The sequence below is a fragment of the Aquarana catesbeiana genome, linkage group LG03, assembly GCF_042186555.1.
Source record: "Aquarana catesbeiana isolate 2022-GZ linkage group LG03, ASM4218655v1, whole genome shotgun sequence".
In the NCBI taxonomy this organism is placed as follows: Eukaryota; Metazoa; Chordata; class Amphibia; order Anura; family Ranidae; genus Aquarana; species Aquarana catesbeiana.
Window position 1 is genome coordinate 702,857,578 of NC_133326.1, and position 144,179 is coordinate 703,001,756.

Consider the following 144,179-nt stretch of genomic DNA (forward strand, 5'->3'; position numbering starts at 1 on the left):
TGAGCCTCCAGCAGAAGAGCTGCTATCAGGGCCAAAGTTCACTGTGTTCTGCCCAGCACCAACAGTGGCTTCGGCCTTCCTGAGAGAAGAGGTAGTCGGCCTTTCTCCCACAACACTGACAGGGACATGTGATTTTCTGCCAGCAGCATCTATGGAGTTAAAACAAACTTCTCCAGCTGAAGATCTGGTAACTGAACAGAGGGTCCAAGACCTCTGTCCCACACTTTTACCACTTCCAGAGACTGGGGATTTAATAGACATTTCTGTAGAGGAGGAACCACCTAGCAAACCCCCAGCAGAAGTGCTGGCAACCGGACAGAGGGTCCAAGACCTCTGCCCCACACCTGCAGCAATTGTGGAGGCTCAGGGTGAGAAGATGGCAATCACTTCCCAGCAGCAGATACAGGGGGAGAAGGGAGAGGAGGTGTGTGTTGTCCCTCCCCAACAGTTGGCCAGGGTGGAGGAAGTGGGCTTTCCTCCCCAGCAAAGATCCGTGTACCTGGGAGACAGTACCATCGACATGTCGTCCCAGCAGCCAGATGAGGGAATGGAAAAGGAAGCAGCCGGCTCACCTCCCCAATGGCAGCTACACAGTTTGGGAGTGGAGGAAGCCAGCTGCCTGCCCCAACAGTTAGCCGGAGCAGAGGATGCGGAGTCCCCAGCAGAAGTGCTGGCAACAGGGCAGAGTGCTACCAACCTCTGCCCAGCACCGGCAACAACTACAGAGTTCCAGGGAGGCGGGGCAGTCGGCCTCCCTCTCCAACAGTTAGCCGGAACAGATGGTGTGGGGTTTCCAGCAGAAGGGCTGGCAACAGGGCCGAGGACTGCTGGACTCTGCCCTCAACTAACAGAGGATGGATTTCCTGTGAAGGTGGATGGAACTTCAGTCTCCACCTGTATACCCCAGGGATGCTGGGCAGTGGGCCCAGATCCCCAACAGCATGACAGAGTGAGCCCAGTCACCCTGTCTTCTCTCCAGCAGCAGATATGTTCTCTGAGAGAGGCAGAGGATGGCTGGGTGAGTAATGCACTGTTTGGGATAATTTGTTTGGGGTACTGTGTGGGTACAGGCAGTAGAGGACTGGAGCTGTTTACTAACTTCGGAGTCAACCCGTCTGGGGTCTCCTCCTGTGTTAGTCTCCTGCCGAAAGGGGAGAAATGTCACGGGCATGGCCAGAGCGGAGGCTGTTGGAGAGGACTGTGTGCAAGCCTGTTGCCCACCGATTATGGGCCCTAGCATTTGAGGTGAATGAGAAATCCAGTCTGAACTGTATTAATCGGACTCAGTCATGTATATATTGTATGGGGACTCCTTACTGTATATTTGTGTCCCTGAAGAGGGAGGGGGGATTCCTCCAGCAGCCCCCTGCTGATAAGACTGATTCATTCTGCTGGGACACATCCTGTGAGGAGATGCTGGTGTTATCAACATGTGTTTATGTTAATTGAGAGAGCTGATCACATTAGCCACCAGCCCTGGCTAATAGACGAATGGTCTAGGCTGAGGAGGGGGGAGATTGTTGTTTGTATTGTTAATTGTATTAATGTGTGAAGCCCGGTGCCCACAAGACTGTCATCTGGTCTGGGTACATTTTGTAGTAAATTAGGTCATGTTAATTAGGTTAGCTTTGAGTCATCCCTGACATAAAAAGGTCTGTGAGATCTCAAAATAAAAGCAGTTCTGATGTACTCCAAGACTGGTGTTGTCTAGTTCTTGGGGTTTCTATAGCCAGATCCATTGGACTCGTGTTCCAGAACTTAGGAAGCGGTATACAGACGGAAGCACTCAAGCGGAGTGTGGGGCGTTCCGTGACAGTTGGGATTAGCGCGATGTTTCTCTGCTCCTCCATCTCGCTGCAATCAGGCACTCTTGCCTGCTCCAAGTCTACCCTGGGATTCTCCCCCGGTTCCCCCTTTTGTTTTGCCAGCTCTTTCTTTTTTTCTTTTATTCCTGCTTGTTTTTTATTCAATCCTGGACTTTTTGTACTAACATCTTTAAGATATTTCTGGATTGTGCTGGAATTTAGGCTTTCTCTTGGTGTCCTGGGTTCAGCTGCTTTTTGTGATCGACCATTCATATTACCTCCTTTATCTTTTCCCCTTCCTCTTTATTTACCCAGCGCTACAGCTTGTATTTAACCAGAGGGGCTCAGGTAGCAGAATTTCTGACTAGACCCTCTAAGAGCTGGGGGGTATATTGTTTTTCAGGGGTCTATTGAAGTATGCTAGCGTGTGTTATATTTAATTGTATTTAATAGTTTTCCAACCCAATGTCAATCCCAATCTCTTTAAGATTGCTTAGCACAGACAGAGAGGCAGATAAATGCACAGGAGAGAGTTTATAATGTACCATAAAAATGTACCATACAGTACGTGGAGATAATTATTTAAAACAGTCTCTTGTAGTATCTTTAAATAACTTTAGATATACTTTGTAACTTTCAAAGGCATGGTACTGCAGTTCTTTGAGGTAAGAGAGGGTTAATTTTCATACCTTGGAATGATTCATTATTTTATCTCGTTCCTCCCGAGATGTTCTGAGACAAACCTCAGCTGTTGATTACACAGTGCCGGAGCCTGGTTCACCGGTATCACAAGCTGCTTGTACACTCCACCTCCATTCCTCTTATCCTCTCCTGTCTTCTCTCATACCGATGTCAGCTCAAAATGGCTTGTAGGGATGTGAGAATGGCTGCGGGGTAGGGGGGGTGGATCTCACAGGGGGAGCAACGTTCGTCCAGCTACACAGGAACGAGCTTCCCACGTGGAGGAACCGTTAGCCTCCAGCTTCTCCCAGCAGCTGCAGTAGTACTGAAATGATGCAGAGTGTGGAGGTCTGTCCCGGGGCTTCCTCTGTCATTCCCTCTGCAGGCTCTCACCCTGCTCTGAGTACACGCCGCTCGGTCCGACCATCCCTCCTCAGCTCCCACACACCAGCACCGCCGGCAGGCCCCTCCCCACGCTCTGACGTATCACGTCAACATCCTCCCCCCAGGCCCCAGATTAATTCTGAGCTTGAGCCGGATGTCCCCATGTCGATGGGGACAAGGGCCTCATCCCCACAACCCTTTCCGGTGGTTGTGGGGGTCTGCGGGCGGGGGGATTATCGGAATCTGGAAGCCCCCTTTACCAAGGGGACCCCCAGATCCCGGCCCCCCGTGTGAAATGGTAATGGGGTACAAATGTACCCCTACTATTTCACAAAAAAAGTGTCAAAAATGTTAAAAAAGACAAGAGATTGTTTTTGACAATTCCTTTATTAATGTCATCTTCTTCTGGTCTTCATTCATTCGGTTTTCTTCCTCCATCTTGTTCTTCCCCCGCTTCTTCCTCTTCTTCCTCCGATCCTCTGCTTCTTCCTTCTGTCTTCTCGTCCACATCGTCCTCTGGCTTCTTCTTCCCCGCTTCGTTCTCTGGACGATCCGCATCCATGGGAGGTTCCCGCTGTGTGACGCTTCTGTTCTTCTGACAGTTCTTATATAACTGAGGGTGGGGCCACCCGGTGACCCTGCCCCCCTCTGACGCACACGGACTTCCCTATGGTTTTCCCCGTGGTGTCAGAGGGGGCGGGGTCACCCGTTACGTAAGCGGGTGACCCAGCCCCCCTCTGACATCACGGGGAAAACTAAGGGAAGTCCCTGTGAAGTCCCCGTGCGTCAGAGGGGGCGGGGTCACCGAGTGGCCCCGCCCTCAGTTATATAAGACCTGTCAGAAAAACAGAAGCGTCACACAGCGGGAACCTCCCATGGATGCGGATCGTCTGAAAAACGAAGCAGGGAAGAAGAAGCTGGGGGAAGATGCAGACGAGAAGACCGAAGGAAGAAGCAGAGGATCGGAGGAAGAAGCGGAGGAAGAACAAGATGGAGGAAGAAAATCGAAGGAAGACCAGAAAAAGATGGAAGAAGCGGGGAAAGAAGAAGACATTAATAAAGGTATTGTCAAAAACCGTCTCTTGTCTTTTTTTAACAGTTTTGACACTTTTTTGTGAAATGGTAGGGGTACATTTGTACCACATTACCATTTCACACAGGGGGGGTGGGATCTGGGGGTCACCTTGTTAAAGGGGGCTTCCATATTCCGATAAGCCCCCCGCCCGCATACCCCCACAACCACCGGGCAAGGGTTGTGGTCAACATGGGCACATCCTCCCCATGTTGAGGGCATGTGGCCTGGTACTGTTCGGGGGGGGCGCTCTCTCATCCCCCCTCTTTTCCTGCGGCCTGCCAGGTTGTGTGCTCGGATAAGGGCCTGGTATGGATTTTTAGGGGGACCCCTACACCATTTTTTTTAATTTTGGCACGGTGTTCCCCTTAAAATCCATACCAGACCTGATGGGTCTGGTATGGATTTTGAAGGGGACCCCCACGCCATTTTTTTATTTTGGTGCGGAGTTCCCCTTAATATCCATACCAGACTTGAAGGGCCTGGTATGGAATTTGGGGGGATCCCCACGCATTTTTCTTTTTTAATTTTGGTTTGAGGTTCCCCTTAATATTTATTAAGGGCCTGGTAATACACTGTGGGGGAACCCCAGGCTGTTTTTTTCAATAACTTTTATGAGTATTGCAGAGACCCGACAATTCATTATAGCTGCCGGCGCTACCGCTAGTACTTTTAAATGACTTTTTCTTCCTTTACAAATGTCATTTTGCTCTTGGACTGTTGTAAACACGGGAAACATGCGCACTTTACAGGCATACTATAGACACCCCCCAGGTACTGGCTTTCGAATTTGCCACGAACACCCCAAATTGTTTGCTATTCGGATGGGCGAACAGCCAATGTTCGAGTCAAACTCATGTTCGACCTGAACAGACAGCCCATCCCTAGTGCTGAGTCCAAATCCCACTGAAGTCAACAAGAGCTAAGTTAAAAATATTTTTTTTTTCTAGGCCATTTTCTAATATAATAGGCAAGGGATTTTCAAGCAAATGGCAAAAAAAGTTTTAAAAAATATAATTTGGTGGAGAGTAGGGATGACCTGATGCTTATGTCCGCACTGAACTTTTGTTGTTCCGGTGTTTGTCTAAAAGCCAGACATCTAGCCCCTTCAGCGGAAGGCAAACATCATATACAGTAACTATATTTCTACCATTACTATCTTTAAGGGCCGGGTCACACAAGAACATGGTGCCAGAAAGGCACGCTCCATGAACCTTTCCTGGACCACATTCAAAATGCACTGCCTTTGTGATCTGTGCCAATACATTGTAAACCGCGCCCCAAATGCAGAGATTCCTTTGCCTTCATCTATATCCTTGTCCTAGATGGGGATCTGGTATTGACTGGGATGTGTTATGACATCAGTGGGCCTGTGTGCAAGATCATACAATCATACAGTGGGAACGGAAAGTATTCAATCCCCCTTAAATTTTTCACTCTTTGCTATATTGCAGCCATTTGCTAAAATCATTTAAGTTCATTTTTTTCCTCATTAATGTACACACAACACCCCATATTGACAGAAAAACACAGAATTGTTGACATTTTTGCAGATTTATTAAAAAAGAAAAACTGAAATATCACATGGTCACTAAGTATTCAGACCCTTTGCTCAGTATTTACTAGAAGTACCCTTTTGATCTAATACAGCCATGAGTCTTTTTGGGAAAGATGCAACAAGTTTTTCACACCTGTATTTGGGGATCCTCTGCCAATCCCTCTTTGCAGATCCTCTCCAGTTCTGTCAGGTTGTATGGTAAACGTTGGTGGACAGCCATTTTTAGGTCTCTCCAGAGATGCTCAATTGGGTTTAAGTCAGGGCTCTGGCTGGGCCATTCAAGAACAGTCACGGAGTTGTTGTGAAGCCACTCCTTCATTATTTTAGCTGTGTGCTTAGAGTCATTGTCTTGTTGGAAGGTAAACCCTCGGCCCAGTCTGAGGTCCTGAGCACTCTGGAGAAGGTTTTCGTCCAGGATATCCCTGTACTTGGCCGCATTCATCTTTCCCTCGATTGCAACCAGTCGTCCTGTCCCTGCAGCTGAAAAACACCCCCACAGCATGATGCTGCCACCACCATGCCTCACTGTTGGGACTGTATTGGACAGGTGATAAGCATTGCCTGGTTTTCTCCACACATACCGCTTAGAATTAAGGCCAAAAAGTTCTATCTTGGTCTCATCAGACCAGAGAATCTTATTTCTCACCATCTTGGAGTCCTTCAGGTGTTTTTTAGCAAACTCCATGCGGGCTTTCATGTGTCTTGCACTGAGGAGAGGCTTCCGTCGGGCCACTCTGCCATAGGGTCTGAATACTTAGGACCATGTGATATTTCAGTTTTTCTTTTTTAATAAATCTGCAAAAATGTCAACAATTCTGTGTTTTTCTGTCAATATGGGGTGCTGTGTGTACATTAATGAGGAAAAAAATGAACTTAAATGATTTTAGCAAATGGCTGCAATATAACAAAGAGTGAAAAATTTAAGGGGGTCTGAATACTTTCCGTCCCCACTGTATGTTGGGCAACATTGTTTTATTAAAAAAAAATGTTGTATGCTTAGCATGCCATGGTGAAGAGTGGGCCTGGTTTTCATTGTGCCAGGGGTGTTGCTTGGATTGTAAAAGACCTGGGGCACACCAAATAGAAGAGTAATGCAGCCTGCTATGCACACCACGACAAACAGTGGGTGTGACCAATTGCGTTAACATTGGGAGGGGCTTAAGGGGCGTAGTTAAATAAAACAATCCCTCAGGTCAGTCCTTCCCTCAGTATAATCCTTTCCCCCTCCAGGTCAATCTGTCCTCCAGTATAATCCCCCAAGGTCAGTCTGCCCCCAGTATAATCCTCCCCTCCAGGTCAGTCTCTTCCCCAGTATAATTTTACCCCCTCCCCCCAAGTCAATCTGTCCCCCAGTATAATTCCCCTAAGGTCAGTCTGTCCCCCAATACAATTCTCCCAGGCAAGTCAGACTGACCTAGGGGGGGATTGTACAGGGGGACAGAAGGACAGTCTTTGCCGCAAGGTCAATTTGACAGTACAATCCCACCCCAAAGTCAATCTGTATCCCAGTATAATCCACCCCAGGTCAATCTGTCTAGTAGTATAATTAGTCTGTCCCCAGTATAATTCTTCCCCCTTAGGTCAACTTGTCCCCCAATATAACCCCCCTTCCCGCCGAGTCAGTCTGTCCCCCAGTATAAGCTCCCTCTAGGTCAGTCTGTCCCCTAGTATAATCCCCCCCCAGGTCAATGTGTCCCCCAGTATAATCCCCCAAGGTCAATCTGTCTCCCAGTATATTCCCCCCAAGGTCAATTTTCCCCAGTATAATTCCCCCAAGGTGAGTCTGCCCCCAGTATAATCTTTCCCTCCAAGTCAGTCTCTTCCCCAGTATAATCCTACCCCCTCCCCCAGGTCAATCTTTCCCCCCAGTATAATCCCCCCAGGGTCATTCTGATCCCCAATAAAATTCTCCCAGATAAGTCAGATTGACTTAGGGGGGATTGTAAGGGGGGACAAACTGACAGCCCCCCCCCCCAAGGTCAATATGACAGTACAATCCCGCCCCAAGGTCAATCTGTATCCCAGTATAATCCACTCCCAGGTCAACTGTCTACTGGTATAATCAGTCTCTCCCCCAGTATAATTTCCCCCCCCTAGGTCAACTTGTCCCCAATATAACCCCCCCGGTCAGTCTGTCCCCCAGTATAATCTCCCTCCAGTTTAGTCTGTCCCCTAGTTTAATCCTCCCCCCAGGTCAATCTGTCTCCCAGTATATTCCCTCCCAGGTCAGTCTGTCCCCCAGTACAATTCTCCCAGGTAAGTCATACTAACCTAGGGGAGATTGTACCGGGGGACAGAATGACAGCCCCCCCCAAAAAAAAAATTCAATATGACAGTACAATCCCCCCCAAGGTCAATCTGTATCCCAGTATAATCCACCCCAGGCTAATCTGTCTACCAGTATAGAAAAAGAGAACATGCAGCTAGTAAAATAGGGGTTGCCCCCTTGGACTTTTAAGGCAGAAAATGGGAGTAATAAAGTATGTAAAAGGCAACCAAGTGCCACTTTTATTAAGTACGCAAGATTAATTTACACAAGATTCATTTTATTGTCAAAAAACAGTCACTTTAAAATATACAAATTACACCAATGAATTAGTTATACATAAATATATATATATATATATCAAACCCAACGCTAATAATCTAGACACTGCCAGAGTTAAGCTGAGGTCAGTCCGTGAAGATTTGTAGCATGCATCCCGACATGTTTCGGAAATTTTTATTGGTACATATTTTCCTTCATCAGGGGAGATTTATTTTTGGGTGCCTTTATCTGCATATAGATATAGTACATAATATTTGTACAGTAGTACTGTACATTAAAACAGGTAATAATGAGCTTGTACAATATTTTTAGGGCTAAAAGGTACTTACATACAGGGTTCATTGGAATAGCATGGAAAAATGATACAAACAATAACAGATGATCCATGTTGGCTGGGAGAGTTCAAAAGGACAGTTAGGTGGGCAACCGTGCAGTCCAGAGCCGGGCAGTGCTTTACACACACAAGAGACACCCTGATGTTTAAACCAGTAAAAGAGTAAAGGCTCGCACACACGATCGGATTGTTGGCCAACAAAACCATGGAATTTTGTCCGAAGGGCATTGGCCCAAACTTTTCTTGCACACACGGCCACACAATTGTTGGCCAATAAATACGAAAGTAGTGACATACTACGTTGTTTTTCAGCTCTTTAGCGACACCCTTTGGGCTCCTTGTGCTAATTTCGTGTTAGTAGAAGTTTGGTGGGTGTTGATTCGCGCTTTTCATTTTGCGCTTTTCAGTTCGTTTCTGATCGGCCGTTCGTCAACCAGCCATGTTGCGGAAACAGAGGAGATAACGTGTTATTTATTATTGGTCTTGGAGTTATTGCTTTGACATGATTTTTTTGGTTGAATAATGATTTGATTTGGTATATTTTTGGATGCATAGAATGTGCTTTTTGGTTAAGTTCTATTGGCAGATAGCATGTCTAATTGTATTTGTTTTCTTTTTTTAATGCACAATAAAAAATTGTTTTACTTCAAATGACAGTTTGGGAGTAGGCAGTTACATTTTAAAAAATACAATGTAAAATTAACAAGGGACACCAACATAGTTGTATCTTTGATCTTAAAAACTACGGGATAATGGTGTTGTGGTAACTTGCCTCAAAAAAAAAAAAAAAAAAAAAAAAAGCATAATAATATTATTCTCGATATCACTAGAAAAAAAAGTCTTTGAAAATTCCTTTGCAATAACTCCATCAGTATCACCAGCAAAGCGGCTTCATTATTATCCCATTAAAGAAGAAGAGAATTGTGCGCTGCATTTCGAGGTTTCATAATTTTCCACGTCACACATGTTAATTCTCCATTACGAACGCTAGTTTACAAGACCAACCGCTTCTGGCTCATCCTTGCTTCCGAGCATGCGTGTTTGTACTTTGGACTTTTGTCCGAAGGACTTGTGTACACACGCTTGGAAAATCCGACAACACACATTTGTCCGTGGAAAATTTATAAACCTGCCATCCAACATTTGTCCGCGGAAAATCCGACGACAATTGTCCAATGGAGCATACAAATGGTCGGATTTTCCGCCAACAGCCTGTCATCACACATTTCCCGTCGGAAAATCTTATCGTGTACGAGGCTTAACAATATCTGAAACACTATCATATATTGCCAATATATGGATAAGCGCAAACACATCGACCTGCCCAATGGACTTACATTTCATCCAAAACATTATGTAAATTGCAGGACTCCCGCCATAGTGTACCTACTCACATGTGAATGTGGGTGCTACTATGTCGGGAAAACTATAAATTAATTTTTGGAAATGAATATACCAACATCTATCCACCATATGCAAACGAGACCCTGATGTACCTATTGGTCGCCATATGGCATTAGTTCACTCAGAATCTATCCCCAAAGTATACTTTTTGGCACTCAATCGCATAAATTTTAATTCTAGAGGGGGCGACTTCAATAAGCGCCTCCTCCAATGCGAATTGAGCGGGATATTCAATTTATAGGCCACCTCACCACCTGGCCTAAATGAGACATTCAACTTTAAATCCTTCCTCCCGGGCTTTGTCTCGGGGAATTGTGAATTGAATTTATAGCCCCCTCTCTTCTCAAACTCTGAATGTACTATTCTTAGCCATTTTTCTATTTTCCTATCTTATAGAGACTCAGCTTAGGGCCACTGTACCATCAGGCCCCAGTAGGGCATTTGACTATAAATCTTTTCACTTTGAGCTCTTTTCCGCTAGGGGGATATGTATTTTAAATACAATTTGATTTTGATTTTTCATAGTATAGCTTTGTAAGTATATGATTACCTTCATAATTGCACGTTTGCACTGTGGATGATCTACCCCATTGTCAACCATGTCTATTTGATATTTAACCGCCATGTATGTGTATTTAATTTATTCTGCATCTCTTTTTTTTGTTATGGTCACTTTTTATTTTTTTTTTTGTTAATTGTTTTTTCCCCTTGGTTCTGTTTCTCCATTGTATACATGTTGGCTGCCATTGTTCTGTTTGGCCACTAGATGGTGCGCGATGCGCTCCTAGGAGTGTGCTATGCATTGCACACACCCGGCGGGTAGGTTCCACCTGTGCATGGCTAATGGATGACGGAAGCGGTTCTGTCCCCATCTGATGACACGCCGGTGCGTGACATCATCACGTCCCTAGGGATAGGGCTACGCCGCACGCCTCTGTGTCAGAGAGACACTGAGTTCCGGCCCCAGCTGTTTCTTTCTACAGCTAATGGGGCGGAACAACCAGCACTATGCAATTAACCAGTGAGGATTGGCTCCCTCACAAGCTGACTCATTTTTTAACCGTTTGACGACCAGCGCACGTCCAATTTACGTCGGCAAAATGGCACTGGTGGGCAAAGGGGGGTACAGGTATGTCCCCTTTAAGAAGCGGTGTCGCGGGCGCGCGTGCCGCATTCTCCGTGACTGCGGGTCCCACAGACTCGATGTCCACCGGGTGCCCGTGATCGTATCACAGACAGGTAGAACGGGGAGATACCTATGTAAACAAGGCATTTCCCCATTCTGCCTAGTGACAGGACAGAGATAACTGCTCTCTGTCATCGAGAGCTGTGATCACTGTCATGTGAGTAGTAGCCCCTCCTCCCCACAGTTAGAATCACTCACTAGGACACACTTAACCCCTTCACCGCCCCCTAGTGGTTAACCCCTTCACTGCCAGTGTCATTTACACAGTAATCAATGCATTTTTATAGCACTGAACACTGTATAAATGACAATGGTCCCAAAATAGTGTCAAAAGTGTCCGACCTGTCCACCATAATGTCGCAGTCCCAATAAAAATCGCAAATCGCCGCCATTACTAAAAAAAAAATTAATAATAAAAATGCTTTAAATCTACCGCCTATTTTGTAGATGATATAAATTTTGCGCAAACCAATCAATATACCCTTTTTGCAATTTTCTTTTTACCAAAAATATGTAGAATACATATCGACCTAAACTGAGGAAAAAAATAGTTTTTTTATATATTTTTGGGTGATATTTATTATAGCAAACAGTAAAAAATAATGCGTTTTTTATTCTAAATTGTCGCTCTTTTTTTGTTTATAGCGCAAAAAATAAAAACCGCAGAGGCCATCAAATACCACCAACAGCAAGCTCTATTTGTGAGAAGAAAAGGACGTCAATTTTGTTTGGGTACAACGTCGCACGACCGCGCAATTGTCAGTTAAAGCGACGCAGTGCCGAATGCTCTGGTCAGGAAGGGGGTAAAATCTTCCGGGGCTGAAGCAGTTAAAGTGCTCACTCACAGCTGGCGTTCTCTCAGTCTGAGGACGAAAAGAAAAAATCCCCTATGGTGGACTTTAAAGGCACACTAGGTTTTAAAACCAAAAAGTTTTGAGAGTATTATAGTACAAAAATTATTTATTCATAATTAAACATAGTAGCTAAAATATGGAATGCATAAACAATTCATAACATTGTCACCATATTCTGACAAGATATATATGGAGTCCTCTTGCATCCAACGTGTTTCAGAGTACAGTTTTCTCCTTCTTCAGGGGTATATGGAGAGGAAAAACAATCTGTCTGATAGTATAAGATTGCAGTGAAAAAAGCATTTATATAAATAGTTAGCGAATACACTAACACATGTTGTTAGGTGACAGGATGAATGCAACATTCCATCATATTACGTTTAAAAACAGAAAAGATATATATATATATATATATATATATATATATATATATATATATATAGCGCTGGTAGATTTGCAATCTACCGCATGTTAGGTAAATTTAGTAAATTATGCGTTAGGAAGGTTAAAGTTTGCCTCTGTTCCAGCTTGGCTGATGTTGTGTGTGTTTCCGTGCTGACCGGTGGGTGTCGCTGTTGCCACTGGCCAGGGTTGGAAAGACAACGTGTTAAGCGTATGCATGCTCTTCTGTCCCGGAGGCACGCTCGGTGGAGGTGGTCCTCCGAGTTGCATTCTGGGCGAGGGTATTTATGGGACAGACGCCATATTTTGGTGTTCGTTTTACAGCCACCTGCTGGCCCTCCTGGCCGACAGGTATGCGTTAAGGAGCTACCTCGTGGTCCTCCGTTCGGGAGGCCCACGATACTGCCGCGCAGGGGTGGGTCCAGAGGCTTGTCTGGAGCCTACCACCGCGGCCGAGGAATGGTCCTGAGCTGTCGGTCCTGTGTGACGAAGCTGGACAACCGAGGAGATCCCAGGGGAGGACCCGTCTTGGAGAGATCATGCGGCGTGCTGGTCTATAGAGGGGCCTGGTGATTCGGTTGGAGGACGTATCCAAAAGTAACTTTACAGCATAGTGTTGCCGGCTCGGCTTAAAGGTTCAAGTACTGTGACTGACTTTCACTACCGAAAAAAACTATACATCCTGTGGCAGAGGATCGTATGGATTTTATTCCCAAACAAGTCTGTGGCAGAGACTTTGATTCGTGCTGCGTGCTGGCTGCTAGACCGGTGAGAGAGGCCTATCCAGACGAGCAAGAAGTGTGTCCCACGAGGGGAGCGCATTTCAAATAGTATTTGAATTCTACCAGGACATTTTGTCAAGAGAACCCTACCAGAGAATATTTGAGTTTCTAATGCAAGTTTCCTTTATACCTCTTTCCTGCTACTTCCTAAGTCGTTTGTTTAATAAAGCATTGAAAACGTACTCCAGTGGTGCGTGTGTTGTCCAGGAGTAAACTCAACTGAACCCCTAGACCCGGTGCCGGTAAAACAGAGGGAAGCAGAGTGAAGGTAACAGACCCGCTTAAACCAGCAGCTCCACCGTGAGTTAGTGGTTAGTGCTATATATATATATATATATATATATATATATATATATATATATATATATAATCAGTGAGATCTGTATCTGTTGACTCTCTACTTCAATAACATCAGGGGAGGCTTGCATGCATGCCAGAAATCTTCACAGACTAACCTCAGCTTGACTCTGGCAGTGTCTAGATTATTAGCTTTGGGTTTGATAGATATATATATATATATATATATATATATATATATATATATATATATATATATATAACTAATTCATTGTGTACTTAACAAAAGTGGCACTTGGTTGCCTTTTACATACTTTATTACTCCCATTTTCTACCTTAAAAGTCCAAGGGGCGGCCCCTATTGCACTAGCTGCATGCTCTCTTTTTCTATACTGGGAGACAGATTAGCCTGGGGTGGATTATACTGGGGCACATATTGACCTTGGGGGGGATTGTACTGTCATATTGAATTTTTTTTTTTGGGGGGGGGCTGTCATTCTGTCCCCCGGTACAATCTCCCCTAGGTTAGTATGACTTACCTGGGAGAATTGTACTGGGGGGCAGACTGACCTGGGGGGAGAATATACTGGGAGACAGATTGACCTGGGCAGATTTATACTGGGGGACACATTGACCTGGGGGGGTAGGATTATACTAGGGGACAGACTGACCTGGAGGGAGATTATACTGGGGGACAGACTGACCAGGGGGGTTATATTGGGGGACAAGTTGACCTAGGGGGGAAGAATTATACTGGGGGACAGACTAATTATACCAGTAGACAGTTGACCTGGGGGTGGATTGGTGTACTTTGTATATTTTAAAGTGACTGTTTTTTGATGATAAAATTAATCTTGTGTACTTAATAAAAGTGGCACTTGGTTGCCTTTTACATACTTTATTACTCCCATTTTCTGCCTTAAAAGTCCAAGGGGCGGCCCCTATTGCACTAGCTGCATGTTCTCTTTTTCAATATTGAAAGGATGTTGGCAGTCCTACACATTCAATTCCCTTACAACCTCTTTCTGTATCCCAGTATAATCTCCCCCAGGTCAATTTGTCCCCCAGTATAATCCTTCACCCCCTAGGTCAATGTGTCCCCCAGTATAATTCCCCCCAGGTCAATTTATCTCCCAGTATAGTCTTCCCTCAGGTCAGTTCTTGCCAAACTAATCTATTAACCTTCTATGAGGAGTTGAGCTGACATCCAGATAAAGGAAGGCCCGTAGACGTGGTGTATCTGGATTTTGCAAAAGCATTTGACACAGTTCTCCATAAACGTTTACTGTACAAAATAAGGTCCGTTGGCATGGACCATAGGATGAGTACATGGGTTGAAAACTGGCTACAAGGGCGAGTTCAGAGGGTGGTGATAAATGGGGAGTACTCGGAATGGTCTGGGGTGGGTAGTGGGGTTCCCCAGGGTTCTGTGCTGGGACCAATCCTATTTAATTTGTTCATAAACGACCTGGAGGATGGGATAAGCAGTTCAATCTCTGTATTTGCAGATGATACTAAGCTAAGCAGGGCAATAACTTCTCCGCAGGACGTGGAAACCTTGCAAAAAGATCTGAACAACTTAATGGGGTGGGCAACTACATGGCAAATGAGGTTCAATGTAGAAAAATGTATAATAATGCATTTGGGTGGCAAAAATATAAATGCAATCTATAGACTGGGGGGAGAACCTCTGGGGGAATCTAGGATGGAAAAGGACCTGGGGGTCCTAGTAGATGATAAGCTCAGCAATGGCATGCAATGCCAAGCTGCTGCTAACAAAGCAAACAGAATATTGGCATGAATTAAAAAGGGGATTAATTCCAGAGATAAAACGATAATTCTCCCGCTCTACAAGACTCCGGCCACACCTGGAGTATGCTGTCCAGTTCTGGGCACCAGTCCTCAGGAAGGATGTGCTGGAAATGGAGCGAGTACAAAGAAGGGCAACAAAGCTAATAAAGGATCTGGAGGATCTTAGTTATGAGGAAAGGTTGCGAGCACTGAACTTATTCTCTCTGGAGAAGAGACGCTTGAGAGGGGATATGATTGCAATATACAAATACCGTACTGGTGACCCTACAATAGAAATAAAACTTTTTTGCAGAAGAGAGTTGAACAAGACTCGCGGCCACTCATTAAAATTAGAAGAAAAGAGGTTTAACCTTAAACTACGTAGAGGGTTCTTTACTGTAAGAGCAGCAAGGATGTGGAATTTCCTTCCACAGGCGGTGGTCTCAGCGGGGAGCATCGATAGTTTCAAAGAACTATTAGATAAGCACCTGAACGACCTCAACATACAGGGATATACAATGTAATACTGACACATAATCACACACATAGGTTGGACTTGATGGTGTCTTTTTTCAATCTCACCTACTATGTAACTATGTAACAGTCTGTCCCCCAGTATACATTCCCCCAGGTAAGACTGACCTCCAGTGCAATCCCCGCAATAGTTGTTTTTTTTTAGACCCTGCAATAGTTGCGCAAATGTTTATCAAATCACTGTTTTCACTAAAAATACACTAAAAATTGTTCGGACATTCCGACAACAAAATCCATGGATTTTTTTCCGACGGACGTTGGCTCAAACTTGTCTTGCATACACACTGTCGCACAAAGTCGTCGGAAAATCCAATCGTTCTGAACGCGGTGACGTGAAACACGTACGTCGGGACTATAAACAGGGCAGTAGCCAATAGCTTTCGTCCCTTAATTTATTCTGAGCATGCGTGGCACTTTGTGCATCAGATTTGTGTACACACGATCGGAATTTAACCGATCGGATTTTGTTGTCGGAAAATTTTATAGCCAGCTCCCAAACTTTGTGTGTCGGAAATTCTGACGGAAAAAGTCAGATGGAGCACACACACGATCGGATTTTCCGACAACACAATCCGATCGCACTTTTTCCGTCGGAAAATCTGACCGTGTGTACAGGGCATAAAGTGTATGCCCGTGGAGAGCCATGTTTAGCCACCTAGGGATGCACAGGTGTTCCATGCAAGCAGTCCCATTGATGTGAGAAAATATAGGAACCAAAGGTTCCAAACCTGTGCAAACCAGTAACCAAAAAACAATCAAACCACATTAAAGAGCTGCGTGTTGTAAAGTGTAAAAAACACCTATAACGTGAAAAAGAAACAAAGGAACCACGCTCTTATAAAATAAACACCATAGTGAATAAACAAATAAATCTTCATTTAAATGATAAAAATACATACAAATTGTGAAATCCATGTATAGATCCCACACATGAATAAATGTCCTCAGTGAGTATAGGAAAGGTTCCTCTCCACCCACACACAGACACACAATGACTCACCAGACTTACTTGACCCCTATTACAGGGAGTCAAATTGCGCATATGGGAAAATCCAAGATGTTGTACATGAGGTCACAGGAATGAATCCAAACGCTGCTGTCATCCATTCAGTATATACAGTTGTGCTCATAAGTTTACATATCCTGGCAGAATTTATGATTTCTTGGCATTTTTCAGAAAATATGAATGATAACACAAAAACTTTTCTTTCACTCATGGTTAAGGATGAGCCGAACACCCCCCGGTTCGGTTTGCACCAGAACTTGCGAACAGACCAAAACTTTGCATGAACGTTAGAACCTCATTGAAGTCTATGGGTCTCGAACCTTCAAAATCAAAAATGCTCATTTTAAAGGCTAATTTTGCATGGTATTGTCTAAAAAGGGTTTGGGGACCCGGGTCCTGCCCCAGGGGACATGTATCAATGCAAAAAAAAGTTTTTAAAAACGGACATTTTTTCGGGAGCAGTGATTTTAATAATGCTTAAAGTCAAACAATAAAAGTGTAATATTCCTTTAAATTTCGTACCTGGGGGGTGTCTATAGTATGCCTGTAAAGGGGCGCATGTTTCCTGTGTTTAGAACAGTCTGACAGCAAAATGACATTTCAAAGGAAAAAAGTCATTTAAAACTACTCGCGGCTATTAATGAATTGCCGGCCCGAAAATACACATAAAAGTTCATTGATAAAAACTGCATGGGATTTCCCCACAGGGGAACCTTGAACCAAAGAAAAAAAAAAAACTGGCGTAGGGGTCCCCCTAAATTCAATACCAGGACATTCAGGTCTGTTATGGATATTAAGGAGAACCCCGCACCAAAATGTAAAATAAAAATTGGTGTGGGATCCCCCCAAAAATCCATACCAGACCCTTATCCGAGCACGCAACCTGGCAGGCTGCAGGAAAAGAGGGGGGATGATAGAGCGCCCCCCCTCCTGACCCGTACCAGGCCACATGCCCTCAACATTGGGAGGGTGCTTTGGGGTCCCCTCTAAAGCACCTTGTCCCCATGTTGATGAGGTCAAGGGCCTCATCCCCACAACCCTTGGCTGGTGGTTGAGGGGGTCTGCGGGTGGGGGGCTTATCGGAATCTGGAAGCCCCCTTTAACAAGGGGACCCCCAGATCCTGCCCCCTCCCTGTGTGAAATGGTAAGGGGGTACAAAAGTACCCCTACCATTTCACAAAAAAACTGTCAAAAATGTTAAAAATGACAAGAGACAGTTTTTGACAATTCCTTTATTTAAATGCTTCTTCTTTCCAACTTCTTTCTTCTATCTTCTTTCTTCTATCTTCCTTCGGTTTCTTCCTCCATTTTCTTTTTCTTCTGGTTCTTCTGATTCTTCCTCCGGTGTTCTCGTCCGGCATCTTCCTCCGCGGCGTCTTCTTCTCTTCATCTTCTTCTCGGCCCGCTCCGCATCCACCATGATGGGAGGCTCCCGCTGTGTGACGCTTCTCGTCTTCTGACGGTTCTTAAATAACGGAGGGCGGGGCCACCGGGTGACTCCGCCCCCCTCTGACGCACGGGGACTTGATGAGGTCTTCCCTGTGGCATTCCCCATGACGTCAGAGGGGGTCACCCGTTACGCCGCGGAGGAAGATGCAGGGAGAGAACACCGGAGATGGATGGAAGAAGAAACCGAACGCAGATAGAAGAAAGAAGATGGAAAGAAGAAGCATTTAAATAATGGAATTGTCAAAAACTGTCTCTTGTCATTTTTAACATCTTTGACAGTTTTTTTTGTGAAATGGTAGGGGTACTTTTGTACCCCCTTACCATTTCACACAGACCCCCACAACCACCGGGCAAGGGTTGTGGGGATGAGGCCCTTGTCCTCATCAACATGGGGACAAGGTGCTTTAGGGGGGACCCCAAAGCACCCTCTCAATGTTGAGGGCATGTGGCCTGGTATTGTTCAGGAGGGGGGCGCTCTATTGTCCCCCCTCTTTTCCTGTGGCCTACCAGGTTGCGTGCTCGGATAAGGGTCAGGTATGGATTTTTGGGGGGACCCCACGCCAATTTTTTAAAACTTCTGGCACGGGGTTCCCCTTAATATCCATACCAGACCTGAAGGGCCTGGTATTGAATTTAGGGGGACCCCCCCACGCCAGTTTTCTTTTTTTAATTTTGATTCGGGGTTCCCCTGTGGGGAAATCCCATGCAGTTTTTATCAATGAACTTTTATGTGTATTGTCGGACCGACAATTCATTAATAGCCGCGAGTAGTTTTAAATGACTTTTTCTTTGAAATGTCATTTTGCTGTCAGACTGTTCTAAACACGGAAAACACGCGCCCCTTTACAGGCATACTATAGACACCCCTCAGGTATGAAATTTAAAGGAATATTACACTTTTATTATTTCACTTTAGGCATTAATTTAATTACTGCTCCCAAAAAAACGGCAGTTTTTAAAACTTTTTTTTGCATTGATCCATGTCCCCTGGGCAGGACCCGGGTCCCCAAACACTTTTTATGACAATACCATGCATATAAGCCTTTAAAATTAGCACTTTTGATTTCTCCCATAGACTTTTAAAGTGTGTTTCGCGGCTTTCGAATTTGCCGCGAACACCCCAAATTGTTCGCCGAACAGCCGATGTTTGAGTCGAACATGAATTTGACTCGAACTCGAAGCTCATCCCTACTCATGGTTAGTGTTTGGCTAAATGCATGGAACACCTTTACATCCTCATGTGGGTAAACACAGCCCTGCATGGGTGTACACCAGTCTCTCAACCTTTTCAAAACAGAGGAACCCTTAAAATACAGTTGCACTAAAAAGTATGTGAACCCTTTTGGAATGATATGGATTTCTGCACAAATTGGTCATAAAATGTGATCTGATCTTCATCTAAGTCACAACAATAAACAATCACAGTCTGCTTAAACTAAAAACACACAAAGAATTAAACGTTACCATGTTTTTATTGAACACACCATGTAAACATTCATAGTGCAGTTGGAAAAAGTATGTGAACCCCTAGACTAATGAGATCTCCAAGAGCTAATTGGAGTGAGGTGTCAGCCAACTGGAGTCCAATCAATGAAATGAGATTGGAGGTGTTGGTTACAGCTACCCTGCCCTAAAAAAAACACACACCAGTTCTGGGTTTGCTTTTCACAACAAGCATTGCCTGATGTGAATGATGCCTCGCGCAAAAGAGCTCTCAGAAGACCTGCGATTAAGAATTGTTGACTTGCATAAAGCTGGAAAGGGTTATAAAAGTATCTCCAAAAGCCTTGCTGTTCATCAGTCCACGGTAAGACAAATTGTCTATAAATGGAGAAAGTTCAGCACTGCTGCTACTCTCCCTAGGAGTGGGCATCCTGTAAGGATGACTGCAAGAGCACAGCGCAGACTGCTCAATGAGGTGAAGAAGAATCCTGGAGTGTCAGCTAAAGACTTACAAAAGTCTCTGGCATGTGCTAACATCCCTGTTAGCGAATCTACGATACGTAAAACAGTAAACAAGAATGGATTTCATGGGAGGATACCACAGAGGAAGCCACTGCTGTCCAAAAAAAACATTGCTGCACATTTACAGTTTGCACAAGAGCACATGGATGTTCCAGAGCAGTACTGGCAAAATATTCTGTGGATAGATTAAACCAAAGTTGAGTTGTTTGGAAGAAACACACAACACTATGTGTGGAGAAAAAGAGGCACAGCACACCAATATCAAAACCTCATCCCAACTGTAAAGTATGGTGGTGGGGGCATTATGGTTTGGGGCTGCTTTGCTGCGTCAGGGCCTGGATGGATTGCTATCAAAGGAAAAATGAATTCCCAAGTTTATCAAGACATTTTGCAGGAGAACTTAAGGCCATCAGCTGAAGCTCAACAGAATATGGGTGTTGCAACAGGACAACGACCCAAAGCATAGAAGTAAATAAACAACAGAATGACTTAAACAGAAGAAAATACGCCTTCTGGAGTGGCTCAGAGTCCTGACCTCAACCCGATTGAGATGCTATGGCATGACCTCAAGAAAGCGATTCACACCAGACATCCCAAGAATATTGCTGAACTGAAACAGTTCTGTAAAGAGGAATGGTCAAGAATTACTCCTGACCGCGGTGCACGTCTGATCTGCAACTGCAGGAAACGTTTGGTAGAAGTTATTGCTGCCAAAGGAGCAAAATAATAACTTTAACAGTTATTAAATCCAAGGGTTCACATACTTTTTCCACCTGCACTGTGAATGTTTACATGGTGTGTTTAATAAAAACATGGTAACATTTAATTCTTTGTGTGTTATTAGTTTAAGCAGACTGTGATTGTCTATTGTTGTGACTTAGATAAAGATCAGATCACATTTTATGACCAATTTGTGCAGAAATCCATATCATTCCAAAAGGGTTCACATACTTTTTATTGCAACTGTAACTTTCCGGTCTGAGAATTCCTTCTAAAAATGACTATGTCTACAACTCATGATACAATAGTGTGATGGTCAGTAGGAAGAATGTTCCTTACACTTGTGGTCATTGGGAAGAATCCCCTCTTACAGATAACTAAAAATATCAATGGTGTCAGTGGGAACTTATCTAAGAGGCAAACAGTGCACATTGCTCAAGGAACCCCTAGAAACCTCTAGAGGAACCTTAGACTTCCACGGAACCCTGGTTGAGAAACCCTGGTGTACACTGTAGTATGCCCTATGTGAACGAGGCCTACTATGTTTTTTGTTTTTTCCTTTATATACAGTGTTAAAAAGGTGGGAGGGGGGGGCTTTGGTAAAACCTTAGGGCTCTAAACATACCCCTGATGTCTCTTTTTTGAGAAAGAAAAAGGGACTAAAGACATAGAGTCCTCACTACCTTTCTCTACAGCCTCAGCTGCATTGCATATGAATGAATAGAAGTCTCTGTACAGAGATTCCTATTCATTCACAAACTAGTAACACAGTGATGAATGAACACAGTGAGCGAGCAGTACCAATCACTCACTGTGTTCATTCAGGAAGGGGCTGCTAAACATGACATGTTTACCAGCCCTCCCCACTCTCCATCCTGACATCAATTTCCATCCCCTGCAGCAGCTGGAGCCAGCAGGAGGGGGGGGGTAGCCGGCCAGCAACGCTGCAAGGCGGGGCCCCAAGGATTGGTGCTGCAGTAGGGGGTCACTACAGGAGGGAGGTTGGAGCTGAAGGGGGAATATATTTTGACAGTTTTATTACCCCTAAGGCTCCCCTGCAGTAGCTGAAACCGGTGGGAGGGGTGGAGGGATGCTGGCCAGGGAGCGGAGAGGGAAATCCCAGTACTGGGGGAGTTGATGCAGTGGGGGGGATCTTTTTGTGAAGTTAAATGCCCCTGTGGCTCCCCTGCAGCACCCAAAGCTGGGAGATTAGGTGAGGAGGGGAAGCCAGCAGCTGTAGGGGAGCCACAGGGGATTGTTAATAAGGGGGGGTGGGGGCATGTAAGAAAAGAGGGGAGGCATTTTAGAGGAAGGTGGAACAGCAGCAGCTCCTCTATGGGTGCAGTGTGTGGGGAAACAGAGGGCCCCATCCCGCTTAGGGCCCATGTGCAACGCACACATTGCACACATGGATGATACACCACTGGGTATAGATGTTACTGGGGGACAAAAAAACAAAAACGTGAGGTTCCCCTTAAAAATACATTCTTTATCTTTGATGAGGGCCTGGTATGGATGTCAGGGGGGACCCGTTGTAAAAAAAAAAGTGGTGTGTGGTCCCCCCTAATTCTTTACCAGATCCTTTGAGTCTGGTATATGTTTTAAGGGGGAACCCAACGCAAAAAAAAAACTAGAAAAAAAAGGTTTTCGTTTGACATTTTGATTAACTATAATCTCAGCTTTGATAAACTCTGGGCTGTCCAAATGATCTATAACTATCTATGGGCTGTAAAAAAAATATATATATATGAGCCATAACTATGAGCTGTAAAATAAATGACCTTTAACTATGAGCTGTAAAATAAAAAACGAGCCATAACTATGAGCTGTAAAAAATGAACCATAACTATGAGCTTGTGCAATGTGCAGAGGGTGCTTTTGTAAAAATACGTGATAGTATATAAGTGTATATACAGTGGAACCTCGGTTTGCGAGTAACGCGGTTAACGAGCGTTTCGCAAACCGAGCACTGTATTTCTAAAAATCCTAACTCGGTTTGCGAGTGTTGTCTCGCAAAACGAACAGGATTCAGGCCAAAAGCGGTGTGCAGTACCTCAGTTTTGGCCTGAGGTGGGGGGGCGCCGGAGCCGAGCAGATCTAAAAGTCACCGAACAGCGCCGTTCGGAAATGCACGGAAAGGCCCGAGGACAGTTCGGCTGACCTTGGCAAACCTCGGAAAGGCTCGTGAACGTGCCTTTCAGCCGAAGTGTCCCTCGGGCCTTTTCAGCCGTTTCCGAGGCTCTCTGGCGCCCCCCGCCTCTGGCCGTATGCGGTATTGCATCCCATTGAAGTCAATGCAGATTGAATTATTTTCGTTTCCATTGACTTCAATGGGAAAACTCGCTTTGATATGCGAGTACATTGGATTACGAGCATATTCCTGGAACGGATTATGCTCATAATCCCATGTTCCACTGTACCAATACCATACAATATTAGACTAAATATTACAATAAAAATAAAATAATTATAATTCATGCATGTGATATAAATAATTACTCATAACAATCTGATGGCATTCCAGCCAAACATGATTCCTTTTAAATAAAAAGTCCCAAACAAAAGTTCATAATAATCTATACAAATTCTTCTGTGCAGATAGTGTTCCAAAGAAGTAGTAAATGTTCCTTCACCAAATACTATAGCCACACTCATCGTGTTCTAGGTAAATAATCTGCTTACCAGAGAGACTTGACTTCTTTAATGAAAAAGAAAGTCAAAAGACGCTTTGGCAGGATAATGCCTGCTAGCATTGATGTAACCTGGAGATATATGGAATCCTTCCTCCTCAGAGTTTATGCATGAGATATGTAAAAAAAAAAAAAAAAAAAAAAAGATGGAAACCCATAGCGTAATCCTATTTATTAAAATGTAGTAAAAAAGTACAAAATCCGAGTGGCCGCTTACATGTATATATGCCTTTACACGACACTGGGGCCGCTGGCTTGTCTTTGCTGAACGGCCTAATGGCGCCTCGCTTCCACCTCCGTGGTTGACGTGCGTTCCACCAACCCCGACCTGAAACAACCAGAGGGACCGGAAATTGCGTGTAGTAACATGACCAAGTACTGTAAACAGCACATCGGATCATAGGAACAGAGTTACCGAATTTGGACACAGCATATTCCAGCCGATTAAAAAAGCGGGCAAAAGCTATTAGTATTGACCCAACCCACCCAGGTTACAGTGTGTTTGTCCCATTGCCATCAGGGAAAAGATATGGGACACTTAAAACGCACACTAATCGCTTAAAGCATAGTTTTTTTTCCCTAGGGCTGTATTGTCCATAATCCCATCAGGTACAGTGTTTTAGGAATTTTATGTGGAATTCTAAAAAAAATGTAATTTATTTATTTTTCAATAACATTTTATATTTTCATATATTTAAATAGATATGTGGGCATGTGCAAAGGAGTATAAGTGTGGTTTTGTTGAGAAGTGTTTTATTGCTGTGTTTTATTGCTGCTGTAAAGAGTATCCGGAAAAATTGTGTTGTATGTATACAATGACAATAAAGTATATCAAATCAAATCAAATCAAGTACCACCTCGACGTACGTTTCGTGATTACATCAATGTTAGCAGGCATTATCCTGCCAAAGCATCTTTTGACTTTCTTTTTAGTTAAAGAAGTCAAATCTCTCTGGTAAGCAGATTATTTACCTAGAACGCGTTGGGTGTCGCTATAGTATTTGTGACCAATCACAGTGATCAACACAATAGTACACAATGAAAGTCATGAATTGAAGCCATTCATTGTGTACAATTGTCATGTGATCTGCTGTGATTGGTCACAACGATCACATCGTACCAGACACAGGGTGCTACACTAATCTGTCATCTGCTGTAATGACAAATCGTGTCAAAGCATGGCCTGAATAACAGGGCTCCTGCATCTATTATAAAATGACGGCCGGGCGGGAAGGGGTTACTCTAAACTTTAAGCAGATACAAAACACACAAATTATTGCAGATCTTTAATCATTGATACAGTATTTTTTTGATTGAAAACAGTATCTGAATGTGACCTGGTATCAGCCGCTTGTAGTCCATGTACAGCAGGGCTAAAGTGTAAAAGGAAGAAGCAGCGCAAGGAGCCAATCAGTTCATGTGCTGATAGAAGGAGAGAGCAGAGTGTCAGAGAGATGCGCTTTTCACTGCGCCGTTTCTTCTTTCATTGTCCAGTTACAGGCAAGCGGCAGTTCCAAGTCAACCCGGGCTCAGAGGAAGTGAGTCAAATAATGCTGGCCATTGCTAGATCCCTTCCCCAGGCCTTAAATCCAGATTATAGAACTAATGGGGAACTTCAAATCACCAAAAGAAAAGTTGGAACAACAATTTCAACTTATAAAAAAATTTAAAAGGCTACTCTACTTTGGTCTAAATAGGGACAGGATTTTATTGAAGTTTCTACCAGCAAAATCTGTTTTTCCCTCAAGCCTTTGTTCAAATATAAATGGTCCTTTCAAAAGGACTTTCAGTCCCTCTCACTGAGCAGATTGGATAAATGCTTGTGACATTCGTCCAAGATGTGTTATACATTGACCCCTTTTTCTTTGAAACAAATACTCCTCTGATCTTTTTCTATATAGTCTGGTCCTTTTTACAGTAGCCATTGCTATTCAAACTTGTCAAGATAAATATACGGTAGTTGTAATTTATTCATGGTTACATTTCATTGCTTTAAAGTGTATGTGAGCTTCAGAACTATTTTCAGAATTTGTAAAATGCCTAAAGAAGGCCAAATGCTTGAATCTTAGCCAATTAAGGGCATCACTTGTATCTCAAACTTTCTGAGCCTGCATAGTGAAGAGCACAATGAGGTCCAACCATGGTGCATTGTAGACCTAGTCACCAGAAGATATCTGTGGTTGCCATGGAGGAGAGGAGCCCCGTTATATTGTTCAATTGCATGCACTCCTACCCAAGATGAAGTTACGGTGGTAGGGTGGGTGTTTGAATGTGGCAAGAGGGCTCCTATGGAAACCCCCATGAACAGGGGTTTAATCACAGCTGCGACAACTGTTCCTATACCACTACCTGCACTATTCCAAAGTTTGCTTCTATTAGTAAGATCTATGTGCTCAGTTCCCTGGCCTATACACCTGCTGTGCCCTTTATGAGTGACTCCCACCATCCCTAGGCTGAGTTCCCAGGTCTGTACACCTGCTGTGCCCATTATGAGGGGTTCCCACTATCCCTGTGCTGAGTTCCTGGGTCTGTACACCTGCTGTGCCCATTATGAGGGGTATCCACCATCCCTGTGCTGAGTTCCCAGGTCTGTACACCTGCTGTGCCCATTAGGAGGGGTATCCACCATTCCTGTGCTGAGTTCCCAGGTCTGTACACCTGATATGCCCATTATGAGAGGTTAATTTTGTTTATTGAAAAATCTTACAAACAACAACTTATATACAATAAAACCATAATAAATAAATAAAACATATTTACAAAATAATTGAATATGATAATACAAAACAAGAACATTATAAATGGTACAAACCAAAATTGCGCACAATACAATCCCTACGGGAGAGCCAGACTAAGGCCCCTTTCACACTGGGACGGTTTGCAGGCGTTATTGCGCTAAAAATACCGCCTGCAAACCGCCCCTAAACAGCCTCCGCTGTTTGTTCAGTGTGAAAGCCCGAGAGCTTTCACACTGAAGCGGTGCGCTAGCAGGAGAAGAAAAAATCTCCTGTCAGCCGCATCTTTGGAGCGGTGAAGGAGCGATGTATTCACCGCTCCTAAACCGCTCCTGCCCATTGAAATCAATGGGACAGCGCGGCTATACCGCGCTATACGAGGGGTTTTAACCCTTTTTCGGCCGCAAGCGGGGGGTTAAAACCGTGCCGCTAGCGGCCGAATACCGCGGTAAAACAGCGCTAAAAATAGCGCTGTTTTACCGCCGACGCCCCCTACCGCCCCAGTGTGAAAGGGGCCTAAGGAACATCACCGTCACCATGCATGTAGCCTTTTATCAAAAATATATTTAATCTTGAAAATCTAGGGGAGTGAATCAAGAATACAAAGAAAAGCCGCACACCCCGAGATCAACAGGCAGCAGCTACAGAGTCCTGATATTCCTCCATGCCCTTATCCAGGCCTCCTGCTGCCACCTGCCTTTCTCAAGACCCCGAATCTTCCCAACCTCACCCAGAATGTCCTGCACCACCACTTCGACAGGGAGGATTTTACTCCGTAATGATACCTGACACCGTGCACTCCACGTGAAATAACAGACTACTAGACTAACTAAAAAAAGTGTTTCCAAATCATAATCCCGACGAGTCTGAAATGCCCCATACACCCACTCTGCATAACTCATATGGGGGAGGAAGGGTATACTCAGAGCCCTCCCAACCCTCTTGTACACCTCTATATTAAAAGGGCATTGAAGTAGAAAGTGATCCATGGACTCCACCACTCCTCCACACTCCACTCTCTGGCAGCCCCGATCACTCATGACAAGAAACTTCAAGTTGTCCTTCACATATAGTTTTCCATGAAAGGCAAGCCAAGCCTGATCCCTAAACTTCATTGGGATTCTCTCTAAATTAATCAATCGCAAACCCACCCCCAAAACCAGGCTTGGGCAATCCCTCAAGGCCAGTGGCTCGCAAAAAGCAAAGCTCATGATCCGCTTCTCAAGAAGTTTCCTTGGAAGTGATCTGACTTCTCCTGCTGTTACTTGCCACTGCCGAAGCATTTTCAGACACGGGGCAACATAAGCCGGGAGCTGTTCATGCTTGACCCTCAGGCTTTTCACTGGCCCACCATTCTCCCAGTCTCGCAGAAAGGGCCTAAACCAGGACTGGAAAATACCAACCCACCCAGGCGGTCTCTCTGCCAACATGTTACCAAGATTGTACTTCACAAACATCAGAGAGAAAAAGACTACAGGGTTGACCATCCCTAGACCACCCTCCCGCCTAGGAAGGTAAGTCACATTCCTTTTGACAAGGTTTATTCTGTTCCCCTATAACAGCTGAAAGAAACAACTATAGATCCTGGTATAGAGAGAAACTGGCAAAATGCAAACAAAACTGACATACAGAAAAATCGGAATCAGGTAAGTCTTGATCGGATCAACCTTTTCCCTCAAGGAAAGCTGCCAACCTTTCCAGCTTGCCACCTTGTCATCGGCATTCTCCAGCCTGTTCATCCAATTTGCATGACCATAGTCACCTGGGCCGAATTCAATGCCTAGAACTCAAATTTTTTGTTGGGGCTCCGGGAAGTCATCCGGGAGAACAAAGCTCTCACCTTCCACACCCATCCAGAAAGCTTCACACTTGTCCTGGTTGACCTTTGAACCTGATGCCTCTGCATACTGCCCTATCACTGAGACCACCTCCTGCGCCTCTGCAGTCCCAGAGATTAAAACAGAAACATCATCAGCATAGGCCACAACCTTCAAAAGAGGCTCACCAGCGATGCCCAAAGTTACCCCACACAAAGGTCCACACTCTAGCCTTCTAATGAAGGGGTCAATTGCAAACACATATAGCAGAGGACTCAATGGACACCCCTGACGCACACCCGAGCCAACCGCAAAGGGCTGCCCGACCCAACCATTAACCAGAGGAAAGCTTTCAGCCCCTTTGTACAAAATCTTGAGCCAATCAATGAAACCCCCCTCCAGGCCATATTTGTCAAGAAGGAGCCACAAGTATTCATGATTAACCCGATCAAAGGCCTTAGCCTGATCCAATGTCAGCAAAAATTTACCCCAACCAGCAGTCCTACAACGCTCCAAGACCTCCCGGACAGCTAACACCGCTGAGAAAGTGCTTCTACCTTGGACCGAACAGTGCTGGTGGCGGGATAACAAACTGCCTGCAACTGGTGATAATCGCCAGAAGAAAATCTTTGCCAGTATCTTTCTATCAACATTAGGAAGGCTAATGGGGCACCAATTCCCAATCATCGAAGGATCTTTACCCTTTGACAGAAGGATCACTGCAGATTGCCTCATGGAGGGAGGGAGAGAACCCTCATTCAAACAGCCATTAAAAACCTCTGTAAGGTAGGGAGCCAGGATCGTCTTAAAACATTTATAGAACTCGGCTGTCAAACCATCTGGCCCTGGAGTTTTCTTGATGGCTAGTTTATCAATAGCCTGGATTACCTCATCTGCAGTGATTTCATCTGTCAAATTCATCAAAGGAACATTACTTTGAAGTCCTGGTGTAGAGTTCAAAAAACCCAACATCCTTGTCCGATCAAGGTTCCTTCCTCCCAGGAGATCGGCATAGTATGACCTGACAACCTCCAGGATCCCTGACCTAGACTTCGTCAGAGAGCCCGTACTGTCCCTCGGGCCATTGACCATCTTAACTGCTACGCTCTGTTTACAGTTCTGGTAAGGGCCAGGCGAATGGTATTTCCCGTAATCCCTCTCCTGAACCAAAGAGGTGTGCCGGTCATATTGATGTCTCCTAAGGAGGAGCTTCACCTCAGAGATCGCCCCAGAATCTCCTCCATTCGAAACAAGGCGGTCAAGTTTCCCCTGCAAACGCTGGTAGGTGATATACTTATCTTGCTGCTTCTTTCTTCCTATGGCCTTGAAAAGCCCAACAGTCCGCTGTTTAACAAGCTCCCACCATTCTGACTTGCTGTTGCAAAAGTCTAGGATCGTTACCTGTGCTTGAAAAAAATCCTCAAAGGATTATCTTACTCTCTCATCTTCCAGGAGGACCGAATTCAATCTCCAGATACCCCTCCCCCTAGATGGCATGTCTGGGGCATTCAGAGTCACAGATAGAATACAGTGATCAGAAAACTCCACTGCCCGACACACAGGTGCCGAAAAAGCGGAGTCTCCCTTTAAAATAAAACTATCTATCCTACTCTGACTACTACCTCTCTGAAAAGTGAACCCGTGCTGTCTGGGCAGCGCCTAATGTGTGCATCTACCAGACCTGCTTCCCTAACTATTGCATTAAGAAAAAGGGTGTCATAGCCCAGCTTATCTCTGAAACCTCTCCTGTCTTTAGACCTAGTAATGGTGTTGAAATCACCTCCAAAGATAACCTGCTAGGCCATAAAAAGAAAAGGCTTAATCTTTGTAAAGAGGCATTTCCTGTCCCACTTCGTCTGGGGACCATAGATGTTAATCAGGCGCAAGTCCTGCCCCTTCACAGAGACGTCTAAGACCATGCATCTCCCTATCTCTACCTCAATTACCCGCCGGCACGTTACCATACCAGAAAAAAGGACTGCAACTCCGCTGTAAGGCTCGGCCGCAAGAGACCAAAATGAGGGACCACGTCTCCACTCCTTCTTTGCCAGATGTATATCGGCCAGACTGCTCAGATGGGTTTCTTGCAAAAACAAAATGTCAGCATCAAACTCGCTGAGCAAAAATAAGGCCATATGACGAGCACTTACTGATCTTAAGCTGGCAACATTAATGGTTGCCACTTTTAACGGAGTGGGAACTGCCATTAGGGTAGTTGAGGCAGCCGTTTCTTAGCCTGACTACTCCCTCTCCCTGGAGAACCAGCGAGCTTCGTTGCACCCTGGCACTCATCCTCCATAGAGGATGCAGAACTGAATGAGTCCCACTCATCATCATCATCAGACAGGACCTTAAACTTATTTTCCAAAGGCAAAAATTTGGGATTTAACGTAACTGAACCCCCTTTTTTCCTTCTTTTGCCCCTCCTCCTCCTATCCTCCAACCACTCAATATCATCCTTAGAAAAACCAGACTCAACAGCCTCCCCACACCTATCCTCCCCTTCACCCACCTCCCCCCCACTCCCCCTTCCCTTATCTACCACCAGGCCAGCCTCTCCACCATCCTCCCCACTCCTCTGCACCCCACGATCCTCAATAGAAACCCTGCAGCATCGGGGGAGGGGGGTTGGCACCACACCTGACGCACCTGCCTCAGCACCTCTTGCTGCCTCTGCAATTTTAGAAGACACAGACACAGAAGGATTGGACACATTTTTGGCAACTGATACCTTACCTACAGAAGACACGGGCACACTGGGTAAACGCACAGACTGGGGAGACACAGACACATTAGGTATTGGCACAGACTGGGGCATCACAGACTGGGGAGACACATTAGGTATTGGCACAGACTGGGGCACCAAAGATTGGGGAGACACATTAGGTATTGGCACAGACTCAGAGGGACTCACAGGCACCCCAGCTGCTGAGCTCTGAGCATCCTCCATGTCCATGCGGAAGAACTCTCTCGTGAGCTCAGGATTGTTGTGCATTGCCTCAGGACACTGACTGCAGTGGTGCATTTAAGTTTTGTGCTGCCCAAGGCCTGACTAAACCCATGCACCCCTAATTTAAATATGACCCGCCCCTTCTTGTCAAGGCCACACCCCTTTGAGTTTAAGTCCCACCCTGTCATCCGTAAACCACATACCTTTCCATTTTAGGCTCCATCTTTTCATCTTAGAGCTCCACCTCTTCCTCTCTCTACATTAAAAGTGGGTACCAAGTGTAGCCTCATCACTGCCCTTCAATGCAGCCTCATCAGTGCCCATCAATGCAGCCTCACCGGTGCCCATCAATGCAGCCTCACCAGTGCCCATCAATGCAGCCTCACCGGTGCCCATCAATGCAGTCTTACTGGTGCCCATCAATGCAGCCTCACCAGTGCCCATCAATGCAGCCTCACCAGTGCCCATCAATGCAGCCTCACCGGTGCCCATCAATGCAGTCTTACTGGTGCCCATCAATGCAGCCTCACCAGTGCCCATCAATGCAGCCTCACTGGTGCCCATCAATGCAGCCTCACCAGTGCCCATCAATGCAGCCTCACCGATGCCCACCAATGCAGTCTCACTGGTGCCCATCAGCGCAGCCTCACCGGTGCCCATCAATGCAGCCTCACCAGTGCCCATCAGGGCAGTCTTGCCAGTACACATCAGCACAGTTTCACCAGTGCCCATCAGCGCAGCTTCAACAGTACCCGTCAATGCAGCCTCATCAGTGCCTGTCAATGCAGCCTCATCAGTGCCTATCAATGCAGCCTCATCAGTGCAGGTTATCAGTGGCCATCAGTGCGGCCTCATCAGTGCCCATCACTGTAGCAAATCAGTGCAGCTTAAGAGTGCCGCCTAATCAGTGGTAATCAGTGCAGCCTTAACCTCTTTAGAGCCCTTTAACACTGAAAGCGCCTGGGCGTCATCAGTAAAGTGGCGCTATTTTTAGCGCAGCTTTACCGTTGTTTTAGCGGCGCTATTCAGCCGATAGCAGGGCAGTTTTAACCCTCACTAGCGCTGAAAAGGGGTTAAATCCACCAGCAAAGCGGCGCTGCGGGTCGTTTTAACCCTTTTTTCGTCCGCTAGCGGGAGTTAAAAGTGCCCTGCTAACGGCCAAAATCCCCTGCAAAAATGATGGTAGATCGCTGATAAAAATATCGGCGTTTTAACAGCGATGGCGCCAACACCCCAGTGTGAAAGGGATCTTAGTGAAAGTTCATGTACTGCAAAGTTTGCAGTACATGAACTTTCACTAAAGGTGGAGTGTTTAATGAGTTTGTAGCAAAGGCAAAGGATCACTTTATTGCAGCATCATTATCTGTAAATTCATTTCCATATTGAGCACAGATTAGCTGCAATAAAGTGATCCCATGCATGTGCTAAATAGAAGAGTAATAGAAATGTACTTTACTTTACCTGCTGTCCTGGCTAGAGGGTAGGGGGTTCCCCTCCGTGCTTCTCTCTCTCTCCTCCTCCTCCTTCTCGTCCTGTCATCAGACAGACCCCGCCCCTGGCTGGGGAGACGAGCGGAGCAAAAGAGGGCCGAACGGAGGAGGGTAGAGCTCCGCCCCCGCCCGTCCGAATTACATGCAGCCAGACACCGGCCGCTTATGGGGACGCGAGTAGCTTCCCCCACGGCCAAGCACGCCATCACACCACAGCAAACCCTGCATTTGTGCGGGAGAAGGCCGCGGGATATGGGAGGCGGGTGGGGGGGCGGCTGTTTCGCCACCCCCCCGCAAAGTGCCACCCTAGGCCTGGGCCTTGTTGGCCTAGGCCTAAATACAGCACTGACTGACTGTAAGGATGTCCCACCGCATTGCACAGATTGCACCTGATGATATTACAATCCTTCGCCAAATGTCCTATACCCTGACACAGAGAGCACTTCATCACTGGACAGGAGGATGCAAGATGCCCTTTATCACCACACTTATTGCAGAGCTTTGGCTGGCCTGGATAGAAGATGGTCAGCCTGTCCCTCCCCAGGAAAGCTGAGGATGGCAGATGCTGGACAACATTATCAACAACCTTTAATTTTAGCTGCACAGACCATCCCCCCGTCCATATTCCCCGATCATCTACAATCTTTTTTAGGGGGCTCAGGACGTCTCCATACCTCCTCAACCATACAGATAAATCCCCTTGTGGTATGGATTCATTGCGGACCAAAATTGTGACCATTTTAATGAGGGGCTGGCGTGAAACAAGCTTTGGGATGAGCCCTTTCCAGTCCGGCAGGCCCCTACACACATGTTTATACTTCTCCCAAAATATGTCCAAAGACTCCGGACGGATAAAGGACAAATCATATTCATAGGAACCTGCCGGACTGATCAGGGCGAAGATATCTGTGGGTGTAAACCCCATCTGTAGAATCTTATCCACCACTGTCCTCCTATGTGGGGGGATTCCACCGCCTTCCCATCTTAACTGGACAACATTCCTCCTTTTAAACAGGGAGGAAGATAAAACATTTTCATGCTCCCTCCCTGCTTGCTGTCCCTTCCCAGATCATGTGGCAGTAACACCAGCATAAGTTTTTCTTACACCAGCAGCATTTGCAGTCTTGTCCTTAGACACAATCAAACCTGCTGGCAGAGAGTCTGAATCAGCTGGGATAGCAGTCTTCTGATTAGCAGAGGCAGGACCCTCCCCCTCCCCCTCCTCTGAACACACAGTTTTTTTCCTGGGATCAATCACAGTCATGGCTGCTGCAGACTCCTGGAAAGTTGTAGCACTACTGCACCCAGCATCTCCTCCACCATTCACAGGAACAGCCGCTGTGCCTGGTCCAGGCAAAGTCTCTGTATTGTCCATGGACCTCTCTGCAGACTGAAGCTGACAGTTATTAGCAGATGTTATTGCATGCTGTGTATTGTCTATGGGTCTGGGCTGACTGCCTGCAGCACTACAACCCTCAGCAAGCACATTGTCATTAAAGCTCACACCATCATCCTGCACACACACTGTACCTGCACCTTGTCTCTCCACAGGTCTTTCTTCTACAGGGCTAGGAACGGCGTCCATCTTTTCCTCACCATCCTGGGAAGCCACCCCTGGAGTGGATTCAAGTTTATTGATGAAATCCAGCATGCCAGAACCTTCAACCTCCTGCTCAGATGTTCCACATTGCTGGGGAGTGAAGGGGACAGAGGCCTCCACCATTAAGGGCTCAGAAGATGTCTGAGGTGTTGAAGAGCTGGGCTCATCCTCCGGGCCAACTTTCTCACTCTCTGCTGTCTGTACCTGCATCTCCTCACTGGTCTCCTCACCCTCCATGCAGGAAGCGGCTCCTCTTCTCATTTGGCTGAATCTTTCTTCATTCTTATATTTTTCTTTAAATGCTCCACTATTCTCCTTCAGAGAACTCACCAGTTCTTTCTGTTTCCGCAGAGCTTGTTCCAGGTCTTTCAGCTCAGGCCTCAGAGCCGGTCTTTTCTTGCTGAACACTTTGGCACAATTCTGCTTTTTCTTTTTAAATTCATTTTTCAAAGCTACCAGCTTCTCCTCTTCCTTCTCAATCCGCTTCAGCGTTTCAATAACCCTCCGTCTAAAGGCAGACAGGGACTCATCTCTCCTTGGGCCAGGCCCAGTGTCGTCCACAGGCTGAGGCCTATCCAGGGGGCCTCCACCAGGGTCCTCCCCAGGATCCTGCATCACTCCTGGGGCAGAGGAGCAACTCTAGCCCCTGGTCTCTGGAAGCACAGGAGCAAAGGAACTAGCAACCACAGACCTTGCTGTCAAGGAACGGAATGGCAGTTTCCCACCATCCCTGTGCTGAGTTCCCAGGTCTGTACACCTGCTGTGCCCATTATGAGGGGTATCCACCATCCCTGTGCTGAGTTTCCGGGTCTGTACACCTGCTGTGCCCATTATGAGGGGTATCCACCATTCCTGTGCTAAGTTCCCAGGTCTGTTCACCTGCTGTGCTCAATATGAGGTGTTCCCACCATCCCTGTGCTGAGTTCCCAGGTCTGTACACCTGCTATGCCCATTATGAGGGGTTCCCACCATCCCTGTGCTGAGTTCCCGGGTCCCTACACCTGCAGTGCCCATTATGAGGGGTTCCCACCATCCCTGTGCTGAGTTCCCAAGTCTGTACACCCGATGTGCCCATTATGAGGGGTTAATTTTGTTTATTGAAAAATCTTACAAACAACAGCTTATATACAATAAAACCATAATAAATAAATAAAACATATTTACAAAATAATTGAATATGACTATACAAAACAAAAAAAAACAAGAACATAATAAATGGTGCAAACCAAATTGCGCACAACATAATCCCTATGGGAGAGCCAGACTAAGGAACATCACCGTCTCCATGCATGTAGCCTTTTATAAAAACGGACTTCAAACTTATTTGCCAAAGGCAAAACCTTAGGACTTAAGGTAACTGTACCTCTTTATTTTTTCTTTCTTTTCCCCCTCCTCCTTTCATCCTCCAACCACTCCATATCATCCTTGGATAAACCGGAGTCAACAGCCTCCCCACACCTATCCTCCCCTTCACCCCTCCCCTCCACTCTCCCTTCCCTTCCACTCTCCCTTCCCTTATCTACCACCAGGCCAGCCTCTTCACCATTTTTCCCACTCCTCTGCACCCCACGATCCTCAATAGAAACCCTGAAGTGTCAGGGGAGGGGGACTGGCACTGCACTTGATGCACCTGCCTCAGCACCTCTTGCTGCCTCTGCAATTTTAGAAGACATAGACACAGAAGGATTGGACACATTCTCGGCAACTGATACCTTACCTACAGACTGGGAAGACACAGGCAAACTAGGTAAACTCACAGACTGGGAAGACACAGCCATACTGGGTATTGGCACAGACTGGGGCACCACAGACTGGGAAGACACAGATACATTGGGTATTGGCACAGACTCAGATGGACTCACAGGCACTCCAGCTGCTGAGCTCTGAGTATCCTCCATGCCCACGCGGAAGAACTCTCTCATGAGCTCAGGCTTGTTGTGCATTGCCTCAGGACATTGACTGTAAGGATGTCCCACCGCATTGCACAGATTGCACCTGATGATATTACAGTCCTTTGCCAAATGTCCTGTACCCTGACACAGAGAGCACTTCATCACTGGACAGGAGGATGCAAGATGCCCTTTATTCCCACATTTATTGCATAGCTTTGGCTGGCCCGGGTAGAAGATGGTCAGTCTGTCCCTCCCCAGGAAAGCTGAGAATGGCAGATGCTGGACAACATTGTCAATTACTTTTAATTTTAACTGCACAGACCATCCCCCGTCCATATTCCCCGATCATCCAAAATCTTTTTCATGCGGCTCAGGACGTCTCCATACCTCCTCAAACATACAGATAAATCCCCTTGTGGTATGGATTTATTACGGACAAGAATTGTCACCATTTTAATGAGTGGCTGGCGTGAAACAAGCTTGGGGAGCCCTTTCCAGTCCGGCAGGCCCCTACACACATGTTAATATTTCTCCCAAAATATGTTCAAAGACTCCAAACGGATAAAGGACAAAACATACTCATAGGAACCTGCCGGACTGATCAGGGCGAAGATATCTGTGGGCCTAAACCCCATCTGCAGAATCTTATCCACCACTGCCCTCCTATGTGGGGGAATTCCACCACCCTCCCATTTTAATTGAACAACATTACTCCTTTTAAACAGGGAGGAAGATAAACCTTTTCCATGCTCCTTCCCTGCTTGCTCCCCCTTCCCAGATCCTGTAGCAGCAACACCAGCATAAGTTTTTCTTACACCACCAGCACTTGCAGTCTTGTCCTTAGATACATTTAAACCTGCTGAATCAGCTGGGATAGCAGTCTTCTGATTAGTAGAGGCAGGACCCGCCCTCTCCCCCTGCTCTGAACACTCAGCTTCAATCCTGTCCACTGCAGACTCCTGGAGAGTTGTAGCACTACTGCACCCAGCATCTCCTCCACCATTCTCAGGAACAGCCGCTGTGCCTGGTCCAGGCAAAGTCTCTATATTGTCTGTGGACCTCTCTGCAGATTGAGGCCGACAGTTATTATCAGATGTTATTTTATGTTGGACATTGTCTATGGGTCTGGGCTGACTGCCTGTAGCACTACAACCCTCAGCAAGCCCATTGTCATTAAAGTTCACACCATCTTGCACACACACTGTACCTGCTTGCTGTGCTGTCACCTCTGCGATGTTATGGCTGATGGTGGGGTAAGATTTCTTCCCAGTTGTTGCAGACTTAATGGTGGATCTTGCTCTCTCCACAGGTCTTTCCTCCACAGGGCTGGGAAAAGTGTCCATCTTCTCATCATCATCCTGGGAAGCCGCATCCGGAGAGGATTCCAGCTTATTGATGAAATCCAGCATGCCAGTACCTTCAACCTCCTGCTCAGATGTTCCACATTGCTGCTGGGGAGGGAAGGAGACAGAGTCCTACGCCATTGTGGACTCAGCATATGTCTGAGATGTTGAAGAGCTGGGCTCATCCTCCGGGCCCACTTTCTCATTCTCTGCTGAGTCTGTCGGTACCTGCATCTCCTCAATGGTCGGTTCACCCTCCATGCAGGAAGCGGCTCAACTTCTCATTTGGCTAAACCGTTCTTCATTTTTATACTTTTCTTTAAAAGCTCCACTACTCTCCTTCAGAGAACTCACCAGTTCTTTCTGCTTCCACAGAGCTTGTTCCAAGTCTTTTAACTCAGACGTCAGAGTCTCTTCTTACTGACCACCTTGGCACAAATCTGCTTTTTCTTTTTAAATTCAGCTTTCAAAGCTAACAATTTCTCTTCTTCCTTCTCAATTCGCTGCAGCATTTCAACAATCCTCCGTCTAAAGGCAGACAGAGATTCATCTTTCTTTGGGCTTCCACAGGCTGAGGCCTATCCAGGGGGTCCCCGCCAGGGTCCTCCCCAGAATCCAGCATCTCTCCTGGGGCAGAAAAGCAACTCCAGCCCCTGGTCTCTGGAAGCACAGGAGCTAAGGAACTAGCAACCTCACACCTCACTGTCAAGGAGCAGAATGGCAGTTTCCCACCATCCCTGTGCTGAGTTCCAGGGTCTGTACACCTGCTGTGCCCATTATGAGGGGTTCCCAACATCCCTGTGCTGAGTTTCTGGGTCTGTACATCTGCTGTGCCCATTATGAGGGATTCCCACCATCCCTGCGCTGATTTCCCAGGTCTGTACACCTGCTGTGCCCATTATGAGAGGTTCCCACCATCCCTCTGCTTAGTTCCCGGGTCTGTACACCTGCTGTACCCATTATGAGGGGTTCCCACCATCCCTGTGCTGAGTTCCCGGGTTTTTACACCTGCTGTGCCCATTATGAGGGGTTCCCACCATGTCTGTGTGAGTCCCCGGGTCTGTACACCTGCTGTGCCCATTATGAGGGGTTCCCACCATCCCTGTGCTGAGTTCCTCGGTCTGTACATCTGCTGTGCCCATTATGAGGGATTCCCACCATCCCTGCGCTGATTTCCCGGGTCTGTACACCTGCTGTGCCCATTATGAGAGGTTCCCACCATCCCTCTGCTTAGTTCCCGGGTCTGTACACCTGCTGTACCCATTATGAGGGGTTCCCACCATCCCTGTGCTGAGTTCCCGGGTTTTTACACCTGCTGTGCCCATTATGAGGGGTTCCCACCATGTCTGTGTGAGTCCCCGGGTCTGTACACCTGCTGTGCCCATTATGAGGGGTTCCCACCATCCCTGTGCTGAGTTCCTCGGTCTGTACACCTGCTGTGCCCATTATGAGGGGTTCCCACCATGCCTGTGCTGAGTTCTGTACGTCCTACTGTGTTTTATTACTTTTTGTGTCATTAGATTGCATTAAAAATAAAATAATTTTTGCAGACAATTTCACCAAAAGCAAGCCTTGTATTCCCTTAAAAAAATGTTATATGTATTCCTTTGTTGTCTTAAGTAATGACAACATTTTTGACAAATAAATCGGCCCTATACCGGAAATGTAAAGTTACATCCCGGGTAAAACTTGTTTTTCTTGTTCTGCGTAAAAAAGGAGAAATTTTAGAACTTCTGTTGGATTTTATTGCTATCGGTGTGCTCATTGCCAAGATTTTCCCTTAATCATTTGAATTATTCATTTTTAACTCGTTCTAGAGTGATATTCAACTTTTGTTCTTCCTTTTTTGCTTTAGATTTCAAAGGAAACATTTTTTTGAGGCAGTGAAGGCACTTCAAGGGTGTCTATGGAGAGAGGACCCGACAGAACGCAACCTGCTAAAGTGAGTAAAAAAAAATAAGATAAAAAATAAATAAATATAGGTGTGTTGTAAGTGAATGTTCACCAAACATTCTCCAATCACATTCACCCTATTTACAAAAGGCCACTGAACGTGACAGCTGGTGAATGGTTGGCAAATATCACATTGCAGTAAACTTTAAAAACTGCCTTTAAAGTAGATGTAATCTCAATCCCCAAATTCTTCACTCAGCTTGGAAATGTTAATGTCATTGCAAAGGTGTTTTTAACTTGAATGCCTGTTTTCTTTAAGATTGTTTTTTATTGCATTTTGAAATATTATAAAAGAGGCCCCAAATAGAGGCCAAGCGGAATTTTTCTCCTCCATGCTGGAGACTCTCTCCCCACATTTTGCTGGCATGGTGATTATAGGGGGTGACTCAAATGTGGCCCTGGATCAGACCCTTGATAAATCGGATAATGGTCGAGCTAAGCCATGACGCCCTCCGAAATTTAGCACTCGTATAGCTAAACTAATCAATTCCCATGGATTGGCAGATATATGGAGGGAAATAAATCCTTCTTCAAAAGACTACACTCACTTCTCAGCTCTGCATAACTCCTACGCCAGGAGAGATCACATTTTTCTTTCTGCCACTGCGATCCCGTGCATAGCTAAATCCCAAATTAGAGACTCTACTCTATCGGATCATGCTATGGTCCTGATGGATATTGCGAAACTCCAAGGGCGACGCGGTCCCTTTCAATGGCGCATCAATGAAGCCTTACTGAGTGATTCCATTCTAGTGATGATGATTTCCAAAGAAATCAAATCCTTTTTTGACTTAAACGACACGGAAGGAATTCTCCCCACAATACTTTGGGCTGCTCATAAGGCTGTCATTAGGGGTAAACTCATATAGATTGCCTCACAGTGAAAACGGAACAAAAGGGCCGAAATTGACAACCTTGAAAAAGAATTCCTTCTCATAGCTAAAAACCATAAACGTAACCCAACAGACTCGTCCTCCGCTCAATTAGAAGCAGCAAGATCTCTCAATATAGCGCTCACCACTCATGTTGAAAAAGACCTATGTGGGCTAATGCCTGACATTACATGATGAAAGACAAAATAGGCCCCAGACTGGCCAACAGACTGACTCCTAAACCACAATCTTTTTCATTTCCCACAATTCGCGCTCCTACAGGAGCCCTCACCCAAAACCCAGATAAGATAATGGCCACATTTCAAGAATTCTATTCCACATTATATCGGGCTGATACTCTCACCTCCCCCAGGGACCTGAGGGATTTTCTTGATGGGAACACCCTTCCCAAACTGGCTTTGGCTCACATCTCTGACCCGGAGGAGCCTATCTCGGAGTCAGAGGTGTTGACGGTAATTAAAAATCTCAAAAGTGGTTCTGCCCCGGGTCCTGACGGGTTCACAGCCTGCTACTATAAGACGTTTGCGACGACACTTTCTCCGTATCTGACGAGACTTTTCAACTCTCTCCGGAAGGGCGCCCGTATTGACGGTGACGCTAACTCTGCATACATATCGGTCATCCCTAAACCGGGCAAGGATTCTTCTGAGGTTAATAACTATAGACCAATCTCACTGATCAATAATGATCTTAAAATTCTAACAAAAATTTTAGCAAATAGACTGTTCGCGTTTATAGACCGATATGTACACAAAGATCAAGTGGGTTTTATTCTGGGGAGACAGGGACCCGGTCAGATACGGAGAGCTGTGGACATTATTTCCTTACTACACTCAGGGTGGGATGGGGGTCCCCCTCAGGAAGGGTACCTCTTGTCTATCGACCTGCAGAAGGCTTTTGATACGTTGGAATGGCCTTTCCTGTTTGAGGTCCTAGCCAGATGGGGTTTTGGCTCCCACTTCCTGGAGATCCTCAAAGCTCTCTACTCTAATCCCAGTGCAAGTGTGAGGCTCCAGGGCCAGTACTCGGAGCGGTTTTCTGTATCAAAGGACACTAGACAGGGTTGCCCCCTGTCCCCTTTGATATTTGCTATAGCTATCGAGACATTGGTGATAGCTATCAGGAACCATCAGGATATCCGAGGGGTTCATGCAGCCAGGAGTCTCACAAATGTGCCTTATTTGCGGACGATTTACTACTCTTTTTCATGTCATCCTTAATCTCTATGCCAAACGTCTTAACTCTACTACATAACTTTGGGAAGGTATCAAGCTTACAGGTGAACCTCTCTAAATCCTTGGCGCTTAACATCATGGTTCCACTGTCTCTTACTGAGAGACTTAAGAAGTATTTTCCTTTTAATTGGAGCTCTTCCTCCCTTCCATATTTAAGGGTCAATTTGACAGCTAATGTGGGACATTTATATGCTGCAAACTTCCCTGGGATGTACAGAAAATTTACCACCGATATGGACGCATGGGCAAGGTTTGATCTATCCTGGCTAGGCAGAGTATCCTCCGGAAAAATTACCCTTCTACCCCGTTTACTGTACTTGTTCAGATCTCTTCCTATTCCAATCTAAAAATCTCAACTGAATAGATTCTAATCCAAAGTTATTAAATTTATCTGGGGCTCCAAGGGTTATAGATGCCCTAGGAGTGTTCTCCTTAGGCTGCAAACTCAAGGGGGTCTGGGTCTCCCTGACCTGTGGAAATATTATCAGGCAGCTCAACTGGCTCAGTTCTCCATAATCTATTTGAGAGGGGCTAAACCAGACTGGGTAAATTTGGAATGGCAAGCTATCCCCAAACACACCATAGACTACCTTATTTGGTGTCCTAAGAAACACAGACCAGCGATCTTAGCGCCCACTCTTTCTCACTCCATGGCCTTGTGTGATGGAATCCTTGCCAATTCAACACTCACCTCTGAAATCCACCCGTTAAGACACCTCTTTAACAATCCTCAATTTCCCCCTGGCTTGGACATTAGAGCATTTCAATGGTGGTTAAATAAAAGACTATTTAGAATAGGGCATTTCTTCTCTGCTACTGGCCCTCTTACTCTGAACTATTGTATACAAAAACTGGAGATGCCCAAATCTGAAAACTTCAGACTGATGCAAATATGTAATTTCCTGCTCTTTGTCTGGAAAGCGGGTCCAGAGGTCCCGAGAATCACACCCTATGAAAAATGGTGCTCCGAAATCACTGATCAGAAGGGGGGCACATCTCTGATTTACAATTCTTTGGCAGAGACCTCAGGTAAGCCTTCTTATGCTTTAGCATGGGAACAAGACTTGTCTTTAGATTGGGACACGGAAGCCTGGCATCAACACTTTGCCCGTTCGTTTAAAGGTATCGTTAATGTTTCTTTAGTCGAGGCTAGTGTTAAACTTCTGACCCGTTGGTATATGGTTCCCTCTCGCTTAGCCAAGATCTTCGCGGGGGGCCTCTCCTCTATGTTTTAGGGGTCGCGGCCATTGGGGAGATCTACTTCATATTTGGTGGCATTGTCCTTGATTACGGGGTTTCTGGAACAGGATTTTCTATTTTCTGCGAAAAGTTATAGCCGTAGCTGTTCCCAAATTGCCTTACTGAATGAAAAGATTTCTGTGAGCACTCAAAAACTGATCTATTTTATTCTATTGGGGGTGAAGATTACCATTGCACGAGCCTGGAAGCAACCTACGTTTCCTTCCGGGCAGCGAAAAGGAAAATATCTTGGATATTGACCCAGGAGAAAGCGATAGGTATTATCCAAGACAATGTTAAAAAAGTTGACATGATCTGGGCACCCTGGACTTACTATGTCCTGTCCTCATCATAACAGGCTAGGCATTTTTTCCTCACCTCGGGGTCTACGCTGTCCTGTATCTCTCTTTTTCCCCTCTTTCCTATCCTCTCTTTGACTACTGTGTTTCCCTCTCTTTGTCTTGTAATAGACCTTCTGTGATTACTTTGCTCTGTTCTTTGCACTGACATCTCCAGTGACACTAATACAGTCATCAGTGATAATACTATACACCAATGGTCTCTAAACTGCGGCCCGCTGGCTAGATGTGGCTCTTTGCTTGCCTTTGTCTGGCCCTCTGGGCAGTATTTCTTCTACTGACACCAATGATGAGGCACTATTCCTCTCAATAATATCAATAATGGGGCACTATTACTCCCAATAATACCAATATTTTTGCCATCTGTGTCCCATTGCGGAGATTTCACTTCACTTCCTGTCCCATAGCCAAACAGGAAATGAGAGGAAATCCCTGCCAATTAAGGGAATTTCTTGGGGACCCCCAGGTCACCAGAACTATTGTCCCCATTGGATGATTTCCCCTCTATTACTTTTCTGGGGACAATCCAAAATTTGGAATATTCTTTTACTTTCGCTTTCAATGATAATGGTAAACAGGAAAAATAGAGAGGGTGAATCTTCCTAACAAGGGCACAGACAGCAATAAAAACTTACAGGTGTAATCCATCTCAACTCTGTCCAAAACAAAAAAAGTTTTGACTTTAGTTATACTTTAAAGTGCAACAATAAACATGAAAAATCCTCTTTATATTTAGTGCCTGGGGGGCCCCCTTAGTCTGCCTGTAAAGTGGCGCATCTGTAGCATGCATGAAAAATGCTACAGCAAAGTTACATTTTTAAAGAAAAAAATATCCCATTTAAAGTGACTTGTGGTTACAATTTCCGGCACCTGGGTATTGAAAAAAAAAAAAATTCATAAAATGGCAGGGGAGTGGTGCCACTGGGTGACGCAGCCAGGTGGCCCCGACCCTTTCCTATATAAGAAATGTCAAAGAGCAGAGCGGGCATACAGCAGAAGGCCTCCCAGGAGGAGGGAGAGTTTTTAAATTTTTTCATTTTTCGGGTTGGGCGGGCGGCGACAATGGATTTACATCAAGGGACACTATTTTTTTAAATTTTTTAATAAAGGAATTGTCTAAAACTGTCTCTTGTCTTTATTACATTTTTACATATTTTTTGGTGAATGGGTAGGGGTACTATGTACCCGATATCCATCCACATGGGGGGGGGATCTGATGGCCCCCTTGTTAAAGGGGACTTTCAGATTCCAATAAGCCCCCCACCTGCAGACCCTGGACAACCACTGCCCAGGGTTGTTGGGAAGAGGCCCTTGTCCCTATCAATATGGGGACAAGGTGCTTTGGGGTGGGGGGGCAGAGCCCCCCCCCCCCGCGCCGAAGCACCCACCCCCCCCCATGTTGAGGGCTTGGGGCCTGGTATGTTTCAGGAGGGCAAGTGCTTGCTCATCCCCCCTTTTCCTGACCTGCCAGGCTGCATGCCTTTATAAGGGCCTGGTATGGATTTTGGGGGAAGACCCCACATTGTTTTTTTTTCTTATTTTGGTGTGGGGTTCCCCTCCAAATCCATATCAGACCCAAAGGGCCTGGTATGAACTAGGGGGGTCCCCACACCGTTTTTTTTCCTTTCTTCTTTTTTTACTGGCATTTTTTTTATCGTTCAGCTATCAGCAGGGAAACCCACTGACAGCTGATGACTGATCGGTTGTTAAGTTCGCCGCGGCCGGCGCGGCTACTTAACAACCAGCTCACACTGCACCCTGATTGGGCATAGATTTGCCCAATCAGAGCGCAGAATGCACTGTGCAGCGCTCAGTGCATTGCAGGGTGTTCGTTGGGGCAAACACCCAGCAAACACCCTGCAAACTTAGGTGTTTGGTGAACAGCTGAACAGATGAATGTTCGGCCTTGAACTCATGCTCGGGCCAAAACATTCACCCATCCTTAGCAGAAAGATTGTTCCCTCTGTACAGAGCTCTGTGATGATTGTCAGCAGAGGGCGCTGGGCTCTGATTGGACACAGCCGATCAACAGGTTCTGGCCATGAATCATTGGCTGGGACATGCTGACAGACAGACTTCCGCTGTGTACAATCATGCGCGCGCCCTAAACCCAGACACAGGCAGCGACGTACCAGTGCAACTGAGATTTGTCCTGGGAGGCAGGGGAATTTTTTGTTTGGGGAGAATTTTGGCTTGCAAAGGGACTTTATATTTAGGGCTAAGCATGCCAATTAGTGCTCTATTGCTCGTTGCTCATACATCTTGGGAGGGGGGAGCAGTTTGGCATCTTCGCCGTGGGTGTTAGATGACCTTGTCCAAGCACTGTCCCAAGTCATAAAACCATCATAAAGTTAGCCTTTCTCAAACAGTTGATGATGTCTGGAGATGCGTTTGTTCAGCATGGGATGTAAAACAAATTAATTCTCCCAGGAGTGGCTGAACCTACATCTGCAGAGTTTTTTCTTTCCCATCTTGTTTGTCAATGATAAGAAATTTTCATAACCCCCCCCTCCCCCCCTGTTAATAATCCCTTATGGTCCACCCTATAGCTGCCAGTGAGCACTGACTCGCACACTACCTGACAGTTCTGTGTAATATATTGCTTGTGTTTACAACTTAATTGTTCTCCCAGCACGAAAGCCCTCAGGGATCCGTAAGCTCACGATGCACACTTGCAATCGGGAGCTTTCCGATCATGTGACCACTGTGACATCCAATCACATCAGTCACATGATAGGAATGCCCGCCTCCACCTCCCTGCTTTTAGAACTCTTTAGGAGCCGGGAGGCGGTATGTGGGAAGGGGTTAAAATGCACATTTTAGGCCTGAAGATTAGTTAAAACCCCCCCAAACAGCAGACATCTTCTGAAATCAGGGACCCTGGAGAAAACAATGGTGTCAGTCAGTGCCGGGACAAGGTCATCCAGTGCCCAGGGCGAAGTTTGCAAACTGCACCCCACCACCACTACCCCAATATCCCCCCGTGGAGGAGAGATTTGGCCCAATGTATGTAATGTGGAGTTTCAAATTGATGCACAAATATGGGTCTAACAGTGGCAAAGACCAAAATGTCCCTGTGTCAGTGGTATCACTAAAAAGAAAAAATGGCCTTCCATTTGTGGTGCAATGAAAGGAAAAAAAATGCTGCAGTGTCACTATCAGTTTAAGGGGGATTGATTGGCAACTATTTCAGTGGGTTTGGGAAGATGGGCTCTGAAGGTGCATGGAACTAAAAGACTGTTGTGGGGCTCTGAGGCTGGGTTCACACTGGTTTGATGCCAGACATCGCATGTAATTTGCAGTGCATTGCTGTGCACATCACATGCGATGTCTGTGCGATGTGAATTCAGCCATACAGTTTGTATGACTGAAATTGCATTGTATTCGCACCAAAATAGTGCAGGACTCTTTTTTTGGTCCGTGCTGGAATTGGATCACATGGGTGCTCACAACTATGCAATCCGATTCCTGCACCATTTGACAGTTCGCACTGCGATCTGCGAACCAATCTGGGGGTGTCAGTAACTTAACATTGACACCCCCAGTGGTCCGCAGATGTCAGTGTGAATCAGTCTGCGATGTGGGAACCAACACTGAGTTTTTAGGGTTTCCCGCATCACACCAGTGTGAACCGGGACTGAGGTAAGAAGGGGCCTGAAAGGGCTTGATACCATGTGTGTCTATCATTGCTGGTGTTTGACAGGTGGCAAGGGAGTAATATTACTGCGTAATCAGTTTGCATGAACAGGTTTGCGAATTAGATGTGGTGCGGATTTGCAGCAAATTTGCACCGCTACTAGTGTGGTACTGGCCCCTGGGTGAATTATAAATAGAAAAAAAAGTGGAAGCAGGGATAAGGAAAGAGTGAAAACATGAAGGTGGTGGGGTCGTAAGGGCCTGTTCAACATGTCTGCATTTTATCGCCTCTGGGCTGCAATGCACTGGAAATGGGGCACAAATAAACAATTGTATTCTATATATGCCATTGCAGTGACTGGCTTTTCCAGTGTGAAAATTAGGGATGAGCTTCGAGTTCGAGTCGAACCCATGTTCGACTCGAACATTGCATGTTCGACCGTTCATCGAATTGCGAACGTTATGGGCTGTTTCGGGTGGCGCGTCATGGCACATAATTCACTGCGGCATCGCAGGACATTGCTGGCTGATGATTGGCCAAGCATGCACTATGACCCACATGCTTGGCCAATCAAAGTGCCGTCTGTACAGAGAGCCGTAATTGGCCAAAGCCAGGGTGGCTTTGGCCAATTATGGCTCAGGGGGTTTAGTACACGGCCCATACTATATAAGGCCGCCTGCACATCGGCCCTGTGTAGTGTGTTCCGACGTTGAGAGAGAGATAGAGAGAGAGACAGTGTCATTTGATTTAAGTTAGATAGAGTAGGCAGACGAGTCAGTTAGCTGCACATACAGTGTATTGTGTATATAATCAGTTTAACTAGATCCGTTCCCGTTATTCTCTTCCTACTGACAGGCAGGCAGGTGTTTTTACAGTATTTACAGCTACCTGAAGAAAATTGCTGGTGTTCTTCTGATCCTATTGGTACCACTGGCTGGCAGCTACAGTATTTACAGTTAGTGTACTGTGTCCTCTGCACAGTGTGCACCTAAAGCTAACTGAAGACAATTGCTGTTGTTCTGATCCTATTAATACCACAGGCAGGCAGCTGCAGTATTTACAGTTAGTGTACTGTGTCCTCTGCACAGTGTGCACCTAAAGCTACCTGAAGACAAGTGCTGGTGTTCTTCTGATCCTATTAGTATTACAGGCAGGCAGCTGCAGTATTTACAGTTAGTGTACTGCGTCCTCTGCACAGTGTGCACCTAAAGCTACCTGAAGACAATCGCTGGTGTTCTCATACTAATAATTAGGGATGAGCTTCCTGTTCAAGTCGAACCCATGTTCGACTCGAACATCGTGTGTTCGGTCGTTCGTCGAATTACGAACGATATGGGCCGTTCGCGCCAAATTCTAGTGGCGCGTCACGGCCCATAATTCACTGCGGCATCGCAGTGCATTGCTGGCTGATTGGCCAAGCATGCACTATGACCCGCATGCTTGGCCAATCACAGCACTGTGTGAATAGAGAGCCATATTTGGCCAAAGCCAAGGAGGCTTTGGCCAATTATGGATAAGGGGGTTTAGTACATGCCCCACACTATATAAGGCCGCCTGCACATCGGCCCTGTGTAGTGTTACATAGTTACATAGTACATAGTAGGTGAGGTTGAAAAAAGACACAAGTCCATCAAGTCCAACCTATGTGTGTGATTATGTGTCAGTATTGCATTGTATATCCCTGTATGTTGTGGTCATTCAGGTGCTTATCTAATAGTTTCTTGAAGCTATCAATGCTCCCCGCTGAGACCACCGCCTGTGGAAGGGAATTACACATCCTTGCCGCTCTTACAGTAAAGAACCCTCTACGTAGTTTAAGGTTAAACCTCTTTTCTTCTAATTTTAATGAGTGGCCACGAGTCTTGGTAAACTCTCTTCTGTGAAAATGTTTTATCCCTATTGTGGGGTCACAAGTCCGGTATTTGTAAATTGAAATCATATCCCCTCTCAAGCGTCTCTTCTCCAGAGAGAATAAGTTCAGTGCTCGCAACCTTTCCTCATAACTAAGATCCTCCAGACCCTTTATTAGCTTTGTTGCCCTTTTTTGTACTCGCTCCATTTCCAGTACATCCTTCCTGAGGACTGGTGCCCAGAACTGGACAGCATACTCTAGGTGCGGCCGGACCAGAGTCTTGTAGAGCGGGAGAATTATCGTTTTATCTCTGGACTTGATCCCCCTTTTAATGCATGCCAATATTCGGTTTGCTTTGTTAGCAGCAGCTTGGCATTGCCTGCCATTGCTGAGCCTATCATCTACTAGGACCCCCAGGTCCTTTTCCATCCTAGATTCCCCCAGAGGTTCTCCCCCCAGTGTATAGATTGCATTCATATTTTTGCCACCCAAATGCATTATTTTACATTTTTCTACATTGAACCTCATTTGCCATGTAGTCGCCCACCCCATTAATTTGTTCAGGTCTTTTTGCAAGGTTTCCACGTCCTGCGGAGAAGTTATTGCCCTGCTTAGCTTAGTATCGTCTGCAAATACAGAGATTGAACAGTTTATCCCATCCTCCAGATCATTTATGAACAAATTAAATAGGATTGGTCCCAGCACAGAACCCTGGGGAACCCCACTACCCACCCCTGACCATTCTGAGTACTCCCCATTTATCACCACCCTCTGAACTTGCCTTTGTAGCCAGTTTCAATCCATGTACTCACCCTATGGTCCATGCCAACGGACCTTATTTTGTACAGTAAACGTTTATGGGGAACTGTGTCAAATGCTTTTGCAAAATCCAGATACACCACGTCTATGGGCCTTCCTTTATCTAGATGGCAACTCACCTCCTCATAGAAGGTTAATAGATTGGTTTGGCAAGAACGATTCTTCATGAATCCATGCTGATTTCTGCTAATGATATCGTTCGTATTACTAAAATCCTGTATATAGTCCCTTATCATCCCCTCCAAGAGTTTACATACTATCGATGTTAGGCTAACTGGTCTGTAATTCCCAGGGATGTATTTTGGGCCCTTTTTAAATATAGGTGCTACATTGGCTTTTCTCCAATCAGCTGGTACCATTCCAGTCAGTAGACTATCTGTAAAAATTAGGAACAACGGTCTGGCAATCACTTGACTGAGTTCCCTAAGTACCCTCGGATGCAAGCCATCTGGTCCCGGTGATTTATTAATGTTAAGTTTCTCAAGTCTAATTTTAATTCTGTCCTCTGTTAACCATGGAGGTGCTTCCTGTGTTGTGTCATGAGGATAAACACTGCAGTTTTGGTTACTGAAGCCCCCCGATTCACTCGTGAAGACTGAGGAGAAGAATAAATTCAATACCTTCGCCATCTCCCCATCCTTTGTAACCAGATGTCCTTCCTCATTCTTTATGGGGCCAATATGGTCTGTCCTCCCTTTTTTACTGTTTACATACTTAAAGAATTTCTTGGGATTTTTTTTGCTCTCCTCCGCTATGTGTCTTTCATGTTCTATCTTAGCTGTCCTAATTGCACCCTTACATTTCCTGTTGCATTCTTTATAAAGTCTGAATGCTGAGGATGATCCCTCAACCTTGTATTTTTTTAAGGCCTTCTCCTTTGCTTTTATATGCATTTTTACATTGGAGTTAAGTTATCCAGGACTTTTGTTCGCTCTTTTAAATTTATTACCCAATGGGATACATTGGCTAATGCCCTTATTTAATATGCTCTTAAAGCAAACCCATCTCTCCTCCGTATTCTTTGTTCCTAATATTTTATCCCAGTTTATGCCTTTTAGCAAGGTTTGTAGTTTAGGGAAGTTGGCTATTTTGAAATTCAGCGTCTTTGTATTCCCTTTATGTTTCCTATTTGTGTGAGTTATACTGAAACTAATTGACCTGTGATCGCTGTTACCTAAATTGCCCCGCATTTCCACATCCGTGATCAGGTCTGTATTGTTGGTAATCAGTAGATCCAGTAATGTTTTATTTCTAGTTGGTGCATCTACCATAGTGTGTTCTGGCTTGAGAGAGAGATAGACAGAGAGAGAGACAGTGTCATATGATTTAAGTTAGATAGAGTAGGCAGGTTGAGTCAGTTAGCTGCACTTACAGTGTATTGTGTATATATATATATATATGCATCCCAGGTGTTGTGTGTGTGTGTGTATATATATATATATATATATATATATATATATATATATATATATATATACACTGTATTCAGTTTAGCTAGATCCTGTTCTTCTCTTCCTAATATACTGACAGTCAGGCAGGTGTTTTTACAGTATTTCCAGTTACTGTACTGTGTACCCAGTTGCACCTACAGTATAGCTACCTGAAGACAAGTGCAGGTGTTATCATACTAATAATACTACAGGCAGCCAGTTGATTCTGCTAGCTGCAGTATAATTGGTATATATATATATATATATATATATATATATATATATATATATATATATATATATATATATATATACACACACACACACACACACACACATACATCCCAGTTTTGTGCAGCTCACTGCAGGCCAATAGTATGTCTGGAAGGCCAACAAGGAGAGGCAGACAGTCACAAGCCAATAAAATAGGACAAGCAGGCTCTGTGTCTAGAGGCAACAGTGCTGGTCGTGGACACGGTGCATCCTCATCAGCACGTGGGCGTGGGACAAGCTTGGCCTTTTTTCCGGCAGCTGGCCGTGTTGAGCCGCAACATGCGAAAGACTTGGTTGAGTGGATGACCAAGCCGTCCTCATCGTCCTTATCCTCTCTCAACCAGACTTAGGGTACTTTGTCTGGCAAAGCAGCTGCCAACGCGGCCTCTTCCCTCGGCTCAATGGCATCAGTGATTCCTTCCCTAGCCCCATGTCCTCCTGAGGAGTCCCTCAAACTGTTTGACCACAGTGTTGGGTACATGCTCCAGGAGGATGGCCAGCGTTTTGAAGGCTCTGATGATGGTACTCAGCTAGAGGAAGGCAGCAACGTGAGCCCAGACAGAGGGGGTGCCCAAGAAAGACAGCAATCTGGCAGTCATGTTCCCCCTGCTGCAGTATACTGCCAGGTTTGCTCCAGTGATGAGGAGGGAGGGGATGATGAGGTCACTGACTCCACGTGGGTGCCTGATAGGAGAGAGGAGGAGGAGGCACATCACCAACAAGTCAAGATGCCCTCCAGGGGCCAGCCTAAGGGCAGCACATTGACTGCATCACTCCGCATGTGCAGGGCACTGCTGTCTCTGCGCATTATTCCAAAAGTTCTTTGGTGTGGGCCTTTTTTGAGATGAGTGCATCCGATCCCTCCGCTGCTATTTGCAACATATGTCTCAAGCATATCTCGCGTGGCCAAAACATCTCCCGCTTGGGCACCACATGCTTGACCAGACATATGTTGACCTGCCATGCAGTTTGTTGGCAAGCATACCTAAAATACTCACACCAAAGAACAAATAGGACCTCTCCTTGCTCCTCATCAGCTGGGATCTCCAACCCCACTATACCTTCAGTCCTCTCTGAGACCTGCACTGAGAGGAATGAAGGTGCAGAATTAGGTGTGTCACAGCCAAGTTTTTGAGGGCAATCTACCATCAGTACACCAACGTCAGATTGTACCAGGCAAATTTCCCTACCCCAGCTGCTGCACCGCAGAAAGAAGTTCGCTCCCAGCCATCCACATGCCCAGCGGTTAAATGCTAGCTTGGCAAAATTTCTAGCACTTCAACTGCTACCTTTTCAGTTGGTAGACTCTGCCCCCTTCCGTGAGTTTGTGGAATGTGCGGTTCCTCAGTGGCAGGTTCCCAAATGCCACTTTTTCTCATGGAAGGCAATTCCGGCTCTCTACCGGCATGTGTAAGGCAATGTCTTGGCCTCGCTGGACAGGGCAGTCAGCGGTAAAGTGCATATTACTGCTGACTCATGGTCCAGCAGGCATGGACAGGGATGTTACCTAAGTTTCACGGCGCATTGGATGACTCTGCTGGCAGCCGGGAAGGATGCAGGACAAGGTGCAGTAGTGTTGGAGGTTGTTTAGCCACCACGCCTCCAAAATGCTACTACTGGTGATTCTGACACACCTCTCTCCTCCACCCCCTCCTCTTCTTCTTCCTCCATGGCCTCTTCCTGTGCTTTGTCCTCGGAAACAGCGGTGCTCCGTAGGCATTCAAGGGGCTATGCAAGTACGCAGGGCAAAAGATGTCATGCGGAGCTTGAGCTGGTGTGCTTGGGGGACAGGAGCCACACTGGGGCAGAGATTCTGTAAGCTCTGCAGGGGCAGGATCAGAGGTGGTTGACGCCACGCCAGCTTAAGGCAGGAATGGTGGTTTGCGACAATGACACCAACCTCCTCTCTGCCCTCCGACAGGGACAACTGACCCATGTGCCCTGTTTGGCTCACGTCCTTAACTTGGTGGTGCAGAGGTTCTTGGGCAGGTACCCAGGCTTACTGAATGTCCAGAGGCAGGCCAGGAAAGTCTGTTTGCCTTTCCGCCAGTCTTATATTGCCAGTGGTCGGCTGGCTGACCTCCAAATGGAATTTAACCTGCCCAAGAACTGCCTAATCTGTGACATGCCCACCAGGTGGAACTCAACGTTGGCCATGCTGCAGCGGCTGCACAGGCAGCAGAGGGCCATCAATGAGTACCTGGGTAACTATGGCACCATGCCAGTGGGCCATGATCAGGGATGCATGCACTGTCTTGTCACCATTTGAGGAGGCCACGAGGATAGTGAGCAATGACAGTGCATGCATCAGTGACACTGTCCCTCTTGTCTACCTGTTGGAGCACACACTGCGTGGAATAATGGACAGGGCACTTGAGGCAGAACAGAGGCAGGAAGAGGAGGACTTCCTTAGCTCTCAAGGCCCCCTTTATCCTGACAGTGTTCCTGCGTGCCCGCAGATTACACAGGGAGAGGATGAGGAGGAGGAGGAGGATTGTGTCAGCATGGAGGTGGAGCCTGGCACTCAGCATCAGCAGCAGTCTTCAAGGGATCATTTACAGTCCCAAGAAACCCATGGACTTGTACGTGCTGGGAGAAGGTGGCTGTGGATCATGTCGTCCTTAGTGACCCAGAGGACTCCGGACCGAATGCCTCAGCAAACCTACCCTGCATGGCCTCCCTGATTCTGCAAAGTCTGCGGAAGGATCCTCGCATTCGTGGTATCAAGGAGAGGGATCAATACTGTCTGGCAACCCTCCTTGATCCACAATACAAGGGTAAGGTTTAGGGATGAGCCGAACATCCCCCCGGTTCGGTTCGCACCAGAACTTGCGAACAGACCAAAACTTCGCACGAATGTTAGAACCCCATTGAAGTCTATGGGACATAAACTTTTGAAATCAAAAGTGCTAATTTTAAAGGCTAATTTGCATGGTATTGTCCCAAAAAGGGTTTGGGGACCCGGGTCCTGCCCCAGGGCACATGTATCAATGCAAAAAAAAGTTTTAAAAACTGCCATTTTTTCTGGAGCAGTGATTTTAATAATGCTTAAAGTAAACAATAAAAGTGTAATATTCCTTTAAACTTTGTACCTGGGGGGTGTCTATAGTATGCCTGTAAAGGGGCACATGTTTCCCATGTTTAGAACAGTCTGACATCAAAATGATATTTCAAAGGGAAAAAAGTCATTTAAAATTACCCGCAGCTATTAATGAATTGCCGGTCTGACAATACACATAAAAGTTCATTGATAAAAACTGCATGGGATTTCCCAACAGGGGAACCCCGAACCAAAATTAAAAAAAAAAACTGGCGTGGGGGTCCCCCTAAATTCCATACCAGGCCCTTCAGGTCTGGTATGGATATTAAGGGGAACCCCGCGCCAAAATTAAAATATAAATTGGCGTGGGATCCCCCAAAAATCCATACGAGACCCTTATCCGAGCACGACACCTGGCAGGCCGCAGGAAAAGAGGGGGGACGAGAGAGTGTCCCCCCCTCCTGAACTGTACCAGGCCACATGCCCTCAACATTGGGAGGGTGCTTTGGGGTAGCCCACCAAAGCACCTTGTCCCCATGTTGATGAGGACAAGGGCCTCATCCCCACAACCCTTGGCCGGTGGTTGTGGGGGTCTGCGGGCAGGGGGCTTATCGGAATCTGGAAGGCCCCTTTAACAAGAGGACCCCCAGATCCCGGCCCCCCCGTGTGAAATGGTAAGGGGGTACAAAAGTACCCCTACCATTTCAGAAAAAAAACGTCAAAAATGTTAAAAATGACAAGAGACGGTTTTTGACAATTCCTTTATTTAAAGTCTTCTTTTTTCCATCTTCTGTCTTCTTTCTTCTATCTTCCTTCGGTTTCTTCCTCCATCTTCTTCTTCCTCTGATTCTCTGTTTCTTTCTCTGGTGTTCTTGTCCGGCATCTCCCTCCGCGGCATCTTCTTCTCTTCATCTTCTTTTCGGGCCGCTCCGCATCCATGATTGGATGGGAGGCTCCCGCTGTGTGGCGCTTCTCTCTTCATCTTCTTCTCTTCATCTTCTTTTCGGGCTGCTCCGCATCCATGATTGGATGGGAGGCTCCCGCTGTGTGAAGCTTCTCATCTTCTGACTGTTCTTAAGTAACGGAGGGCAGGGCCACCCAGTGACCCCGCCCCTGTCTGATGCACGGGGACTTGACGGGGACTTCCCTGTGGCATTCCCCATGACGTCAGAGGGGGGCGGGGTCACCTGCCCCTCTGACGTCACGGGGAATGCCACAGGGAAGTCCCCGTCAAGTCCCCGTGCACCAGACGGGGCGGGGTCACTGGGTGGCCCTGCCCTCCGTTACTTAAGAACAGTCAGAAGATGAGAAGCGTCACACAGCGGGAGCCTCCCATCCAATCATGGATGCGGAGTGGCCCAAAAAGAAGATGAAGACAAGAAGATGAAGAGAAAAAGATGAAGAGAGAAGCGTCACACAGCGGGAGCCTCCCATCCAATCATGGATACGGAGCGGCCCGAGAAGAAGATGAAGAGAAGAAGATGAAGAGAAGATGCCGGACAAGAACACCGGAGAAAGAAGCAGAGAATCGGCGGAAGAAGAAGATGGAGAAAGAAACCGAAGGAAGATAGAAGAAAGAAGATAGAAGATGGAAAAAAGAAGACTTTAAGTAAAGGAATTGTCAAAAACTGTCTCTTGTAATTTTTAACATTTTTGACAGTTTTTTTGTGAAATGGTAGGGGTACAAAACCATTTTACACAGGGGGGGGCGGGATCTGGGGGTCCCCTTGTTAAAGGGGGCTTTCAGATTCCTATAAGCCCCCCCCTGCAGACCCCCACAACCACCGGCCAAGGGTTGTGGGGATGAGGCCCTTGTCCTCATCAACATGGGGACAAGGTGCTTTGGTGGGCTACCCAAAGCACTCTCCCAATGTTGAGGGCATGTGGCCTGGTACGGTTCAGGACGGGGGGCACTCTCTCGTCCCTCCCCTCTTTTCCTGCGGCCTGCCAGGTTGCGTGCTCGGATAAGGGTCTGGTATGGATTTTTGGGGGGACCCCACGCCAATTTTTTTTTACATTTTGGCGCGGGGTTCCCCTAAAATCCATACCAGACCTGAAGGGCCTGGTATGGAATTTAGGGGGACCCCCACGCCAGGTTTTTTTTAAATTTTGGTTCGGGGTTCCCCTGTGGGGAAATCCCATGCAGTTTTTATTAATGAACTTTTATGTGTATTGTCGGACCGGCAACTCATTAATAGCCGCGAGTAGTTTTAAATGACTTTTTTTCCTTTGAAATGTCATTTTGCTGTCAGACTGTTCTAAACACGGGAAACATGCGCCCCTTTACAGGCATACTATAGACACCCCCCAGGTATGAAATTTAAAGGAATATTACACTTTTATTGTTTGACTTTAAGCATTATTAAAATCACTGCTCCTGAAAAAATGGCTGTTTTTAAAACTTTTTTTGCATTGATATATGTCCCCTGGGGCAGGACCCAGGTCCCCAAACACTTTTTATGACAATACCATGCATATAAGCCTTTAAAATTATCACTTTTGATTTCTCCCATAGACTTTTAAAGGGTGTTCCGTGGCTTTCGAATTTGCCGCAAACACCCCAAATTGTTCGCTGTTTGGCGAACTGGCGAACAGCCGATGTTCAAGTCGAACATGAGTTCGACTCAAACTCGAAGCTCATCCCTAGTAAGGTTGCGGACCTTATCTTGCTGTTGCAGAGGGAGCAGAGGATGAAACATCTTTGGGAGGCCTTGCAGAAAGGTCTGTGCAATGCGTTCCCAGAGACTAGGAGGTTACAAACTCCTGTTCCTGGGCAACGTGTTGCTGAGGCTTTGGTCAGTCAAAGAAGGGGCAGTGGAGAAGGTGGCCGTCTGACCGATGCGTTCAATTTTTTAGACCACAGCTCCAAGGTATGATCGGTTCCAGCAACCATTGCCAGCGTCTGTTTTACATGTTGCAGGAATACCTACGGGCAAGATCTGACTTGGACACCTTTCCCACTGAAAATCCTCTGGGTTACTGGGTCTTGAGGATGGATCATTGGCCAGAGCTTGCACAGTATGCAATTGAGCTACTGGCCTGTCCTGCATCCAGCGTTCTTTCGGAACGCACATTCAGTGCTGCTGGAGGCTTTGTAACCGATCACAGGGTGCGTGTCCACCGACTCAGTTGATCGACTGACCTTCATAAAAATGAATCAATCAGTCTTGGATCACCACCAGCTACCAAGCACCTGATGCTGATGTAACCGAATAATTTTTCTTGAAATGTCAGATCCCTTCAAGACTGCCTATGCTGATGCTGAGTGACTATCCTGTTATGCTGAGTGATTATCCTCTTCTTCCTCAATGATCATGCTGATAGCTTGTAAGAACATTTTTGGCTCTGGGTGCCGCCACCAGTGGCTAAGGCCCAACTTTTCAGCGTGTAATTACAATTTTTGATGCAATACTTTGCAGCAGGGCTCATTCCTGCGCTCCAACTAGAGTATCTGTGAGGGGTTGCAGTGTTGTGGCACCAGCACCAGTGCCCAAGGCCCAAATTTTCAGCCCCTGTTTAACAGGGGCGTATAATTACAATTTTTGATCCAATACTTTGCAGCAGGGCTCATTCCTGCGCTCCAACTATAGCATCTGTGAGGGTTTGCAATGTTGTGGCACCAGTGTCTAAGGCCCAATTTTTCTGCCCCTGTTTAACAGGGACATGTAATTACAATTCTTGATCTAATATTTTCCCATTCCTGCGCCCACCAAGAGTAACTGTGAGGGCTTACAGTGTTGTGGCAACACCACCACCACCACCACCAAAGGCTCAATTTTTCTGCCCCTGTTCAACAATGGCATGTAATTACAATTCTTGATCTAATATTTCACAGCAGGGCCCGTTCCTGTGCCTACCAAGAGTAACTGAGGGCTTACAGTGTTGTGGCAACACCAACACCTAAGGCCCCAATTTCTACAGAGTATATAGGGCAGGCCCCTACTTTCAAACATCCAACTTACAAACGACTCCTACTTGCAAACGGAAGGAGACAACAAGAAGTGAGATGAAATCTAGCCCTAGGAAGGGAAATTCTCTCCTGTAAGAGTTAATATGGGAAAAACGTGTCTCCTCTCCACTGATGCTTTATCACCAATCCTTGTTTCACTAAAAACCCCAAATTTTCAAAAAACATTTGTCATTGGGACAGAAAGTGAGGTGAAATCTTCTTAAGAGGTGCATAGACAGCAAAACAAATGTTACAGGGGTGATAAAACTTCCCTATGTTTTCCAAAAAGCTTAAAAATCGATTTTTTGGCTGGAGCTATGATTTAAAAATGTACCAGTTCAAAATTACAAACAGATTCTACTTAACAACAAACCTACAGTCCCTGTCTTGTTTGCACCGCCTGTATACTGCTGTTCAGAGTATATAGGACCTGGGGGCCCCACGTCTTTCCTTTTTTTAATTTGGGTGTGGGGTTCCCCTTAAAGTGAAAGTAAACCCTCCTATCGTTTTCAGCCAAGGAAGCTGCCATCTTTGCCTCTGTTTAATCTACAACTGTCATGATGCTGCACATGTGATCAGTTATGACACCAGCCATTGGATGGTTTGACAGTTTGATTGACACCACAACCAATCGGAGTGTTACATTTCCGGCACGTGCCGGAAATGAAACTGTTTTATGGATGGGTTTACTTCCGCTTTAATACCCATACAAGACCCAAAGGGCCTGGTAATGGACTGGGGGGGGGTACCCATGCCATTTGTCTCACTGATTTTCATCCATATTGCCAGGACCCGACATCACATTAAAGCAGCAAGCAGTTTTAAATGACTTTTATTCCTCTAAAAATGTCATTTTGTGCAGGGACTGTTCTAAGCACGGGAAACACACGCCACTTTACAGGCATACTATAGACACCCCCCAGGTACGATATTTAAAGGAATATTTCACTTTTTTTTTTCACTTTAAGTATCATTAAAATCACTGCTCCCGAAAAACAGCTGTTTTTAAGACCCGGGTCCCCAAACCCTTTTTAGGACAATACCATGCAAATTAGCCTTTAAAATTAGCACTTTAGATTTTGAAAGTTCGAGTCCCATAGATTTTAATGGGGTTCTAAAGTTTGCGCGAACTTTCTGTCCGTTTGCAAGTTCTGGTGCAAACCGAACCAGGGGGTGTTCAGCTCATCCCTAGTGAAAATAAGCCAGTTACTGCAGTAGAGTGAATGAGCCCCTGCAGTGTTAATAAAGAGCAGAGTGAATAGCTGCAGAGAATGTGCAAGGTGAATGATAGTCACAGGATAGTTCCAGAATAGGAAAAGCTAAAGTAAGCTGTAATGGAAAGGGTGCCTGTAGCATTTGTACTTAAAACTGTAGTTTTGTAACTTTTGGAGATGTCAGTAAAAACGTGGCTGTGCCAGTAAATTTTGGGTGTCGTGTCAGTAAATTTCAATCTGGTAGGTTGGCAACACTGTGTCCAGCGCTGAGATCGGGAGGCTGCAATGAGGTTTGTTGTGGGGAGAGCAGAGATCATAAGAAAAACAGAAGAGATAAGGTGAATGAGGAGATGGGCAGGAAGATTGCTGTAAGGAGAGTCTAATTGTAGGATTGTACTGGGAGAAATGAGCAGACGGAGGAGCAAAGTGAAAGTAACTTATCTTAAACAAACACTGGGAGGGAGAGCAAGACAATGCAGTTAACCTATAGTTGAAGCGGCTAGAACAGAGCAGGAGGAGAATAACAGCCACTTTCGTCTGCCAAGCAGGAGAATCATCTGATGCTTCCAGTGCCCCCTTTTCACACAAATTAACACTGCACTCAGGGCAAGTGCCCCCTCTGCCCACCCCTTGTACCGGCACTGGTGTTAGTTGTTAACAGGTTACCGCCCGGCCAATGGGAGAATGAAGCCAAGGCTGGCCTCGCATTGAACCGGATTGATGTCATATGACGTCCTGCCAGATCGCGGGGCCGTGCAGCAGCGAGATCTGTCACCGGCTGCATCCACCAGACACAGCTGGTGACTGATCATTGTACCGGCCTGCTGCCAGTACCATGTGACCACTGTAACCAATCCCAGCAGGTCACATGACCGTTGTAAACAATGGATGGCTACCTTTCAAGCCATCTATTGTGTACAATTGTGTTGCTAGCTGTGATTGGTCACATTGATCACATGGTACAGACCGGGCCAATTACAGCCCATCTGTGCCATGTGATCAGCTGTGGCCAATCACAGCTAATCACAATAAAACAAACTCAATGAATCAATTTTATTCAGTAAAATGCCTGCATATAGCAAATTAAAAAAAAAAATTCCCCAGAGTAGTACAATGGTAACATTATGTTTCTCTGGTCACAGTGTGTTGAAAAAATAATTGTAAAAAAAATAAAAAATAAAAATTAATAGAAATATATATATTTTTTTTTTTACATACCAGTCAGTGTCCCTAATCACCTCCACATCCATTATATGACAACGCTGTACTGCACTGGTAACAGTAAAAGTTTTTTAATATCAGTAAAAGTTTTTTTAATATCTTCATTTTCCAAAAAATTTTGACAAAGAAATGACAACTTCAAAAAACTCACCATGCCTTTTACTAAATACCTTGGACTGTCTACTTTCCAGAAAGGGGTCATTTGGGGGGTATTTGTCCTGGCATTTTTGAATCTCTTTGTGTTATGAAAATATAGTCAATACATAGTTACATAGTTACATAGTAGGTGAGGTCGAAAAAAAAAAAATAAGTCCATCAAGTCCAACCTATGTGTGTGATTATATGTCAGTATTACATTGTATATATCCCTGTATGTTGCGGTCGTTCAGGCGCTTTTCTAATAGTTTCTTGAAACTATCGATGCTCTCCGCTGAGACCACCGCCTGTGGAAGGGATTTCCATATCCTTACTGCTTTTACAGTAAAGAACCCTCTACGTAGTTTAAGGTTAAACCTCTTTTCTTCTAATTTTAATGAGTGGCCACGTGTCTTGTTGAACTCCCTTCTGCGAAAAAGTTTTATCCCAATTGTGGGGTCACTAGTAGGGATGGGCCGAATGGACCACTGTTCAGTTCGCAGCTGAACTTTCGAACACCGCGAAAGTTCGGACCCGAATAACGAACCCCATTAAAGTCAATGGGACCCGTACGTCAAAAATCCAAAGTGCCCATTTTGAGCGCTTACATGCAAGTAATTGGGCATACAATGGTTATAGGGGTCCGGGTCCTGCCTTGGGGGACATGTATCAATAAAACAAAAGTTTGTGAAAAATGTCATTTTTAAATGAGCACTGATTTTTTGATTTTTAAAGTGAAAGCATAAAAATGAAAAATTCCTTCCATTATAGTGCCTGGGGAGTCCCCTTAGTCTACCTGTAAAGTGGCAGATCTGTACCATGTCTAGAATCTGCTGCAGCAATAATTGATAAAGCCAAAAAAATGAAATTTTCCCTGCAAGCTACCTTTATTTTGCTCAGCAACAGCTGGGAAGCCAGTGTGTATGATGAGGCCACAATGTAGTGCACTGGGAACAAGATTAGAGATTTTTTGGATACATTCTGGTGTCACTTTGACTTTGGATAGAAGTAACGGGTGCGTAAAATTGATCTTTGGGTGTCGGTGCTGCCTTCCCACCGTAACCCTATAGAGGTACTCTTAATTCAATAAATTTTTATTAAGAACATGTTTAGATATAAACATAAAGGTACAGTTAACATCGCAAGGGTGAACAATACTTGAAAAAATACTTATTACAATGGATTATCATTAGATCATGTATAATGCTTCTGGCAATGCAAAACAATAAGACATAGTATTCTTAGATCTTTCATAGATCTTTCATAGTGATTGTCCGACCTTCGGGTGCCCCAGGGGGAACATGCTGCACCGTGAAGAGTGGGATCTCACTGTTTACGTTAGTACTTCTCAAAATGACACTATCCAGGTGAAGTATAGCCAGTAAATAATAGTTATCTTGATTTGATTGCTCACATTGGATTATGATTCTAACGATAATTTAAAACATATATGATCATATTAAGGTTTAATAATAAAGAATAGAAGAGAATAAGGAAATTGGATGTGACTACTTGTAGTACATTGTGGTTCTAAGTTGGGGATTGTGACATAGTTTTGTTACTGCCATACCAGTCTATTCACGGTTTCCAGATCTGATATTTAGAACTGTAATTATTTTGAGAGGCAGCAAACAATCTCATATGTGATATGTAGATTAGTTGTCCTAATTATATCTGTGAGGGTTGGGAGCTCAGTTTTTGTCCAACGTCTTGTCAATTCTAATCGCGCACTTAGAAGAATCTGAGATACAAAGCTTCTATGGGAATGAGCGATAGTGTCTATTCCCAAAGATAGGATAGCCAAGCTTGGATCATGCGGTGTCTGAGAATTAGTTATATGGCCTATGAGATTTAAAATCTCCGACCAATGAACCTCTTTGGCCACATTGCCTCCAGCAAAGCGGGGACTTATGTGGATCAAAACCGGCTAATCTTGTAGGGGTTAGGTACCATCGTAGAAATATTTTTTGGTATAATTCCCATAAATTAATGCTCTTAGTGGCTTTATAAATGGATGTAATGGCATATTTCCATTGATCAGATGTGTAGGAAACTTTTAAGTCTATTTCCCAAGTTCTCATAGAGGGAGTCTTGGTAAATACGTTTTTTTGGTGAAGAAAGTTGTAGAACATGGATATACCTTTAGTGGAAGTATTAGAGTTGGTGAAGTAAAGGAACATCCGCCAAGATATAACAGTGGATTTCTCTGTAGTGGAGGATAGTAAGTGTGAGATTTGGGTATAGGTATAGTGGTCCTTGGATTCTAAACTACCGTATGTTCAATCTGAAGTGATCGAAAGGTTTTGGTTGTGGGGCCTATTTGAATATCTGCATTGGTGGTAATACCTTTGGATACCCAGTGTTTAACATTTTAGGTTCGGAAATAGCAATTGTAGACTAGTGATTGGAAGCTGAATAGTTTTAGAATTAGTATCTACTAGAGGGGTATTTAGAAGTAGTTTCCATGCTTGGAGAGAAGCTTTCATAGTAGGCGATAGGTTTGGTGGATGATGAGTCTGCTGGATAGTAATAGGTCATACAGTTTGAAATTGGGGCATTTGGTAAGATTCTAATTCCTGCCATCTTGAGATTTGATCCCCTGGAAACCAATATTTCAGTTGGGCCAAAATTGCTGCCGTCTCATAGTCTGTATGTGTCCCACTCCCCCCGCTACCCTAAATTTAATTAATTTTTGAAAGGCGCATCTAGCTTTCTTCCCTTGCCAAAGGAATTTATTTGTCATTGACTGCGCTGTATAAAAGAAACTTCCTGGGACCGGAATAGGGAGGGCTCTGAACAGGTAAATGAATTGGGGTAGCAATATAATTTTAAAGGCCGCTGGACGGCCAGACCAAGTTGATTCTGCCCTATTTAGATCCTGGAGTTTCAAGGTGAGTTTGTGAAGAAATGGAGAATAATTAACCTCCACCAAATGATCCACATTTGCTGTTAATGTAATTCCATAATTATTTTATTCCTTCTTTACTCCAAGTGTAGGGATATTGTGCTTTAAGCTTATTGCTGGTAGAAGTATCAATTCCTAAACCTAATATATAAGATTTACTATCGTTAACTTTGTAATAGAAAACCTGATTAAATAACTTCAGTGCTTCATGTGTCGCAGCCAGGGAGGAGCCCACCTCCGTCATGATCGCAATCACATCATCTGCAAATAGACTGATGGAATGTGTGCGTTTACCTATTGGAAATCCTTTTATGTTTTGGTGAGTCCTAATATAAATGGCTAGAGGTTCCATTAATAGATTAAATATTAAGGGAGATAAGGGACACCCTTGCCTCATACCATTGTATATATTGAATGGAGCTGAAAGAATACCAGACATATAGACCTTGGCTGATGGTTGAGAATATAAGGCCAAAATAGCAGATAATACATTACCAGCAAATCCAAAGGATTCCAATACCCTGGCCAGATACAGCCAATGTACTCGATCAAAGGCCTTCTCCACATCCAAAGTTAGGAGCAGAGAAGGCCTCTGCTGCACCTGTGCTAAGTGTATGATATTTATTTTACGGCGCGTGGCATCTGAAGTTTGTCTATTTTTCGTAAAACCTGTTTGGTCCGGGTGAATGAGTGTGGGTAGAATATTAACAAGGCGTAGGGCTATAAGTTTGGCGTAGAGTTTTAGATCAATGTTCAATAAATAAATAAATAATAATGATATTGGTCTGAAGTTTGAAGGAGAAGTGGGCTCCCTCCCCGGCTTAGGCAAGGTAACGATTAAAGCTTCAAGCATTTCAGGCTGAAAAGAGGCAGAGGCAGCCGCAGTTTGAAATATTTGTAATAGGAAAGGAGATAACAAGGACTTAAATTCCCTGTAATATTCTCCACTGAAACCATCTGGGCCTGGTGATTTATTCAGGGGGAGCGAATCCATGGCCTTATGTATTTCTTCCTCATGAAATGGGAGATTTAAGGATCGGAGCTGATCTGATGTTAATTTAAGTATGGGTAATTTGTCTAAGAATTGATTAATGGTCTCAGGAGTAGGTTGAATAGTGGATGGGTCATCTTTTAAATTGTACAAAGTACCATAATAGTAGCTGAAAGCATCTGCGATTTTTTTGAGGATGATATTCTTTCTGTTTGGTTTTAGGATGAATTATATATGGTACTTTATATTTGTATCTATGGCCCTTGAGGGTTTGTGCTAAAAGTTTCCCAGCTTTGTTACCAGTAGCATAATAATTCATCCTAAGTCTTTTGGGTTTTTTTCAAAGTTTTCAAGCAGGTGTAATCGAAGATCAGATCTGAGTGCTGTCAATTTCAGGGAGAGGGTTGGAGAGGGTTTATGTTTGTTTTGAGTCTCTAATTCAGAAATTTCTTTTGTCAACTCGTTAAGTCGCTGCTGCCTCTGCCTCTTAATTCTCGCTCCCATTTGTATGAAAATGCCCCTCAGAAACGCTTTGTGGGCATTCCACAACATAAAAGGGCTTAGTACTGAGCCCTCATTTTCAGCAAAAAAGTTCCTCAGATGGGTACGCATCTTTTCTTTCCACTCCCGCTGTTGTAATATAAAAGTGTTAAGTCTCCAGACTGGACTCAATCTAGAGGAAGTAGAATCTGTTATAGATAGAACTATTGACGCTTGGTCAGACCATGTTATAGAGTTTATAGTAACTGCTTCGGTTTGCATCAAAACGCGTCGATCCACCAAGAAGAGATCAATTCTAGTGTACACCCGATGAAGTGAGGAGAAGAATGTAAAGTCTTTCTCCCCAGCGTGAAGACAACGCCAGACATCATATAGATTTTGCTTATAGAGGGACGGTAATAGAGTTGGGTGATGGCGGGTAGTTTTGGATGTAGAATCCATTGTGGGATCAGGGGTGGCATTAAAATCCCCGCACAGCACAAGTAGGCCTTTTTTGTGCAATTCAACCTTTTTCATCAGCTTGTTGAAGAAGTGCACTTGGTGCTTGTTAGGGGAATAAACATTCCCTAAAGTGTAGGTAATAGAGTTCAGATCACATATTAGTATTAGGAACCTACCCAGAGGGTCTTGAATCTGTTCGTGTAGCGTAAATGCTACAGAGTCACGGATGGCTGTTAAAACTCCTTTGGTTTTTGAATCCGCGTTGGCGGTAAACACATGGGGGAAGCTTCTATGAGATCACTTCGGTGGTGCTTGTTTGTTGAAATGAGTTTGAGCACATTAAATGTCACTGTAATGCGAGAGTGCCTCCTTCCACAGGGACTTTCATTTCACAGGGTGATTAAGCCCTCTAGCATTGATAGATATTATGTTAATTGGCATGAGTGAAAAGTGGGGTATCTGCTCGTAGAATAATAAAGGTCACTTGTAGGGTGTTTGAGGCCCTTTTGGATGGTGTAGTCATGGTAGTGTGTCATGGTCAAATTACTTTTACAAGAGGTTTGTTGCTGTACTTACAAATGGGGGTTGGATCAGGTCAGTCTGTGTGCGAGTATCCCAAGTAAGTTCATCATGCATCAGTTCTGCTCGTAGTCTGTCTGGAGCATGTGGAGTCTCTTGGTATCGTTGACATCCAAAAAGTAAATGAGAAAAGCATAGAAGTAACATAGACGAGAACAAAAAAAAAATAGAAGGAACAAAAAAACATGGAGTGAGCTTCATTCACACCACAACTAATGTAACATGTAAGAAGGGTGTAAACCAACCGAGGGCAGCATTGTGCTGCAATATACAATTGGGGGATAAGTTTGATTGTGTAGATTTAGGTGTCATTTTCTAGGGACAAAGGTAGAGAGAGCCCATCCGGCCTCTATTTAAATATGAGATTTGGCATTCCTGGAGGTAACTTGTTTCCACTCCTGTTCCAGTCGGTGTGGGGTGCTGGTTGATATCTTTTCACCTTCAGCGTCTGGTAAGATGCCCCATTCTTTGAGGAGGGCAATGCCCTTCTCCAGGGATGTCACTATATAGGTATGATTGTCTCTTGTGATGGAAATTTTGGTCGGGTAGCCCCAACGGTAAGCAATTTTATGGTTGCGCGGAATTTTCGTCACCATATAAGCTTTTCCGTTTTTGTAATGTGTATTGTGATAGGTCAGTGAAAAACTGTAATTGCTGGTATTGTGGTGGGATTTGCTCCTGTTTTCTCATTGTTGTCCTAAGGTGCTCTTTAACATGAAAAAAGTGCAGCCTAAGCAGCACATCTCTCGGCACTTGCTCTGATAGATGGGACGGCTTAGGTAAAAGATGGATCCTGTTAATCGTGACATCTAAGTCTGTAAGACTTGGTATGAGCACTTTAAACATGGTAGCGGCATAGAGGAGCAGGTCAGACTGTTGCACTGATTCGGGGATCCCCCTGATTTTCGGGTTATTCCTTCTGGACCTGTCCTCCATGTCCGCCAGTTTTGCTTTAGGCCAGTCAATGTCAGCTTCCCTTTCATCATGGGCATTGACTAAGTCATTTATGGTGGTAGCATATTCCTCCATCTTTGTCTCAATATGGTCCACTCTGCTCCCTATCTCTTGTATATCTCTGTTAAAACGGTGCATAAATGTAGCCATATCAGATTGCAGTGTACTCCGTAGTGAAAGAAACATATCTTTGAGTACTGTGTCTAATACAGGCTGGTTCTGCGTGGGGAAAGATTCAATAGATTCTGGTAAGTATCTCGTGTTCTCCCCAGAATCTGAGGCCGGGCTCCCAGCCGGGCTCAATCCACTGTCATCCAGCCTAGCTTTCGTTTTGGCCGGGCTGCGGGAGGATGGGGTAGGAGGACAGTATGATTTATCACTGGGGGATCTGTCATTAGGGGAGCGATTATCTTTCTTAGATGCTTTTTTCTTAGATGAGGCTTTCTGAGGTGGATAGGCCTTGGCGCCATCTTGCCCGTCTCCCTTGCCGTTCAGTGGATAAAAGTCCATTAGGCGCTGGGGTCTACGGTTCATCTGCTGCTTCTCGGACATGGTCGCGGGGTATCCAGGCTCTATCGCAATTGGATCGGGGTGAAAAGCTGTCATGAAAGACGTCCTCTTAGTTCAGCCGTCGGCGGAAGATTGGTTAACAGAACTACTGTCAATAGAGCCAGAGGACGCATGCGGAGGCTAGTTGGTGCGAACGGACGCATGCGGGTGCGTGCTAATACGAGCGGGTGTACGCGGGTACACGATGATATGAACGGGCACGTACGATCGGTACTCGGGCGTGCACGTGTGCACGCGGATGCGCACAGATGTGCAGTGTGACAGCTTTTGGTGCCATTAGGCCTATTTAAAAGGAGCCTGTCAGCATGCTTCCTTGCTGTCCGGTCTACAGCATTCCCTGTGACCCTAAGCTATCCAGTATACCTGCTTACCTGATTCCTGTTACCCGGCTTGTTCCTGACTTCTCCTGTTTGCTGCCAGTCCCCGACCTCGGCTTGTCTGACGATTCTCCTGCCTCATCCTTCGGTTGTTACCTGCCTGTCTGTTGCCGATCCGGTCCGTGCCCTGACTACTCTCCTGATTCCGTTTGGTACCTGCTCTGCTTGCCTGTGTTTGACCCGGCCTGTCTGACTTCGCTAGTGCTTCCAGTGGTACTACAGAACACCTCCCTGCTGCCTGTTTGTTCCTGGGTTCCTGCTAGCTACAGTGCTTCTCTATCCAGTCAACAGTTCCAGTGTTCCTGCCAGAGTTCCGGTTCATCTACCAGTTGTTCCAGTGCTCCAGTTGTACTACAGAACACCTCCCTGCTGCCTGTTGTTCCTGAGTTCCTGCCAGCTACAGTCCTTCTCTGCTCTATCGGTGGATCCGGTGTTCCTGTCAGTCCTCCTGCTGCTGCACCAGAGGTCCGGATCAGCTCTACACCTGCCACTTGCCAAGCACTTGTGGCCCCCTGCGCTCTTGAGTCCCTGTCTTCTCTATCAGGGGCTCTCGAACCAGAGGCACACGAGAGGCTACTCCTTGCATTCTGGGCTCCACCACCAGATACGTGACAAAAGCTGTATGGATGGGTCGCTTAGTGTCGCTAATGTCCCGGTTGTTCTGGAGCTTCGGGCTCACACGTCCATTCGGCTCCCGTGCTAGGCCACACCCCCCTATATAGGTACTGTTGATGAAAGCAAGAATTGGCCTTGCTGTAAAAAAATAGCAATGATATGCACCTGTCAAACAGGTGCAGAAAAATTGGTCTATAGGTGTCGGTGGTGCCTTCCCACCGTAACCCCATAGAGGTACTCTTGATGAAAGCAAGAATTGGCCTTGCTGTAAAAAATTGCAATGATATGCACCTGTCAAACAGGTGCAGAAAAATTGGTGTTTGTGTGTCGGTGGTGCCTTCCCACCATAACCCTATAGAGGTACTCTTGATGAAAGCAAGAATTGGTCTTGCTGTAAAAAATTGCAATGATATGCACCTGTCAAACAGGTGCAGAAAAATTACTTTTTGGGTGTTGGGGGCGCCTTCCCACCGTAACCCTATAGAGGTACTCTTGATGAAAGCAAGAATTGCTCTTGCTGTAAAAAATTGCAATGATATGCATCTGTCAAACAGGTGCTGAAAATTTGGTCTTTGGTGTTAATTGTGCCCATGAAACCTATACCAACACCCTCAAAGCTAGGCAGCCTCGAAGTCCTGCAGAGATTCCACATCCCAAAAAGACTTAATCAGTGACAGGGGCTTCATCAGGGGCTGTGTAAACTTTCCAAGTCTAAGGGCGGACATGAGGTTTGAGACATTATCGGACACCACCATTCCTGGCTCCAGCTGGCGTGGTGTGAAACACCTCTGGGCCTGACCCTGCAGAGCTGCAAGAATCTCTGCTCCGGTGTGGTTCCTGTCCCCTAAACACACCAGCTGAAGTACTGCATGGTACCTTTTAGCCTGACTCTAGGAATAGCCCTTTGAACGCTTAGGGGGTACCTGATGTTCATAGGACAATTCTGCAGGTGAGGGCATGGAGGTGGCGGAGGAGGAGGGGGTAGAGCTCACAGGTCTGTCATCATCACCACCAGCTGTATGGAGACATGGGGGCACAACAACCTGCAGCACCGAGCCCTGTCCTGCATCCTTTCGAGTTGCAAGCAGCGTTACCCAGTGTGCTGTGAACAAAACATATTGTCCCTGCCCATGCTTGCTGGACAACGTGTCAGCAGTAAGGTGGATTTTACGGCTGACTGCCTTGCCCAATGATGCCAGAACATTCCCTTCTACGTGATGGTAGAGAGATGGAACGGCCTTACTTGAAAAGTAGTAGCGACTGTGAACCTGCCATTGTGATACAGCACATTGTGCGAATTCACGGAAGGGGGCAGAATCAACCAGGCTGAAAGGCAGAAGTTGGAGAGCCAACAGCTTTGACAAGCTTGCATTCAGACGCTGGGCATGTGGGTGGCAGGACTATTTTTTTTTCCTCTGCTGCAGATGGGGTAGAGAAATTTGCCTGCTACAGTCTACAGCTGGTGGTGTGCTGCTGGCAGATGTGCTGCTAGGACCTGGGACACCCTGTGCTATACCATCATCCCTGTCAGTGAAAGCTGCTGAAAAGTAATGACTCGGTATCACAGGAGCAGACTGAAGTGGGTAAGGTGGAGGAGGAGGGACAGATTTTGTGTGGCTTTTAGGTGCTCTTGCCAACAGGCTGGGTGGTTGGACGTTAAATGCCTTGTTAGGCATGTGTTACCCAAATGGTTGGTGTTTTTGCCACGTTTGATGTGCCTGAGACACAGTTTGCAGATAGCAACAGTGCAATCTGCTGCAGATGTGCTGAAAAAGGCCCAGACAGCTGAGCTTTGCGGAGTAGATAACAGCTGCAGAATGTGATGCAATAGGGTGGCTGCTCTCTACTTTTTCTTGATGTCGGCCTCCTCTCATCTTCAGTTTCCTCCTCTGCTCTATCTGGCACCCATGAAACATCAGTGACCTCATCATCATCATCATCATCTCCATCTCCTCCATCTTCATAATTGCCACTGGAGACAACTTGGCAATACGCTGCGGCTTGGGGAACATGAATCCCAATTTGTCTACCAGTGTTCCTCCCTGTCTCTAGGCTCATGTTCCTGTCATCCTCAACCTCAGAACAAACATCTGAATCCAGTAATGGCTGGGCATCATCAAGGGGAAAGTGGCTGACGCTGTGGTCAAATAACTCAGCTGACTCCTCAATGGCTGATGTTGGGGCTATGGCGGGAATAGATGTGGACAAGGAGGCAGATTTATCTACTCTGGCAACTGCAGGGGACTGCACACTTGTCTCTGCTTGTGTGGCAGAGGATGAGGAGGATGAGGAAGGTTTAGTAAGCCAGTCCACCACCTCCTCTGCATGCTGTGGCTGGATAGCACGGGCAAACTCACTAAAAAGAGGAAATGATGCCCTGCCTGAGGACTGACCACCTTGTCCACCTTTGCCTGTGGACACATTTGTTGCTGGCCCCCTTACAGTGCCAAGGGAATGTCTGCCTTTCCTTGTTGTCCTCCCAGACATTTTTGTGAGGGAGGGGGCGGTGCTTATAAGCAAATGTAAAGAAGAAGTTGAAATCTGTACATAGATGCACTTTATTCAATGTAAAGAGGTGTTTGGTGCACTTTAATTTGAGTACTCACACTACACAGACACACTCCACGGATACACTATAATATACTACAATATAATGCGCCAAACATACAGTGACGCACAGAACTATTTGGTGGTAAATTGGCAGTAATGCACACAGACGTAAATGGCGTTAAATTGGCAGTAACGCACACAGAACTATATGGTGTTAAACTGGCAGTAACGCATACAAAACAATATGGCATTAAACTGGCAGTAACGCACGCAAAACTATATGGCGTTAAACTGGCAGTAACACACACAGAAGTAAATGGCGTTAAACTGGCAGTAACGCACACAAAACGATATGGTGTTAAACTGGCAGTAACGGACACAAAACGATATGGCGCTAAACTGGCAGTAACGCACGCGAAACTATATGGAGTTAAACTCGCAGTAATGCACACAGAATTAAATGGCGTTAAAATAGCAGTAAAACAATCAAATAGACGGTGTTCAACCGTCACTACACTGACGCTATCTGAACTGTCCCTACTCTAGCTATACACTAATGTAAAGATTACTGACACGGTCTCACTACACTACACTGAAACTATCCAAGCTGTCCCTACTCTAGCTGCACACTATGCAAAGCTGAATGATGGTCCTCTTCACTACACTCACACTATCTCTAGACTGACAATTGAAGCAAAATAGCACAGTATAGAAAACTAACTAACTAATAGCACTGAACAGAGCCCTTTTCTATCTCTCTCCTTGCCAAAATCACACTGAAATGGCTGCCATTGAAAGAATAATTTTATACTGTGGGGCGGGAATAAGCCATGATTGGATAAAGTCATGATGACAGTGTCCAATCATGACTCTGGCAGTGCTCTGTGCCCTGATTGGCTGAAGCTTTCACTGCTTCGGCCAATCAGGGCTTGCAGTGCACTGTTCAGCGCTGCAATGCATTGTGGTCGGTTCGGGGGGGGCGAACAAACGGTCGAAAGACCCATTTGTTCGGCTGTTCGCTGAACGACCGAACAACGAAAGTTCGGCCTGAACTTATGCTCGGGCCAAACCGTTCGCCCATCCCTAGTCACCAGTAGGGATGAGCTTCGAGTTCGAGTCGAACTCATGTTCGACTCGAACATTAGCTGTTCGCAAGTTCGCCGAACAGCGAACAATTTGGGGTATTCGCGGCAAATTTGAATGCCGCAGAACACCCTTTAAAAGTCTATGGGAGAAATCAAAAGTGCTAATTTTAAAGGCTTATATGCAAGTTATTGTCATAAAAAGTGTTTGGGGACCCGGGTCCTGCCCCAGGGGACATGGATCAATGTAAAAAAAGTTTTAAAAACAGCGTTTTTTTCAGGAGCAGTGATTTTAATAATGCCTAAAGTCAAACAATAAAAGTGTAATATCCCTTTAAATTTCGTAGCTAGGGGGTGTCTATAGTATGCCTGTAAAGGGGCGCATGTTTCCCGTGTTTAGAACAGTCTGACAGCAAAATGACATTTGGAAGGAAAAAACCCATTTAAAACTACCCGCGGCTATTGCATTGCCGACAATACACATAGAAGTTCATTGATAAAAACGGCATGGGAATTCCCCACAGGGAAACCCCAAACCAAAATTAAAAAAAAAAAAGACGTGGGAGTCCCCCTAAATTCCATACCAGCCCCTTCAGGTCTGGTATGGATATTAAGGGGAACCCCGCGCCAAAAAAAAAAAAAAAAACGCCCCCCCAAAAATCCATACCAGACCCTTATCCGAGCACGCAACCTGGCAGGCCACAGGAAAAGAGGGGGGGACGAGAGTGTGGCCCCCCCCTCCTGAACCGTACCAGGCCACATGTCCTCAACATTGGGAGGGTGCTTTGGGGTAGCCCCCCAAAACACCTTGTCCCCATGTTGATGAGGACAAGGGCCTCATCCCCACAACCCTGGCTGGTGGTTGTGGGGGTCTGCGGGCGGGGTGCTTATCGGAATCTGGAAGCCCCCTTTAACAAGGGGACCCCCAGATCCCGGCCCCCCCCTGTGTGAAATGGTAAGGGGGTACTTACCCCTACCATTTCACTAAAAAACTGTCAAAAATGTTAAAAATGACAAGAGACAGTTTTTGACAATTCTTTTATTTAAATGCTTCTTCTTTCTTCATCTTCTTCTTCTTCTGGTTCTTCTGGCTCTTCTGGTTCTTCCTCCGGCGTTCTCATCCAGCATCTCCTCCGCGGCATCTTCTATCTTCTTCTCCTCGGGCCGCTCCGCACCCATGGCATGGGGGGAGGCTCCCGCTCTTCTCTTCATCTTCTTCTTCATCCTCTTCTCTTCTTCCTTCTTCTCTTCTTCTCTTCTTCATTTTCTTCTCCAGGCTGCTCCGCATCCATGCTGGCATGGAGGGAGGCTCCCGCTGTGTGACAGCGTCTCCTTGTCTGACGGTTCTTAAATAACGGGGGGAGGGGCCACCCGGTGACCCCGCCCCCTCTGATGCACGGGACATGACGGGACTTCCCTGTGGCATTCCCCGTGACGTCAAAGGGAAGTCCCGTCAAGTCACCGTGTGTCAGAGGTGGGCGGGGTCACCGGAAGAGGATGAAGAAGAAGATGAAGAGAAGAGCGGGAGCCTCCCCCCATGCCATGGGTGCGGAGCGGCCCAAGGAGAAGAAGATAGAAGACGCAGCGGAGGAGATGCTGGACGAGAACGCCGGAGGGAGAACCAGAAGAGCCAGAAGAACCAGAAGAAGATGAAGGAAGATAGAAGAAAGAAGAAGCATTTAAATAAAGAAATTGTCAAAAACTGTCTCTTGTCATTTTTAACATTTTTGACAGTTTTTTTTTGTGAAATGGTAGGGGAAAGTACCCCCTTACCATTTCACACAGGGGGGGGTGGGATCTGGGGGTCCCCTTGTTAAAGGGGGCTTCCAGATTCCGATAAGCCCCCCGGCCGCAGACCCCCACCGGCCAGGGTTGTGGGGATGAGGCCCTTGTCCTCATCAACATGGGGACAAGGTGTTTTGGGGGGCTACCCCAAAGCACCCTCCCAATGTTGAGGGCATGTGGCCTGGTACGGTTCAGGAGGGGGGGCGCACTCTCATCCCCCCCTCTTTTCCTGCGGCCTGCCAGGTTGCGTGCTTGGATAAGGGTCTGGTATGGATTTTTGGGGGGACCCCACACCGTTTTTTTTTTTGGCGCGGGGTTCCCCTTAAAATCCATTCCAGACCTGAGGGGTCTGGTATGGAATTTAGGGGGAACCCCACGTCATTTTTAAAAAAAAAAATTTTGGCCGGGGTTCCCCTTAATATCCATACCAGACCTGAAGGGCCTGGTATGGAATTTAGGGGGACTCCCACGTCATTTTTTTTTTTTAATTTTGGTTCGGGGTTTCCCTGTGGGGAATTCCCATGCCGTTTTTATCAATGAACTTCTATGTGTATTGTCGGCAATGCAATAGACGCGGGTAGTTTTAAATGGGTTTTTTCCTTCCAAATGTCATTTTGCTGTCAGACTGTTCTAAACACAGGAAACATGCGCCCCTTTACAGGCATACTATAGACACGCCCCAGGTACGAAATTTAAAGGGATATTACACTTTTATTGTTTGACTTTAAGCATTATTAAAATCACTGCTCCTGAAAAAACGGCCGTTTTTAAAACTTTTTTTTGCATTGATCCATGTCCCCTGGGGCAGGACCCGGGTCCCCAAACACTTTTTATGACAATAACTTGCATATAAGCCTTTAAAATTAGCACTTTTGATTATTCATGTTCGTGTCCCATAGACTTTAACGGTGTTCGCGTGTTCGAGCAAACTTTTTTCCTGTTCGCATGTTCTGGTGCGAACCGAACAGGGGGGTGTTCGGCTCATCCCTAGTCACCAGTATGGTATTTGTATATTGAAATCATATCCCCTCTCAAGCGTCTCTTCTCCAGAGAGAATAAGTTCAGTGCTTGCAACCTTTCCTCATAACTAATATCCTCCAGACTCTTTATTAGCTTTGTTGCCTCTTTGTACTAGCTCCATTTCCAGTACATCCTTCCTGAGGACTGGTGCCCAATACGTGAGTACTTGTCCTGAACCGTGGAGTAGTATGTGAAGTCACGGCCCCCTGGGTGTAGTGTTCTCCAGGCATCGACTAATGTCATGGACCGTAGTAGTTCTTTGAATCGTTTAAGCATGTTATATTTGATACTTGAGTGTCCATTTGAGGTGTCTGCAGAGGGGTTCAGGGGTACGTTAAAGTCACCTCCTAGAATGATACATCCTGTTGCGAACCATTTGAGTTCTTCTATAATATATTTACAGAAATAAATCTGTGAAGTATTGGGGAAGTAAACGTTGGCATACAGTATGTAATAGGTCTGCCTGCTAGCGTATCTTTGAGAAAAAAGGTATCTGCCTTCTGGATCACATAGTTGTTGTTCAAGAACAAATGGTGTCTCTTTTTTCACCAAAATGGACACTCCTTTGGTTTTAGATGTGGAGGTAGTGGCATGGAAAACTTTTGTGAAGTGTTTGTTAAATTTGGGATATGCGAGGTGCGGAAGTGGGTTTCCTGCAGGAAAACCCACTTGTGGGTTGGCTTTTTTGAATTCACGTAAAAGTGAAATTCTTTATTTTGGGTATGTTTAGGCCTCTGCAATTAAAAGAAATCACTGTAGGATCTCTCCCAAGGGCAGAGAAAGCCATTGTGAGTTGGGTTAAAATCTGATCTGAGAGGCAGTGTGTAAAATTACGTAAATAACTACTTGTGGGGTGCATGGGAGGAGCTATAGGGCAACCCACGTATTATAAACAAATAGGTTTGTAAAAACTATATAATTAACCTTTCTACTGAATTCTGGAATGTAAAACAAATTGACATAGATCTCCCTTATGGTGGCACCGAGAGAGAGGGGTATGATTGGGGTCACTTCAGTGTGTGATTCCCATGTAAGAGATTCACAAAGGAAATGTAACTATTTCCAAAATGTAGCCCAATCAGAGTGTGAAAGTAGGCAGAATATAATGAACGTGCATAAAATGTTCAGTTTCAGGAAGTATTCAGTCTCTTTCTGGAGTAAGAAGTTGTAGTCCATGATGCACTATACTAGATATTCAACCGTCATTCCATGGAAGGGCTATTTCAAAGGGGAGTTAGTTCTATCCTTTACTGAAAATGGCTTAACATCAACAGATACTGGGAGTGGTTACAGATTTTGCGGGGTAGTGTTCATCTAAAACTGCAGGGGGGGTGGTTGACTTAAGGAGTGTTGTATACAGGGCTGGACTGGGACAAAAATTTGGCCCTGGACTTCATCCAGACTGGCCCACTTTATATTTGAATGTCCCCCATCAGAGTCCCCCTTGCATTAGAGTGTCCCCCATCAGCGCCCCCCTTCAGAGTCCCCCTTGCATCAGTGCCCTCCATCAGAGCCCCCCTTGCATCAGAGTGTCCCCCATCAGAGTCCCCCTTGCATCAAAGAGTCCCACTTGCATTAGAGAGTCCCCCTTGCATCAGAGTGTCTACAATCAGTGCCCCCCCTTCAGAGTCCCCCTTGCATCAGTGCCCCCATCAGAGTCCCCCTTTCATCAGAGAGTCCCCCATCTGAGTCCCCCTTGCATCAGAGAGCCCCCCTTGCATCAGAGTGTCCCCCATCAGAGCCCCCCTTGCATCAGAGTGTCCCCCTTGCATCAGAGTGTCCCTCTTGCATCAGTGTCCTCTTTCAGAGTCCCCCTTGCATCAGAGAGTCCCACTTGCATCAGAGTGTCCCCCATCAGAGTCCCCCTTGCATCAGAGAGTCCCCCTTACATCAGAGTGTCCCCCATCAGAGTCCCCCTTGCATCAGAGTGTCCCCATCTCCTCCCTCTCCCACGTGTACTCACAGCTCTCCAGAATGAAGGCAGCTTCTCTTCCTCTCTCCAGTCATGTGATAAGTGACAAGTGATAAGGGGAGAGAGGAAGGAAAGTCTGCTGGCTGTCTCCCATGCAGGCTGGAGGGAGCAGAAATCCTAATCCTCTTTCCAGCAATTGTTGGCAGCTGCTCCTTGGTGACAGGAATGAAATCGCTATCATTCCTATCAGTGATGAGCGGCTCCAGGAATGCGCCTGACCAGCCCCCTGAGCCATCGGCCCACCGGGAAACTAAAGGTAGTCCCGATGGTCAGTACATGCCTGGTTGTATACAAGTATCAATGTGGTTGGGGTGTCCCTTTGGAAACCCGAGTAAGTCATCAATGGAAATGTGGGATAATCTTGACCTGGAGTCAAGTGGTAAACCTTTTCCAGATCTTGTCTCTAGCCCTAAGATGTGGTCGAGTCTATGATCCTAAAGGTTCCAGACCTATACTCAAAGTTCAGAGTTGGATCAGGTAAATGCAACATACATTACAATGCTTGAAGATTAAACAGTTCAGAAGATGTATCTAGGTCCTGGTGTCCTGGGAGACTTGGATTGGTATGATACCCGTCCTGGGGTTCCATTATATTTATTTGCCTTAGATTTCTTGTGTGGCTGCTTAGATGGTGGGAAGAGAGGTGAAGGTGGAGGACTGTTGGGTATTTCCGGGGATCTGAATTCCGCATACCACTCTGGGACATAGACCTGTATGGCATCACAGAATGTTGGAAGGTCTTCTGGTGTGCAGAGTAGGTGGGCTTTGCCATTGTATGTAACGCTGAGGGCAAAAGGAAACTTCCATCTGTATGAATGTTCTTTATTTTTAATGGTGACCAGCAGGGAGTGCAAGGCCCTTCTGTTTCTAAGAGTGATAGGGAGACATCTTGAGAGAGAATAATGGCGTCAGTGTTAAACAGAATTTGATTGTTCAATCTCGCTTTCTCCAAAATTTCTTCCTTCATGGGAAAATTCATCAAACAGCAGATTACGTCTCATGGAGGAGAGGTGTCCAGACCTTTAGGGCGGAGAGCTCTGTAAGCTCTGAAAAATTCAATGGAGGCATCTTCTGGTCTTTCTAATAGGTTGTTAAAAATCTTTTGAACAGCTTGTTTGATTTGTTCAGGAGGGACAGGTTCTGGGACTCCTCTCACCCTGATGTTATTGTGTCTGAAACGATTGTTTAAGTCTTCTGTTTGGCTGTTCATCTCAATAAGATGTGCAGTATGGGAGTCAGTAGTATGCACCAAGCGCTGTATAGATCTGTCTCTGAGATTTCCAGCCCTTTCTGTAGAGGCAGGCTTCTCTGCCAGCACTAATAGATCTGCTTTATCTGTGATAGCTGTGGTAAATTATGTGGTCGGTGCGCCGATCCGATCACTGTCACGGATGGGGGTGACACCATCGCGGTCGGATATCTCTTACTACTAGATGGTATCACCCCTCTGGCGGTCCGCACCCCCCCCCAAACCCCCATAGCGACGCAAGATATAAAAGATGAGGTTGCATCGAGTAAATACCCAATATGTCAAGTCTTCAAATTGTGTGTGCCTGTGATACCAATAGGGGTGGCTTTAGGCCTGTGCAGGTCATTTTAGAGTTAACAGTAATTGATATCCCTAGAATTATTGCTGTCACCCCAGTGTGCATTGTGATGTGTAACCTGTTCAGCACAAATGTTTTAGTACATAGTCACACCCAACACATGGTTTTACATACACTATATTACCAAAGGTAGTGGGACGCCTGCCTTTACACGCACATGAACTTTAATGACATCCCAGTCTTAGTCCGTAGGGTTCAATATTGAACAGCTATAACAGCTTCAACTCTTCTGGGAAGGCTGTCCACAAGGTTTAGGAGTGTGTCTATGGGAATGTTTGACCATTCTTCCAGAAGCACATTTGTGAGGTCAGGCACTGATGGTGGATGAGAAGGCCTGGCTCATAATCTCTGCTCTAATTCATCCCAAAGGTGTTCTATCGGGTTGAGGTCAGGACTCTGTGCAGGCCATTCACGTTCCTCCACCCCAAACTCGCTCATCCATGTCTTTATGGACCTTGTTTTGTGCACTGGTCCAAATCATTTGGTGAAGGGGGAACTATGGTGTGGGGGTTGTTTTTCAGGGGTTGGGCTTGGCCCCTTAGTTCCAGTTAAAGGCGTCTGCATACCAAGACATTTTGGACAATTTCATGCTCCCAACTTTGTGGGAACAGTTTGGGGATGGCCCCTTCCTGTTCCAACATGACTGCACACCAGTGCACAAAGCAAGGTCCATAAAGACATGGGATAGCGAGTTTGGGGTGGAGGAACTTGAATGGCCTGCACAGAGTCCTGACCTCAACCTGACAGAACACCTTTGGGATGCATTAGAGCGGAGACTGCAAGCCAGGCCTTCTTGTCCAACATCAGTGCCTGACTTCACAAATGAGCTTCTGGAAGAATGGTCAAACATTCCCATAGACACACTCCTAAACCTTGTGGACAGCCTTCCCAGAAGAGTTGAAGCTGTTATAGCTGCAAAGGGTGGGCCAACTCAATATTGAATTCTACGGACTTATGATCCCACACGATCGGACATTCCGACAACAAAATCCATGGATTATTTCCGACGGATGTTGGCTCAAACTTGTCTTGCATACACACAGTCACACAAATGTTGTCGGAAATTCCGAACGTCAAGAACGCGGTGACGTACAACACGTACGACGAGCCGAGAAAAATGAAGTTCAATATCCAGTGCGGCTCTTCTGCTTGATTCCGAGAATGCGTGGAATTTTGTGCGTCGGAAGTGTGTACACACGATCGGAATTTAGGACAACGGATTTCGTTTTCAGAAAATTTGAGAACCAGCTCTCAAATTTTTGTTGTCGGAAATTCTGACAAAAAATGTCGATGGAGCCTACAGACGCTCAGAATTTCCAACAACTAGCCCCCATCGAACATTTGTTGTCCGAAATTCCGACCGTGTGTATGTGGCATAAGACTGGGATGCCATTAAAGTTCATGTGTGTGTGTAAAGGCAGGCGTCCCAATACTTTTGGTAATATAGTGTATATGTCCATGAAGGTAAGGGGTGGAGCTTTAAATTTATTTAACAATTTTCAGGAAGGTCAGGAAGGGGGTAAATCTTCTGGAGGGCAAGTAGTTAATGAATGAAGCTAATAAAGCAGGGATCATGCTTCATTAGCCGCTTCCCCGACCACAGCAATGGGGTAAAGACAGCCCTGAGCCTGGAAGTGAAGTAATACATGCTGTTTCTGGGTTCGTTCCTTGGAGGCAGGATCAGTGCATTTTCTTTGACCTTCCTCTGTTCCAACCAACAAAAGACACTCACCATGCATAGCAGAGATTTTCCCCAGAGTTGGACTTTCCATAAACCTGGTGATCCTGCCACAAAGGCACTTCCTGGTATGTATGGGGTGACAATGATTCGCCCTGGTCTCTTGCATTGCCACTCAGTAACATAGGCTTTTAGGACAAGAGGTGGCCAAGTCAATACCCATTAAGCGGGCAAGGCAGCAAAGCGGCAGCAGGGGATCAGCAGCACAGAAATGCAACAAAGGATGAAAAAAAGGTGAAAACAAATATTTCATTCTATTTTAAATAGTTAGAATTTTATATTTGTACAAAAGTGAATGTCATTAATCTAGGGGTTAGATAATGACTTTTATGAATTCATGTTCATTGCTCAGGGAGAAGTTTCAGAAATGCTGCAATGCCTCCTATTCGATGATTGTGACGCAGGAGAACACTCCTATTGGACATACAATTCACTATGATGGAGATAAAGGAAGCAAAAACGTCACAGCGAGCCTTTACAGCTTGTTTCCAAAGGTGAGCTTCAGCCAAAAACTTACATTTTGTGCGGATGTGACACCATTCCACCCACTGATACCAACAATGTGCCACCATTCCACCCACTGATACCAACAATGTGCCACCATTCCACCCACTGATACCAACAATGTGACACCATTCCACCCACTGATACCAACAATGTGGCACCATTCCACCCACTGATACCAACAATGTGACACCATTCCACCCACTGATACCAACAATGTGACACCATTCCACCCACTGATACCAACAATGTGACACCATTCCACCCACTGATACCAGTGATGTGACACCATTCCACCCACTGATACCAGTGATGTGACACCATTCCACCCACTGATACCAGTGATGTGACACCATTCCACCCACTGATACCAGTGATGTGACACCATTCCACCCACTGATACCAGTGATGTGACACCATTCCACCCACTGATACCAACAATGTGACACCATTCCACCCACTGATACCAACAATGTGCCACCATTCCACCCACTGATACCAACAATGTAACACCATTCCACCCACTGATACCAACAATGTAACACCATTCCACCCACTGATACCAACAATGTGACACCATTTCACCCACTGATACCAACAATGTGGCACCATTCCACCCACTGATACCAACAATGTGGCACCATTCCACCCACTGATACCAACAATGTGGCACCATTTCACCCACTGATACCAACGATGTGGCACCATTCCTCCCACTGGTACCAATGATGGGGCACTATTCCTCCCACTAACACTAATAATGGGGCACTATTTCTCCCACTGACACCAATAATGGGGCACTATTCCTTCCAATGACACCAAAATTGAGCACTATTGATCTTTCATTGAAAAGAATCAAGCAACCAATTTTATACAAAAGTAAAAAACAAAACCATAGTACAAAACATCAACAGAAATCCAAGGAATACACATCCATTATCAGAATATATACAATATTTACATAATCCACTACCAAAACATTTTTAGAAAACTATTAACATAAAGCAGCAGAGAGGGCCTAAGAGGCACAACCCATCACCTATGTACGCAGCCATTTATCAAAAATTAATCCAAAAAAATAATAATCTAGGGTGATAAGAGACAGACTGCCACACCCGGGAAAGAGACTCCTGGCAGTCAGGGAGGCTTGAAACCCCTCCACGCCTTCAACCAAGCCCCCTGACTCCGCTTGTCTCTCTCAAGTACCCGAATCTTCTCCTTCTCATGCAAAATGTCATACACCACCACCTGAACAGGAAGGATTTTATGCCGAATGCTGACCTGACACCATGCGTTCCAAGTGAAATAACGGATTACTAGGCTAACTAGAAAAAGTGTATCTAAACAAAAAACACCACCAGTATTGAATGCTCCATACACCCACTCAGCATAACCCAGCCTGGAGAGGAAATGAGCACCGAGGGCCCGCCCCACCTGTTTGTACACCTCTATGTTAAAAGGGCAATGAAGCAGAAAATAGTCCATAGTCTCCTCCTCACCTGCGCACTCCTCCCGAGGACAGCTACGATCCATCCCACTGCGGAATTTCAAATTGCCCCGAACATAGAGCCTCCCATGGAAGCACAACCAGGCCAGATCCCTAAATTTAGGGGGTACTCTGTCCAAATTAATAAGTCTTAACCCTGCCCTTAAAACTGGGCCTGGGCAATACCTTAAGGCCAGTGGGTCATGAAAGACTTCGCTCAAGACTCGACTCATAAGGACTTTCCTCGGAACCGATCTGAGATCTTCAGCCGACAATCGCCACTGCCGTAGTAACTTCAGGCACGGAGCGACATAGGCTGGTAGCTGACCACGATGACCCCTGAGAGTCTTCACTTGGCCACCTTCTTCCCAAAGTCGTAGAAAAGGCCTAAACCAAGATCTAAATATGCCTACCATCCAGGAGGTTCCACTGCAAGCATATTACCAATGTTAAACTTGAGAAAAAGCAGTGAAAAGAAAAGAACTGGGTTGACCATACCTAAGCCACCCTCCCTCCTGGATAGATAGGTGACATTCCTCTTGATGGGGTTCAGTCTGTTCCCCCACAACATCTGGAAGAACACACTACTGACCCTAGCATAGAGAGACACTGGCAAGATGCAGACAAAGCTGACATACAAGAAGATTGGAATCAGCTAAGTCTTAATCAGATCAACCCTTTCCCTCATAGATAACTTCCATCTCTTCCAGCTGACCACCTTAGTATTGGCAATTTCCAGTCTGCCTTCCCAATTTTTGAGGCCATAATCCCTGGGTCCAAATTCAATGACTAGAATCTTAATTCTTTCCTGGGGCACTGGAAAGGTGTCCGGAAGATCAAACCCCTCACCTTCTTTTCCCATCCAGAAAACTTCACTCTTTTCCTGATTGATCTTGGAGCCTGATGCTTCAGAATACCGTGATGTTAGAGAGACCACCTCCTCTGCTTCATCCGCCCCAGTGACAATCACTGACACATCATCCGCATAGGCAACAACCCTCAAAGGCGGCTCACCCGGGAGCCCCACTGGCACCCCACACAACATGCTGCTCTCTAGCCTCCTGATGAAGGAACACAGAGCAAGGGACTCAGGGGACAACCCTGGCACACCCCGGAGCCAACCTCAAAGGACTGCCCAACCCAACCATTAACAAGAGGAAAGCTTTCTGCCCCTTATACAAGACTTTTAACCAATTAACAAAACCACCCGGCAGACCGTACTTACTAAGGAGCAACCACAGGTACTCATAGTTAACACGATCAAAAGCTTTTGCCTGATCCAATGTCAGCAAATACTTTCCCCAGCCTGCAGCCCTGCACCGCTCCAAGGCCTCACGGACAGCTAAAACCGCTGTGAAGGTGCACCTACCCTGGACCGAACAGTGCTGATGGCGAGAAAGCAAAGACTCTGCTACTGACGATAGGCGCCAGAAAAATATCTTTGCCAGTATCTTTCTATCGACATTAAGAAGGCTGATGGGGTGCCAATTCTCAATCATCGAAGGATCTTTACCCTTTGAAAAAAGAATCACAGCTGAGTGCCTCATGGAAGGGGGAACTACCCCTCAGCAAGGCAACTGTTAAAAACCTCTACCAAATGCGGGGCCAGAATAGACTTAAAAGCTTTGTAAAACTCAGCCGTCAAGCCAGGTCCAGTCCAGGTGACTTTTTGATGGCCAGCTGTTCAATTGCCCTCATCACCTCTTCAACTGTGATCTCCTCTGTCAAATGGGACATCTTCATCATTTAGACCTGGAGTAGAGTCCAAAAAGCTTTCCATCTTGTCACGGTCAAGCTCTTTCCTCTCAAGAAGGTCAGCATAAAAGGACCTCACGACCTCCAGAATCCCTGACCTGGACTTTGTCAAGGTACCTGTACTGTCCTTAAGGCCAACGACCGTTTTAACAGCTACACCTTGTTTGCAGTTCTGGTAAGGGTCAGGAGAGTTTTACTTTCCATAGTCCCTCTCTAGAACCAAAGAGGCATGCCGGTCATATTGACACTTCCTGAGAAGGAGTTTCACTTCGGAGATTGCCCCAGGATCTCCTCCTCTCGAGACAAGAATATCCAGCTTCCTCCATAAACGTTGGTAGGTCATGTATTTATTAAACTATTTTCTATTGGCTAGGCCCCTGAAGAATCCAGCGATCCTCTTTTTGGTCAGCTCCCACCAATCAGCCTTGCTGCTACAAAAGTCCAGGATGGTCACCTGAGCTGAAAGACTTCCTCAAAGGATTGTCTAACATGTTCTTCCTTGAGTAGAGTCGAATTCAATCTCCAGATGCCCTTACCCCTCTGAGGGGCGTCTGAAGCATTCAGGACCACAGATAGCATACAGTGATCAGAGAACTCTACTGCCTGCACCACTGGGGGTGAGAAAGCAGAGGTCTCCTTAAAAAAAAAAACCTATTCTACTCTGACTACTACCTCGATGAAAGGTGAACCCGGTGTCATCCGGGAGGTGCCTAATGTGCACAAGACCAGCATCCCTAACCATACTATTTAAAAAAACGCTATCATATCCCAGCCTGTCCTTGAAGTCCTTCCTGTGCTTGGGCCTAGTTACTGTATTAAAGTCACCTCCAAAGACCACTTGCTGGGATGTAAAAAAAATGGCTTGATCCTTGTAAAAAGTCCCACTTTGTGTGCGGCCCATAGACATTAATTAGGCGCAGGTCCTGCCCTCCCACAAGGACATCTAAGACCATACATCTCCCAATCTCCACCTCAATAACCCACCAGACAGTTACCATGCCGGTTTTAAACAACACCGCCACACCGCCGTAAGGCTCGGCCGCAAGAGACCAGTAAGATGGACCATACCTCCACTCTCTCTTGGCCATATGAATATCTGCCAAGGAGGTGAGCCTAGTCTCTTGCAAAAATAAAATTTCAGCATCTAATTGGCTGAACAAGAAGGCCATAGAACGAGCTCTTACTGACTTAATGCTGGCGACATTTATTGTCACCACTTTTAACGGAGGGGGAACCGCCATTTGGGTTATTGGGTGGATTGAATGAATGTATGTTGTATATGCCCGTCCCAAAAAAACAACAAAGCTCTGCGCTTAGTACAATATTCTAACGGTGTATGTGCGGCACATAAATAATTATATGACTAGTAGCAGCTGCTTAAATAGTAGAACATGTATATAGGCAATAATGAATCAATTAAATTAGATAAATATATAAATACACAATTATAAATATATAAATATATAAAGTGTCTCTTCAGTATTGCAGCAGCGCTGTGCACCCCAATTAAACAGGGTCTCTTTCTTAATCTATTTCAGAAAGTTCAAACATGGATCTGATAGCCAGAGTTCCACCAATAAATAATCAAGATGTATTCTGTGAGGGTAGTAATCCTTTCACCAAGCGATACACCACGTGCTGGGGTCCCCAATGAAAACTCACTCACCAGAAATCAGATCAATAAAAGCCTTGATTAATAGTAGTAAATCTGCATCAATATCCAAAGCGACCACCAGATGTCAGTATTATTCCCAGTAGTTCCAATAGGATATGTAGAAGAAACAAAAATGCTCACATAGCGTGATACTGCTAAACATCTTTATTTGAACCATCCAAACATCCTCTTAAAACCATGCGTACCAAAATTTAATAAACATTGAGCAAAGATAACAAAGTGCACTGTGCCTGATTGCGTCCTCCAGTCGTGAAAACCTGTCAGGAGCGCTCCCTGTGTGTAACCACAGTCACACGCTTCCTGGTTCCTCGGTTGGTGGAGCACATGCGTCACTTCCTGTGCGACACGTCCCTAACGTTTCGTCACTTCCTGGTCTTCTTCTGAGGGCGTGACACACAAGAAAGGAGGCCGGTATTTATATAAGTGGCAGGCGGAACAGCCAATCAGCAGAAGCAGATGCCCGGATGACTCACACATCCCCGCCCCTAATGCTAAATACTGTCAGCAATGTGTGAAATAACATCATCCGGACATTCTGCTCCCACAGGTCGTATTAAGCATGACAATACCGGTTCTAGTGGAAGATGACCTAATGCATAAAAAACAAGTACCTTGAATACCTGCAATCATTCAGTGTATGCGGCGCGGACATTGATCCGCAGCGCTATCATTGAGCAAGCACACTTTCGGTATTCATTAAAACTGATTAAAATATTCTCTCAAAATATAAAAGTATTTAGTAAACAAGAATTGTCTAGCAATTTTACATCATACATTGCTTATCCTATGAATAAAGATAAAAACTGCATAGCGATTTCCTAGCATGTATTGAATAATCGCATACGCTAAATTGCACCTGATAAACATATGTTGGAATATTAAAATAAATATATTGTCTAGCAATTTTACATCATACATTGCTTATCCTATGAAAAGATAAAAACTGCATAGCGATTTCCTAGCACATATTGAATAATCGCATATGATAAATTGCACCTGATAAACACATGTTGAGATATTAAAATAAATATGTATTAAAATTGTATATCTAAAATGTATATATGTACATATATAAAATATATGACAATCCACATGTAAATATATGTATATAAAACATTTATATAAAACGTGATCATGTTGGAGTCAAAATTATAATAAAAATTACACTGTGATAAAATGAAACTGGAACCATACCCCAGGGTATGTCTATGTGTCACTGATGAAACAATTTATGTCAAGCTCTATGTTAAGACCCTTGGGGGCAATCACATCCACAGAATAGATCCAATGGGTTTCACGTTTGGATAACTCTCGGATGCGATTTATGCCCCTCCAATGGGACTGGAGATGTTCAACCCCCCAAAATTCCAATCCCGTCGGGTCACTATCATGTTTTAATTTAAAATGCAGTGAGACGTTATGATCCTTATAGCCTATTTTTATGTTGTTTATGTGTTCAGCTATTCTCACCCGTAATAGCCTTTTTGTACGGCCTATATAGATTAAACCGCAAGGACATTTCAATGCGTACACCACAAGGTGCTGTTGCATGTAATGAATTGTTTAATCCCGAAACTGCGATTATTAATCGGGGAAAGGAAACTATCAATTCCTCTAAGAGGTCTGGAGACCTCCCTGCAGGCTTTGCATCTCCTGCATGCAAAAAAGCCGTTGCGATCCCAAAATGTCGGAGGACGTTTAGGAGGGTCAATCACTTTCTTCACCACTCTGTCTCCAAAACTTGTGGTTTTTCTATAAATGAACTGGGGCTCAGAAGGTAATACTGTGGTGAGTTTCTTATCTAACCGGAGTATATACCAGTGTCTTCTGAAGATCTCCTCCACTTCCTTGTATTGAGTATGAAATTGAGAAATAAAGCCCCACTCTTTATTACGATTTTTTTCTGTTGGTGCTACCTCAGAACCCACCGGCCGTGATTCTTGTAAGCATGTAATTCTAGGTATTTCAGCCACTTCCTCCACCACCTTCTTCAGTTTCTTCGGGTCATATCCCTTGGCTTCAAATCTCTCTGTAAGGACTTTAGATTGAATCCAGAACTGTGTATCTTCAGAGCAGTTTCTTCTTACTCTCATAATCTGTCCTTTTGGGATATTCCGGAGCCATAAAGGATAATGACCGCTTGAGATGGGCAAATAACTGTTCCTGTCTGTTTTTTTAAAATAAACTCTTGTTTCTAATTTATCGTTCACCCTATAAATGGTGACGTCCAAAAAGTTTATTTCTTCTTTATGCCATTCTAAAGTAAGCTTAATATTATTATTATTATTATTCAAGGCCTGTATAAATGCCCCTAATGACTCAGATGTACCATTCCAGATAAAAAACAGGTCATCAATGAAGCGTTTGTAAAATATAAGTTCCGGCCTTTGTTCTCTAAAAATGGTCTTATCCTCCCACTCCGCCATGAACAAATTGGCTATGCTGGGCGCGAATTTCGCGTCCATCGCAACGCCTCTTTGTTGTGAGTAGAATGTACCGTCATACCAAAAATAGTTATGACAAAGGCAGAAATCCAAGGCATTCCTAAGGAAAATCTTTTGGTTGTGGGGGAGATCCTCTCTTTGACTAAGGGCCCAATTGAGCGCCAATAAGGCATCATCATGCTGTATGATGGAATAAAGAGAGGAAACGTCGGCTGTGACCAAAATTGCCTGCTCTCTTCCTATCAGGCTCACATTCTGCAAACAATTTAAAAAATTCTTAGTGTCCCTTATATATGAACGGGTATTAGTGACACTCTTTTGCAAGAACCGGTCCAAGTACTGACCCATTCTGGCAGAGACCGAATCAATACTGTTGACAATAGGTCTTGCTGGAGGATTAGAGGGGTCTTTGTGAATCTTCGGCAAGGTGTAGAGCGTGGGGATCCGACTGCTGGTGGGTAACAGGAACCTTTTCTCTTTGTCCGTTAGTACTCCGCTTTTTAAACCCATGTGTACTAGAATATCCAATTCATCCCTATAGGGCAGGGTGGGGTCATTCTTCAGACGTTTATATGTTACTTCATCTGAGAGCATCTCCATAATCTGGTTATGATAGAACTCCTTTGAGAGTATTACTACCCCACCCCCCTTATCGGCTGGTCTTATGATGATATCTTTTCGTTTCTCCAACATGGTAATCCCCTCACTGATATGCCTTACATTCATTTGTTTATCGGGTTTCAGATGTTCCAGATCTCGTAGTATTAACCCTTTGAATACCTCAACTTGATGGTTGGGATTGTTGAGGGGGTTAAATAGGGACTTATTTTTAAGACCACTATTGATCACCTCCCCTGGCTTATGAGTTACCGCTGATATATTAGGGGTGCATCCCAAAAAATACTTTTTAATATTTATCTTCCTAATATATTTGTGGATGTCAATGAAGACGTCGAACTTATTGATTGGTTTTTTCAAGCCACATTTTAAGCCTAGATTCAGAATATTCATCTCTTTGTGTGTTAGTTGTTTGTCAGTCAGATTGAAGATGCCCTCTACTCCGACTCCCTTCTTCTTTTTTTGGGTCCTAGATCCCGCTATGCAACCACGATATTTTCTTCCTTTGATTGTGGGTATTGCGGAGGGTCCCTCTTTCGTTGCGGATGTTGAGTCTTCCAATATGGGGTATCGGGGTTGTTCTGGGGTTGCTGGTCCCTGTATTGAACCCACGGGTGGGGTCTCCCTCCACGTCGGGGTTGGTTCCGACCTCTGGACGAACGACCCCTTCCTCTCCCTAAAAAAGGACGGGGGTGTGGGTGATTGTTAGCATAATTCTCTTGGTTATTTCGATATTCCTGCAGGGGCTGAAACCTGTTGTGTGTGGGTATGTCATAGGTGTTGGGTTGTGAATATCCATTCTGATTAGAACGTCTTCCATTCCCCTTTAGTTTCCTTCCTCCTTTCTGTATGGGAGTGGAACACCTAATCGGTGAATTTGCATACGAGGTGTTCCCTGCACGATCATTCGTAGATACCGGATAGTTAACCGATGGTAATCCTGGTATCAGTCGCCGGATCTGCTGTGGAGGTGCAGAAGGCTCTTGTATAGATTGATCTCCTGCCTCATTTCTACAAGGCACTTGTTGCCACGAGTAAATGGAATTCTTTTTGAAGTCCTCCAAATCCCTATGGTATTTCTTCAGTTTCTTTTTTTGTGTCTCTCTATCAACTTTTTCCAATTTCTTTTGTATTCTGGCATTAAACTCTATAATTTGTTGACTATCTTTTATTGGGTCTAATTGCTGTTGTAGATCATTGATTCTTGACTCCAAATTGTCCATTTTGCGTTTTTTTCTTTGTAAGACTAACTGTTGTAGCTTGAAACCCACACCGTTAAAAAAGTCCAACCATTCTTGCATGGAACCTTGGTCATCCAACCCATCCTGTGGGGTGACATCCCATCTAAGGCTCCTAATGATGACTTTTTCCTTGATGTATTGTGCTTCTGCTGATTGGCTGTTCCGCCTGCCACTTATATAAATACCAGCCTCCTTTCTTGTGTGTCACGCCCTCAGAAGAAGTCCAGGAAGTGACGAAACGTTAGGGACGTGTCGCACAGGAAGTGACGCATGTGCTCCACCAACCGAGGAACCAGGAAGCGTGTGACTGTGGTTACACACAGGGAGCGCTCCTGACAGGTTTTCACGACTGGAGGACGCAATCAGGCAAAGTGCACTTTGTTATCTTTGCTCAATGTTTATTAAATTTTGGTACGCATGGTTTTATGGGGATGTTTGGATGGTTCAAATAAAGATGTTTAGCAGTATCACGCTATGTGAGCATTTTTGTTTCTTCTACATATCCTATTGGAACTACTGGGAATAATACTGACATCTGGTGGTCGCTTTGGATATTGATGCAGATTTACTACTATTAATCAAGGCTTTTATTGATCTGATTTCTGGTGAGTGAGTTTTCATTGGGGACCCCAGCACGTGGTGTATCGCTTGGTGAAAGGATTACTACCCTCACAGAATACATCTTGATTATTTATTGGTGGAACTCTGGCTATCAGATCCATGTTTGAACTTTCTGAAATAGATTAAGAAAGAGACCCTGTTTAATTGGGGTGCACAGCGCTGCTGCAATACTGAAGAGACACTTTATTGGGTGGATTGCTTCTTAGTTCCCCTCTGCTACTCATCACCAGAAGCCTCTCTCTTTATTGAGGCCGCCTCAAACTCCATCTCAGAATCGGAACTTTGCTCTGAAGAAGCTCCAGATGAAGAAATATCCCACCTAGAGGACCTATGACGGTTGGAAACAGGCACTGGAGCCCGTTCCGTCCTCACCGCCTGCTTCTTCCGCTTTCCAACCTTCCTTCTCTCCTCCAGGTACTGCAGGTCAGCTTCAGAGATGCCCTGATCTCTTGTTTTTTTCTTTGAAGTCTTTACAGAAGACTCCTTTAGAGAGGAAGAAGCGACCTTTTTAGTACATGCTACCACTTCTGGTGGGGGGTGTGCTCCCTTTGAATCAGACTTAGGAGGGGTAGACTCCTGGGGGGTAAATGACTCGGGGGGCACAGACTTGGAAGGTTCTGACACAAGAGGAGAGGGTACAGTAGGTGGGGGGGGGGGACACAGAGACAGATACAGAAGGAATACTTACAGACACAGGAGGGGTGGCCACATGAACTGGGGAGGGATCCTGAGCAGGACCAGGGGAGTCAGTCACCGCAGAGGAGGATGGTACACCAGGGGCCTCACCTTCCATCCTGTCCAGCCTTGACATGTCATCAATTACCTCCTTCTCCATTGTGTGCCAGGCTTCAGGACATCTGCTGTAGGGGTGGCCAAGGCGCAGGCACAGGTTGCACCTGATCATCTCGGTGCAGTCCTTAGCCATATGACGCTGACCCCGACACACTAAACATATCGAGGCTGAACAGGAAGAGCTCAAATGCCCCTTTTCTCCACAGCGGTGACACAGCTTCGGCTACCAGGGTAGAAAATAGTCATCCTATCCCTCCCTATAAAAGCTGAGGAGGGCAGGTGACTGACAACATTCCCATCCCTGGCCAACCTGAGTGTTACTGACCAACCCCCAGTCCAGATGTTACGCTCATCAAGGATTTTGCTGGGCTTAGTCAAAACCTCACTATAGTTCCTTAACCAGATCTCTAGGTCCCGAGCAGGAACACTCTCATTAGTGAGTATGATGGTTATCTTTTTCACCGTTGACCTTTGCGAAACCGCAACTGGGGCCAGACCTTCCCATTCAGGTCTTGACCTGCACCGAGCCTCATATCGCTCCCAGAACAGGTCAAGACCCTCTGGCCTGGTGAAGCTAATGGTATAATCCGTGTCCCAGCTACATGTATTAGAGCATACAGGTCATTTGCCTCAAAACCCATCTCCAAAATCAAATCCACCACCGCACGCCGTGCTGGAGGCATTGCACCACCTTCCCATTTAAGAATTACCACATTTCTTCTCGGACCCCCAGCAGAAGCCAGAGACCCAAGACCAGATCCTGGGGTGCGCAAAATGATAGGCTGCAAGGGGAAAACCCGCTTGGGGGCGGAGCTACCAGGAGCAGAGCGTACCACCCGAGCAAATGTAGGTTTATCAGGGCCAAGGCCCCACACTGATGTCACATTAGTCTGTACATTACTATTATTATTCACTGCTTGAACGGAGTTGGTAGGACTGTCCATCACACTTGAACTGAGACCATTGTTCATCACACTTGTACTGGGTTGATTTTTATCAGTCACACACACATTCAAATTACCATCAGGAAAAGTTACAGTTTCTGATGTAATACCAGCTGTCTCCTGAAGCTGTGCCGTAGAGTCTTCAGCAGCTGTGGGGCAAACAGCTTTAGACTCAGCTAAAGAGGGGTTAATTGGTTCTGCTGAATCTTGCAGTTCCTCTGCAGGAATGTCATTTTTTAAATGCAATCTTTGCTGTACTGCAGCATCAGCAGGTACAGCATTGCTACACATGGTATTAGCAGCCTGATTGTCACTGGGCACATTGCCAGCATCAGTCACAGTGTTGAATGGCACAAAAATAGTTTTATCCACAATATGGGACTTGACAGGCTTTACCTTGTCAGGCACATTATCAGTAATATCCTCTTCATTAAACGCCAACCGATCCCCCATAGGAGACTTCATTACCTGGATGGCCCTGAGCATGCCTCCTGAGTCCTGGGAAGGCATGGGGCTGCTTACCTTTCCCTGAGGGGGCAGGGGGCCAGAACTGGGGGTCTTCTCCTCCACCTCCATCTTTGTCATCCTTCCAAACCTCCTGTCATTTCCAAACTTCTCCTTGAAGGGCCCATCTTTGCCTTCCATCATGGCCACAATGGTCTCCTGATGGTCCACATGGCCAATTGAATCTCCGGATCCATGGATCCACGCTTCTGGCTGTGTAAGCCCTCACGCTGCCTCCGCAGACGCTTCAGCTCCGCTCGTAGCTTGTAAAACTTATCCCTCTCCTTATTTAGGACCTTTATCCTGGCCACCACTCGCTCCCGAATGGCCTCCGAGCCTTCAACCTCACCAGGGGTAGAGAGATTGGCCTGTACAGAGGAAGGCATGTCGCCCGACGGCCCAGGAGATGGCTGAGAGCTTCTAGCAGGAGAGGCCCCGCTGGCCTCCATGGCTTCCCCAGAAAGGGGCCAGGAGAGCTGGGATAGATTTCACCACCACTCCCCTCTCACACGGATCACCTGGAGCAGCTCCAGAGACACCTTCCTCCTGACGCACCTGTGCTCCAATGATGGGTGGGGCACTATTCCCCCCACTGACACCAACAATGGGGCCCTATTCTGATACCAATAACGGGTCACTATTCCTCCCACTGACACCAATGATGGAGCACTATTCCTCCCACTGACACCAATGATGGGGTACTATTCCTTCCACTGACACCAATAATGGGGTACCATTCTTCTCAATGACACCAACAACGAGGTCCCATTCCTCCCGCTGACACCAATGATGTGGCACCATTCTTCCCACTGACACCAACAATAGGGCACTATCTCTTCCACTAATACTAGTGATGGGGAACTAATCCTTCCACTGATACCAACAATGGGGCACTATTCTTTCCAATGACACCAATTTTGGGGTATTGCTTACTCCCATTGATTGAAGGGCATTTTCTAATCCCACCAGCCACATTTTCCCCCTCCCCCTAAAGTGTGAAGGACGGTAAACTGGCCCTTTGTTTAGAAAGTTTGGAGACCCCTCTAATAGAGTAATGTAGAACACTGTACCATGTTGGTTATTGGCTGATACAGAAAGTGTGGGGTTTAGGGGTCTATTCATAAAAAAAAATAGGCATAGCCATTCTCCCAGCGAATCATTACAAACATTCCTTTTGTGGAAATTATGCAAAAACAAACACTCTTTGGGCTTTTTTTTTTTCTCTTTTAAACATTTTGTTTTTATTATAGGCCGAAGGATAATACTCTATTATAGCCACTAGATGGAGCTGCGAAACATAGATATTATGTCTTTGTAACAAGAGATACAGTTTAGCAATTTCTAAAGAATATTAGAGGAAATTAGTACATGTAAAAAACGTAACCAATAGTTACATTTATTTGCTAATTCCCTCTACAGAACTGTTAAAGCAGAACTTCAAGAGGAGGGCCAGTCAAAAAAAATAAAATAAATTAAAAGTCAGCAGCTACAAATACTGCAGCTGCTGACTTTTAATTAGACACTTCCCTGTCCCAGGGTCCAGCGATGCGGGGGATCGAAGCCCCACTCGTCTCCCCCTCCGTTCAGCGGCGACAGCATTGCAACTGTGGGCGCCGGGCTGTGGCTTCACAGCCTGCCACCCACTGCGCATGCGCGATTGGCCGCTCAGTCACCTGGGACCTGTAATGGGTCCCAGTTGATTGACAAGAGGGAGGGAGCAGAGCTGAGCCCTTCCTGTGCCGAGACGGAAGTGATGTCACCAGCCCAGGCACTGAAAGAGGCAGACTACGAGGGACTCCCTAGCAACAGGCATTTAGAGGTGAGTAAAAAAAAAAAAAATATCCACATTTTTTTTTTTTTTTTTTTTTAGGATTTTTCATGTAGTTTTTTTTTTTTGGGTGGAACCCCACTTTCAGTCATTTGTTCATCTTTCCATCTATTAAATCTTCTGCTTTTGTTGTTTTAACTTTGGATAGTAAAACATTTTTTTTTCTGCCAGTAAATACCTTATACAGACCACTTCCTGTTTCTTGTCTGGTCATTAGCCTAAGCTTATGACATCATGTACAGCTCTTTCCTGAGAGTTTGCCAGGAAGGGAGGGGGGATAATAAGAGGGCCAATGTGAGCTGCAGAGCTGGAGGTGTGCCTCTGTGTAAATCCAGGAAGTGAACAGGGAGCGGCTTCAGCTGCCCACAGTTAAAATGGCTGCAGCCATACCCTCTCCGGAAGTTGAATAAAAATTATAAATTTGGTGTTATCGCTCTCACTCTCTCATACTGGTCACTGGAAGTTCAACGTGGCACCTCATGGCAAAGAACTCTCTGAGGATCTGAAAAAAAGAATTGTTGCTCTACATAAAGATGGCCTAGGCTATAAGAAGATTGCCAAGACCCTGAAACTGAGCTGCAGCACGGTGGCCAAGACCATACAGCGGTATAACAGGACAGGTTCCACTCAGAACAGGCCTCGCCATGGTCCAACAAAGGACATGGATTACTGGAACCATGTCCTGTGGTCTGATGAGACCAAGATAAACTTCAGATGGTAAAAATGTCCAAATTGGGCCCAAAGTGTCAATATTTTTTGTGGCCCCCATTATTTTCCAGCACTACCTTAGCACAGACATGACATAGCATATGTCACACAGAGTCTGCCTACATGTTTCGTGGCGTAAGTCGCTTCTTCGGGGCTTCATTATCCGTGTCTGATTCAGAATATCTGATATAAATAAACAAGAAATAATTGGTGACTGTACAAAATGTTTACAAATTAAAAAATATATATATATGTGTATATATATATATATATATATATATATATATATATATATATATATATATATATACAGTATATGTGCATACATTGCCCTATACTTTAACCATTTCAGCTCCAGAAGGTTTCTAAATAGGCCATTTTTTATGATATGGCACAGAGTCGCTTTAACTGACAATTGTGCAGTCGTGCGACACTGTACATAAATAAAATGAATGTCCTTTTTTTCCCCACATATAGAGCTTTCTTTTAGTGGTGTTTGTTCACCTCTGCGTTTTTTATTTTTTGCACTATAAACAAAAAAAGACCGACAATTTTGAAAAAAAAAAAGTTATACAAACTATGGGATAGTTTTATGGACTTTTATTTTTTTTTTTTTTATTGTTTTTACTAGTAATGGCGGCGATCAGTGATTTTTAGCGGGACTGCGGCATTGCGGCGGTCAAATCAGACACCTAACTGACATTTTTGACACTTTTTGATGACCAGTGACACCAATATAGTGATCAGTGCTAAAAATAATGCACTGTCTCTGTACTAATGACACTGGCAGGGAACGGGTTAACATCTGGGGCAATCAAAGGGTTAAAGGGGTTGTAAACCTTTGTGGTTTTTCACCTCAATGCATTCAATGCATTGAGGTGAAAAACCTCCCGTAATGCTGCAGCCCCCCCGAGCCTCCATTTTACTTACCTGTACCCCCTTTATCTCGTCCCGGGGATGAGCACACCAGCAAAAGCCGGTGTCTCGAGTCCTGATTGTATGAATTGATAGCAGCACAGCCATTGGCTCCAGCTTAAAAAAAAGAGTGAGCTCGGGGCACAGAACATTGCGGACGGGCCCGCCCAATTGTGTAACAATAGCTAATTAATATTCACTATTGTCTTCCTGATTCTCCTCCTGGCCAATCAGTAAGTGGGTCCTGAGACTTGTCACCCGATTGGCCGAGAGGAGAGGTGTTCCTATTGGCCACGGAGGAGGAGGAGGGAGGAGACGCAGAAGAAGCCGTCGTGAAGCACGGGAGGAGGAGACGCAGGGAAAGCCACCGCCCGGAGGAAGCGATGTCAGTGACCTAGGTAAGTGCGGGGCTAGTGACTGACCGAGCAGCCAACTGACTGACCAGGGGGGTTTTCTGGCAAGTGGATTGTTTGCCGCCCCCCAAAGAAATATACCACCAGCCGCCACTGAGTATGATGTAGTCCTTCAAAAGCGTTATTTAAAAAAGCAGGGGGTAAAAAAAACAAACAGGGTTTCCCCCTAACGTTCAAAACAGACCCTTATCCAGGTATTCAGCCTGGTTGAACAGGAAAGGGAGGGTAGCAAGCTGTGACAGAGTCACCCGGAACAGAGGCTTTTGGAGGGGACTGAATGCCAGCCTCTTGCCTACTGATTATGGGCCCTGGCTTTTGGGAGAACGGTGTGCTTTGTGAGCTGTATGCCTGGGGACCCTGGAGGTGGTGTTACTTTGGATTCAGGTCCGTGTCCCCCCAAGACACACAGACTCTGGGAACCCTTTATATGCTATATTAGAATAGTGACTGATTTATACTGTTAGATGCTAATGTCATCAACTCCAGCTGTCTGTTGTCTGCTATAATGTGTTTATTGTAAATAAGTCTAGTGTGGGCTCTAAGAGTCTTTTCACCCATTGTTGTTTGTGCTAATTAACTCTGCTACTGTGTGAAGCTCGGTGACCACAAGTCTGTCCTAAAGGTCATGTCTCTTAGTCACCTAGGCTGTCTAAAGGATTAGATAATTAGCTCATGTTGATTAGGTTAGGTTTTAGTCATCCTGCTGTATATATTTGTGTGTCATCTCAAATAAAACAGTCCATGTTAGCAACTAAACAAGTGTCGTCTTGTTTTATGCTTGTGAGCGGTTGGAATATCTGATATCTAGATTCAGACTGGGAGGAAGTGGTATACTGACGGAAGCACTCAGCGGAGTGTGGGATAGGATCCATTACACATGCATGCCCCCCACCCCCATCCCGAACCATACCAGGTCACGTTCCTTTCAATATTAGGAGGTACATTGCAAGGGGGTGTGGCCATACTTGGGTGGGATGGCACTGATGAGAAGGCACTAATATGCAGCACTGATGAGCACTGATAGGGGGCACTGATGGGTACTGCTGTGTGGCACTGATGGGCACTGCTGGGCAGCACTGATGAGCAGGCACTGATGGGCACTAAAAGGCAGCACTGATTGGCATCAGTTATGGGTACATATTGGCCTCACTGATGGGCACAGACTGGTGTCACTGATGAGCACAGATTGGCATTACAGATGGGCACAGAATAGCATCACTGTTGGTCACTGTTGGTGCTGCACTGTAATCGGGGCACTGATGATCAGTGCTCTGATTGCCAATACAAGTCTCCCCTGTGAGGAGATGCCCCTGCGAGGAGAGACGATAAATGGCATCTCCTTGTTTACATGTGATTGGCTGTGATTGGACACAGCCGATCACATGGGTAAAGGGCCGCGGCTCTGTACCGAGATCAGGGTCATGATGTGTCCCAGGGACATGGCACACCTGCGATCGCAACGCTGCACGCTTCCTGGGGGGCACGCTGTTGAGGCGATACTGGGTGCCCTCATATATATTTTTGTTTTATAGTTTGATATGGTTGCCTGTCTGTGTCAATGCTGGGGAAAATTCATCCTCTATGATTGTCCTGGTCACTACATTCATGGGAAATACACAATTTTGTAGTTTGTCACAGGAACAGAAGGGGAAATTTTCACTGGGGGCACCTCTTTTGGTGACAACTGCCTATGAGGCAGTTTTGCTTATTTTGGATTTCCTTTCTCATTAACTTGGGGTAAGAAGGACTTTATTCTAAGTGTCACCAATGGAAACAGAGCCAACAACAACACAAAAAAAATTCCACATATTCCATGGGTTCCACATATTTTTAGTTTTTGTGTGCATTTATTTTTATGTGCACAAGATGGCACTGTTCATTGGCGCTATTTATAGTTCATTGGATTTTTAGACTTTTTCTGTTGCTCTCATTGAGCAATCTGTATCCAGGCAACTGTTGCTGTGTTGTTCTGAATTGTGGATCATGCGCACTCACTTCCTCTTTTAATCCCGGCCATTAAAAATATGTTCACTGTGTGATGCTGCCTCATGGCCACGCCCTCTGATGACGTCCACTGTGACAAAACGCATTGGGCAGGGCCAGTGATGGTGACGCCAGCCGGGACCCGAAAGTGGATGAATGGGCAGCATGAGGAGGTAGTTCCAATGCTTGTATTTAATTGCATGACCATGCTTGTTTTACTTTTGGCTTTGTGAGTATTTTTAATCTTGTCGTTTTACCTATGAGACCTTTTTTGGAGGACATTTTTGAGCATAACAAGGAAGGTCTGTTGGAGTTCCAGTGATTGCCTTGCCGCAGTGATTATACACAGAGCATTTTCTGACCATCCGTTATAGGTGGTCCCATTATTTGGTAAGGTGTGTTTTAGTGGCGGCTGGTGCTCAATATTTTAGGAAGGGCGGCCCCCCTTGGGAGATGGACGGTGGCGATCTTACCTTAGGAGGCTGATGCTGCTCCTTGCTCCAACTTGCCAAGGGAAGAGCCAGAGGCCATTGCTAAATCCTAGACTCCCTGGCCAATCGGGTCTTAAGACCCGCTTCCTGATTGGCCGGGAGGAGAAGCAGGAAGACATTAGCGAATATTAATTTGCCAATGTCACACAACTGAGTGGGCTCAGGGCCTCTGTGCCCCAAGCCCACCCTTTTTTGAAGCCAATTAGAGCCTCGGGCTCTAATCATGTGCTTAAAAAACCCCTCTTGAAATCCATGCGTCTGGCTCCCTGCATGTAGATTAGGGGCCGGGCACATGGATAAGGGGGGCGTCGCCCCTGCACCCCTTATGGAGCAGTCGCCACTGGTGGATTTATATACACGAGTTCTGTTTTGGTGGAGGCTTTTTCTGCAGCCACTTCTGTTAAAGGGGAACCCATCTTCTTCAGAAGATTCATCACTTATTTTGTTTTGGTTCATTTTATTTGAATCTTTACTCATTAGTTGTGTTGACCTTTTCTACACAGTATATGGACTTCTTTTTGATGGTCACTCTCTTCTGTGACATTATAGCATTTGTATATGTTGCATGATGCTTCCTGTCCTGGTGACCATATTCTGCTCATTCCTTGCCCTGGTGTCACAAAGGGGCCTATTTATATATTTTAAAAAATTCTAATGTGCTTAATATGTTTATTTCCTTTGATCATCAGCTCCATCCAGTGGCCATATTGTGGTGTTTTTCTGAAATACTGAAATCAGGAAAATATATAGTTATGGCCACTAGAAGGACCTGACAGTCATAGTACATGCACAGTGTGTGGATTCACACATTAATTGTTTCTATTTTATAAATAGACCCCTTTGAAATCATCAAAAATCTGTCCGACAGAGTGGCAGTTCATCTACAAAGGGCCCCCCTTATATTCACCTTGCCAGCACTTCCTCTCCGCTCATTTTTCAACCACAGCCTGCCCTAGAATAAGCAGTGTTGGGGAGCCAGGGCAGTGGTGTCACTAGGGTTGGTGTCACCCGGTGCCAAAAAAATTGGTGTCACCCCCCTCCACCAACTACCTCAGTACAGACCCCCCTCCACTAAATACAGACCCCACTCCATCAATATAGCCCCCCTCCCTCAGTACAGACCCCCTTCCATCAATATAGACCCCCCACTAAGTACAGACCCCCCTCCCTCAGTACAGACCCCCTCCATCAGTACAGACCCCCGCTCAGTGCAGACCCCCTTTCCTCAGTATAGACCCCCCACTAAGTACTGACCCCCTCCCTCAGTACAGACCTCCCATCAGTACAGAAACCCTCCCTCAGTACAGAGTCTGCAGACCCCCCTCCATCAGTATCAACCTCCCACCTCAGTGCAGACCGCCCCATCAGTACATACACCCCCCCAGTGCTGACCCCCATCAGTATAGAATCCCCCGTCAGTGCAGACTCCCCCATCAGTATAAAATCCCCCCCTCAGTGCAGAGCCCCCCATTAGTATAGAATCCCCATCAGTGCAGCGCCCCCCATTAGTATAGAATCCCCCTCAGTGCAGAGCCCCCCATTAGTATAGAATCCACCTCAGTGCAGAGCCCCCATTAGTATAGAATCCCCCTCAGTGCAGAGCCCCCATTTGTATAGAATCCCCCTCAGTGCAGAGCCCCCCATTAGTATAGAATCCCCCCAGTGCAGAGCCCCCATTAGCATAGAATCCCCCTCAGTGCAGCGCCCCCCATTAGTATAGAATTCCCCCAGTGCAGCGCCCCCATTAGTATAGAATCCCCCTCAGTGCAGCGCCCCCCATTAGTATAGAATCCCCCTCAGTGCAGCGCCCCCCATTAGTATAGAATCCCCCTCAGTGCAGAGCCCCCCATTAATATAGAATCCCCCTCAGTGCAGCGCCCCCCATTAGTATAGAATCCCCCTCAGTGCAGAGCCCCCCATTTGTATAGAATCCCCCTCAGTGCAGCGCCCCCCATTAGTATAGAATCCCCCTCAGTGCAGAGCCCCCCATTAGTATAGAATCCCCCTCAGTGCAGAGCCCCCATTAGTATAGAATCCCCCTCAGTGCAGAGCCCCCCATTAGTATAGAATCCCCCTCAGTGCAGAGCCCCCATTAGTATAGAATCCCCCTCAGTGCAGAGCCCCCCATTTGTATAGAATCCCCCCAGTGCAGAGCCCCCCATTAGTATAGAATCCCCCCAGTGCAGAGCCCCCATTAGTATAGAATCCCCCCAGTGCAGAGCCCCCATTAGTATAGAATCCCCCCAGTGCAGAGCGCCCATTAGTATAGAATCCCCCAGTGCAGCGCCCCCCATTAGTATAGAATCCCCCAGTGCAGCGCCCCCCATTAGTATAGAATCCCCCAGTGCAGCGCCCCCCATTAGTATAGAATCCCCCTGCACATGATGTCCACCCACATACTGTATGTAATGCATAAAGTTTACAGACCTCAGAACAGCGCGGACAGATGCACACAGCCGTGTGTGTCCCTCGGGCTCCTCCTCCTCCTGTGTGAAGTAAACAGAGAGGAGGGGGAGGCGGCTTGAGGGACACAGCACAAGCCGCAGCGGGCAGTGTAGCGGTGTGTGCCGCTACCTACAGGTGTCACCCCTCTGGCGGGTGTCACCCGGTGCGGCCCGCACCCCCCGCACCCACCTAACAACGCCACTGAGCCAGGGGAGCTGCGATGTCACTCCCCTGGTCATGTGAAAGTATTCATGGCTACCGATTAGCAGTTAGACCCAAGCACTGTCACAGGGGATAAAAGAGGAAGGAATCCCTAGTGCCGCACATCCGTGAAGTCTAGTGGTAGTGATAAGAGTGGCAACCTCAACCTGAGATCCCACCAGGCTATGTCCCCAATGCATTTCGGTCCTCCCCGGTGCTGGGGGCGTGGTCTGGCGGGAGCCCAGGCTGAGGTTGCCACTCTTATCACTATTACTAGACTTCATGGATGTGCAGCACTGGGGAGTCCTTCCTCTTTTACCTCCAGTGAATACAGGAGCTGGGATGAGCTCCTTCTCTTGCCGGTGTCCTGCCGAAAAAGGTCCCCCGGCAACAAACTCACCTTTCACCATGGCCTCTTTATTGCCAACTCATTTAACCTACTCGCCATTACCGAAACCTGGCTCCACGAATCCGACACTGCGTCTTCTACTGCCCTATCCCATGGTGGTCTTCTCTGGACTCACTCCCCCAGATCCAGTGGACGTAAGGGAGGAGGTGTTGGAATCCTTCTAGCCCCACATAGCACCTTTCAGGTACTTCAGCCATCTCCCTCTCTGTCACTCTCCTCTTTCGAAGCACACTGCATTTGTCTTTTCACTCCAATTTCTCTAAGGATAGACATGATCTACAGGCCCCCTGGACCAGTACCAACCTTTCTTGATGACTTCTCTGCCTGGCTACCCTACTTTCTTTCCTCTGAAATCCCCACAATCATTCTCGGGGACTTCAACATCCCTATTAATACTAACGCTCCTGCCCCTTCCAAACTTCTCAGCCTAACCTCCTCCTTTTACCTGAAGCAGTGGATACATGCTCCTACTCCCTCCGAAGGCAATATCCTTGACCTTGTTTTCTCTCACCATTGCACTCCATGCAACCTCTCTAACTATCCACTCCCTCTCTCACCACCTTTATTAGTTTCACTCTCTCCCTCTCCTTCACCTCCTCTCCCTCCAACCACCTTAAAGTTACCCGCAGAAACCTACGTCATCTCAACCCTTCTCTTCTCTACTCTGCTATTGACAACCTCTACGACAAAATCTCACCCCTATCCTGCACCAACCTAGCCACTTCTGTCTACAACGCTTCATTTCTAGCCTCACTGGACTCACTGGCCCTCCTCACTACACACAGAATCAAGCCCCGACCCCTTCAACCTTGGCAAACAGATGATACTAGAAGCCTGAAAAACGTAGTCGTGCTCATAAGCGCCTGTGGCTTAAGACCAAGTCTCAGAGAGATTTCAACCAATATAAATCTGCCCTCCAAAAATACAATTCCAGCCTCCTCTCTGCCAAGCATACCTATTTTATCACTCTCATTAGCAACTTATCCCCGTCAACTCTTCTCTACCTTCAACTCTCTACTTCATCCTCCACCGCCTCCACCTGCCAACTCACTCACTGCCCAAGAGATCGCCAATCCCTTCAAACAGAAGACTAATACAATTCGCATGGAGATCTCTACTGTACCCTCCACGCTTTACACTTCATGCCCACAGTCACATTTATTACTTCCCTCTTTCAACCCCACCACTATAGACGAAGTTGCTAAACTACTTGCTAATGTTCACCTTCCCACCTGCCCTCTGGTTCCTGTTCCCTCACAAATGCTACGTTCACCCTCTGGCTCTATGCTACACTCTCTAACCCACATCTTCAATCTCTCCCTCTCTTCTGGCATCTTCCCTAACTCTCTAAAACATGCACTTGTTAGACCCATACTTAAAAAGCTCTCACTGAACCCATCCAATCTTAACTTACGCCCCATCTCCTTGCTCCCCTTCTTATCCAAACTCCTCGAACGTCTGGTCTACAACCGACTGAGCATCTGATAATAGCCTTCTTGATCCCCTTCAGTCTGGATTCGTCCTCAACACTCCACAGAAACTGCTCTCCTAAAACTAACAAACGATCTACTAATGGCCAAAACCAATCAACACTATTTTGTACTCCTACTCCTGAACCTCTCTGCTGCCTTTGATACGGTTGACCACCCCCTCCTCCTCTAAAAACTTCACGCCTTTGGTTTTCATGACTGTACTCTTCGCTGGACCTCTTCCTACTTATCCAACCGCACCTTTAGCGTTTCTTACAACTCTACTTCCTCCTCTCCTCTTCCTTTCTCTGTCGGGATCCCCCAAGGTTCTATTCTTGGACCTCTTCTATTTTCAATCTATACCTCCTCCATGGGTCAACTAATGGCCTCCCATGGCTTCCAATACCACCTCTACGCTGACGACACCCAAATCTATTTCTCTGCCCCTCAGCTCACTCCCTCTGTCACTAATAGACCACCCAATGTTAACGAGGAGGTGGAGACTCAGCTCCTTGCACAGATGGAAAGGGCTGCAAGGGCTGGGACAGTGATAATAATGGGGGATTTTAACTACCCAGAAATTGACTGGAGTAATGGCACTGCTGGGACAGTTAAAGGGCAAAAATTTATAAACTTAATGCAGGACAATTTTATGGTCCAGTTTATTGAGGCCCCAACTAGGAATGAAGCTCTGTTGGACCTGGTAATCTCAAACCATGCAGAGCTTATACTAATGTTCAGATAAAGGAACACCTGGGTAGCAGTGACCATAACACGATTTCATTTGATGTTAGCTGTAAACAAGAAATACATACGGGAAAGATAAAAACACTTAACTTCAAGAGAGCAAATTTTCCAAGGATGAGGGCTGCTCTCGAGGACTTAGACTGGGAGGGAATATTGGCAGCGATAAACACAGAACAGAAATGGGAATTCTTCAAAAAGACTGTTTGGGACCTCACTGCAAAGTATATTCCCATGGGCAATAAGTTTAAAAGGCTAAAAATAAAACCTATGTGGCTCACGGTCAAAGTTAGAAAAGCCATAAACAATAAGTGCTTTTAAAAAATATAAAAATGAAGGAACACTAGTGTCGTTTAAATGCTACAAAGAATTTAACAGAATATATAAAAAGGAAATCAAAGGTGCAAAAATTCAAAATGAACGACAGATCGCAAAAAATAGTAGGACAAACCCCAAAAAATTCTTCAAATATATTAATAGTAAAAAGGTCAGGTCTGAGCATGTAGGCCCTTTACAAAATAATCTAGAGTGGGTTACTGGGGACAAGGAGAAGGCTAATTTATTAAATACTTTCTTCAGCTCTGTGTATACAAAAGAGCACGGGGAAGCTCATGTCCATAATGGGGGTGGTATTGACACAGCCCCCAATGATCCACAATGGCTCAAAAGGGATATGGTCCAGAAATATTTATTATATTTAGACAGAATAAAGGTGGATAAAGCACCTGGACCTGATGGCATCCACCCACAGATCCTAAAAGAATTGAGCTCTGTAATTTCAAAGCCATTGTATCTAATTTTTAGGGACTCATTAATGACGGGAATAGTACCACTAGATTGGCGCAGGGCGAACGTGGTGCCTATATTTAAAAAGGGATCAAAGTCTTTACCAAGTAACTATAGACCTGTTAGTTTAACTTCTATAGTCAGGAAGATACTGGAGCATTTAATAAAAGACCACATAGACGAGTTCTTGCTGGAAAAAAACATTTTAAGCAACAGATAGCATGGGTTCATGAAAGACAGAAGTTGTCAGACAAACCTGATTTCTTTTTATGAGGAGGTAAATAAAACCTTGGACAGAGGGGTGGCTGTGGACGTGGTATACTTGGATTTTGCAAAAGCGTTCGATACAGTTACGCACACACGGCTCATGTGTAAGTTAAAGTCTACAGGCTTGGAAATATCAGTTTGTAAATGGATAGAAAACTGGCTGAAAGACAGAATTCAGAGAGTAGTGGTTAATGATTCTTACTCTGAGAGGTCTAAGGTTATCAGTGGTGTACCCCAAGGTTCAGTGCTGGGACCCTTACTCTTTAATATCTTTATAAATGATATTGGGTCTGGGATCAAAAGTAAGATTTCTGTCTTTGCAGATGACACCAAGCTATGCAGTGGAATAACGTCCTTACAGGATGTCTCCAATTTACAAGCTGACCTCAATGCACTGTCTAATTGGGCGTCTATGTGGCAGATGAGGTTTTATGTTGAGAAATGTAAAGTTATGCACTTGGGGGCTGAGAATATGCATGCATCATACATGCTAGGGGGAGTACAACTGGGGAAATCCGTAGTGGAGAAGGATCTGGGGGTTTTGGTAGATCATAAGCTCAATAATAGCATGCAATGCCAAGCTGCGGTTTCCAAAGCGAGCAAAGTCCTTTCTTGTATTAAGAGAGGTATGGATTCCAGAGAGAGAGATATCATTTTGCCCCTGTTCAAATCATTAGTAAGACCTCATCTGGAATATGTAGTTCAGTTTTGGGCACCAGTTCTCAAAAAGGATATCGGGGAACTGGAGAAAGTGCAGAGAATGGCAACCAAACTGATAAGAGGCATGGGGGAGCTCAGCTATGAGGAAAGATTACAGGAACTGAATTTGTTCACTCTTGAGAAGAGGAGAATAAGGGGGGATATGATCAACATGTTCAAATATATAAGGGGTCCATATAGTGAACTTGGTGTTGAGTTATTCACTTTACGGTCAACACAGAGGACAAGGGGGCACTCTTTACGACTGGAGGAAAAGAGATTTTGTCTCCAAATACGGAAAGGTTTCTTCACAGTGAGAGCTGTGAAAATGTGGAATAGACTCCCTCCAGAGGTGGTTCTGGCCAGCTCAGTAGATTGCTTTAAGAAAGGCCTGGATACTTTGTACATAATATAACTGGGTACTGACATTTATAGGTAAAGTTGATCCAGGGAAAATCCGATTGCCTCTTGGGGGATCAGGAAGGAATTTTTTCCCCTGCTGTAGCAAATTGGAGCATGCTCTGCTAGGGTTTTTTGCCTTCCTCTGGATCAACTGTGGGTATAGGATTGGGTATATTGGATTGTACAATTTTTTTTTTTTTTTTTTTATGGTTGAACTGGATGGACTTGTGTCTTTTTTCAACCTGACTAACTATGTAACTATGTAACTAATTTACTATCAGATATATATCAGTCTGGATGTCACACCACTTCCTCAAACTCAATCTATCCAAAACCAAACTTATAATTTTTCCTCCCCCATATGCCCTTCCCCTTCCCCTGATCTCTCTGTTAAAATCGATGGCACAACTATAAGCCCATCCCCACATGCCAAGGTTCTAGGTGTAGTCCTGGACTCTGAACTCTCCTTCAAGCAACACATCCAATCACTGTCCAAATCCTGCCGCCTCAACCTCCGCAACATCTCCAAAATACGCCCCTTTCTAACCAATGACACAACAAAGCTCTTAATGCAATCGCTGGTCATCTCTTGCCTCGACTACTGCAACTCCCTTCTCACTGGCTTCCTCTACATAGTCTATCACCTCTTCAATTCATCGTGAATGCTGCTGCCAGACTCATCCACCTTACCAATCGCTCTGTGTCTGCCACTCCTCTGTCAATCCCTCATCTGGCTTCCGCTCGGCCAAAGAATTAAATTCAAAATATTAACAACTACATACAAAGCCATCCACAATTTCACCCCCAGCTACATCACTAGCTTAGTCTCTAAATACCAACCTACTCGTTCTCTTCGTTCCTCTCAAGACCTCCTGCTCTTTAGCTCCCTCGTCACCTCCTCCCATGCTCGCCTCCAGGCCTTTTCCAAAGCCTCTTCAATCCTATGGAATGCCCTACCCCAATCTATCCACTTATCTCCTACTTTATTAGCTTTTAGACGATCCCTGAAAACCCTTCTCTTCAGAGAAGCCTACCCACACCTAACAATTGTATTTTCATTTTCTCCATCAGCTCATCCCCCACAGTTATTACCTTTTGTTTCCACTTGACCCTCCCTTCTAGATTGTAAGCTCTAACGAGCAGGGCCCTCTGATCCCTCCAGTATTGATTTGTATTGTAAGTGTACTGTCTGCCCTCATGTTGTAAAGCGCTGCGCAAACTGTTGGCGCTATATAAATCCTGTATAATAATAATAATGACCCCCCCGTACTGCGCAGGTGCAGCGCTTGTGCAGTAAGAACCACAACGAATCCGCCGAAAATATGATGAACAGCTGTGAGTCAGCTGTACACGGCGCCTGCGCAATGACCACGACATTGTGCCAGACGCTGCCACACGCTCCCGATGCTCATGCTACTCTGAAAGGGGCTTGTGTATTACTGTTATATCGTGTAAGGGGCAGATGGGTACAGAAGAGGCCGAATTTTAAATTGATGGGCAGAGCTGATAACTTAGGGGTGCTTTTAACAGTAAACTACATGTCTTTGCAAGGCGTGTTTAAACAAATGAAAGGCGGGTTTTGCAATGTTGATCCCAACTTATCAGCTCTGCCGATCAATTTAAAATTCGCCCTCTTATGTAGCCATCAGTCCCTTACACGAGATAACAGTAATACACCCGCCCCTTGCAGAGTTGCACGAGCATCGGGAGTGTGCGGCAGTCATGTTGTCGTCATTGCGCAGGAGCTGTGTACAGCTGACTCACAGCTGTTCGCTATTTTCAGCGGCTCTGTTGTGGTTCGTACTGCGCAGGCGCAACACTTGCGCAGTACGAACCACAACAGAGCCGCTGAAAATAGGGGGGGGGTCATTATCCTTTCTTGGCAGAATACCGGCACTCCTGATTTGAATGCAGAATCATCTAGATCAGGGATCTCCAAACTACGACCCTACAGCTGTTGTGGAACTACACGTCCCATGAGGCATTGTAAAACTCACATTCACAGACATGACTAGGCATGATGGGAACTGTAGTTCCTGAACAACTGGAGGGCCATAGTTTGGAGACCCCTGATCTAGATTACTCCCCATACTGACGGGGCCTGAGCGGAACACTAATCTATTGTGGGTCACTGTCAGAGGGGAGGAGGTCACAGAAGCCAAAGAAGCCATATCAATCCAAGTTGAAGTAGACATCTGTAGCAATTGATGGCCGTCTCTCTTTGATAGATGAGGTTAACCTTGTTGATAGATCCATTGTTAATGATGAGGACTGTGACTTCTGAAGGATTAGATGCGGGGTAAGTGCAATGATTTTTATACTGCTTTGGTTGGCGTATCAGACCAATGAAGAATAGAGGTCTCTGGGTAACACCTAATCCTGTCATTGATTGCCTTGGTATTCAAGTCATGAATAGAGCTCCAATAAGGTTGCATTATGAACAGATCTCTCTTTTATTCCAGAAGTCCCCATTCCATAAGCCAATCAAAAGATGTGCAGTGGTTGGCAATGGAGGAATTTTAAACAACAGCTTTTGTGGCACTGAAATTGACCGGGCTGACTTTGTGTTTAGGTAAGAGTAAAATAAGATAATACCCAATGAAGCAATTTAAATTGACTATGGGCGTCTCCCACCTTTAGCTATACCGTGTTCTAAATGAAATTAATTCAAATTAAAAAAACTGTCTGAATTTTAAAGGAATTATTAATTATTACTATGTACTGTACACTTTAGTATTCAGCCTTGAAGTGTTTGTAAAGTCTCATTTTTTTTCCCTATAAAAATAACACACGTTATACATACCTGCTCTGTGTAATGGTTTTGCACAGAGCAACCCGAATCCTCCTCTTCTCGGGTCCCTCTTCGCTGATCCTGACCACTCCCCCTTCTGTCTAGTGCCCTCACAGCAAGCTGCTTGCTATGGAGGCACCCGAGCCGAGTCACAGCTCCCTGTGTCCATTCAGACACAGAGCCCTGACCCGGCCCCGCCCCTCTCTCCCCTGATTGGCTAGCTGACTTTGATTGACAGCAGTGGCAGCCAATGGCGCCACTGCTGTGTCTCAGCCAATCAGGAGGAATAATCTTGGATGGCTGAGGCACTTGTGGACATCGCTGGACAGAGAGGGACCTCAGGTAAGTGTTAGGGGGGCTGTTGCACACAGAAGGCTTATTATCTTAATGCATAGAATGCATTAAGATAAAAAAAAACCTTCTACCTTTACAATCACTTCAAGACTTTGGCATCTGCTGGTTATAACTCAACATTGCAGCTCAAGTCTCTGCAGTGCACACCTGACTTAATCAAAAGTGCTTAAGTTGACTGCTGGACATTTAGCCTGAGCCTGACTGACACAGTTTATCTGTCTGCTCATGCATGGAAATGTATTGCAAAAGAGCCCCGGTTTTCAACCTCACATTACATAACCGGGTTCTGCTAAGTAGTGCCACACAATGGCTTTGCTTTGCTTCTGCTATAAGGCTGGGAGCCTACTGGCCAGTGGCGGCTGGTGGTTTTCCCCTCCACACACCCCCTCGCTGTCTGCCGGTCAACCGGCACTTACCCCATCTAGGCGGCGGGCACATCGGGCAGCAGCGGGCACATCGGGCAGCGGCGGGCACATCAGGCAGCGGCGGGGTTCGGGGCATCAATGGACATCAGGCTGCGGCGGGCATCGAGCAGCAGCTCCTGTGTCTTCTCATCCTCGCTTGCGCCGTGCGTCTCCTGCCCTCCTCCTAGGCATCCAATAGCATTGCCTGTCCTTTCAGCCAATCGGGTGACGGGTATCAGACCCGCTTCCCAATTGGCTGGGAGGAGGATCAGTGTTGCAACAGGGAATATTCATTCGTTGTTGCAACACACCTGGGTGGGCTCCAGACACAGTGCTCTGCGCCCTGAGCCCACCCTATTTTGAAGCCTACTAGAGTTTCTGGCTCTAATTTAGTGCTTCAAAAAACATCCCCCAGACCACCTAGGGTTGCCACATCATCCCTTCAATCCAGGACACATATGAATTACACGGGTTCTGAGGCTGATTTAATGCAGATAAGGCACCAAGTTTAATTACCACCTTAATCAGCCACAGAACCTGTGTAATTAATGTGTGTCCTGGATTAGAGGGATGATGTGGTAACCCTACGCCCACCCCCGCCATAGGAATTCATGTGCCCGGCAACCTGAAAGGGGCCGGGCACATGGACAGAGAGGGCGGGCGGCGCTGGAAAGGGGAGGCGGCGCCCGTGCGCCCACAACGGACAGGCCACCCCTGCTACTGGCTCATTAAAAACAATGCACTCCCTGTGTGGTTAAGGTCATATCTCAGCAGATGTTAAACATTAAGCCAGAGGCATTTTAGTAGCTTTGGGTGCCTGAACCCAGTTTAGTCACACTTTAACCACTTCTCCGGAAGGTTTTACCCCCTTCCTGACCAGGCCACTTTTTGCGATTCGGCACTGCGACGCTTTAACTGACAATTGTGCGGTCGTGCGACGCTGTACCCAAATAAAATTGATGTCCTTTTTTTTTCAACATATAGAGCTTTCTTTTGGTGGTATTTGATCACCTTGGCGGTTTTTTATTTTTTGCATTATAAACAAAAAAAGTGACAATTTTGAAAAAAAAGATATATATTTTTTACTTTCTGCTATAAAACCCATCCAATAAAAAATGTAAACATTCGATTTTCTTCATCAGTTTAGACCAATATGTATTCTATTACATGTTTTTGGTAAAAAAAAAATATCAATAAGTGTATATTGATTGGTTTGCGCAAAACTTATAGTGTCTACAAACTGTGGGATAGATTTAGGGACTTTTTATTTATTTTATTTTTTTTATACTAGTAATGGCAATGACCAGCGACTTATAGCGTGACTGCGACATTGCTGTGGACAAATCAGACACTAAGTGACACTTTTTGGGGACCATTGACACTGTGTTTCTGCTTAGCAGAAACACAGGATCTCTGTCTTGCCTACTAACAGAACAGCGATCTGCCTTGTTTACATAGCCAGGTCACCATTCTGCCTGTGTCAGGAATGATCGGCAGATGTCTGTTGGGCCCGCTGATTGGCTCCGGCTTTGTCCAATCAAAGCGGGAGCTGGTCGCCGGTGCGCCGCAAACCCAGAAGTAAAAATCCTGTACAGGTATGTGTTTTTTGCCTGTAGTTGCTGCCGTGCATATACTGTACGTGGGGTGGTCGGCAAGTGGTTAAGTAAGACTTACAGGTCTTGTCTCTCCCCAAGACGGTAATTGGGTAGTGAAAGGAGAAGCAGCAAATTGATAAGCTCATCTTTTTGCTCACTCCTCCTATCCACAAGTTCCTTGCTATCATATAAGCACTGGAACACAGCTGACTGTGCTGCTTTACACTCTTTCAGTCTGAGTCTGAGCTCTGCTGTACCAGGCATTTTCTGCCACTTTTTGTTTACGTGTGAAAATCTTTTTTTTTTTTTTCTAGAAACTTTGTTAGAACCCCCAAACATTATACACACTTTGCCTGGCCCGTGTTGGTAGCAAGTAAGAGCAGTCTCATCTCAATTAAAGCAGGTCCATGATTTAGCCCTGGTGCTCGGCAAAACGTGTTGGAGGTGTGACTTTAAAGAACTGAGCCGAGGCTGCTCTTACTTGCTATTGCTAACAACATGGGGACCTTGGGACATAGGGGGTGGGAGAATCATGACCCCAGCCTGCATGTTAATATCTCCCCAGCCAATCCCTATTCAATATGTCAAGTAACCAGAAGGGGGCTGAGGAGGTTATACATAGGCTGAAACCCAGAGCAGAGGTCGCTTGTTCCTGGGGGAGTAAGACCCAGCCTGAGGGCTGTGGATCCCTGGGAAATTTGCTTGGAACTGCAAGCACCTTTTGTGGGGTCCCAGCTACTGGTTGGCTGGGGAACCTCTGTTCTATTCTCCTGGAGCATTTACAGAAAGCCTCCTAAGGATCCAGGACACGGCAACTGGAGTAGAGAAGTTGGCTGATCTTGCACATGGTTGCACGGTGATCAGAAAACAGTGAGAACCAGTCTTTTGGACCTAAAGACTTTCTTTGGCTTTTCTGGGAGCTCAGTGGTTATTATTTGTACACTCAGGACTGTATTCCTGTTGAGGAGCCCCTGCTTTGTACTGTTCAACTATTCACTTCAAAGGGGGTGCCTTCACCCTGAAGTCTTAGAACAGAGTTACTGTAGTGGCCTCATTTTTAGGGATGAGCCGAACACCCCCTGGTTCGGTTCGCAGTAGAACATGCGAACAGGCAAAAAATTTGTTCGAACACGCGAACACCGTTAAAGTCTATGGGACACGAACATGAATAATCAAAAGTGCTCATTTTAAAGGCTTATATGCAAGTTATTGTCATAACAAGTGTTTGGGGACCTGGGTCCTGACCCAGGGGACATGAATAAAATGCAAAAAGAAGTTTTAAAAACGGACGTTTTTTTCGGGAGCAGTGATTTTAATAATGCTTAAAGTGAAACAATAAAAGTGTAATATTCCTTTAAATTTCGTACCTGGGGGGTGTCTATAGTATGCCTGTAAAGGGGCGCATGTTTCCCATGTTTAGAACAGTCTGACAGCAAAATGACATTTCTATAGGAAAAAAAGTCATGTAAAACTATTATCGCTAGCGCCGGCTATACTGAATTGTTGGTCCGGCAATACTCATAAAAGTTCATTGATAAAAACGGCATAGAATTTCCCCACAGGGGAACCCCGAACCAAAATTTTTTTTCAAAAATGTGTGGGGGTCCCCCTAAATTCCATACCAGGCCCTTCAGGTCTGGTATGCATATTAAGGGGAACCCCGCGCCAAAATTAAAAAAAAATGGCGTGTGGTCCCCCAAAAATCCATACCAGACCCTTATCCGAGCACGCAACCTGGCAGGCCGGAGGAAAAGAGGGGGGATGAGAAAGCGCCCCCCCCTTCTGACCTGTACCAGGCCACATGCCCTCAACACTGGGAGGGTGCTTTGGGATAGCCCCCCAAAGCACCTTGTCCCCCTTGCCCGGTGGTTGTGGGGGTCTGCGGGCGGGGGGCTTATCGGAATCTGGAAGCCCCCTTTAACAAGGGGACCCCAGATCCCACCCCCCCGTGTGAATTGGTAATGGGGTACAAATGTACCCCTATCATTTCACAAAAAAGTGTCAAAGGTTAAAAAACACAAGAGACGGTTTTTGACAAGTCCTTTATTAATTTCTTCTTCTTTCTACTTCTTCTTTCATCTTCTTTCTTCTGGTCTTCCTTCGGTGTTCTTCTTCTTCCTCCATCTTCTTCTTCTCCATCTTCTTCCTCCGCTTTTCTCGTCCCGCATCTTCCTCCGGCTTCTTCTCCGCTCCGTCCGCACGATCCGCCTCAGTGGAAGTCTTCTGCCATGTAACGCTTTGGTTCTTCTGACACTTCTTATATAATGGAGGGCGGGGCCACCCAGTGACCCCGACACACGGGCACTTCACGGGGACTTCCCTATGGCTCTCCCCGTGTTGTCAGAGGGGGCGGGGTCACCCGGTTACGTAAACATGGGGACAACATGGGGACAAGGTGCTTTGGAGGGCTACCCCAAAGGACCCTCCTCCCAATGTTGAGGGCATGTGGCCTGGTACAGTTCAGGAGGGGGGGCGCTCTCTCATTCCCCCTCTTTTCCTGCGGCCTGCCAGGTTGTGTGCTCGGATAAGGGCCTGGTATGGAATTTAGGGGGACCCCCACGCATTTTTTTTTTAAATTTTGGTTCGGGGTTCCGCTGTGGGGAAATTCCATGCCATTTTTATCAATTAACTTTTATGTGTATTGCCGGACCGACAATTCATTATAGCGGGCGCTAGCGATGGTAGATTTACATGACTTTTTTTCCTTTAGAAATGTCATTTTGCTGTCAGACTGTTCTAAACACAGAAACATGCGCCCCTTTACAGGCATACTATAGACACCCCCCAGGTACGAAATTTAAAGGAATATTACACTTTTATTGTTTCACTTTAAGCATCAATAAAATCACTGCTCCCGAAAAAACGTCCGTTTTTAAAACATTTTTTTGCATTGATACATGTCCCCTGGGGCAGGACCCAGGTCCCCAAACACTATTTATGACAATACCATGAATATAAGCCTTTAAAATGGGCACTTTTGATTTCAACCATAGACTTTTAAAGGGTGTTCCGCAGCTTTCGCATTTGCCGCGAACACCCCAAATTGTTCGCTGTTCGGCAAACAGCCAATGTTCAAGTCGAACTCATGTTCGACCCGAACATAAAGCCCATCCCTACTCATTTTCAAGTTTACAGTTACTGGAGTATCCTTAAGCTCACTCTATCCAAATTCTACCCCCCCCCCAAAAAAAAAACAAATTGCTGCACATCCTGTTTACTGTGTGTGGGAAATGTTGTGTCCCTGGCTGTCTTGTGCCTCTCAGGAAGTGGAACCCAGGATAAAACCACCAGAACAATCCCATCTGTGCACTACGATCATATGAGTTATCTTAAAGAATTGCACCCATTTTTGTGGGGGCTAATCTTGGGTACAGGTAAGTTCTATTTCAGCATGAAATATCAAAATGAAAGTTTATTTTTAAATATTATTATTATTATTTTTATTATTATATAGGATTTATATAGCTCCAATAGTTTACAGTGCTTTACAATGTAGAGGGGGGACAGTACAATTACAATACAGGTCAATACGGAAGGAACAGGAGGGCCTTGCTCATGGAGCTTACAATCTAAAGTGAGGGGGAGGTGGTACAAAAGGTAATAGCTGCGGAGGATGATATGATGGAGTTGATTTGGGTACAGTACTTAGGTGGAGGTGGGGTATGCTTCCCTGAATAAGTGAGTTTTCAGGGATTGCCTAAAGGTGGAAAGTGTAGGGGTTGACCGGACATACTGGGGCAGGGAGTTCCAGAGGATGGGAGAGGCTCTGGAGAAGTCCTGGAGGGGAGCATGGGAGAAGGTAACAAGGGAACTAGAGAACAGGAAGTCCCGGGAGGAGTGGAGAAGATGATTTGGGCGATATGTGCAGATGAGGTTGGTGATGTAGCTGGGGGAGATGTTGTGGATGGCCTTTTATGTTGTGGTTAGTATTTTGAATTTTATATGGTGGGGTAGGGGAGGCCAGTGAAGAGATTGGCAGAAAGGAGCAGCAGTCACGGATCGGTTAGTAAGGTGTATTAGTCTAGCAGCAGCATTCATAATAGACTGAAGGGGGATTGCCTGTGTAAAGGTAGGCCAGTGAGGAGGGAGCTGCAGCAGTAAAGGCGGGAAATAACCAAGAAGTAGGGATGAGCCGAACACCCCCTGGTTTGGTTCATGACAAAACATGCGAACAGACAAAAAATTTGTGCGAACACCATTAAAGTCTATGGGACTCAAACATTAAAAATCAAAAGTGCTAATTTTATAGGCTAATATGCAAGTTATTGTCATAAAAAGTGTTTGGGGACCCAGGTCCTGCCCCAGTGGACATGTATCAATGCTCCTTCGAGGAGCAGTGATTTTAAGAATGCTTAAAGTGAAACAATAAAAGTGCACTATTCCTTTAAATATTGTGCCTGGGGGGTGTCTATAGTATGCCTGTAAAGTGGCACATTTTTCCTGTGTTTAGAACAGTCCCTGCACAAAATGACATTTCTAAAGGAAAAAAAGTCATTTAAAACTGCTTGCGGCTGTAAAGTAATGTTGCCCCCCAGCCCATTACTGGGTCCTTTGGGTCTGGTATGGATATTAAGGGGAACCCTGCACCTAAATAAAAAACAAAAGTAATTGTCATTCAAATTGTGAGAGCACCGAAAGCTGAAAATTGGTCTGGTTAGGAAGGGGGTTTAAGTGCCCAGTGGTTAAACAGCAAATGCTGTAATGGCTGATGCATTTGTGGAGTTCCACTTCCTTTCGTCTGAGCCCATCCGAACCCTTTCTAGGCTGCATAAATCGAGGCCAACCCCTCTACACTCAGGCTCTGCTGAAATATGCTCACAATGTCAGTGTCCATGTATTGCTAAAACTGAACATAGCATACTGAGCTGGAGAGCTTTTCCTCCGATAATATTGGACAGTATCTATGGTGTATAACAGCCTTTCTAAATCTGGGTTCAGTGGAAACCTAGCATTCCTCCAGAGGTTGCAAGGGGTTCCATGAGCAATAAGGAATTTTTCCCTCTCAAATAAGTAACCACTGACACCAATGATGTTTTTACATCTGTAAGGAGGGCATTCTTCTTACAGACTATCAATATAAGGAGCATTCTTCCCACTGACCACCAATGTAAGGAGCATTGTTTTCATTGACCACAAATGTAAAGCGCATTCTTCCCATGACCACTTATGAGAGGAGCACTCTTCTCATAGACCACCAATGAAAAGAGCATGCTTCTTAGTCACCCATTATAAGAAGCATGACTAAGGGATGTGCCATATTGTGAGGCTCTCTAATTAACATTACACTACTCACCAACCTTTCTCTCAAATGACCAAACAACACAATACTCTCCTTTTTGGAGTCCAATGGCCATAGCAGCCTTTTTATTATAACAAAATAAAATATTCCAACAATTTCAAAACATATAACTTAATGCATATAAAGCATTTTTAATAACATTAACCAATATACATCTTTATCAACTTTTTTGATCTAGAGATCTTTGAAGGCCAAGTATAAATTCCACCAACTAGTTGTATCAGTACACCCATGAAAAAAGGCCCCACGCCGTGCATTACGCAAGCTCAGGGACAACCAGCTACTTCCTTCCAGATACAACCATTAAATCCCATTGTAAGGGAAAGGTCGCCCATACCTCCGTATGGGCCCAACCCTCTCCCAAAACTCCATTATTTTCAGCACCACCTTCAAAGACCCCATAGACCTCCCTCTGCTATGACATGACAGAAAAAAAAAAAAAACTTTAACCTTATAAAAACCTACAGAAAAAAACAAATCCCCATTAAAATACCCCAACTGATCCTCCATCTAACACCGCAAATTTTAAATAAAAAAGGGGAGGGAGGGCGGGAAATTATCTCTCCCCCTAGACTTTCTCTCCCTACTGTGTGCCTCAACCAAAGCCCCTCCCCCTTAAATTAACTAAAACTCCCCCCACTGTCCTTCCTCCTAAACCTATGCTTCCGCCTCACCGCCCCACCCCAGTCCTGCTGGCCCTCCCCCAAGTTCCACATGTCTCCGGGCCATTACTTGACTAAGGGATGTGCCATATTGTGAGGCTCCCTAATTAACATTACACTACTCACCAACCTTTCTCTCAAATGACCAAACAACACACTACTCTCCTTTTTGGAGTCGAATGGCCATAGCAGCCTTTTTATTATAACAAAATAAAATATTCCAACAATTTCAAAACATATAACTTAATGCATATAAAACAATTTTAATAACATTAACCAATATACATCTTTATCAACTTTTTTGATCTAGAGATATTTGAAGGCCAAGTATAAATTCCACCAACTAGTTGTATCGTTACACCCATGAAAAAAGGCCCCATGCCGTGCATTACGCAAGCTCAGGGACAACCAGCTACTTCCTTCCAGATACAACCATTAAATCCCATTGTAAGGGAAAGCCCAACCCTCTCCCAAAACTCTATTATTTTCAGCACCACCTTCAAAGACCCCATAGACCTCCCGCCAGAGCACACACGTGACACCTTACGTGCGTGTCGCTCTCCACATCCAAACTGCCCGCTGCACACCATCTTGCAAACCTAGCTGCCACAAGTCAAGACCTATAGCATTCAGGTGCACACCGTCTGAGCGTAAAAAACTCCATGTTTCCTCCTCCAATTCCCGATGGCGAACTGCCAAACCTCCATTCCTTACAAAAAACTTCGCAACCGCTTTGTTAACTTTGACCCGGGCTCTGTTCAAACCTGCAACAGACCGAGCCAAACGCCACGCCGTTCTGGCCACAATATCCGACCATACAAAAATCGTCTCTGGAAAAAATTATTGGAGCCGCAGCAAATAAAATTTGATGTCCCTAATCAATTCCCTGGCACACCGTAAACCCAGGTCATTACCCTCCACATGTAACAAAACCACTTCAGGGGGGCGGTCCAATCTAGCGAACCTTTGCATTTCCGGTACCACCCTGGACCACAGCATGCCTGGGAATCCAATCCATCGCACTTCCTCCCCCGACAAACCCAACAACCTGCCATCCTTCCTAACATCTGCCCTCCTGGCCCCCCAATACACATACGAGTGTCCAAGTATCCACACCAGGCAGGTTTCAGAATCTGAAAGAAAAGAACAGAAAAAAGGGGATAAGGAAAGTTAAAAAGCACACCATCCCATTCCCCAATAACTGACCCACTTGCAACCTAAAATGTAATAATAAAAGAAAAATTGGGGAGAGAGGAGCCCCATTTTTTTTTTTTTTTTTATATAGTTACAATAAATTCGTTCAAACGTATAATTGAAACCTCGACGATTCCCAAGGTCCTATACGCTGAACCACCTTATCATCCAAACCCCACCGTACCCCACCGTACCGCCTCGGTAGCCGCACCGATACGAAACGAGTGAGAAGAATAATTTTTTGCCTCAAAACCCGCAGCCGCCAAACATTTTCTGAAAACCGCTTGAAATTGAAAACGGGACACAGCTGTCCCATCTTCATGACGGAAGAAAATCCCCCTGCAGGTCGGCCTAATTTTGCAAAACTCCCCCACCGCCGCCACCGGACATATCGGGGAGCCCGAAATCAACCTCAACTCCACCCAAGCCCCTTTTCCCAATTGGTCAGTCTTGGATCTTCTTAGGAACACCCCCAGCGCATCCCCTTGCACCCAAACATCATGAAAATCCAGACCCCCGTCCCCTTTTTTATTCCTGCTCACCAGCTCACCCACCCGAAAAGCCCCAAATAAAGCCAAGGTAAACACGGCCCGAAACAACACCCACTCAAAACAAGACACACAAACCCTTTTTAACTGTTCTACCACCTCCCCCAAAACCGTGAAAGACACTGGGCATCTGGTATCCACGCATAGCACGCCGAACCATAAAAGCCTTAGTAGCATCTCGTTTACCTGCCAACTGAAACATAAAGGCCAACCCAGCCAACTTACGGGACAAATAAGAAGCCGAGATCCAACTCTCGAAATTCCGACCTATAAAGTAAAGCAGCATATGCACTTTACCTTCATCATCCGCACAGTCTCCTACCTCACGCACCAAATCTTCCCATTCCAACCACACCTTGCTGTATGCCTGCCAGGTAGCCGCAGAAACCGAACACCGAATCAATAATTGAGCAGTGCCGAAACGACGCTCCATAACCTCTCGGGGCAAGGAATCCCATGCGCATCCGCTTCCGGCGCCAATTGACAAAATCTGTCCCACTGGAAATAAGATAACGCATCAGCCACTGAGTTATCAATACCCGGAACATGCACAGCGGTCACAAAACAGTTAATACAAAAACAAAGCAAAACCAAATGCCGCAATAACCTTACAACTGGCGGGGACGACGCAGTATTATTATTGAAAGCCTGTACCACCCCCAGATTATCGCAATGAAAACGCACACGGCGATTCCGAAATTCTTCCCCCCATAGCTCAACTGCCAGCACTATGGGAAACAGCTCTAACACCACCAAATTGTGGACCAATCCCTCCTTCCTCCAGAATTCCGGCCATTCCCCGGCGCTCCACCTCCCTTGGTAAAAAACCCCAAATCCTCCAGAACCTGCCGTAAACAATTCCATGTCAGAATTGGAAACTACCCTTTCCAACCACAAAGAGCGTCCATTATAAGACGCCAGAAAAGAATCCCACACCTTCAAATCTTTCTTTTGATCCAGCCCTAGCCGAATGTGATGATGCGGAGCACGGACACCGGCCGTGGCTGCCGCCAGTCGCCTGCAGAAAACACGCCCCATGGGCATGATGCGGCAAGCAAAATTCAACTTGCCAAGCAGAGATTGTAAATCTCGAAGCTGAATCTTCCGAACCCTTAAAGCCCCAGCCATCTCCTGCCTCAAACCTTCCAGTTTGTCCAATGGCAACCGGCACTCCATGGCCACCGTATCAATAACAATACCCAAAAAACACAACTCCGTAGCCGGACCCTCCATCTTATCTTCTGCCAACGGGACCCCAAACTTTCAAAACAGATGTTGAATTGTGGCCAACAGCGACGCACATACCGTGCTCCCTGCAGACCTTATACACAAAAAATCATCCAAATAGTGGAAGACGGATGACAGGCCAGACACATTCCGAACCGCCCATTCCAAAAAACAGCTAAACTGCTCGAACAAAGAACATGAGATAACACACCCCATGGGCAAACACCGATCAACAAAATATTGACCCTGCCACCGACATCCCAACAAATGGCAGCAATCAGGGTGAACTGGCAAGAGGCGAAAAGCAGCCTCTATATCCTTTTTCGCTAGTAATGCCCCTTGAACCCAAGCGACCGCCGCATCAAACGATGTATAAGACACAGTACAGAGGTCCGAATCAATGGAATCATTCACTGATCCCCCCCCCCCCGCGGGTGGGACAAATGATGAATGAGTCGAAATTTATTCGGCTCCTTCTTAGGAACAACACCCTAGGGGATATCACCAAATCGGGTACCGGTGGCAACTCAAACGGGCCGGCCATCCGACCCAACGAAACTTCTTTTAACAATTTTTCCGTAACTATCCCCGGGTGTTCCTTAGCCAACGACGGAATCACCTAAAGTCAGCTATGCAATTTGAACCCCTCTGTAAACCCTAACTCCAAAAGCGCAGCCGCATCCCGATCAGGATACCGCCTTAGAAAGGGAACCATCCTTTTTACCATCACCGGCGTCCTCCCTTTTTCCAACATCCCCACCTTTTCCACGGCCCTGTTTAAAACACCGGGACGGACTTCCGGTTCCGGTGCCGCATGGAGTAGCTGCACTCTCTCACAGCTCCCGCTCTGAGGACACATAAATCTGCCTAAAAAACCGGCCCAGAAGCCAGATACCTCCATCGGCCGCCTCGGGCACCTGCACCCGCCCTATGGACCGTTTTGTGGAGGTCCGCAGCTCCCGCTCCAACACGGCCCTGACGCCGCCGGCTCAGCCGCAAATCGAGGCCCCGGCTTCGGCCTACACGGAAACCTGCACAGGCGCGCAGCAGCAGCAACAACACACAGCGGAGATGGAAGTAAGTGGAAGCACAGCTCCACACACATCCCCTCAGGCACCCCCTACCCAGCCACACTCCCAGGCTCCCTCTCCTCAAGCACCCCCTCCTCAGGCCTTCTCCATGCCAGCTACCCCCCTACAGCTCGCCGGGGACCACAAAACCGAGCGCATAGCACAGGCAGTGGCAGCACTTCTGTCCCCTATGATTTCTGCTTCAGTAGAAAAGGCTGTAAATGCGGGGATGAAACAAATAAAGGCCCAGCTAGGAGAACACAACACTAGGCTAAACGAACTAGAACACCGCCAATCAAGCATGGAGGAAGAGATATACCAAGCTCAAGCCACGGAACAGGCACAAGACAAAACGAACCAATATATACTCCAAAAACTTGACGATTTGGAAAATAGATCCAGAAGGAGCAACCTGCGATTCGTAGGGATTCCGGAATCCCTCCAAGCATCTGCCCTAATGGACTTTTGCTCCCAACGCATACCCGAGGCGCTAGGCCTGACAGGCCCCTGCACAGTGGAACGCGCTCACAGGATGGGGTCGTATAATGAAGAACGCAAGACTCCTCGGCCCATCATAGCCAAATATCTAAATTACTCCGACAAGGCTCTCATTCTTCAAAAATTTAGACAATCTCGCTCACTACAAATTGACGGAGTGAGAGTCCTGATTTTTGCTGACTACTCCATCGAAGTTTCCAAGAAACGCAAGGCCTTTCAACAAATATGCTCTGAACTCTTCAAGCAACAGATCAAGTTCACCCTAGCCTTCCCGGCCACCCTACGCCTCAAAACACCTAACGGGGACCAGCTCTCCTTCCAGGAACCCTCAGAAGCAGAGGCATATATGCGGTCCCTACTTCCCAACACTCAACAACACACCCCGTCGAAAGGTACTTCAATCAATCGCTCCCTGGATCAACGAAGCCCGCGTAAAGACTCCCCCAAGCGATTTAGACCCTCGATTCCGGACCAGCACCGCTTTACGCACCGCTGAACTAAAACCTGACACCCACCTCCATCGGTCCCAAGAATTTTGGACAGTAAAGTTATCTCTGTCCTCCCTCAGGTTCCACGTACCAACTGTACCTCATCTACACGTAATGTACAATATTTCTCGTTTGCATATGTTTGCCTTTCCATTGTAATCTCTTTCTTACAGGTCCCTTCCTAGCAAGTTATTTCTTTTAGTAAATGACAATGTTCTTCTTTTTTCTACATCCTCATGGCCTCACTGTGTGCGGACAACTGCACTCCCTCCCTCTCCTCATATGTGTCCCCTTGTTGCCCACATGAACACTTGCCTTACGGCCAAGGGCTCTCTGGGGCTATATCATCACCGTCCTGAGATGGGAGCTGACCTACACAGTGACTCCATGCGGAAAAAAGCGAAGTTTCCATGTTCGTATGTTTTACTAGTGATATTTCTCACTTTGTTGCTTCCTTTACAGGTTAAATCCCCTCCCCCCCCCCCCTCTCCCTCGCGGCCCTAGCCAAATCAAATCCATTCCCGTACTTATACACATCCCGCATAACAATCTCAGACCTCCAGACACACCTGACGTACTACCACACCTTCCACATAATATTAAAACACACTTAATAACACACATCCCTTTTTTACCCCCCTAATATGAAAATACTCTCCTGGAATGTAAAGGGTCTCAGATCCCTCCAAAAGAGAATGAAAATCCTCAGGCATCTTAAGCGGCTCAAAGCCGATATAGCACTTCTTCAGGAATCCCATTTACCGGCCTCAGACTTTCATCGCATGAAGAAACTCTGGGTTGGCACTGTTCTAGGCTCAGAGGCAACAGGACGCAAAGCTGGCGTTCTCTTACTCATACACAAAAACCTCCCGTGCACAGTCTTGTCCGCAAAAAACGACGACCAGGGCCGTCTACTCACGGTACACATAAAAATAGGCTCCAAAGAACTAGCTATAACAAATGTTTACGCCCCTAATAATCCAAGCAGACAATTCTACACTGAACTATCCAGTTGGCTTCTAGAAAACACACATCTCCCTCATCTAATCGGAGGAGATTTCAATGACACCCTCCACCAGATGGATGACAGGTCCTCACAAAAAAGACCAAAAAAGGACACTAACCCACTACCCCCTTCCCTCCTGGCTAGCACCATGGAATCCAACCATTTCCAGGATCTATGGCGCCTCTCCCACCCGGCAGACAGGGAATTCACTTTCTACTCTAATCCACACAAAACATTCACCAGAATAGACTACACCTTCGGCTCTGACAACCTTCTACCCTACCTCCAAAACTCCACCATCCACGACATCACTATCTCAGATCATGCCCCTATAGAAGTGACACTAGATAATCTAGACCTACCTCCACACCCCAATATATGGCGGTTCCCATCTTATCTACACAACAACACTGACTTCCAAAACTACATCTCCGACGCTTGGGCTGAATACTCCTCGAACAACGCCCCACACATACACGACCCCAACCTATTTTGGGACGCTGGTAAAGCCTTCCTGAGAGGCCGTATCATTTCCTATGCAACATCATTCAAACGCAACACCCTAACTAAATACAAAGAAGCTAGCTCTCGTCTACACCGGGCACAACGAGATATTTACACCAATGACTCCCCAACAACACGCTCTGAATGGCAGATAGCAAAAAGGGATTTTGACGTTTGGGTAAACAATCTAGAAAACACCAAGAAGGCCTATTTAGATGCCTCTTTCCATAAATTTGGGAATAAAGCAGGAAAACTCCTATCCAGACTTTGCAAAGGTCCATTCCGCCCAACCCATATCACATCCCTACGTGACAAAGCGGGTACCCTCCATGCCACTCCACTCCCAATTAACAAAGTCATGCAACAATTCTACTCCTCTCTTTATGCCTCAGATCCGATAGATCCACAAACAGCACGCGCTTTTCTAGAAAAAATAACCCTTCCCAAAATCTCCCCAATACAACTAGAAACCCTAAACGCACCTATCACTCTCCCCGAAATATCGGCAACTATCCGCAACTTAACCTTGTCTAAAGCCCCAGGCCCGGATGGCCTCACCAGCGAATTCTACAAGACCCTACAACCCCTATTAGAACCTACTCTCCTCCAAGTATATCAACATATATGGTCAGGGGGTTCATACCTTCATTCGGGGAACCAAGCCATCATAAAACTACTGGCAAAAAAGGGAAAAGACCCGCAAGAACCAGGATCATACAGGCCCATATCACTTCTCAACCTTGATGTCAAAATCCTCTCAAAAATTGCAGCCACCAGACTAGCAGACATCATGCCTTCTCTAATTCACCCCGCCCAGTCAGGTTTTATTAAAGGACGAACAGCCACCCTTAACATCCGCAAAGTTATGCTGGCCCTAGAACACGCAATACATCACCCAAACACGGATCATGCCATTATTACGCTAGACGCAGAAAAAGCGTTTGATAACGTCAGTTTTGACTGGTTATCCATGACAATGAAGGCAATAGGATTCTCTGGCCCCTTCCACCACCTTATTACCGCCATGTACACAGCTCCGACAGCAAGGTTAGTGGCGGCAGGTCTCCTATCAGAAGAATTTCGCCTCCATAAGGGCACACGCCAGGGCTGCCCCCTATCGCCACTCCTCTTCAATATAGCACTAGAACCACTTTCCAGATATCTAACATCAGTAGCCCCCCTACATGGCTTAAAGATAGGCCCACACGACTTACGTACCTCACTTTTTGCAGATGACGTCCTTATATTTTCAGCCAACCCTTCGTCTGATATGCTAACCATAAAAAATGTATTCGATGAATTTCGCTTGTGCTCGGGTCTCCGTATTAATTACACCAAAAGCGAAATTCTTCCCATCGGTTCCCACTCCGCACCTAAATGGACCCAACATTCAATTTTCCCCGTTGCTAAATCCCACATTACATACTTAGGAATAAAAATAGGAAAACTCCCTTCTTCGCTATACCACCTCAATTACCCTCCTTTGGTGTCAAAAATAACTCAGGAATTAAATACCTGGATGGATCTGCCCCTTTCGCTTCTGGGAAGATGTCATTTAATAAAAATGGTCAGTTTTGCCAGACTACTTTACCCCATGCAAACCATCCCACTACTTCTCCATCATAAAGATGTGACCTCACTTAATAACGCTATATCTAAATTCCTATGGCAGAACAAACGACCACGTATAGCTTTGAAAAAACTCTATCTTCCCAGGCGCGAAGGGGGCATCAGTCTCCCGCATGTCAGAATGTATAACCTTGCATGTTTGCTAAGAACAAGTCTAGACTGGATAACCCAGTCCTCTCGATACTCAAATTTCTCTTTGGAATCCCACATGGCCCATCCCTACTCACTTGTAGCCCTCTTACACTGCAGATGGAAGTCAGTCCCCTCTCCCCACCAACATAATCTCCTATTAAGAGACACAGCAGTAGCGTGGAGAGAATCACGGAAAATACTAAAGGTATCCCCTTTTCTGTCAATACACCTCCCGATTCAAGGAAATCCGGCATTTCCGCCGTGTCTAGAGCACAAACCATTCAAAACATGGGAACAGAAAGGCCTAACTAAATTCTCTCAGCTCTGCAACACCCAGACGGGTCAACCACTACCCTTCGCTAACATCGCGAAAACCTTCTCTCTACCCTCCACTCACAACTTCTACTATAGGCAATGTATCAGTTTCTTAAGGGAGGCGTGCAATCAAGACGACAAAAGGTTCCAAACAAATGTCACGGATCAAATGATAAAGAGTAACACATACAAAATCTCGGACATATACAAACCACTCCTCAACAAATCCTCCCCACCTCTCTCGTCATCGTCAATTAAAAACTGGAATAAAGACTTCCCCGATTCAAATCTAGTAGAAAAAATCTTACAAGGGCTTAACGCAGTCCAAAAGATTACACCAAATGAAATATGGAGAGAAACACAACTGAAAATAGCCCACAGGGCACATATACCTTTCTTATCTTCCAAAACGGACAAAAACAAAGCCATCTGCCCCCTCTGTAAACACCAGAAACCATCCTTAGCTCATCGATACTGGTACTGCTCCTACATATCCACTTTCTGGGACCAAGTTATAGCCTACATATTTAAAGTGACTCTAACTAAACTACCCAAGGATCCTCTGCTTCTTATCTTCGGCTACTGGGACCCAATCCTACTGCCATGGTCCAAAACGACCGTCACCAAGGTCGGCTCTACAAAGCCCCCGAAGGACACCACATCACACAAAGGGTGGTCCTTGACTTGCCTATTAACTGCACGAAGAACCATCTTAAAAAACTGGATTACACCTGTAAGCCCCAATATCACTCAAGTCAAACGGGACCTCATGCAACTTTTACTCAAAGACCGCCTAAACACGGACTTCAAACAAAAAAAATCATTAGATCACTTCTACTCCAAATGGCAAGCCTTTATGCATGTATCTCTTTCAAAAGAAGAGATTTCAAACATCAGCTCATCTTCCTTTTCCTATTTCGATTCCGTCCTCCCGATGCCAACTCAAGACTACAATCGAAATCACACTCCTATCTCTGACTCCAGCCAACCTAACGCCAGTCCCAACGTCAACGTCAGTGGGTCTACATAAATGTTTATAAATGATTATAAATAATTATATACTTCAAACAGAAATAACTATTAATGCTGGACAATAATTATACGACATTACATCATACTATATCAATTTTATCAATCTATATAGGGCTCCCCCCCCCCCTCTTCCCCCTCCCCCCCCATCTACCCACCCCCCCCCCTGTTTTCGTTATTTTCTCTCTTAGTATTATTTTCTCTGTGTTTTTTCAGGTTCTAAAATGCCATGTATTCAGGGTTACTAACAGATCCATCCAGGTTTCCACTATTTGTTACCATTTATTGCATTGCTATGATCTGGTAAACATGTCACGCAGTAACCCGCATGGGTACATACAAAGGAAATCCTCTCTTACTGTAAACACCAAGTTTGTAACCAAGTAGTTTTTCTATTATTTGCTTCTGTTTATGCTACAAAACAAGACTGTACACAAGACTGCATTATTAACTGTATTCTCTGAAAATCAAATAAAATCTTTTTGAAAAAAAAAAAAAAAAAAAACACCGGGACTGGGAATGTGAACCTCCATACGTGGAACACTCATGCCGGAAATGACACTTTGCTCCGAACTTGCATGTTCCTGCATTAAATTGCCAGCAGAAACCCATCCGACTACCGGCTGGTTGTCCGGCAGCACCTGAACCCCCGCCCCCACCCTGAAAGGGAGGTACCGCATTTCTCGGAGAGGACATCAGCTTCATCCAAAGACTAATGTCCTTATGGTCCCACCGCAAAGCAGGGCGGACCGCCTTCCTCTGCCTGAACTGCTCATTATAGCGCAGCCAAGCCGTCCCCCCATACACCCTTTGTGCTTCCCCAATCGAATCAAGGTAGCAAAAGAGCGGCGAGCAGTTTTCCGGCCCTTTTTCCCCAATCACACTCGCCAAAATCGCAAACGCTTACAACCAGTTTGCAAACGTGCGCGGAATCAATCTGTAACGCCGCTTTTCCTCCTCCTCTTTTTTGCTCTCGTCAGGTTTAACTTTGTCCAAGTTAAACTTTTTTAAGGGGAGCAAAGAGAAAATTTCAACATACTCACCTTTCCAAATGCGCTCCTTCACCTCATTCTTCAAATGAGCGCCCAAGGGGCCCTCAAAACAGACGTACACTTCGCACCTGGCGGCGTCCGCCAAGCGCACCCCATCCAAACCCGCTGTCCCTTTACCAACCGCCACGACATCACTGGCCGCCACTGTAGCACCCGCCCCCCCTCCGACACTGCCGGTGGGACCACCGGATTGGCCACCCCAACAGCATCCATACCTCCGGCCAACACCACAGGAGCCGGCCCAGCTGGCCCTGCACTATGCCCCGTGGAAACATGGGCCACGGCCCATGCCGCCACAGGGGAAGGATCCACTACCTGCAGTGAACCAGCCTCACATCGCGCCAACACCTCACGCAACCCTGCCAACAAAGTTTGCACCACCCCCACTTCACTCGCACCCGGTACCCCCCCGGACAGCGAACCCCTACCCTGACCTAAACTACCAGCGCCAACCACTGGACCCACGGCCCCCCCAGTACTCCTGTCCCTGCACCCTGAAACCCCCTTGCTAAGGACAGGAGAGGAAAAAGAAACAGAAAGGTTCTCACCTGGCTGTCGCTGCCGCACCGGACATCCAGCCGTGTCGCCCGTTCCACATGCGGCTTCTTGGATCGTGTTCTCCTCCCGTTCGTCCAATTCTTCCTCTGACAGGCTGTCTTGGGAACTCCCAGCCCCTCCTTGAGCAATGTGTGTGGGCCGCACCGTCAGATTTCCCGTCACTGTGGAGCGCCTTATGGTGACGACCTCACCAAGCGCCTCTCCACTCCGCTCCTCAGGTTCCCGATGACTGCCACGCAGAGCTGCAGGCCGTGCAGGAGAAGCCCGCCTAGCCGCCGATCCGGACTGCACATCACCCTGGTCCCCACGATATCTCTGTTCTCTCTCTCCCATCCTCTTCCTCCCTCTACTATCAGGAATACAGGGCCCGGCCGCTCCGTGTGGCTGGCCAGCCCCCGTTGCGGCATCTCTCCCCCGCTGAGCCGCCCTCCCCTCAGGTGCAGAACCCGGAGAGGCGGCCTCCATCTTTCTGGTGTCCACTGCAGAGGGGGAGAGAGCCGGGCCAGCCGATAGGCTCCCCCCCGAGGCCGCCGCGCTCTAGAATTCCTCCCGGCCGTTCGAACTTCCACTGCCGCCTTCTTCCTAGCAGGCGCCGCATCCTGCACCGCAGCTCCAATCGTGTGCCCGCTCCAGCGGCGGACTAAAATGCTCAGGAGGCCTAGACCTCCTAGCGCAGCTCCGTAGGAGGGGGGCTGACGGGCGCGCTGGAGGGTACCTGGCTGGGGGCCTGCAGCAAGCTAGAAACTGTAGCCTGCAGCCAGTCAGCCCCTCTCGCCGCCGTCTCCTCCCGCAACCGCTGAAATAGCCGCTCTAAGTCCCCCATGGTCAGCGCTCTAAACCCGGGACCGCACTCAGAGAAATTACCTAAATTACCTCTCCCCCTAGACTTTCTCTCCCTACTGCATGCCTCAACCAAAGCTCCTCCCCCTTAAATTAACTAAAACTCCCCCCACTGTTCTTCCTCCTAAACCTATGCTTTCTCCTCACCGTCCCACCCTAGTCATGCTGGCCCTCCCCCAAGTTCCACATGTCTCCGGGCCATTACTTTCTTCCCGCTGACCCACGAATGTAAGGAGCATTCTTCCCGCTGACCACGAATGTAAGGAGCATTCTTCCCACTGACCACCAATGTAAGGAGCATTCTTCCCACTGACCACCAATGTAAGGAGCATTCTTCTTACTGACCACCAATAAAATGAGCATTCTTGCTACAGACCACCAACGTAAGGAGCATCAATGAAAAGAGCATTCTTCTAATGCCGCGTACACATGAGCGGAATGTCCGATAGAAAAAGTCCGACGGAGTCTTTTCATCGTCTTTTCCGATTGTGTGTAGGCCTCATCGGACTTTTTTTCCGAAAACCACTCGTCTGTATGCTGTTTCGACGGACCAAAAACGACGCATGGTCTGAAGCAAGTACGAGACGTAAGCTATTGGCTACTGGCTATTGAACGTCCTTTTTCTAGTCTCGTCGTACGTGTTTTACGTCACCTCGTTCTGGACGGTCGGACTTTGGTCGGACTTTGGTTTGACCGTGTGTAGGCAAGACCACTTGAATGGAATTCCGTCTGAGAAACCTTCGGAGTTTAGTCCGCCGTCAAAACCGGTCGTGTGTACGCGGCTTTATAGACCACCATTATCAGGAGCATTCTTCCCATTGACCACCAATGAAATGAGCATTCTTCCTGCTGACTAGGGATGAGCTTTGTGTTCGAGTCAAACCCATGTGAATTACGAACGATATGGGCCGTTCACATGTATTTCCAGTTACTGTACTGTGTACCCTGCACAGTCTCACTTACAGTATAGCTACCTGCAGCCAGGTGCTTGTGTAGGCTCTTTGAAGTATTTCTAGTTACTGTACTGTGTACCCTGCACAGTCTAACCTACAGTATAGCTACCTGCAGCCAGGTGCTTGTGTAGGCTCATTTAAGTATTTCCAGCTATTGTACTGTGTACCCTGCACAGTCTCAGCTACAGTATAGCTACCTGCAGCCAGGTGCTTGTGTAGGCTCTTTGAAGTATTTCCAGCTACTGTTCTGTGTACCCTGCACAGTCTCATTTAGGGTATAGCTACCTGCAGCCAGGTGCTTGTGTAGGCTCATTGAAGTACTTACAGTTACTGTACTGTGTACCCTGAACAGGCTCACCTACAGGATAGCTACCTGCAGCCAGGTGCTTGTGTAGGCTCTTTGAAGTATTTCTAGTTACTGTACTGTGTACCCTGCACAGTCTCACCTACAGTATAGCTACCTGCAGCCAGGTGCTTGTGTAGGCTCTTTGAAGTATTTCCAGCTACTGCACTGTGTACCCTGCACAGTCTCACCTACAGTATAGCTACCTGCAGCCAGGTGCTTGTGTAGGCTCATTGAAGTATTTACAGTTACTGTACTGTGTACCCTGCACAGTTGCACCTACAGTATAGCTACCTGAAGACAAGTGCGGGTGTTATCATACTAATAATACTACAGGCAGGCAGTTGATTCTGCTAGCTGCAGTATAATCGGTGTGTATATATATATATATATATATATATATATATATATATACATCCCAGTTTTGTGCAGCTCACTGCAGGCCAATAGTATGTCTGGAAGGCCAACAAGGAGAGGCAGACAGTCACAAGCCAATAAAAGAGGGCAAGCAGGCTCTGTGTCTAGAGGCAACAATGCTGGTCGTGGACATGGTCCATCCTCATCAGGAGTCCATCGAACTGTTTCACCACAGTGTTGGGTACATGCTCCAGGAGGATGCCCAGCATTTTGAAGGCTCCGATGATGGTACTCAGCTAGAGGAAGGCAGTAACGTGAGCCCAGACAGAGGGGGTGCCCAAGAAGGACAGAAATCTGGCAGTCATGTTCCCCCACTGCAGCATACTGCCAGGTTTGCTCCAGTGATGAGGAGGGAGGGGATGATGAGGTCACTGACTCCACGTGGGAGAGAGGAGGAGGAGGCACATCACCAACGAGGCATGATGCCCTCCAGGGGCCAGCCTAAGGGCAGCACACTGACTGCATCACACCGCAGAGCTCCGCGTGTGCAGGGCGCTGCTGTCTCTGCGCGTTATTCCAAAAGTTCTTTGGTGTGGGCCTTTTTTGAGATGAGTGCATCAGATCGCACTGCTGCTATTTGCAACATATGTCTCAAGCGTATCTCGCGTGGCCAAAACATCTCCTGCTTGGGCGCCACATGCTTGACCAGACATATGTTGACCTGCCATGCAGTTCATTGGCAAGCGTATCTAAAAGACCCACACCAAAGAACAAAGAGGACCTCTCCTTGCTCCTCATCAGCTGGGATCTCCAACCCCACTATACTTTCAGTCCTCTCTGAGACCTGCACTGAGAGGAATGAAGGTATAGAATTAGGTGTGTCACAGCCAAGTACTTGCGGGCAATCTGCTATCAGTACACCGATGTCAGATTGTACCAGGCAAATTTCCCTGCCCCAGCTGCTGCACCACAGAAAGAAGTTCGCTCCCAGCCATCCACATGCCCAGAGGTTGAATGCTAGCTTGGCAAAATTGCTAGCACTTCAACTGCTACCTTTTCAGTTGGTAGACTCTGCCCCCTTCCATGAGTTTGTGGAATGTGCGGTTCCTCAGTGGCAGGTTCCCAAAAACCACATTTTCTCACGGAAGGAGATTCCGGCTCTCCACCGGCATGTGGAAGGCAATGTCTTGGCCTCACTGGACAGAGTGGTCAGCAGTAAGGTGCATATTACCGCTGACTCATGGTCCAGCAGGCATGGACAGGGATGTTACCTAAGTTTCATGACGCATTGGGTGACTCTGCTAGCAGCTGGGAAGGATGCAGGACAAGGTGCAGTAGTGTTGGAGGTTGTTCCACCACCATGCCTCCAAAATGCCACTACTGGTGATTCTGACACACCTCTCTCCTCCACCCCCTCCTCTTCTTCTTCCTCCATGGCCTCTTCCTGTGCTTTGTCCTCGGAATCAGCGGTGCACCGTAGGCATTCAAGGGGCTACGCAAGTGCGCAGGCCAAAAGATGCCATGCAGTGCTTGAGCTGGTGTGCTTGGGGGACAGGAGCCACACTGGGGCAGAGATTATGTCAGCTCTGCAGGAGCAGGTTCAGAGGTGGTTGACGCCACGCCAACTTAAGGCAGGAATGGTGGTTTGCGACAATGGCACCATCCTCCTCTCCGCCCTCCGACAGGGACAAATGACCCATGTGCCCTGTTTGGCTCACGTCCTTAACTTGGTGGTGCAGCTGTTCTTGGGCAGGTACCCGGGCTTACAGGATGTCCTGAGGCAGTCCAGGAAAGTCTGTGTACATTTCCGCCGGTCATATAATGCCAGTGCTCGGCTGGCAGACCTCCAAAAGGAATTTAACCTGCCCAAAAACTGCCTAATCTGTGATATGCCCAACAGGTGGAACTCAACGTTGGCCATGCTGCAGCAGCTGCACACGCAGCAGAGGGCCATCAATGAGTACCTGTTCGACTATGGCACCAGGACAGGGTCAGGGGAGCTTGTTTTTTTTCCCCACGCCAGTGGGCCATGATCAGGGATGGATGTACTGTCCTGTCACCATTTGCGGAGGCCACGAGGATGGTGAGCAGTGACACTGTTCCCCTTGTCCACCTGTTGGAGCACACGCTGTGTGGAATAATGGACAGGGCACTTGAGGCAGGAAGAGGAGGACTTCCTTAGCTCTCAAGGCCCCCTTTATCCAGACAGTGTTCCTGCGTGCCCGCCGATCACACAGGAAGAGGACGAGGAGGAGGAGGATTGTGTCAGCATGGAGGTGAAGCCTGGCACTCAGCATCAGCAGCAGTCTTTAAGGGATCATTTACAGTCCCAAGAAACCCATGGACTTTTACGTGGCTGGGAGGAGGTGGCTGCGGATCAAGTCATCCTTAGTGACCCAGTGGACTCTGGACCGAATGCCTCAGCAAACCTACGCTGCATGGCCTCCCTGATCCTGCAAAGCCTGCGGAAGGATCCTCGTATTCGTGGTATCAAGGAGAGGGATCAATACTGGCTGGCAACCCTCCTTGATCCACATAACAAGGGTAAGGTTGCGGACCTTATCTTGCTGTCGCAGAGGGAGCAGAGGATGAAACATCTTTGGGAGGCCTTGCAGAAAGGTCTGTACAATGCGTTCCCAGAGACTGGGAGGTTACAAACTCCTGTTCCTGGACAACGTGTTGCTGAGGCTTCGGTCAGTCAAAGAAGGAGCGGTGGAGAAGGTGGCCGTCTGACCGATGTGTTCAGACAATTTTTTAGTCCGCAGCCCCAAGGTATGATCGGTTCCAGCAACCATCGCCAGCGTTTGTTTTACATGGTGCAGAAATACCTAGGGGCAAGATCTGACTTGGACACCTTTCCCACCGAAAATCCTCTGGGTTACTGGGTCTTGAGGATGGATCACTGGCCAGAGCTTGCACAGTATGCAATTGAGCTACTGGCCTGTCCTGCATCCAGCGTTCTTTCGGAACGCACATTCAGTGCTGCTGGAGGCTTTGTAACCGATCACAGGGTGCGTCTGTCCACCGACTCGGTCGATCGACTGACCTTCATAAAAATGAATCAGTCTCGGATCACCCCCAGCTACCAAGCACCTGATGCTGATGTAACCGAATAATTTTTATTGAAATGTCAGATCCCTTCAAGACTGCCTATGCTGATGCTGTGTGACTATCCTGTTATGCTGAGTAATTATCCTCTTTCTCCTCAATGATCATGCTGATAGCTTGTAAGAACATTTTTGTTGTGGGCGCCGCCACCAGTGGCTAAGGCCCAATTTTTCTGCCCCTGTTCAACAGGGACATGTAATTACAATTCTTGATCTAATATTTCACAGCAGGGCCCCTTTCTGCGCCCACCAAGAGTAACTGTGAGGACTTACAGTGTTGTGGCACCAGCACCACCAAAGGCCCAATTTTTCTGCCCCTGTTCAACAGGTGCATGTAATTACAATTCTTGATCTAATATTTCACAGCAGGGCCCATTTCTGCACCCACCAAGAGTAACTATGAGGACTTACAGTGTTGTGGCACCAGCACCACCACCACCAAAGGCCCAATTTTTCTGCCCCTGTTCAACAGGTGCATGTAATTACAATTCTTGATCTAAAATTTCACAGCAGGGCCCTGTGAGGGCTTATAGTGTTGTGGCAACACCAACATCTAAGGCCACAATTTCTGCAGAGTATATAGGGCAGGCCCCTACTTTCAAGCATCCAACTTACAAATGGCTCCTACTTGCAAACGGAAGGAGACAACAGGAAGTGAGATGAAATCTACCCCTAGGAAGGGAAATTCTCTCCTGTAAGAGTTAATATGGCAAAAACGTTTCTCCTTTCCACTGATGCTTTTTCACCAATCCTTGTTTCACTAAAAACTCCACATTTTCTAAAAACATTTGTCATTGGGACAGAAAGTGAGGTGAAATCTTCTGAAGAGGAGCACAGACAGCAAAACAAATGTCACAGGGGTGATAACCCTTCCCTACGTTTTCCAAAAAGCTTAAAATAGATTTTTTGGCTGGAGCTAAACACGTTAAAAATGTACCAGTTCAAAATTACAAACAGATTCTACTTAACAACAAACCTACAGTCCCTGTCTTGTTTGCACCGCCTGTATACTGCTGTTCAGAGTATATAGGGCCTGGTGGCCCCACGCCTTTCCTTTTTATAATTTGGGTGCGGGGTTCCCCTTAATATCTATACAAGACCCAAAGGGCCTGGTAATGGACTGGGGGGTACCCATGCCGTTTGTCTCACTGATTTTCATCCATATTGCCAGGACCCGACATTACATTAAAGCCACAAGGAGTTTTAAATGACTTTTATTTCTTTAAAAATGTCATTTTGTGCAAGGACTGTTTTAAGCACGGGAAACACGCGCCACTTTACAGGCATACTATAGACACCCCCCAGGTGCGATATTTAAAGGAATATTTCACTTTTTTTTTTTTTACTTTAAGCATCATTAAAACCACTGCTCCCGAAAAAACGGCCATTTTTAAAACTTTTTTTTGCATTGATACATGTCCCCTGGGGCAGGACCCGGGTCCCCAAACCCTTTTTAGGACAATACCATGCAAATTAGCCTTTAAAATGATCACTTTTGATTTCGAACGTTCGAGTCCCATAGACGTCAATGGGGTTCTAACATTCGTGCGAATTTTCTGTCCGTTCGCAGGTTCTGGTGCGAACCGAACCGGGGGGGTGTTCGGCTCATCCCTACTCTAGACCACCAATGTAAGGACCTTTCTTCTCACTGACTACCAATAGGGATGAGCCGAACACCCCATGGTTCAGTTCGCAGCAAAACATGCAAACAGACCAAAAATTTGTGCGAACCCCGTTAAAGTCCATGGGACTCGAACGTGAAAAATCAAAAGTGCTAGTTTTAAAGGCTAATATGCAAGTTATTGTCATAAAAAGTGTTTGGGGACCCGGGTCCTGCCCCAGGGGACATGAATCAATGCAAAAAAAAGTTTAAAAAATGGCCGTTTTTTTTGGGAGCAGTGATTTTAATAATGCTTAAAGTGAAACAATAAAAGTGAAATATTCCTTTAAATATCGTGCCTGGGGGTGTCTATAGTATGCCTGTAAAGTGGCGCATTTTCCCAGTGTTTAGAACAGTTCCTTCACAAAATGACATTTCTAAAGGAATAAAAGTCATTTAAAACTGCTTGTGGCTGTAATATAATGTTGCCCCCCCCCCCCCCCCCCGACGCCCGCCCATTACCAGGCCCTTTGGGTCAGGTATGGATATTAAGGTGAACCCCACACCCAAATTTAAAAAAAAAAGGCGTGGGGCCCCAGGCACTATATACTCTGAACAGCAGTATACAGGCGGTCCCCGGGTTACAAACAAGATAGGGACTGTAGGTTTGTTGTTAAGTTGAATCTGTTTGTAATTTGGAACAGGTAAGTTTTCTAAGTGTAGCTCCAGCCCAAAAATATATTTTTAAGCTTTTTGGATAATATAGAGAAGGGTTATCACCCCTGTAACATTTGTTTTGCTGTCTGTTCCCCTGTTCAGAAGATTTCACCTCACTTTCTGTCCCAATGACAATTGAATTTAGAAAATTTTGGGTTATTAGGGAAACAAGGATTGGTGATAAAGCATCAGTGGAGACACCTTTTTCCCATATTAACTCTTACAGGAGAGAATTTCCCTTCCTAGGGGTAGATTTCATCTCACTTCCTGTTGTCTCCCTCCGTTTGTAAGTAGGAGTCGTTTGTAAGTCAGATGTTTGAAAATAGGGTACCGCCTGTATATACTATACTGCCTGCCCTATACACTCTGTGGAAAATTGGGCCTTAGGTGTTGGTGGTACCAGAACACTGTAAGTCCTCACAGTTACATAGTTACATAGTTACATAGTAGGTGAGGTTGAAAAAAGACACAAGTCCATCAAGTCCAACCTATGTGTGTGATTATGTGTCAGTATTACATTGTATATCCCTGTATGTTGCAGTCATTCAGGTGATTATCTAATAGTTTCTTGAAGCTATCAATGCTCCCTGCTGAGACCACCGCCTGTGGAAGGGAATTCCACATCCTTGCCACTCTTACAGTAAAGAACCCTCTACGTAGTTTAAGGTTAAACCTCTTTTCTTCTAATTGTAATGAGTGGCCACGAGTCTTAATAAACTCTCTTCTGCAAAAAAGTTTATCCCTATTGTGGGGTCACCAGTACAGTATTTGTAAATTGAAATCATATTCCCTCTCAAGCGTTTCTTCTCCAGAGCGAATAAGTTCAGTGCTCGCAACCTTTCCTCATAACTAATATCCTCCAGACCCTTTATTAGCTTTGTTTGCCCTTCTTTGTACTCGCTCCATTTCCAGTACATCCTTCCTGAGGACTGGTGCCCAGAACTGGACAGCATACTCCAGGTGCGGCCGGACCAGAGCCTTGTAGAGCGGGAGAATTATCGTTTTATCTCTTGCGTTGATCCCCCTTTTAATGCATGCCAATATTCTGTTTGCTTTGTTAGCAGCAGCTTGGCATTGCATGCCATTGCTGAGCCTATCATCTACTAGGACCCCCAGGCCCTTATTTAATATGCTCTTAAAGCAAACCCATCTCTCCTCCGTATTCTTTGTACCTAATATTTTATCCCAATTTATGCCTTTTAGCAAGGTTTGTAGTTTGGCTCTTTTGAAATTCAGTGTCTTTGTATTCCCTTTATGTTTCCTATTTGTGTGATTTATACTGAAACTAATTGACCTGTGATCGCTGTTACCTAAATTGCCCCGTATTTCCACATCCATGATCAGGTCTGTATTGTTGGTAATCAGTAGATCCAGTAATGTTTTATTTCTAGTTGGTGCGTCTACCATCTGACCCATAAAATTGTCCTGCAAGACATTAAGGAACTGGCGAGCCTTAAATGAATGCGCAGTTCTCTCCGCCCAGTCTATGTCTGGATAATTAAAATCCCCCATTATGATAACACTTCCCATCCTTGCTGCTAATCCAATTTGCGATAGGAGATCTGTCTCTACTTCCTCTCTCAGGTTAGGGGGCCTATAGCATACTCCCAGTATTATTTTCCCCTTAGCTTCATCTCTTTGGAGCTCTACCCATAAGGATTCCACCTCCTCTCTAGCTCCCTCAGTGATGTCATCTCTCACATTCACTTGCACATTATTCTTAATATATAGGCATACCCCTCCCCCTTTTTTACCCTCTCTATCCTTGCGGTATAGGGTATACCCTTGAATGTTTGCCAGCCAATCATGAGAGCTGTTGAACCAGGTCTCTGAAATTCCCACAAAATCCAAATCCTCCTTGTACAACAGTATCTCTAGTTCACCCATCTTGTCCGCCATGTTCCCGGCATTGGTGAACATGCCACATAGTTTAGACCGTTGTTGTGTTTTTTTTTTTTTTTTTGTGATGTGATTGTGATGTGACCCTGATGTGATTTTTTTTTTTTTTGGTTGGTATTTTTTTCAAGGCTGATCTTGTTGGGTTTTTTTTTAGTTATTTAACATCCTGAATATTTTGTGTGTGTTTTGTGTGTCAAGTTACTCTTGGTGGGCACTGGAACGGGCCCTGTTGTGAAATATTATATCAAGAATTGTAATCACATGCCCCTGTTAAACAGGGGCAGAAAAATTGGGCCTTAGGCAGTGGTGCCACAACACTGTAACCCCCTCACAGAGACTCTTGGTGGGCGCAGGAATGGGCCCTGCTGTGAAATATTAGATCAAAAATTGTAATTACAATACAGTGCAGCCGTAGCACAGTTGGTACTACTTTTCTGGTGGTGTACACAGTACACTATACAGTGCAGCCATAGTGCAGGGCACTCTTGTCCTTTTTTTCTGCTGCTGGCCGTGTTATTGAGCCAGAACATGCAGAAGAGTTGGTGGAGTGGATAACAAAGCCGTCCTTATCCTCCTCATCCTCTGTCACCCAGGCTCAGAGTAGTTTTCCTTCCTATGCAGCTACCAAAGCGGCCTATTCCACCAGGTCCTTGTCCACAGTCACTCCTTCCGTAGCCCCACCATTATGCAGGGAGGAGTCCCCCGAACTATTCGACCACAGTGTCCGGTACATGCTGCTGGAGGATGCGCAGCGATTTAAAGGCTCCGATGTTGGTTCCCAGGTTGAGAAAAGGAGTAACGTAAGCCTAGAGAGAGGGGTGCCCAAGAAGGACAAGAAACTGGCAGTCATGTTCCCCCAGCTGCAGCATAGTGCCAAGTTTGCCCCAGTGGCGAGGAGGGAGGGGATGATGAGGTCACTGACTCTACTTGGGTGCCTGATAGAATAGAGGAGGAGGAGGCACAACTTCAACAAGGCAGGATGTCTTGTTTTTGTTTATTGGGGGGGTACAACTTGGTTGGGTAAAGGGATTTATGGGATGCCCATAGATCAGATCACTTTTTAATCATATTTACAGATTTTATAAATTAGCACATAGTTTGAGCATGAAGTAATGATGCGCATGTTTAACAGCTACAGTCTTTTCCCTGCATCACCACTCAGGCTATTGCTCCTCCTCTGCGTAACTCCTGCAGACTATTGCTTCCAGAACTTCCTTATCGATGACCGTGTAAAGATGAGGACATCACTCTTGACCGTGTAAGGGTGATGTTCCCAGAAATCCTATCCTCCTGCACAAACTTATACTGTAGCATATTAATTTCTTGTCACACCTTCTTCTGTAAGCAAATGAACCCATTCTGAATAGTTTCTCATGCTGACTCTGGTTGCTTGCTGCTACTAGGCCAGAGGCCTGCAGTACCTCTCCCCGGAGGCCTAATAGTTTAAAAGCATGTTCTGGACGGTGGACTACTGTTCCCAGCTAGCCCAGCTTGCAAATCCTGTGTCCTCAGGCCACATCGATTTGACACTACTCCTCACAGTCTCTCTTCTGATCCAGGACTCCTCATCAATGACTGTGTAAAGATGAGAACTTCACTAATGACCGTGTAAAAGTGAAGTTCCTTCTCAGACTTCCTGGCACATCCAGCCCCCCACTGTGGTACACTCACCGACCTTTCTCTGCCCCGAGTCCTTGATGGAGAACTTAACCGGACCGTACATTCTGACAGCTTCCTCTGCCCCTCTGCTCCAGGAATTTCTCATCAATGACCATGTAAAAGTGAAGTTCCCTCACAGCTCTCCTGGGCCTCCTCCTGCGATCGTCGCCCCCCCCCCCAGGTGGGGATGGCCTCCTGCTGCTGTCTAGTACTCCATTCTCCACTTCTCTCAGCCGACTCCTCCCAGTGGCCTGTTACCTCAGCTTATATAGGAGCCCCGCCCCCTGCCAATTCCAGTTGAGGATTGGTCAGGGCTCCCACATGAGCTGCCGTCCACTCCAGTTCTAGGCCCTGCCCCTCTTCCAGAACATTCTGCCTGGAAGCAGGGGAGGCACCTCAGAACCAAAGCACAGGTGGTCACACCCACTGCTACACTAACCACTCCCTGCCCCCCAGATCAAAACAGACAGGCCTAGCTCAAAGCATAGGCCTGCCTAAATTTACCTGTTCTGGCAGTTTCCCAAGCAAAAAATCCTATGCTAACACCTACCTATGGTAGAGGGTGCTACATTCACCCCCCCACAAAACCACAGATGTCCTTAGCTGTGGAAAAATAAATTTCCAAAAACACCTCCTGTGCCCAGGAGTAAAGACATCCCATATAAATAGGTTGGATGGGGGAAAGGGTGAAAACTTGGACAGGGGTTTTGTATAAAAGTGCAAAAATAGAATATATACAATCTGATCATATATTTACATTGCACGTTTTATACACATCCTAACTACAAGTCTCTGCGGCTAGATACATACAAGTGAAGGCAGAGCATTGCTCCCTTGGGAAGAATACTCTGCCTATCACAGGTCTCCGTCTGTTCCCGCGGGTGGAGATGGACAGCCATCACATCCCTGGCGTTCCTAAAAGAAGACACAAACAACATACAACCTATCTATACAACTATCTTTACAAGTAGTTCACCAGGCAGAGGGGGTTACAATCCTCCATGTGGTGAAAGAAGAAACACATTCTTCAAACTTTACAAGGAGTGGCATGTTTTTCCCTGTTTCTCTTTCACTCCCTCAAGAGGAATCTAAGGGGACCTCCTGATGAGCACAATCAAATCATACATGCCAATGAACAATAAAACCTTCCAATTGCTCCTGGGTGGAGGGGCCCCTACTGAAAGTTAGGTAGCAAAAAGGTTTGTCAGGGGCAGTACACCCTAGTGTCCGTGATGCACTTGTCCTCCCATCAGGCATCCTGGGTGGTGGGCAAAGGTTGTCCTGCAAGAAATTTGAATTGTCATTAGAGAAAACCACACAGGCCCTGCCCTGTTCTTGCAGTCCTTGTGACCGCTTTTATATGGGCTGCACCACACAGCAGTCCTCCTCACATATAAAAACGCGGAAACCTCCTCCAGCTATCCCCTTCTCCTCTGACAGAGACTGAGTGGCTCCTGGTAGGCCGACCCACCTTTACAACCAGGACTCGGTCTCAGTGTATGGCATGGCCCAATTTCCATTCTTGTTGGATATCTTTAAACCGGGCCCAGACCTCACTTTCTGGCACCCGGAGTGGCTTGGGCACATGCAAGAAGTCCCAAACCAGGCCATCTTCCCACTATCCCCGTGAGTCTTTAATGACGTCCATGGTTTGAGCTGGGACATAAGGGTAATCTAAGCCCTCTTCAAGGCAACCCTTCTTTTGTACCTCCCGCTGGAAACAAGAGAGTCAGGGTAACTCTTTAGGTTTTCCTTTTCCAGGCAGGACGCAGGCATCTGGGGCCTTGATGACCCACTGCCTGTATGTGGGTGCCCTGGTCTGGGTAGTGGAGGGCTGATTGGTAAAAAGTCTGCTGGCTTGTACTGAGGTCCATGCTGGGGATTGTGGTTCCTCCATTGTTTCGGATGGGGTATCTACAGATGGGGAATCTCTGGTCTCCCACTCCTGCTCACTGGAGCCCTCCTCTGGGGAAGACCAAGAGAACAGCTTCTCCACTGATCTGAACCTCTCCTGCACTCTGGGCGAACCCCAGTCTATGCCCTCGCTCACCTCATCCAGCTCACCTGAAGGCTCTCCCTCCTGCAGCATGGGCTCCCTCTGGATGGGCACAGCAAGGGTCTTTTTTGGAGCCGGCTCTTCAGGGAGATCAACCGGAGGCTGCACACTGACTCCTGCAACCTCCTGGCCACTGGTCAGGCCACGGGTCTCCACAGCAGTCTTTTCCTCCCATATGTCCCGGACCTCTGAAGTGGACATGCCTGATGGCAGCTCTCCTCCATCCCTGGCAGGTGATCCTCGGCCCTCTCCGGCCCGCCAAACTGCCTATGGTTGCAGCATGCACAGTCCTGTGAGCGGGTTTATGTTGTAGTATCTTGATTCCCGCTGCACTGGCCCTAAGCGGGTTAGTGGCTCCCCACAATGACCGCACCAGGCCCAGACCTTGACTCAGATAGTGGGTATGTGGCACCTGGGCACAGCATGCATAACGGCTCCACTTCTCCGATCACCCCAAGGCAAGTCCTCCACAGAGCTCCAGCCGGATGTCTGAGTTGACAAGCACCCGGTCCTGCATTTCTGGTGATCGCTGCACAGCGGGTATCATCCGACTACCCTCCGTCATCTTCAACTGCCTCCTGGTGTGCGCAGCACGCTGGTCTCCCTCACTGTTCTCCGCTGGGGCTTGACTCCGCCCACACGCTCGTTGATTTAGCGTGCGAGGAACTGTAAACAGGCTTCAGGTAGTGTGCGCTGTAGTGACACCTTGTGGCAGGCGCTGATGAATTGCAGACACTGTCCAGGCATAGTTTTAGAAACTGCGTCACAGAGACTGAAAACTGAAGGCAGGCAATCTACTCAGCGATCATCATTAACATAATAAAGTCTCTCCTGTAACATCCTACTGTGTGGGACTGACTGTGCAGCATCCTTGGGGCAACAGCAGACATTCACAATATTCTCTGCAATACAGTGTGCAATGCCATGCAGAGTGCTGGACATATTTGTAATCCAGGGTGCGATCGCTCGCTGTGGTTGCCACGGTTGATAGCACATGGTTACAGTCACTGGTTGCAGGGCTTATCGCTGTAGTGAGTGTCCATTAAAACAACTGAGTGCAGGGGCGTGATGGCAGCGCTGATCCTGGATGGTTGCTAAGGGCAACAACATGTGGCAAAAGTCAATTCTGAGGGCAAACACAGTACTTTCCTCGTTATACCCCAAACTTGGCAAAACAGGCAAAGTCTCTCCTGGCTTTTAGCGGTTGCTAGGGGAGATGGCCAGCAGATTAACCATGAAGGCGGATCTCGGTGGGACCTCCAAATGTAGCGGTGTAGTTGCCACTAGTAACAAACGTCCACCATATCACCCCGCTGCCAGACCCCCATATATCACTTTAGAGACAATGAACAGTCATTTGCTTTGTTTTGTATTTGTTTATTGGGGGGTATAACTTGGTTGGGGAAAGGGGTATATGGGATGCCCATAGATCAGATCACTTTGCCATCATATTTATAGATTTTTTATAAATCAGAACTTAATTTGAGCCTGAAGAAATGATGCGCATGTGTAACAGCTACAGTCTCTTCCCTGCATCACCATGCAGGCTATTGCTCCTCCTCTGCATAACTCCTGCAGACTATTGCTCCCAGGAATTCCTCATCAATGACTGTGTAAAGATAAGGGCTTCACCCATGACAGTGTAAGGGTGAAGTTCCCAGAAATCCTCTCCTCCTGCTCAAACTTCTACTGTAGCACATTAAGTTCTTGTCACATCTTCTTCT